The 144,179-nt window shown below is 40.4% G+C and overlaps 2 long non-coding RNA genes and 1 other non-coding gene across 8 annotated transcripts; 1 reads left to right on the top strand and 2 right to left on the bottom strand.

Annotated features, from left to right (window-relative positions):
- The first annotated feature begins 11,495 nt into the window (after positions 1–11,495).
- On the top strand, positions 11,496–113,583 carry LOC143689048 (uncharacterized). Of its 4 annotated transcripts, XR_013178506.1 has the most exons (12): positions 11,496–12,811; positions 17,463–17,762; positions 19,589–20,121; positions 42,162–42,208; positions 42,358–42,415; positions 45,070–45,294; positions 46,481–46,577; positions 57,297–57,407; positions 87,378–87,503; positions 99,264–99,375; positions 106,502–106,671; positions 111,891–113,583. It is a non-coding gene; the product is annotated as an uncharacterized LOC143689048 (long non-coding RNA). The 4 variants fall into 4 exon arrangements; XR_013178504.1 differs by lacking the exons at positions 11,496–12,811; positions 17,463–17,762; positions 19,589–20,121; positions 87,378–87,503 and adding an exon at positions 26,550–26,889; XR_013178505.1 differs by lacking the exons at positions 11,496–12,811; positions 17,463–17,762; positions 19,589–20,121; positions 87,378–87,503; positions 99,264–99,375 and adding an exon at positions 26,553–26,889.
- Positions 33,935–45,043, bottom strand: LOC143689049 (uncharacterized). Of its 3 annotated transcripts, none has more exons than XR_013178508.1 (5): positions 44,970–45,041; positions 43,901–43,980; positions 41,501–41,641; positions 40,847–40,930; positions 33,935–34,101 (listed from the first exon to the last, which is right to left on the bottom strand). It is a non-coding gene; the product is annotated as an uncharacterized LOC143689049 (long non-coding RNA). The 3 variants fall into 3 exon arrangements; XR_013178510.1 differs by having other exon boundaries at positions 43,901–43,977; positions 44,970–45,015; XR_013178509.1 differs by lacking the exon at positions 43,901–43,980 and having other exon boundaries at positions 33,937–34,101; positions 44,970–45,043.
- LOC143689306 (U2 spliceosomal RNA) lies at positions 43,379–43,569 on the bottom strand. The gene has a single exon (XR_013178748.1). It is a non-coding gene; the product is annotated as a U2 spliceosomal RNA (small nuclear RNA).
- Positions 113,584–144,179: the final 30,596 nt, after the last annotated feature.

Consider the following 144,179-nt stretch of genomic DNA (forward strand, 5'->3'; position numbering starts at 1 on the left):
GATGCACAAGTGATATGAATGAGTACATAATTATTAAAATACTTTATGTATAAACCCTAATCATCTCTCTCACCTATTACAAGTTGGAAAATCTAATAATGTCTTCTAGACTCATGCAGAGAACTCAGGAATAATTCTAGAGACTCAAATATATTCCAGTCTTAGTATGTCTTTATTCTAAGGGCCAGATGCTTTCTGGATCTTCCTTTTAGCAGAGACTCTACAGGTACCTTCTTTATGTTGATTCGTTGTATCTTCAGATTGATATGCCCTAGGCTTTTAAACAATCCACTCACATGGCTTTTCCTTCATGCAACCTCAGCCAAAGAGATTTCTTCATTTCTCTAAAGCCCTAGCCTTTCTTTCTGCTCTTGATGAGTAACCCTGACCCTTGAGGACCTCCACAGTCTTAATAAGTAGGACTTTTATTAAATGCTTTTCTTTGGCTGTTTCCAAGTTTTGAAACCTGACATGACTTCCTTTGTACAGACTCTAATCATCAAGCAAAACAAGTTGAAACATGTCCCCCAATGATGGATGTATCACTATTTTGGAGGATTAGACATGAAAGAGATCATGTTAGATGATGTTTTAATCAAAATTTGTCTTCACGTCTTCACTCTTTATTATCAGGTCATCCTGGATGAATTTTCCAGGTTTCAGTTTACTTATCTTTGAAATGAGGCTAGTAACCCCCAAAGCACATGTTGTTGCTATGATAAATAAGATAAAATAATGTGCACACAGGTGTTTTGGCAACGATTGTGAAAGGTATTATGATATAAGTTAGTAATTTTGCAGGAACACACAGTCATGGTTCTGTTTTAAAGTTTATCTAACAGGAGGTCAACTTAGGAACCATCTAGAAAGCATGCATCCTCCTTGAAACTTCAGATGCTTTTTCTTCTAAGGAGATTTCTCTCTCCTTGCAGCTCCTGTAACATTTAATGACTTGTAAATCATTTAGCATCCTCCCAGGAATTAGGTTGCTTTGTTTCCTGGTTCAAGCATGAACAAAAGTTTTTTGAGGGTAGTGATAATTCTCCTTTTACACTCTCCAAAACATAGAGCACAACATTAAACCCTAAACAGGGTTTAAACAAATATATTTATAGAAAGCTTTACTATTAGGTGACTTTTGTAACTTCCTAATTGTAACAAATAAATTACATTCTTACTGTAGAAAAATTAGAAATATTGACTAAAAAGAGACCATAAAACATTCACAATAGCAACACCCAGTTACACCCACTATTAGCACTTGTTTATGTAAATATATGGATATTAATTGTCACCCTCTCTTTACTTCCAGTATTAAAGAATGCTTTTTATGAGAACATGCAATTTTCACATCCTTATTAATTGCTCTGTTGTACCCCCTTTAACCATTTTCCTAAAAGTAGTGTATTCAGATTGTTTTAATATTTTACTGTTATAAACACTGTGGTGAACATCCTCATAACTAAAATTTGCCTATCCTCAAGTAATTCCTTAGGCCGTAGAATTGCTAATTGAAAAGGCTTCCATACTTTTTTTTTGCTACATACTGTCATTTAGACAGTGTTTATAAATCAGTCAAATGTTTGTTAATATGTGATGCAAAAATTGCTGTGTTGTTTTCATTTGCATTTCTTCTGTGCCTGTGGAAAGCAGGATATATTTTAAGGCATGTGTTGGCCACATAGATTTTTCCATAGAATTTTCCTAGTCGGCTGGTGTGTCTTCATTCTGCTTTACCTGTTATTTGCAGCCAGTTTGTTCTGATTAGTTGGTGCTTAATCTGATGCAAATATTTTGAATATCAACCCTCCCCAAAGGGTTTCATTTGACTGAGGTTGAAGCTGAAGTCAGGGGAGGTCCAGGAACTTAGTCACAACCATAGTTGGATGGTCGGACAAGCACATTGATGATGTATCTGGAAATGGGCCCCAGACTACCCAAACTCTGCAGAGCTGAGTTCAGATCCTTCCATCAGCATTTCTGCCCACCCCCAACTTGCTCTTGATTGTTCCGTTAAGTACATCCAGCTGGGGAGCCCATCAGGAAATCAGCTGTGCCCAATACTTCCTCCTCTCTCTGTTTCTCATGGCTGCTTAGTCAGGCCACACTCATACAGCCATCAGATCTTCCTCCCCTCCTGGACCCCTCTCAGTTCAGAAGCTAATCGAAGAGCCCAGAAAGAGGACCTGAGGAAGGGGCTTTCTGATAGGCATCCGTGAATCATGGGCAGCTTGTTCCTGTATGCCAACACAAGTCTTTGCCACCATTTGAGTCATTCCTCTGGGGTGAGTGATTAGTCACCCAGGCAGATGAGGCACCAGTCTTCTCTCTTCTGCTTGGCCCTGGCCATCAAATTAGCCAGTAGCAGTTCTATTTGGGCCCATTGGGAGGCTTTTGCCCTAAATCTATTAGAAATTTAAACCAAAGAGGAAGATGGCAAAGGCCATGATTTCGTGGAGGTTGAGCTAAAGTTTAAGTATTTTAATAGAGATTCTCAAGATAGGTTTGTCATCTTGGCCAGCAAGCATCGAAGCAATGTCTTAATTCAGGTCTATTCTCTCCATAAATATAAATGCTATCCTTTTTGTCATGTTCTCATCATTAAAATCTTATTTCATTTAACTTTGGAGCAAATGAGGACTACTCCCTTCAAGGCAAGGAATAATAGCAGCTCCTTTTAATTAAGCACCTCCTATGCATTAGGTACTCACAGGCATGGTCTCCTTTAAGTCTTATACTAACTTCTAGTGTAGGTGTTGCTCACTGTGATATAGACCTGAAAACTGAGGCTCAGAGAGTTTCACCAATTTTCCCATGTCTTCATAGGTAGAAAACAGTAAAGTTGAGTTAAAAATAAGGTGGCCATATAATTTATCATCCAAACTGGGACACTTTTGAGAATGAAGGTGGGAACTATTAATAATAGCCAGCAGGTATAACTGTGGAATGTCCCAGCAAACCAGAATATGTGGACATCTGAGTTCTGAACCAAGATTTTCGGCTCCAAAGCCCAGCCTTCTCCTACTCATCCTACTGGCTTCCAAGACAATGATAGGAATTTAAATTCAGTTCCTCCTTTTCCTTTTCCTTACCGCCTCCTTTCTCTTCCTATCCTGGAATATTGGAATGAAGCCTAAGCATCTGTATTTTAAAGAAACCCCAGTGGTGATTCTGACATGTTGCAGGTATAGCAACTACTGCAGTCAGTGATACAACCTTAGAGAATAAGAAGTTGATTCAGTTCACCATTGTATCTTAAGAGCTAACACAGGGACATGCAGTAGGTGCTTAATAAATGATTGTTCAATGAGTGACTGAGGAAATCATGCTTCATGAATGAATGAAACAATGTACATGGCAAGCAGGGATGTAGTATCATTGTGCGTTTAGGGAGTATAATTTAGTTTGGTATGTCCCGCATATAAAGAGAAACAAGAGGTCATCAGTGGGTATGTCTGCCACGTTAATCTTTGATTTCATCATTAAGACAGAGGCACTAAAATTTCAGGGCAGGAAGGTGACATGGTTCAATTTCCATATTGTAAAGAACACCCCCATGGTTGTTTTCTTAGTTAAGCCTGAGAGAAACTGGACACCGAAAGTATTTAAAACATGTTTTTAAAAGAGCTACCGAGTACCCTGTGTCATATAACCTTTTACATATTTGAGAAATCTCCAAGCCTGGGCTGGCACCACCCTACACAGCATCAGCTTCTGGATAGCCTCTGTGTACAGTGATCAGTTACCTCAATGGGACACCAAGAGCCTCCCTCTCATGGGACTGTTTCCTCACTTAGCATCAGTAGCTCTACCATGCGGGGGGAAAAGTGAGGGGCAGTTTCTGAGGTCCTGGTAGAGCCATTCCCTGGGCTTTTCTTTTTCCTTTGCTGTCTGTGATTTCTGGGCCTCGGAGTATCTGGATGTAGGCTGTAGCTCTCCAGTGGGCCAGGACATCCCAGGGGGGTTCAGTCCTGGGTGTTCCCTATTTCCCCAAGCAGGGCTGTGGTTACTGTTGCCCCACCAGGGAAGCGGAGTGGCCTTGTTGATTGCAGCCCTCCATCCTGGGGCTTCCTGCAAAGCTCTGCCCTGTCTGGCTGGGAGGCCACGAGATGGTGTGAGATGAAAGACCCTGTTTATACTTAGGGTGATGGGAAAGCACACGTCTCACCCAGGTGATGTAGAGACGAATTCATAAGCCTTTCATGGCTAGATGATGAATGGTGGGTGCCTTGTAACTACCCTTTAATTGGCTTTCCTTGAGGGACAGGCTGCTTCTGAGATGGTCTGAGATGGGGCACAGGCCTAGCTGTTTTGAGGTACCTGAACACACCCTTCTACCACTGTGGCCAAGGTCTGTGTCCTGCCTCCACCTTCACTGCCTCACCCAGTCAGATTCCATCCCTTCTCAGGGCCTCCTGAAACCTCCACCCACCTCAGCCCTCACCTCAGCCCTCCTCCTAAATGTTGACTCATTTGTAGTCTCTACCTTTCTATGTTTGGTCCACAAGCATTCATCTAGGCCTGTTTGTCAGGCCCTTCCCCAAGCATTTTCCACCAATACTTCTGTCTTCAAGCTTTGTCAGCATTCCCTTGCAGACTTCTGCTTGTTTCTCTGGGGTCTGAATGAGCTGATAGCTGGCTTCCCAGCCTACATGTGAGAGGTGGTAATGGAGAAGGTGGTTGGGAGAGGCTTTAGAGTAATCAGTCAACAATGCTTGCTCCATAGCTCCATAGCATTATCACCCCTATTTCACAGATGAGTAAACTGAGTCTCACAGAAGGTAAGTAATGTAGTGAGGATCACCCAGGTAGAAGGTGCCATGATTAAAATCCCAGGAGACTCTGGTCATTTGAATGACCAGTGCTGCTGTGGAGACCATTACAGGGAGAAGTAGAAGATGAGTTTGTTATATAGTAAGAGGTAGAATGGTGCTGGCTTGTCTTGGGGAGAATGCAGTCAAGGCTAAGACCAGGTCTCGGCCCAGGACATACTAGAGTATAACTTGGAGATATAAACCATAGTATCAAATTATTGAGTAACTTCCATACGCCACTTTCTTCGTATACATTGGTTCTAATTCTGGTAAGTTTCATTATCTTCCTTTAAGAATTTAGAAAATTGAGGTCACAGATGTTATGTGATTTGCCCAAAGTCACCCAGTGTTGGTAAACAAAGACGGCAGCTGGACATGAACTGGGTCTTTATGGTTTCAAGTACAGTGAATGACTTGACACTTCTCCTCTTGGCCTTCTTACAGGGAAAATGAGAACAGGCAGCCACTGCATGGTTTCTGTGAATTGCGTGAGGTTCCAATTCCTGTCCTTCCTTGACCCAGATTTGTAAACAGAGGCTTTGGAAGCCAGAGTACACAAGGGCAGATGCAAACAAGCCACCCGAACAGGAGAAAGTCTTATGTGTTCCTGGTGGGTGTGAGTGCACCGAAAGCACTTGTCCCTAAGGACTCCTGCAGTCTCCAGGGCTGAGCTTTCAGGGACCTGGCGGTCTGCAGACAGCCACGTGGTCTCTCTGGGCTGTCTGGTGGCAGCCTGGGTGGTCTCAGGTCAGGGTGGGAGTTATTGAGGGGGTTATTTGGCTGGCCGACAGAACTGCCTTTTGCTACTACTAGACTGTTCTCTGGGTCGTTTTAAAGAGAAAGGGGGTGGGGGAGAAGAAAAAATATTTGTCTAGATTTAGAACCAGAACTTCCCACTCTAATGACTATCATTTAGCTATCATTTACGTATTCAAAGAACACTGGTTGAGTGCCTGCTACCCGATAGGCACTGTCTACTTGCTGGAGGATACAGCAGCAATTAGAAAAGTCCTTGCTGTCAGAGAGCTTAAGTTTATTGGCAGGAGACGAATAACTCACAAAGATGCATTTAAATGCATAGTATGTCAGGTTATACATTCATAAAATAGAAGTGAAGCACGGTAAACAGATGAAGAGCGAAAAGGCTGGGAGGCTTTATTTAGCTAGGATGGCCTTTTCTGATGACGTGACATTTGTGCAGAGACCAGAATGAAACAAGGTAGTTGGCCCAGCGGAGATCTGGGGCCAGAATGGTCCCTGGCCAAGGGAACAGCAGGCTCCTAAGTCTTGAGAAAGGATGGGCCTTAAGAGCCCATTGTCTGGGAAGGGCCTGGAAGCTGCTATGGAAATAGGTGAAGGAGCTGAGGTTCAGGGCAGAGAACAAATAAGAGGACAAAGCAACTTCTTCCCTCATGCAGAGGGTTCAGCTATAGAAGTAAGGTAAGATTGATTCCGGGTGACACCAGAAATTGGACCAAGGATCATTTGTTAGAAGTTGTTGGAAGCTGATTTCACTTCCCTAAAAGGTGTGTGGAATAATGCCTGGAGAATGAGCTCTGAAGAGAAAGAAGACAAATGTTACTTTCTTTAATATTGATTGAGCATCTGCTTTGGGCTCAACGAATATGCATATGTGATTTTAGTTTTTGTTTGAAATGGTATTTAAATAAAGTCCATGCATTGTAATTGATTGATATGTCTCAAGTTTCTTTTTTTTCCTTTATCTTCCATAACTCTGTCAAAAATGTATTCCAGTTTATTGCTTATTGGCCTTAAATAGAGTGTAGTTTCTCTGGTTTGTGATTTTTGTATTCTTTGATTTTGGCCTTGGTTTTGGTAAGAGATACTTATTTTTTTTTATTGTGAAAAATGACATTTATACAAAAAAGCAATAAATTTCAAAGTGTACCACAATTGGTTACAGAACAGATTTCAGAGTTTGGTATGGGTTAGAGTTCCACAATTTCAGATTTTTTTTTCCTTCTAGCTGCTCCAAGACCCTGGAGACTAAAAGAAATATCAATATAATGATTCAGCAGTCATACTTATTTGGTAAATTCTATCTTCTCTATTATAACTCTACCTTCTCCTTTGATCTTTTACCCAATCTTTAGGGGTATTTGGGCCATGCCCATTCTAACTTTTTTATGTTGAAAAAGGGTGTCGATAATATGGGATGGGGGGTGGGACTAGTTGATGTCTTAGAGAGGCTGGTCCCTCTGGGTTTTAGGACTCATCTGGCCTAGGAACACCTCTGGAGGTTGTAGGTTTCTGGAAAGTAATCATAGTGGATGGAATCTTTGTAGAATCTCAAATAGAACCCCAGATGTCCTTTAGGGTTGGCAGGAATGGCCTTAGCTGGGGTTTGGCAAACCATAGTAAATAGCAATATCTCGCTGAAGCTTATGTAAGAGTAGTCTCCCGAATAGCCTCTTCAAATTTCTTTTAATCATAGATTTCCCAGCACCTTTTTCCATCACAATTTATTTGTTGAAGAAACCGAATTGTTTGTTCTGTACAAAACCAACTATCAAAATTGTGTAGTGTACATCTCTGTGGTATATTTCCTGTAAATGGTACTTAGATGGTTGATCAGATTCAGGTTTGATTTTCAAGCAAGAATGCTACATTAGGGGGTGGTGTGAACTTCCATCAGGAGGCAAATGATGTCTGGTGGTCTCTTTTTTTGTGATGTGCAAAACTATTTTCAACCAGAAATTTAGATAAGAGGAAATTATGGCATTCTTAAAATATTTTAATGACCACCGTTTGAACAGACAGGCTTAAGAAATCTAAAGATCCTGATGTGCCTTCTGAATCAAACCAAGATTCATTTATATCCCCCATCATTTTTAGCATTTTAGCATTAAGTATTTTGTGGGGTTTTTGTTTCGCAGATATCATTAAATGTGTAAATGAGACTAAATTTGTAGGCCAGATTAGAATTCCCCCACTTATCTGTCATGCAAGGGAAAGAAATTTTATGGAGCGGCAGCAGGGTAGGAGGGAAATGTCCCAAGACACTCAGAACTAGGTTTGGGTCTTGGTCCTGCTACAAACTAGATTTTGGGTTCTGGCCAAACTGCTTAAAATCGTATGTCCTGATTCCTCATTGGGGAAATGTGTATTAAATTCTTCAATTTGACTTCAGGTGTTTCCCTCCCCTGAACGTTCTTGTGGTCTTTTCCTCTCTGCTTTGACTTACATTCTCTCTTTGGGATGTCCCTGTCACCTGATTGTTACCTCCATCATGCACTTAGTTTACCTTTTGTTATTTATTTACAAAGTATTTACTTACTTTGTTACTTACTTACTTATTTACTTGCCTTCAAACCTGCCTGTGCCTGTGAGTTCTTTGAAATTCAGGGCTGTCTTCACACATGTCTTATGGACACAATGCCTTGTCCATAGTAGGTGCTCAAAAGATTTAAATGATAAATAACTAGTAGGTTTGCTCCTGTGCAGGTTTCTGAATCCAAACTAGAAAATAGAACCACCCGGGAGCTTCTAACAATTACTGATATCTGGGGACTCCACACTAGGGCTATTAAAGCAGAATCCCTGCGGATGGTTTGAGGGGCAGAATTTTCAAAAGCTCTCCCAAAAGCAGCCAGAGTTGACAACCGCTCTAGGGTGCTGTTTCTTTCTTTCTTTCTTTTTTTATTGATAAAACTTAACATACAAACATTCATAACATACAAATATTCCATATGGTATACAGTCAGTGGCTCACAATGTCATCACATAGTTGTGTATTCATCACCATGATCATTTTTTTGAACATTTACATCACTCCAAAAAAAGAGATAAAAAAGAACAAGGAAAAAAACACACATACCATATCCCTTACCCCTCCCTCTCATTGACCACTAGTATTTCCATCTACACAATTTATTTTAACTTTTGCTCCCCCTATTGTTTATTTTTTATCCATATTTTTTACTCATCTGTCCATTCTGTAGCTAAAAGGAGCATCAGACACAAGGTTTTCACAGTCATACAGTGAACATTGTAAAAGCTATATCATTATACAATCTTCTTCAAGGAACAAGGCTGCTGGAACACAACTCTACAGTTTCAGGTACTATCCTCTATCCACTCCAATACACCATAAACTAAAAAGGGGATATCTATATAAGGCATAAGAATAACCTCCAGGATAACCTCTCAACTCTGAAATCTCTCAGCCACTGACATTTTATTTTTCCTCATTTTTCTCTTCCTCCTTTTGGTCAAGTAGATTTTCTCAGTCCCTTAATGCCAGGTCCCGTCTCATCCTGAGATTTCTGTCCCATGTTTGCTAAGAGATTTATACCCCTGGGAGTCATGTCCCACGTAGTGGGGGAGGGCAGTGAGTTCACTTAACTTGTCAGCTAAGAGAGAGAGGCCACATCTGAGCAACAAAAGAGATTCTCTAGGATGTGACTCTTAGGACTTATTTTAAGTAGGCTTTGCCTATCCTTTGTAGGAATATGTTTCATAGGGGCAAACCCCAAGATTGAGTGCTTGGCCTATTGATTTGGTTGTCCCCGCTGCTTGCGAGAATATAAAAAATTCTCCAAATGGAGAAGTTCAATATTTCCCCTTTTCTCCCCATTCCCCCAAGGGGACTTTGCAAATCCTTCTTTATTCGCTGTCCATATCACTCTGGGATATATTGGGGCATCACATTAACCTGGACAAATTAACAAAATCTTATGGCCTATTCAAGATTCCATGTAATTAACGGTGTTCAACCAAATTGATCTAGGGCACTGTTTCTAAAAGCATGGTCCTTGGATTAGCTGCATCCACCTCTTCGTGGGAACTTTTTAGCAATTCTCAAGGTCTACTCTGCATCCAGAAATTCTGGACCTGAGGCCCACAAGTCAGTGTCTTAGGAAGCCTCCCTGGTGATTCTGATTTAGACTGAAGTTGAGAAACCCTGTTCTAGAGCAACAGCCAGCAAATGTTTTCTGTATAGTACCAGATAAATATTTTAGACTTTGAAGGCATTTAGTCCTTGTTGCAACTACTCAGCTCTGCTGCTGTAGTGGAAAGGCAGCCATAGACAATACTTAAATGAGTGGGCATTGCTGGTGCCAGTACAGCTATATTCACAAAAACAGGTGGCTGGCTTGAGCCTTCATTGTTAACTTCTATTCTAGGGAATTGAATTGGTCAGTTATTGTTGTGTAACAAATTACCCTAAAAGTCTGGCTTTAAGCCCCAACTAGTTATTTTTTTTGTTTCCATTTCTTTTTATTTTTTTAAATGTAATTTTTTTTTCATGTATTCACATACCATACACTCCTTTGAAAGTATACAGTCAATGGTTCACAGTATCATCACATGGTTGTGCGTTCATCACCATGATCCATCTTAGAACATTTGCATTCCTCCTGAAAAAGAAATAAAAAGAAAAAAGAAAATCCCAAACATCCCAGACTCATTATCCCCTCCTTATTAATTCCTACTATTGCATTCTACCTCCTTTAAAGACTTAGCATAAAGGTAAGTTAACTGAAACACTGTCAGGAATAGATCTATAGATTATAGATCTATAGATCTATTCCTAGTTATTTTTATTCATACATCTGTGGGTTGTTGATGTAGTCTATACTTGTCTGTCTGAGGGGGTAAAGAGTGGGAAAACACAACCCACTACCAGGCAGAACTATAAAATCACATAGCAAAAAGTGTTGATAAGGGCAAAAAGCAGAGTGAAGAATTGGGACTTTCAAGGTTGTCTGGGCACATGGGGGGTACCTTGTAAATTATTATCATTTCATTATTCTATTCTATTATAATATATTCTATTATTCTATTATTATCATTAATTCTTTATTTTATACAAATCGAGTGGAAAATGGATGCAAAGGCCCCTTCTCTGGGGAGCCTGTTACAGACATCCTCATTGATAGGTGCCACTTGCCATTAGCACCTTGGACAACAGGCGTAGGGAGTTGTCAATGCAAGCAGCATGCCAGTTTGTGACAGAACAGTCTGTTCTCAGTGCTGCGTGGCTGTTTGTTCAGAGGCCACCCTGGAACTGCCTTGTCACTTCATGACTGGTGGCTGCTCAAAAACAGTCGAATCATTCCAGAGAGCCCATATTTGACAGGGATGGAAGACTCAGATTCTAAAGAACACTGCTTGATTAGAGCTCAAATAAATGGACATTCTCAATGAGAATATGTTTTTGGCACCTCTTAGGGAGAAGAGACAAATGAAAATGAATCAAATTGGTCTTAGAGATTTATTTTTAAAAGTAAAATTAGCTTCCAGTATATGTCCTGGGCTCAGCATAGCTTTTATCCAAATCCCTTCACTGGGGCTTCCCTTGTGCTATGTGCTATTTTCATCACAATCACCTGGGAAATCACAATTACCCGTACAAATACACATTTGTGGAGCCTAATTTGGGGGTGAGGGGGTGAGGTGGGACACTGATTTTTAAAGTTCCCTTGTGTTTGTGGATATGAGGCAGATGAAGGTTGCACTGGTCCCTTTCCCTGATTCCCCATGCCCCACTTTGTTTATTCACACACAACTTCACTATTTTACAGAAGCTAGCATCACCCCCTCTCAGCTTCTTAGAACTGGAGAGTTCTACGTTCCAAGCTCTTAAAAAGCAAAGGCCTTGTGTTATTCCTTTCTCTCTATCCCAGGCAAGATGGCCTGGAGCAGCACAATGTTGACTTCTGCATTTTGGGGGTTGGGGGGGAGGACTCATTTTACAAAGGTCTAGAATTGGCAGCTATTTCCCAAGCACAGTCCTAAGTTTACCCCATTTCATGCTGCATTTATGAAGACCAGGGCAGTGGATTTTTTTTACTCATCCCTCATCAGCTTCCTCTGCATTTGTCATTTATCTCACCCCAGCATCCGATCAAAAGCATCATTGTTATTAAGAGATGAGGACCTAAATAATAATAATGGTCACCTATTCTCAATGAGCTCATGTTCTACCAGGCAAAGGACTTCATGAGCTAGTAACTACAGTGCACTTCATGAAGCATAAGGCTTTGAGGAGGTGTCAGGGTAGAGTATCAGTGGAGTGAGGACTGGGAAATCAGTTTCCTGTGGTCATTCAGAGACCCAAACTGATGTCCATGCCATCTACATCTTGCCCCCCACCCCCATCATCACTTTCCCTATCCCATCATCTGAAAAGGAAAAGAATATGGGGAGAGCATCTGCGGGAGGTTTTTAGGATTGGAGCAGGAAGTCCCCTGCTCACTTTTGCTCAGTTCCTATTGGCTCAAGTCCAACCATATGATCTTACCTCGCTGCAAGGAAGTCTGGGAAATGTAGTCAAGCTGTTTGCTCAGGAACAGATTTGATGAACTGCTAGAAGTTTCTGTCAGATTAGGAATTTCTTTTAACTTTATTTATGAAATCTATTTTTTTTCTAAACTATTCATTGCACTGACTCTCACTCAGCATTTGATGGGGAAATGAGGCCATCTTGTGTATTTGAAATTGGTTTTTCTGTACTTGGAGGCAGTAGGAAAGGAGCAAGCAGATGAGAGGATGGTGCCTGGTGAGCCAAAGAAGTAGGCATGTGTGGAGACATCCCTTTCATATCTTCTGCTGCCATCTAGAATAAGAGCTTGCTACAGGGAACAAAAGGCCCCCTTATGATGTGGCTCTGAAGCCACATCAGGACAAAAAAGTAACAACACCAGACTGCAGAGAGATGGAGTCCCCACATAAGTCCCACCCTTTGGTGTGACAAAGGAACAATGGCTAATTTGTTACACTGACTTCAGATCCCTTCCAAAGGTCTTGCCTAACTGACATAGACAGAACTAGGGCTTTGGAGCCAGACAGACCCGGGTTTGAATCCCAACTCCTCAGTGGCTGACCTTTGACTTTGAGTAGTTAAATAACCTCTCTGTGCTTTTGTACCCTCACCTCTAAAATGGAGCTAACGAAATACCTGCTCATCGTAGTGGAACAAGGACTGAATGAGTTTATATTTGTAAACCACTTGGCACAGTGCCTGGTACATGGTAAGTACTCACTTCATGATAACAGTTACTTTTATAAAAGTAAGAATCATAATTTGCATCTCATAGAGTTGTGATGATCAATGAAGGACATCACAGAGCAGATGTTCAGTAAATAGTTGTGATTATCATGGTAGCTTCACTGGTATATACGCTGGCAAGAGTGAGTGATCTTAGATGCCATAGGGGACATTCAAGAGGTAGAACCAGAAATTATGTCCTCATTTCTGATGGCAGGTTGAATGTCATGGGTGGCTCTGCCAGGTTTTGTAGCCGAGGAGCGAGCCCCAGAATTCAATACGAAAAAGAAAGGAGAAATCCAAGTGTCTTGTGATGCTGTCTATCCCACACCTGAGGTCCCCAAGGGTCTAGAATTAGCATCCATTTCCCAAGCATAGTCCTAAGTTTACTTCATCTTCATGTTGCATTTGCAAACACTAGGGCAGTGGATTTCCTTCATTATCCCCTTATAAGCTCCTCCTGCTTTTTTTTTATTCTTCTGGCCCCAGCATCCCATTGCGAACATTGTTGTCATTGGAAATATGGTTCACTGCTTCCTCTCTCCAGCCTTTTTAGAAATGTTGTCTTCCTAGAAAACCTGTACTTATCCTTCCATATATAGTTCAAATGACACAACTTCTGATGCCCTCTAGGGCACTTCTGGAGATATAACCCATTACTGTGTGTTATAGTGGTTTAACGATGATGGTTACCATTTCATATTAGAGCAATTTGCTTATGTCTTATTTCCCCAATTAGGTTCCAACCATTCCATTTTAATGTGGAATTTCTAGCCCCTAGCTCAGTACAATTCATGCATTAGGTGTTCATTTAGTGTTTGTTAAAAGCATTTGTGAGCTGTACCCACTGCACCAGAAACCAGGAGAGGATGAACAGCTTATTTACCATTCCGCTCTAGTTAATACCAAATGCTGCTGCCAGGACCTCCAAAATATAGCCCTAGTCCTGCTTTTCCACCTCCACTGCTCTCACTCTTGCTCCATTTTCCAGCACCTGACACCTCCACTCTTTGTCTGCTCAGAATCCATTCTCCATAGCAGCCAGAATGAGTTTTTTTTTTTTTCTAATGAGAAACCAGACATTTTATGCATAAAACCCTCCACGCTTAACACAGGACATTTGGAATAAAGTCCAAACCTCTTATTATTCCTTACAAAGCTGGGCACCATCTGCCTTTCTGACCTCTCCAGCTACACACTTCAAGCCTTTCACTTCATCCAACATGCCAAGCCCTCTCTTCCCCTTCTCTCTGAGTGGCAGGCTTATTATTCTTATTCCAGTCTAAGGTACTTAGATGTCACCTCCTCGCAGAGGCCTTCCCTGCCCACCCTGTCTGAAGTCAAAGCACACTCTTGCTACCACATCACCCACTTTTATTTTAATGTTTAATACTGTGACTTTACCTTGTTCATTTGATTGTTACTGTCTGTTGTCAATCCACTTGAAGTAAGACCCATTCTTCAAGAGTTTTATTTTAATCACTGCTGTATCATCCGGATACCTAGACCAATTTCTGACATACAGTAGGTGCTCAATATATATTTATTAATTAATGCAAGTACATTTATTTAACTGTTTCTTCATCTTGCATCACTTTACATTGGGATCTCAAGTAGAATTATATAGCTTGGGGACTGAAAAGCTGAGTGTATGCTAAGATTTCAAAGCAAAAAGCAGAATATTGAGTTCTGCAAATACAATAGCAGTTACTTATTGTGATGATTATATTCTGATGTCAACTTGGCCAGGTGATGGTGCCCACTTGTCTGGTCAGGTAAGCACTGGCCTGAGCATTGCTGCAAGAATATTTCATAGCTGATTGATTAACTGGTTATTAAACCATCAGTTATTTGATTGCATGTGTGGCTGGTTACATCTGCGACCAACTACGGGCGAGTTGCTTGCAAACGAGATAGTCCAATCAGTTGAAAGCTTTTAAGGAAGGAGAGAGACTTTTCACTGCTTCTTCATCTAGTAAGCCTCTCCTGTGGACTTTTGTCAAGACCCTTCATTGAAACTGCTGGCTTTACAGCCTGTTTTATGGGTTTTGGACTCTTCCTTTCCCACAGTTGTGTGAGATACCTTTATAAATCTTATATTTATAGATACCTCCTGTTGGTTCAGTTTGTTTAGAGAACCCTGACTAAAACACTTACTGAATTATCAAAGACTCTAAGTACCATAAAGGAGTGCATGGATGAACAAACAATAATCATGTCAGCCAACTCCCTAATCTTGTAGGGGTTGCATCCTGGCAGAAGATGACTCCTTTAATATGCTGCGTATAAATTCTTCCCTGAACACTGTCTTGCCAGGAGAATTTACAGAAGACAAGCTGGTTCAGAGATAAATCCATTGTGGCAGCTTGACTCTGTGGTCAGCTACCAACAGAGGGAAGAGGGAGGCTCACTGATATAAAGGAACTGACTCATACTGATCCACAAGAGCCAATGATGTGAATTTTGCTGCAATTTATGTTGGTAGCCTAAAATGGACATGGTGAGTATATTTACACCATGGAAATTGGTGAATGCTAAAAATTGGGGCTTTAAAATTTTTTTGTCGTTGTTTGGACAGCTGCTTTACCAGCATGCCACTACTACTCTTCATTCGGGTTTTGGCTCTTGGAGGTGGGAAGGAATGAGGGACACAGTGGATGGTTGGACATGACTTGGAATATCTAGGTACAGTGGTGATTGTCAATATTAGCAAAGTGTTTTATGGCCACACATAGGTTCTCATACACTCATTAAGTGCAATTGCAGGAGTTCACTCTGAAGTAAATTCTTGAATAAATGCCATCTGTTTAAGCAACTAGGGAGGTGTTTGTGCAGAACCCAGCGAGGTGACTGTTCTCTAGGACTTAGGAGGAAAGGAAGCATGGAGTTTCTCAAGGAGTGATATTCCTTCTGACTCCAGGATGATTTTCCCATCTTGGACGCAGAATATGCAGGTGGACATTTCTTTCTCATGGTTATTGTGACAGGCTGTAGTAGGAAAAGCTTTGGAGTAGGAGCCAGACACGCTGCAAAGCTGCTGGATGCCATTGGACAAGTCACTTTAATTTTCTGAGCCTCTGTTTTGGTATCTGTAAAGTAGAAAAAAGTGACCTGACCTGGGAACTCATTTTATGAAGATGTTGACTCAGGGAACACACGTGGGACCATTGGGAGTGTCTTTAGAACACTGAGAGGTGAAGGGGTGGAGGGTATGACCAAGATCCCTCAGGTTATAGGCAAAAGAGGCTGAGAAGGGCTGTATGGGAATTGTAAACATGGGCAGATGTTCACCTTTTAAACCTTGGTGAAGCCTATTGGAAATCAGGTGCTTGTCAGATATTAAGAACTAGTTCCTGTTATCTATTGTTGTGAAGCAAACCACCCCAGCCTTAGTAGTATACAATGACAGCTGTATAGTATACTCACAGGTTCTATGGGTCATGAATTTGGATAAGATACAGCAAGGATAGCTTGTCTTTGCTACAGAATGTCTAGGACCTCATTTGGGGTCTTGCTGGGGATTGCTCAAATAACTAAGGGTTTGAATTTATCTCAAATAGGACGGCTTAAAGGTTCAGCTCACCTGAATCTACCCACCAGAGTGCCTACACTTGGTTCTTGAATGTGGCTTGTGCTTCCTTAAAGTCTGGCGGCTTTAGGGCAGTTAGACTTCTTACATAGCTGCTCATGGCTCTAAGAGTAGTGTTCTAGCAAATATGGCATATGCTGCCTGACCTTTTATCACCGAGCCTCAAAAATCATAGTGTCATTTACATTGTACGCTGTTGATCAGAGCCATCAGAAGGCTACCCATATTCAAGAGGAGGGGACACAGACTCCACTTCTGAAAGGGAGAATAGTCTAAGAATTTGCAGCCATAGTTTAAAACTACCAGAGAACTTAGAAAAATATTCTTCAAATAATGTAATAATAGGAATGTAAAAATAAGATGTAGAAAAAGTAATAAATAAAAATAATAATGAGAGCTAACATTATAGTGTTTCCTGCTTTACAGGCATGGTTCTAAGTACTTCACAAATATTTGCTTAATCTTCATCACCTAAGAAGTGGGTACCATAATTGTGCCTATTTTACAGCTACAGAGAGGTGAAGTAGCCTGCCTCAACCTATACTGCTGATGGTCCACTGTAGAAAGAGCAGCAAGTAATGTGCTGAGTGCCTACCATGAGCCAGTCGCTCTTTGTGTGGATTGTCTTACTTGGTTCTCTAAAGAACCTCATAATGTTGATGCATTATTTCTACCATTTTAGAAATATGGTAGAGGAAACTGAAGCACCGAGAGGTTAGGTCACCCATGCAAAGTCACAAAGCTAGGAAGGATTAATCTCAACTCTGCCTTTCCCAGAAGCATGGGTCCCAGAATGTTTGCACATGAAACCCTGAAAGGAGAGAGAATCTGGGGGTGATGCTGCCTGGGGATCTCAGTGGGCTAGGGATTTGCACAGAGGAGTTCAGTGCTTTGGTAGGAACTAGGATATGTTACATTTTTTTGAGATGAGGGGATGATTATATGTCAGTGAGTGTGAGTGTGTGTACATGCACTTGAATGTGAAAAAAAGCTCAATCCAGCAGATTTTTATGATGCTTCTGTGATGTACTCTTCCTTATACTAGGTTTGTAAAGAATTCGGAGAAAGCAACATCCACCAGAAAACTGAACTACAACCACTCAATCCCTTTCCAATGCTCGGTATGTTAACACTTCCAAAGTGCTTTCCCATAAATTCTCCTGTTAAATTGTCTAGAATCCTGAGGTTTGGTAGTTAACATCCCTATTTTACAGACGAGGACACAGAGGCTTGGAGAAATTAAGAGCTGCAATAATTCGGTGGTCAGGCAATACAGAGATCAAAGCTCTGGCAAGAGAGACCCTGGCCATTGAGCCAGTCCAGCCATCTCACAAGGTTCTGAGAGGTGAGATGACTTGCTCAGGTTGGCACAGACAGAGGCAGAGCCTAGAATAGAGCCCAGGTTTCTTGACTTCTGGTCCATGGCTTTTCATTCATCTTACCCATCAGTCATTTCACCCATCCTTTTAGAAACCTTCTTGATCCCTCTGTAGCCCAGTAAAATTAAGCATTTTTGTAACATGGAAGCTTCCCACAAGCTCTTGGTGAATAATCTTATCACACTCCGTTGCCATATGTTTCTTCCCTAGTAGGCGATGAGGACAAGGACTGTCTTTTAGCAGCAGATCCTGATATCTCCCACAGTGCCTATAAAAAGCAGGTATTTAACAAAATGTTGGCGAAATGAATGATTCATTGAATCCAAGAGTGATCAGACTGGGTCACACAGATCTGGGGAAGAATGAGGGACTTGGGTTGGGCTTTGAAGCACAGATCAGAGTCGGAAGGCAGAGAAGAGAGTGAGAGCCTTCCAGAGGCCTCTCTGGAGCAAGGCTTGTCTATAGCAGTTTGTGTCCTAAGGAGACGTTTGAAAGAAGTCTGGGGATGGAAGCAGAGAGCCAAGACATAGCCCCATTGGGTCCCAGATTGTCATGGAATTGCACCGTCCCTCTTGCATCTGGGGCTGCTGCTAATTAATGCTTCCTCTTTGACATGGAAGATGCCATGCTGATTCATGACTCAGTCACTGCCAGCCTGGATTCCTCTTAGTAGGATTATTCTAGAAACCTCCTCCCCCAACCCCCCAGGCATACACTTCAGCTGCCATTAGATGCTTATTAAGGGGAGTGAGTCAGGGTGGTGGCTTAAAACACAATTTCCACCCAGCTCCATCCCCCTTCTCTCCTCTCCCTGCTCTGCTATTTCAAGCACACAGACTCATAAGACAGTGGGGGGAGTGGAAAGAACATGGATCCTGAGCCGCCAGATCTCCAGGCAAATCTCAGTTCTGTGGTTCCCTTGCTATGTGACCTTGAGCAGAACACTTATCTTTTCTGGGTCTGTTCCCACAACATAATGTAGTGTTTGTTTGATGATTGAATAAGGACAAGCAGAAGGGCTTTGCAGTGGATTTGTGGTCCAGTGGGTGCTCAGGAAGTGCCAAGAGGGCTGTTGGTTTGAGGTTCATGTGCCTTGGCTCTCCCCATCTCCGGATGTAGACTACAGGGCCATTTTGATGTGGGCCTCTGGCAGAATCCCAGGAAACTATTGGCTTTTTGCTTCTGGCCTGGCTATTAGGGATTGTCCCTGAGAAATTCTTTTCTGTGGTTCTCCATCAAGGAAGGGACCCAGAGCTCAAAGCTCCTGTAATAGGAAGCTTTCATAGCCTTCTGGTTAGTTGCCATGCCCCAGAGATGGCAGGGCCACATGAGCTGGCTTTTGCTTTATGGGTTTCACTGAGTTGTCAGGACACAGAGTCTCAGGTCTTCCTTCTTGTCAACTCTTTGGAGACATGAACAGGCACCAGAGCAAACAACTGGTGTTGGGGAGATGCCGGCTTTGAGAGGTGCCAGTTGTCATGTGCCTGAACAGTTCTATCCAGGGTTGGTAGGGCTATTTGCGGAGTTGGCTTTTCCTTCCTGACTCCTGGCTGGGGTGAGCTCACATACCTCCCGAAGGATTCATCTGCCCATTGGCCCCCGGTTCCCAAATGGAGCCCCTGCATGTTCTTTGCAGCTCCATTCTAACAGAATCGCTGTGGGTGCAAACTCTAGCATTTTCTTGCCTCTGGACGTCCAGACTGCCTTTAGCCAAGCACTTGCCCAGTGCGGCTCTTTTGTGAGCATCTTCCATCCTCAACACTGACCAAAGTATTATGCCTCTTCCCCTCAGGAATCCTCTTCTTGCTGCAACTTTCCTGCTGTTACCATTTAATGGGTACATATCTGCTATCCTGCTCGGAGAGTAGAGACCTCTTTCTCATTTGAAGTAGCTCAAATGGAGGTTGCTGAGGCACTGAAGTAAGAGTCATAAGACTTGGATCCCCAGTTCTATTACTCACCAGCTTTATAATCTTGGGCAAATCACTTAACCTTTCTGAGCCACAAGTGTTCATATTTGAAAGGGTGGGGCTAATACTAGTTGTCCTTTTTCTTCTCCTTCCCTCCATTTACTGTGAGAAGCAAATGAGATAATGTCTGTGAAAGTGCTCTGTAAACCAGAAGCTGTTATTATCCAAAGACAGCCCATTATTATTAAGAACTGGTTTTCCTTATTCTTACAGCTCTCCCTCCCTCTCCACCCCTGAACTGACTTGAAGCTGAGACTTTATGGAGGCAATCCTTTGGGGCCAGAAATGAGAAAAGTCTGCTTTACTTATTGAAGAGATCTTCTCATACTGCTAGGATTTGAACCAAAGAAGAAAGGTAGAGGACTCTGATGTCAGTCTTTGTTGGTCGGGTATTTACAGTCTTATGGGAGCCACCATGTTAAGCCCCACACAGGACCCAGAAAGAAACCCTTTTCTCCCAGGTGCTAGGATTGTTTGCAGTATGGTTGTGCTTGGCAGGCATAACTTCTAAAGTTTTTCACAATCTGGGACCTCTCTGGGTCCCACTGGCACTCTCTGCAGGGCCACCTTTCCCAGAAGCCTCTCTCTGGGCCTGCCCCTTCAATCCGTTCTTGTACTGGAATGAACTCTGAATGTCAGTCTGCTCAGATTTCTTATTTGCTTAAACCCCCACACCATGGGTCCTCATGTCCTTGAGGTAAAGTCTAATTGTAGTTATTGGGACTCTTGCTGACCTCCCCTGACCTTTCATCTCCTTGCGCTTAACCCTTAAGCAATCCTGCCCTTCCAATGACCTGCTCTCTGCATCACCTTCTCTTCCTGTAGGGCCCAGCTTATGTATCTCTGACAGGAATTTACCAACTCCCCTAGATAAAACCAGGTACCCTACAATGTGCTCCCACAGCACCAGGCTTCTTTCCCTGCTGTCACTTTCCACCCTGGATTCTCATATGTGCTAGGCTGTGTCTTCTCTGGGAAATTGGAAGCTCCATTACGGCAAGCACCAACACTGCCTTGTTCATCATATGTACTCATAGCCTAGCCATGAGCCTGTAAATGGAGTAGGTAAATCAGTATTCAAGGTTATGCCTCCAGATGCTGGAGCATTCAGTTGCTTGATGGCTGGAAACCAATAGGGTTCGTTTTAGAGAGGTATTACTACATTATTGAACAAAGTGTGCAAACCTTAATTTTTGTCTTCTATCTCTTTCTTTCAGTATATGTCAGTTAGCTAATGTTTGCTAAAATTTACCGCATGCTTAATCTGTGCTGGGCACTGTTTTGAGTACTTTACAAGCATTAACTGCTCATCCCTCACTAACACATTCAGAAGTGAGAAGTGAGTGCTATTATTGTCTGTCTGCAATAGATGAGAAAACGGTGATTCAGAGAGTTTGAATAACTTACCCAAGATCACCTAGCAAATGAAAGATCACTTTTAAGCCCAAGTCTGTTTTTCTCTATGCTTTTAATCTATGCTTTAAACCACCCTACCAGACTGCATGGGCCCAGAAAGATCTTAGTTTGAATTCCCAGGATTTACAAGCTGGGTTATTGGAAATAAATTGGTTTAATCTCCTCGTACCCCATTCCTTATGGATGGTATATGAATTAAATCCCTTGGTATTTGTAAAGGGATTCTAGCTGCTCTAAAACACTGGAGGCTAGAAGAGATAAGCATTTGTTTCTTTTTTGTGTGTGAAAAATAACATGTATACAAAAAAGCAATTAATTTCAAAGCACATAAAAACAATTAGTTATAGAACAGATTTCAGAGTTTGGTACGGGTTACAATTTCACTATTTTGCTTCTAGCTGCTCTAAGATACTGGAGACTAAAAGAAATGTCAATGTAATGATTCAGCAATCATACTCGTTTGTTAAACCCCATCTTCTCTGTATAACTCCACCATCATCTTTGATCTTTCTCTCACTCTTTAGAGGTATTTGAGCTATGCCCATTCTAACTTTTTCATGTTAGAAGGGGCTGTCTGGATAATATGGGGTAGGAAGATGGAACCACTTAATGTTCTGGAGAGGCTGGCCCCCCTCCATTTTAGGACTTATTTGATCCAGGGACCCATCTGGAGGTTGTAAGTTTCTGGAAAGTTACCCTAGTTCATGGAACCTTTGTAGAATCTTATATGATGTCTTAGATGTTCTTTAAGTTTGGCTGGAATGGTTTTGGTTGAGGTTTGGCAAGTTATGATAGGTAGCAGTGTCTAACTGAAGCTTGTGTAAGAGTAGCCTCTCGACTCTATTCGAACTCTCTCAGCCACTGATACCTTATTTTTTACACTTCTTTCCCCCCTTTTTGTCAGTCTGGCTTTATTGATCCCACAGTACCAGGGCCAGAGTCATCCCTAGGAGTCATCTCCCATGCTACCAGGAAACTTTCACCCCTGGATGTCATGTCCCATGTAAGGGGCAGGACAATGATTGCACTTGTAAAGTTGGGCTTAGAGAGGGAGAGAGAGGCCATATCTGAGCAACAAAAGAGGTCCTCCAGAAGTAACTGTTAGGCATATAGAGTTTAGATCTTTGAAACTGAGGCAACTGTAAGAACTAGAACCTATTGCTTTCTTCTATAATATCCCTGCAGAGTATATATAATTGAACTTCTTGCATTGTGGAGAATTTGTCATTTCATGAGGCAAGTTAATCAGTCCTGAGCCTATGAGAAAATGTTTTTGCACATTCAGCAGAATACTGCCTACTTACAGTTCTACTTGTTCCAGTTGCTGTGCCATAGGCACTTCCTTAGCCATCTCAGGGCAGCTGCCTCCACACTCGCCTCTTGGAACCTGGGTTTAAAACATCCCACATCCTCCCAATTGCTAGACTAGGACACACCCCAGTGTGTCTGCCCCATCCTTGATAAGTAATAGCTAAGACTTGCTGCAGAGATGTCCATTGCAGCATTAATTACATGTATGAAAAACTTAATGCAACCACTTAAATGTTCAGCAATAGCGGATTGAATGAGTAGATTATAATATATTCTTAATATGTTGTAATATATTATACTAGGCAATCAGCAAGAATGGTTATAGGAATAAACATTTCTTGACCTGGAAAGATGGTCATGGTATATTGGCAAGTGTAAAAAACATATTGTAAAGTAGAATATAATATATGATCTAAATTTTAGCAAAAGTATTCATTTATGTATGGAAGATCATCTGAAAGTATTTCAAAGTAAAAGTGTTTATCTCTGGGTCATGAGATTATGGGGGATTTTCTTCTTTTTCTAGACTTTCTGTTGGGGGAGGAAGTATAGCTTAGTGGTTATGAAAATGGCCTTCAGAATTAGACAGATCTGGTTTTAATCTATTTTCTGCCACATAAGAGCTTTGTCACCTTGATTTGCTAGTTTGAAAAATAAGGAGAATAATAGTGTCTGCTTCAAGTGCTGTTAACAGAATAAGATTAGCTTCATTTTTTGGTGTGCTTATTCTGTCCCAGGTAATTTACTTGCGTACTCTCTATTCATGATTCCCATTCAGATGAGGAAACTGAGGTTCAATCACACATGGAAGGAGATAATTGCTCTCCCCACTTTTGGCACTTTACTTCTTTTTAAATTGGTCCTCCTGTCATCCACATCTCCCTTGCTGACTCATTCTGGACCCACTTTGACTAAAAGCCCCAGACATTTTCATACCTGCTCTATCTTCTCTATCCTCTAGTTGTGCTTTACCTTATCTTAGCTTTTTTTTTCTTTTCTGGACTTGAGTGAACTTATTATTGAACAGGCAGGTGGACAAGAAAATTGAGCATTCAAATGATGCCATTGACTTTGAGGAAGTCCAAGAATAAGGCTTGTAATTGGTGACCATCACATCTACTTCCCACTGCAGGGCCCCTGGGGAAACAAAATGCATGAGCTTTGCATCTTCCTTTTCTAGTCTTCTGGAAAAAATTACTTTTGCTGATGCGGGCATGGGTGAGTGGGGAGGCCAGGACTGGTCCGTTGAGGATTTTCTTGGCCAGGCTTCTGGAAGAAGCTAAAGAATAGGTGTTAGTTGAATGAATGTGGAGCACAGCTGCGAGAGTGTGAGCTTGGATGCCTTGCAGATCTGAGTTCTAATCCCTGCTCTGTCCCTCACCGACTCTGTGGCCCTGGGAACATTACTAAATTCACTGAAACTCATCTCCTCATCCTCAAAATGCAGGGAGAAATACTTATTTTGTGGGGTTGGGAGAAACAAAATGAGATTATGCCAGGAAAGTGTTCAACCCATTGTTGGAACCAGTTTTAGTTAACAGTCTTCTCTTCCCTGTTACTCCTCAGTTCCATCCTGGGGGATCTAGTAAATGTTGAAGGACAAGAGGTCGCTCTCCCAAAAGCTCCGTGACTTGGGTTGGAACATCAGAGAGTACAGAATATCAGCACTATGAGGGCAAAGGGGTAAATGGTCCAGAACCATCCTTCTTATCTCCTCATTGTTATTTTTAACTTTTAATCTTGAAACACTTTCAAACTTACAGGACAGTTACAAAAATAATACAAATCCCAATAGAAAACTCCAACATACCTTATACCCTTTCCTCTCTAGATACCCACATCCACTAATTTTAACATTTTGCCACGTTTGTTGCAGCTCTCTCTTTCTGTTTCTTTTCAGTCCACTTTCTGTAAACTTGAGTGGGGCTGTACACATCATATTCTTTGAGCACTTAATACTGCCATGTACGTTTCCTAATAACAAGAATATTTACATATGTAATCATCTTAAGTGCAGTTATCAAGTTCAAGAAGTTTAACATTGATATAAAGCTTACCATCTATATTCCAATTCTTTCATGTGTCCCAATAATGTCCCGCTTAAGCATTTTCTCCTTCCTTGCTTCCAGGACCATGTATTGCTTTTAATTGCCATTTTCTCTTTTTCTTTCTTTCTTTTGTTTTTGTTTTTTCGTTGTGGGATATACATATGACATAAACTTTCCTATCTGAATCACTCCCAAGCATATTATTTAATGGGATTAATTACATCCATAATATTGGGATACCTTACCATTTTCCATTAGTAAATTTCCCATCTATACAAACAGAAACCATACACCCAGTATTCATTAACTCCACATTCTCCTGACCCCTGTCCCTGTGAACTGTACTCTAATTTCTTGTCTCTCTGTATTTTCTCCAGTAATTTCCTTATAGTTACCATGGGGTTTAACTCTCATATCTTAAATCTATAACAATCCCATTGCTTTAATACCAACTCAACTTCAATGGTACACACAAACTATGTTCCTATATCCCTCCATCCCCCAACCTTGATTGTAGTTCTTGTCACAAATAATATGTTTATATGTCATAAGTCCAAGACTACTGTTTTATTGCATTTTTTTTGGTATGCTGTATGGTACAGGTCACATTTCATTATTTTTCCATATGAGTATCCCCTTACTGCAGCACCATTTATTAATTTTGTATGTTTGTTTGGTTTTTCATTTTGTTTATTTGCTTGTTTGTTTGGAAAGTACATGGGTCGGGAATCAAACCTGGGTCTTCTGCATGGCAGGTGAGAATTCTACCACTGAACCACCCTTGCACCCCCTGTTTTATCATCACATTTTATGCTTTTTGATCCTGTAGAAAGTAAAAAGTGGAGTTACAAACCAAAAATACAGACGTACTGGTATTTATATTTATCCATGTTGTTACCCTCACTAGAGATCTTTATTTTTTCATAAGGCTCCAATCTATTTTCTATTGTCCTTTCTTTTCGACCTGCAGAATTCTCTTTAGCATCTCTTGTAGGCCCAGTCTAGTAGTGATGAATTCCTTCATCTTTTGTTTAATCTTGGAATGTCTTAATCTTGTCCTTGTTTTTTTAAATGCAATTTTATTAAGATGTATTCACACACTATACAATCCATTCAAAGTATATAATCAATGGCTTACAGTAATATATAGTTGTGTGTTAATCACTATGATCAATTTTAGAACAATTTTATTACTTCAGAAAAAGAAAATTCCAAACATCCCATTTTCCTTATCCCTTATTCCCCCGCTCCCCACATTTGCCCTCATTTTTGAAAGGCAGTTTTGCCAGATATAGAGTTCTTGGTTGGCAAATGTTTGCTTTCAGCACTTCAAATATGTCGTCCTACTGCCTTCTTGCCTTCATGGTTACTGCTGAGAAATAAGTACTTAATGTTTTTTTGGCTTCCTTGTATGCAACGTGATGCTTCTGTAATGACTTTTAAAATTCTCTTTATCTTTGGCATTCCCCAGTTTGATTATAATATGCCTGTGGCATGGGTCTATTTCAGTTTATTCTATTTTGGATTACCTTGGATGTCTATATTAATGTCTTCCTTTGAATTTGGGAAGTTACAGCTACTTAAAAAAAATTCTCTCTGCCATTTTCTCTCTTTCTTTTGCTTCTGGAACACTCACAGTGTGTTTACCGGTATGCTTGATGGTATCCCCAGGTTCTTCAACCTCTGTTCACATTTCTTCATTCTTTCTTTTTTCTGTTCCTCAGATTGAATGATTTCAATTATCTTATCTTCAGGTGCTCTGATTCTTCCTTCTGCCAGCTCCAATCTGTTGAATCTCTGTGGAGAATTTTTATTTACTGTAACTGGCCTTCAGCTCTGTTTTGTTCCTTTCATAATTTCCCGTTCTGTATTGATAGTTCTTTGTGTTCATTGTCATTTTCCTGATTTCCTTCAGTCTGTGTTTTCCTTTAGCTCTTTGAGCTTATTTAGGACCATTTTTTAAAAGTCTTTCTTTGGTATGTCCCAGGTCCTCATAGATTGTTTTTGTACTTTTATCTTCTCCTTTGCCTGGGCCATCACTTTGTGTTTCTTTAAGTGTATTGTAATCTTTTGTTGTTAAAATACACACAAATGTTGGACATTTTGGTATTTTAATTTTCCCTGGAATTTAGATTCTGAGGTGTCTGTTCCTTAAGCTTGTATGCAGCTAGTATTATGACAGTGTTTTGGAATCCTCTTGACATTCTAGCTTTTCCTTTTGGCCAAACTTCTACCTGTGGTTCTTAAACTTCTGCTTTGGAGGACATTACCCTTAACCAGAGACTTGACTCCTTTAACTGGAGGCATCCTTCCCCATCCAAGGGCAAATGGGATAGACCTAAGCAGAAGTATGTATCTAGATGACAAATTTCATGAGTCAAAGATACTTGTACATATGACAGATGTTTTAAAATATATGCTGTCTCCAGAGGAGGAAGGCAATTGCTTCTCCTTTCTTTTTTTTTCCAAGAGTGGGTGGAAGCCCTTCAGAGATGGTATTGGACTGTGCATTTTCAAATGGTTAATATTTGAGGGATTGGATTGGCATTCATGCTCCTTTTGGTTCTTCAGTTTTGGAGAGGTTATTAACTGGGGACAGTCCAAGCACTTTGAGGAATGCTGGAGCACAAAACAGAAAAGCCACATGGGTTTTCATTTTGTACCTTCTTCTTTTTTTGTTCCCCTTTAAGGCATTTACCATGGAATGTTATTCTAACTGAAGACCCTGGGCACAATGCCTTACACTTAGTAGGCATGTAATTACTAGTAATTACTGTTGTTTGATTTGCCCTAGTTGACTACATTCTTACTGACTGCAAGACTGCCAGGGTTGCTATGACAAATACCATGGTTGACTTAAACAAAAGGGATCTATTTGTTCACACTTTTGGAGTCTCGAAGTCCAAAATCAAGGTATTGTTTGCAAAGCTATGATTTCTCCAAATTCTGTGGCATTCCAAAGATTGCAATCCTCCATCGTATGGTGATCTCTTTCTCTGGATTCTCCTACTTATGATTTCTACTGGTTTCTGGTTTCTTTTAACTGACTATGTTCAAATTCCCTCTGTTTATAAAGCCATCCTGATTCAATTTGGTCTTATTTAAATGAGATCTTCAATGATTCTGTTCACAAAAGAGTTCACACCTTAACTAATAATAACATCTTCAAAGATCTATTTACATATGGATTCACATCCGCAGGACTGGAGGTTAGGATTTGAGATATCTTTTGTGGGGGACCGTTCACTTGTTCTTTAAAATGTATTGAGTTGGTACTATTTGTCAGGTACTGTGCTATGTGCTTTGTATCAGTATGGCATAAAAAAAGAAATAATCATTCCTCCTAAGGGCTGCAGTGGGGACAGGCTCTCAGCAGAGGAGATTTGAGAAGGATTTCAAAATATGAATTGATATTTCCCAGGCAAATGTCAAGGGAAGGGCATTGCATAGAGAATGAGTAGTGTTAACTAACATAAGAAATAGATGGGCAGGGGTGGGTGGGTTTGTGACAGTGAGAGAATGGCATGGCTGTGATTGATTGACCCGTTTAAGTTGTCCTGTGTTCACTAGAGAAGGATCTCCTTTACCTCAACTCAAAATTGAATTTCATTGAGCTTCTGATTTACTCAACAAAGATTTACCTACCATGTGCTTTACATAGTGTCAGATGCTAGAAATGAATGCTGATCATATTCTTTTAGCAGTTTTTCTAAAGACGAATAAACAATATAGAGTTTAATTTGGTGGTGATTGCATTTTTTTCAACCCATGACAGCACACTACTACTTAAGGGACATCTAATGTGAGAACAGCATTACTCTTTGAGTTTTATGCAATACAAGGAAGAAATTGAATAACTCTTTTACTAACTACTCAAAATACAAATCTGGATATGATGTTAAGAATTACTGATTGCATATGTAGAATGGAATGATTTCTAAATGTTGTGTTAATTTCTTTTTTTCTTTAATTAATAAAAAAATACAAATCTGGATAAATGAGACTCATTGTTATATCTGTGTCATATATTTGGGATCAAACCTTGTCTCAACATAGATAACTTACAAAACCCTTTATGGAAACCATAGCTGTGGTTTGGGATGTGATCACCTGGTCCAGCCCTTTTGTCTAATAAGGTAGAATTGACTCGCCTCAGTTTACATAAGGAATTTTACCTGACTGTGAAGAACTAAGGTCACTGATGTCCCGGCCACTACACAATGATGCCTCTATAAATAAAACATCAGTGCACATAGTTTGTAATCAGAACCATAATGGGATCCTCCATGAAGTCAGGGATACTGTGATCCTATCTCCTGACCCCACCCCTCTCCACCTCTCTCCATCTGCAGAGCTTAAAGGACAGACAATCCAATTCTGAACACCCTGCCTTTTGTCTCACTCGGCTTGGTTGCCTGGTCTCCAGCTTACCTGCCAGTCTTCCAAACCGACACAACCATATGCTAGAATCTTATCTGAACAGTCCTTCCACTTGCTACTTTTCATATCTTTTTGGTATATCAGAACCACAAACCCAGATGGGCAATTAGGGATTCAGGGTAACAGTGGTTTGGGGTTATTTCAACTAGTTGCTGTCCTGTGTGAAAGATTGCATCATCTGTGACAGCTGGCCTGAGTAATCATCACTCTTTTAGCAGGAAATATTTTCATCCTCTGTGTAATAGGGACTTCCAAGGCTATTTTGACTGCTATATCATACAGAGTGGTATATCTGAACATTAATAAAGTTTGTTATTTTTGCTGGAAATGCAAAGACTGCTCAATTCAAAATTGTCTCATTCAGGCATTGATGTACTTATAAAGGTTTATTCCACAAGTAAGCTTTGACTAAGGCTGTTAATTTTCTTTGGGTGAGACTCCTAAAGGCTCAGTAATCAGTATCACAGTTTAACTTGGTGGTGCTCACCATTTTCATCAGCCCATGACAAAGCATACCTGTATTTAAGGGGCATCTGATGTGAGAATGGCATTATTCTTTGTGTTCTGCTATTGTTTGCCTTTTCAGGCTTGTTTCATTCATTCATTTCCCATATATTTATTGGTACTTACTGTGTGCCAGCCACTATGCCCAGTGCTTTTTGCCTCTTTTAGTCTCTGTCTCGGGGGAAAATCAAGAATGGGAAAGGAGAAAAGGGGTAGGTGGGATGGATCTCATCAAAGACTGTTCTGTCTTACTACTAATATTAGCAGTGGTTTATTAACACCATGCTAAGTGAGTCACATACCTTGTCAGATTTAATGTTCATGATGGCCATTGGATGTAAAAAGGGGTTTGAAGAGATTAGGTGACTTGTTTAAAGCCACAGATGGTCAATCAGGAGCTGAAATCGGAGCCTACAACTTCTAGCACGCCTCCTCCTTGTGCACTGCTGGCCCTTGAGAGCAGTAAAAAGGGACTCAATCCTAACAGGATTAAGTACTGACCCCTAGTGTACCTGACCTCTAAGGTCCTTTGCAGCTGTGGAATCTATGACTCTTGGGTCACTTTCATGGTTAAGTTCCTATGTCAGCTTGGCAAGGTCATGATATCCAGTTGTTTGGTCAAAGAAGTACTGGCCTAATTGTTACTGTGAGAATATTTAATGGATTTAAATCTTCAGTAAGTTGATTGCATCTGTGGCTGATTACATCTACAATGCGGAGATTGCCGTCAGGAATGAGAGACATCTCATCCAGTCAGTTGAAGCCTTACAGGGAGAAATGATGAGTTCAGTATTCAGAAAGAAGAATTTTCTTCTCTACTTCAGCCATCCAGCTTCTCCTGGGGAATCTGTTGAAAACCATCGGAGTTCTCAGCTTGCAGTCTGCCCTGCGGAATTTAGACTTTCCTATCCTCACAGTTGTGTGCGTCAATTCCTGTATGAAATCTCATAATATTTGTATTGTGTATATATATTTGTGTATACATATATTTTATATATATATAAAATCCTTTTGGTTCTGTTTCCCTGGCAAATCCTGACTAATACAGTGACCTTGGGGACCCTGGGAGAAGAGTCTGAAGGATAAGTGACCATCTCTCAGCCTGAGGAACACAGCCTTAAAAGTGTGTCTACTTCCTCTGCTCACAATTTCCATCAGAATAACCACCAACATGAAAGACTTTGTAGCTATAATGAAACATCCTAAGTTTTCTATTTCTCCTTCTTTTTAAATCTTTTCTGTTCTCCTTCTTAAACTTTGAAAGGCCTGGATCTCTCCCTCCACTATTTTCTCCCACCAAATAATATCTGTGAATGCTGTGTATACCCAATGTTTTTGTGTATCCAATTCGTAAATGTGGAAAACTGCATCAAGAGTCAGATAAGTACCCTAGTTATGAATAAAGGGACCGTTCATCTGGAAAGCTCTTTGTGAAGTAATTTGACTTATACTGGTGGTAAGCAACTGGTGAAGGATTTATGGACACAGAATTCAGGTAATTTTTGGCCTTTTTGTCCTAAAAAATGGACAAGTAGTGTTGGAACAAGTCAGAGAGTAGTAGCCTTATTCAAATAGAGGCAAAAGCAGAATTTTCTGAGGGTACAAGGAGGAAGCAGCCCTGTCTTAGGGCTGGTGGAAGGCAGTGGGATGATGTCTGCATTGGTCCTTCAAGGGTGGGTCCAGATCTGCCAAGTACCTGGGGTGAAAAGCATTCCTGGTGGGGTACAGCATTTGCAGAGGCAGGTCAATGTGGAAGGCAAGATTTGTGGGGAAATGAAACAGTTTGATGTGACTTTAACATAACAGCCTTTCAGAGCCAGAGGAACTGAAACCCTGGAAAGGCAAATGAAAGCCTAATTGTACATGACCTTGATGCCATACTAAGGAATTTGGACTTTGTTCTATAGGGAACAAAGGAGCCATGGAGTGTTTTTGAGCTGAGGAATGCCCTGGTCTGAGTTTTGTCTTAAGAGTTAGTCTGGAGCAGTAAGGAGGATGTCGAAGAGACTGGAGGTAGGAAGACTAGGCGCCAGGTGTTATCAGAAGGCAATCTGAGAGATGGTTCTAGGGACTGTGACCCATGTACACAGCGAAGACTTCCTTTCCCTACAGCTCGCTGGGGGCGGGGAAAGAGGAGGAGAGAGATTAAGAATAGGCATTTCTGGGCTTATTCTGTAAACCCACACATTTCACATATTAGAAATCACATATTTGACTGAGGGTTCCACTGGGAATCAAATAGTAATCAAATGGTAGGAGGGCATAGTGGTCCAGACCTGGGCTCCTGGCTTAAATTCCTGAGTTACCTTCCTGGCTCCCCAGTGCAATTTTCATGTGACTTTGGGCAACACTCAGCCTGTCTTTCTTCATTTCCTAAATGGGAATGATTAGAAAAGGTATTGTAAATCCCTCATGGGTTGTTGTGAAAATTAGATAGGGCTATGCCATCATGTTCTTACTATTTGTAAAAATGCAATCTATTTTAGGTGTTTTATTTTCTAAAACCAGTTTGTTCCTGATTCTCACACACAGCACCTTCTGCCTGTTTTTTTTTCTCCCCTGTTGATGGCACAATCAGCTGAGATGTCTTCCTTTATTCTGTACTGGGTTTGGAGGCGGGGTAGGGGACATGATGTGATTTGCATATGATTACCCAGAATGCTTTGCCAACCAACATTTCTTTGCAACTGGGAAATGGAGCTCTGGAACAGGCTGCAAGGTCTAACTGAGCCTGGGGTATGCTGAGTAGGACAAGGAATGCCTGGCTGCCTGAGCCCTGGTGGGAGGGGTCCCTGGGCTGGGAGGAGGTCAGGGTATTTGATGTCGGTATGTATCTGCTGTTAGCAGTCTTTGGAAATAGGGGATTGTAGTGCTTTTTTCCCCCTGTCTCAGCCTGCCAAGTGCAAACCCAGAGAAGGGAGAAGTTGATTCACATTCTTGCTTTCTTCTGGGGCAAAAAAAAAAAAAAAATTCCGATAGCCTGTTCCCATGGGCTCATTTTCCATCCCTGTTTGGCTCATCAGAATGCATTGTGAGCCTGTACAAGGATTTTGGGGAAGAAATACTGTTGAAAGCCTTAGCTTTTGTGTCTCCTGCCTTCCATTATATGAACTACACCACCTCCCAGCCTCACCCCAGCTCTGGGCTCTGCCTCTGCTCTCCTATTGGGGTGTTTATAGTGAATACTGCATGCTGGGCCACACAGGGAAACTGCAGGGGGTGTCCAAGTTCACATGTTCTGCATTCCAGGTGGATATTTCTGACATTGAGCAATGGAATGGCTTTGCCAGGTTTAGGTCTGTCCAATTGGAATGCAACCGAAAAGGAAAGTCCCCGAGTTGTTCAAATACTCAACCTCCCCACAACCCCTTCTTGTTATTTTTTTTTCCTTTTTTATTCTCTGATGACAAACTCAGCTCAGCATTCTTGCTGGCCTCATGGCACTTGTTGGTGCTGATAAGTACAACTTCCCAAGAGATAGGAATGCAAATTGTAATATTTTGTTGAGTCATGTGTACTCTGCAGCTCTTTTCCAAACATTGCATCAGACCTAGAATTGGCATCTCCCTGGACTCTGCTGGATGACACTAAGTGTCCAGGAAAAGCTTAGTCCGTTTCTCGAAAAAATGTATTCTCACTCTCTCCGTCTGCCTGGTTGTAATATCCTGTTCTTGAGGAAGTTGAACCCCTGGGGGGAGCAAAGGCAAAACCAGTTTTGCAGATAAGTTTAAAAATATGGCTTTTGGCTTTTCTCACCCACTCCAGTCTCTTAGCAACAAGACAGCTGATGGTATCCACTAGGGAGGAAAACACAGAACATGTGGGGGAGACTGTCTGAATTCTTGCCTACAGTCTGATTTATTTAAACCTCTGCTGCATTCCTGGGTGTGGAGACCCAGGAGTCACGTCATGAGTGCATTCCCCTGCCCTTTTCTTGACCTCCTCAAATGAGCAGCTAGAGGAAAATCTCAGAACGGGGTGGACTTTTTTCCTCTGCAAGGATCTGCCTTATCTTGGGCAGCCATTTCCCTTAGTTTGGGATTAACTGTTTGACAACTTGAGCACATTTATAGAGAGAGGTGGCCTGGGTGGGGTGCTGGAAAGAGCACAGACCTGGGGGGGTGGGGGTGGCTCTGTCTCTCCTTCCAGTGGGACTCAAAAAAGAAATTTCTTATGCTCTTATCCCCACCCCATGTTGGTTTTCTCATCTGCAAAGTAGGGGGACTGGATTAGATGTCTGGATGTTCTCTGAGATGCCTTTCCATGAGGGATGTGTGTGCCTTTTACATAAACTTTATGTTAAGTCGTGTATCCCTCTGATTCTCTTATCACTTGATCTTTACAGTTATTAAGTGGCAGAGCAAGACTTCGGTTCCAGGTCTGGCCAACAGTGAAGCCCGTGTTCTTAATCACTACTTTATGCTGTTTGTATATATCACATAGGTGCCGCACATAGCAAGTGTCCTATGTTGTACTGATGATCTTTATATCTACATCTGTTTATTTATGGGAGTTGAATTGGAGGTGGTAGGGGATTTAGGCTTCAAAGGTCAGAGAGATCGGGGTTCACACTCTTGCTCAGCCTCTTAACTGTTGTGGGGACTCAGAATCTTCACCTGTGAAATGGGAATAACAAAACGTCTGTAATCAGCCTGCTATGAGGATTAGGATGAGTGATGTACATGAAATAATTGGCACAGTACTTGCTACACAGTAAATGCTCATTAAAAGAGAGGGGGAGAAAGAGGGGGAGAGAAGGAGAGGTAATAGGAAAGGAAGGTTGAGAGCCCAAGTAACCAACCTATAATTGGCAGAACTGGGATCTGAACTTAGGCAATTGACTTTAGAGAAAACTTTCCTCACCAGTCTGATCTACTAATCTTATTAATGTCCATGAGGCCAAGTTATCTCCATTTTTTATGACTTATCTAGAATTTAGTTTCCCCTGTTTTTGGCTGTGTACATTACCATCCCTCAGCCTTGAGAATAAACAGTGAAAATTGAAGGTATGGAACCTATAGAAGTATAGACTTTTAGAGTTTAAAAGTTAAAGAATTCTTCAAGAGGTCATTTAGTCCAATGGTTTCTAACTATGGGTCATGATCTTTTTAGTAGGTGGTAAAATCAATTTAGTAGTTCATGACGAATTTTCAAACAATTGAATGAATAGAATAGAGACTATCAGAGTGCATTGTCCTTTATAAGTGTTAAGTATTGTTGAGAAAGAATTGTTTCAGTTACTCCTTTGTGTGTCTGTTCTGGGCCACTAATGTAAAAATTATTTTTTATAGTGTGTCATGTTCATCAAAGTTTGAAAAACATCTGTTTTACACAGTGGTCTTCTAGTTTTGTTCCATGGCATCCAAGGGGGATAAGTTGAGTAAGAAAGGCTTCAGGAATGTCTCCTCTTCCCACTAAAGTAATCCCATATTTACCTGTTCTTCATGTTGGCTTTTCATGTAACATTTCATCTTTAAGAAAAAGAACTCTACTTGAAAAATAAAAATTGAAGAGCCACTGATGTACACCATTGAAACTGTGCGCAGCCTACACACTTGACTTTTAGGAATCCTGAGACCAATTTCTAAGCTTCCTGGAGAAAGAGATGATATGGAACGAGACCTTAGATGTCCCAGCCAAGGCCAGCCTAGATCAATCTACTAATAGTCAGTCCTCTAGCTGATTATAGCAAGTACGGCTGAGATCAACTGAGCCCATTCCAGACCAGAAGAATTGCCTTGCTGACCTCTAGGATTATGAGTTAACTTTTGGGTCAATTTGTTATCCATTACAACTTAATAGAAGCAACTACTGCCCTTCACTAGCAAAGCCACACTGGAAGACTGTATAGTTATTAGATTCTATTGTCAGAAACATTAACCAGAAATATTAACAAACTAGAAATGTATTCAGCTCAGGGTGAAGAGAAGGGATTTCATTCTTGTTGGCAAAGGAATGAAAGCAGTTTAACCTGGCAAGTAAAGAGGGCTTGAGCTCCATCTTCTGAGATTTGATGGGCTGTTCATTAGTAGGAGAAATGAGATGAATCCTCTGTGACTTTTGTGGTTGATTGAATAATTGGCCACAATTTATACTACAACTTACATACATTCTTGCCAGGGCCTTATGGTGGGCAGAATATACTCCCCTGTTACTTGGTCTTAGGCTGTGATTTGCTTTGATCAGTAAAAGTTACAGAGTGCTAATTCTGGGACTGTAAGAGACATCTTGTGTTTTCACTCGCTCTGTTATACTTTTGCCCCATTGAGCCTGTCCCAGAGAAGGATAAGACACATGGGAACAGAGCCACCCCTGCCAGCCTGCAGCATGCAGCAGAGCCTTCTAGCCAGTTCCATGCACTCATGATTGAAAAATGAATGGTTATTTTATAAGCCACTAAGGTTTTGAGATAGTAATTAGCCAGCAATAGTTGACTAATATACTTTAGAGAAAAAATTAGGATCAAGGATTAGTTGCATCATGGAAGAACCTTTCCATTGCTTTTAAGGAGGAATATTTCTGCCAAAGAACTGTCCAATAGTGGGACACCCAGTGCAAGTGGGAATTCCGTCGATGGGGATATCCAACCATCAGGAAGTTGTATATGGTCTGCCTAGTTGGAGTGAGGACCAATCTTTCATTTCAGAGTACTAGCATGTTAAGCATTTGGAGGATAGTTAACACATTATTTCAGTTGTGTTTCAGCACAAAGAGAGGATGAGCCCAGAGGGTTATATGTGTGTGTGCGAGGAAGGTGTTGGCTAGGAGGAAAGGAGCTGTGGAGAGTTTAGAATTCCTCCTTAAGGTTTGACCTTTGATTCATACCTGTGCTCATTTGTTATGCCAATTGGAAGCCCTAGCTCTTATCTCCAGGTCCTGCTCATTCCTAAAGCTTGAGCTCAAGTTCACATTTTTCTGTGAGAAATGTCCCTGGCCTTTCTCGCCTATGGAGACCACTCCCATCTCTGAACTCTTTACACTGGCTGCAATTCGCTTGCTGTCTTAACAGTTTCCTTAACTTAGGCTCAGCTAAATATTTTCCCTATGCTCAGGTAGTGTTTCTGCAAGTTAAAGAACTTGCCACTCAACGCTGTGATCTTGCCTCTTTCCTTAAACCTGTGAACTGGTAGAAGGCAAGAAGCATACCTTAGTCACCCCCGCATCCCTTCTGTCTGCCATGGCATCTGGCACACTATAGAGCCTCCTTAAAGTGTTTCTTGAATGAAAGAATGTGCACTTCTTTTGTCTCTCTGACACAACTGTTAATTTCTAAAAAGTGGTTGGTACTTGGATTCCCGCAGTGCCCCAAGGCCTGTGCATTTATTTATTCAACAAGTATTTGATGAATGGGCCTTACCCTGGCTTACAAAGCCCTATGTGATCTGGTTTCTGCCCCCTTGACATCATCTTGGACCACTCTCTCCTCGCCCCAAATCTGCTCTAGGCATATAACGGCCTTTTCTCCGTTCTTTGAATACTCAAAACTCATTCCTACTTCCAGGGCCTTTGCAGTCTCTCTACCTGTGGTCTCTTACACTTGATCTTCTTACAGCTCTCTCTTTCTTGTCATTCTGAGCTCAGCTGAAAGGTTACCTCCTTCAGGAACCCTATCCTGAGTGTCTAATCCAAGACCACACCCTGCTCTATCCTTTACATCTTCCAGTTCTAGGTCTTTCCATGGCTTACCAATTTCTGATGATTTCTTTCCCTCCCTCCTTCCTTCCTTTTTTTCTTCCTTCCCTCCTAGCTTTTGTTTTGGCTTGCTTATTTATTGATATCTTGATTAATTAATCAATAAATATTGATTGACTATTTCTCTCTGCTAAAATGTAACCCTCATGATCACAGATACCTTTTCGATCTTGTTCACTGCTGTATCTCCAATGTCTGATAAATGAATGAATGAATTGATTGATTTTTCTGCTTTACCATGTATACACTGATCATTCACCCAGCTATGTGTTGGAAATATAGTGAGAAAAAAAGAGACAAGGTCCTTACCTTCAAGTATTTTGCAGTTTTTGCTGAGTGAATGATCAGTGTATACATGGTAGAGCAGAAAAATCAAAATCAAGTAAACAAGCGACAATGACAAAACAAAACAGACAGAAATGTGTGTAATCCACCCAAAATACTTAAGACTCAGCTTCCTCTGTGAATGAGGATGATAATACCTAGTTGGCTGATTTGCTGTGAGAATAAAGTGAGCTTATTAGTGGTTAGCACCCACCATCATGTCTCACATTCAGCATCTCCTCTCTGATGTGAATTGTATTAAGAAGCTCACACTGGTCTCCCTGTCTGAACCACTCTAGAGAACTAAACTCCAATTCCAAATTAGGCTCCTAGGTTTAAATCCAGTTATGAAATATTTCTGTTCTAGGGCCTACCAAAGTGATAATGGTGGGGTGGACCTGATTCATTTGTGCAGTGTGTGCTTTGATGCATTTGAAGCCTTCGCATGACCTGGTCGTTTTAGTTGCTGTTCTGAGCTGTGTGATAATTGGCCACAAGTCACTGAAAAGTCATGAAGAATCAAAAAATACTGGAGACTGGGCTGGTCTTCTACAGAAAAGTAGTTGATACGTGCTGATGTTGCCCGAAATATCACTGTCTGAGTGTGAGTCAATTAGAGTAAACCATATTGGATTAACCAAACCACTTTAGCAGTCATTTGCAAATTAGTAAGAGTTTGTTAAATAGTGCTGCTCTGGACCCTTAAATAGACCTCGTTCAGCCTAACGTCTAAAGCAACCATGGTATTGAGTAACCTGAGCTCTGATCAGGGCTATGGCCAGGTTAAGGGGGTCCCTGCCCTGTAGGCAATTCCTTCTGGGGTTGGGTGGCTAAGAGCACCAGGAGAAGGGGCACGTTTGTCCAGCGGAAGGGGCAAGGGCAAGGGCAATTGCACAACAGAGTTCACAAAGTTAACTCCTATCGGTTCCTAATCTGTTTTGTCCTCCTACCTCCACAAAATTTGCCCTTTTAATATTTATTTGCCCACCTTTGCTGTGTGTGGCCGATTTTGTCTCAGAAGTCAGCTTGATCCCTTTGAAGGTGTTTACTAATTAGATCAGGCTGGGAAGTTAGGTAACTTCGTGTATATTTATCCTGGACTCAAGACCCCCAAACAGCCCTAGGGAGGTCAGCTGCAACTTCCCTGCTTGCTTGCTTTTTGTGAGGAAGTCCTAATGATTGCCCAATTAAGCTGAATGACACTGTGTCTTTTTCTGCCATTAGCTCAAACACAGTGCTTGAATATTAGAGTAGCTGGAGCCACAAGGCTAACTGCTCTTAGCCAGCACAATTATGGATCAGTCATGCACTGGGTTCAATTTGACACAGTCCATATACAGTCCTTACTCACTTACATGGCATCCGGCCCATAGGTATTAACTCTAATCTGCTTTTTGCTTGAAAGGAAAATTGCTGTTTCAGTAATTCAGGTTCAATAGGCCCACAGATCTGATGCTTTAGAGAAATCACTGCACTCAAATGCTTTAAAATAATATTTGCTTCAAGAGAATGTATGTGTGCATGGGTATCTGTGTGTGAAGATATGTGTGTGGGAGATGTGCATGTTTGCCTGTGTGTATAGATAGAGTTGAAACTGCTTTTAGAAGATGTGCAGCATAAAGTGAGGGAGGACTTAATTGTGCTGAAGCTTAAGGCAGCCTCAATCCATGACTCAGGCTGATCCAATTTCCTTCAATATCCAATTTCCATTGCCACAAGTGTGATAGATAGGGAGAGAGAAAGCGCTGACCATGATGTGTGGAATGGCCATCTGGGGTCTCAAGGGTTTGCCTTAGATATTCTCACCTCGGACATCTTAGGCTTGTCCAAAGAGTAAGGCCAAGCCACTGGGAGAGCTGAAAAGTATGTTAGCATGCCAACCCTGCCCCCGAGCTCTGGGTATCCACTTGGCTTTGCCTGGCTGGCATACCCTCTGCCACTAACAGAGGCAAGACTGCCCTCTTCTCTGCTTCTGTGACCCTTGTTCTCATGTCTGCCACAGTAAATGCTCCACAGTCCTCTTGAGGTTGGTAGCACCTCAGCCTTGTGACTGCAGTACCTGGCTCTGTGTCTGACTCGGAAGGGTGTCGTCTTGATGATCAAGAGGACACATCTTACAGGTGGAGCTCCATTTCTTACTAGTGCCATAGAAGTGAGCCTGTCAATAAATTGGAGAGTGGGCCAGCCAAAGTTGGCATTGGAGGAGAGTCCTGGGTCCGGCAGCATGGCCTAGGACAGAGCCACTCAGGAGCAGCAACATCTACTCTATCCCCTGCAGTTAGAGGAGGATCTCAATCTTTTAATCCCTATACCACCCTCACACTGCCCCCAACGTTATTCTGCCTCCAAGTTTAATACATTGGCCACTTCTTCTTGATTCTCTGCCATTTAGGGGTGGGCCTCTGGGTCAAACTACCTGGATTCAAATCCCATCCTTACCACATACAACCTGTGTGACCTTGGGCACGCAACCCCATTTCTCTGTGATACCTCATCAGTTTCCTTAACTGTGAAGCAGAGGTGATAACAGGGCTTAAGTTCTTAGGGTCTTTGCTAAGATTAAATGAAAATATAATCAGGGGCCTTTCTGGCTTAGCATATGTGCTCATAAATGTCAGCTATTATTTCCTATAACCTGGAGATCCCTGTCTACCCGCATCTCACCCACCTGCAGGGAGGAGCGTTTGTAATGGATGCGAAGCACCTGGCCCTTTAAATGGTGGTTATTACTGTCATTATTATTGGCTCTCAGGAACAGGTTGGGATTTTGAAAAGATTTTTACAACTCCCGAAGAAATTGCACAAAGAAAATGACCTAGAATTCAATGAAAACTCCTTGACATACTCTTATTGTAGCTGGCTCACTCTTAGGGCTTACAAGTCTCATATATATTTTAGGGAGGAATCTTAAGGGAGAAAAGGCTCTGCAGGAAATTAATCTAATGCTTAATTTCTAAGAGACAGAGCTTTCTGCAGAGAGACGGACCCCAGGAAGGACCTTCTACTTCAGGGAAAACTTCCTCCCTTATGCTTAGGGGTTTAGCTTTACCTAACTTCAGAAGTGCTTTTTTTTTTTTTAGGGTAATACCATCACCAGAGAAGAAAAGGCAGGCTATTCCTATACCATTACTGCACAGATTTTCATGATATACATCTATAAGTATATTACTATTTAAATGTATTATATATTTTTTAACAGAATTGCAATACTACACCAACTATTATTTTTAAGTAATTTTCCCCTCTCTTAGAATAAACTTCTTGCCTGGTCCATGAATCGATTTTTACACCGTTTTAAATGACTACTGAATATAACATAATACAAGTAGACCATAATGTACTCACCCAAACTCTATTTGTAGATGGATAGGTTGTTTCCAGTTTTCCCAACACTATGATGTTACTCTTATTCTTTTATTTTTTTCACACCTAATTATTAGCATAGAATAAATCATTAGTAGTGACATTTCTGGTTTAAAAGACATGCACTATTTAGGGCTTTTGCAAAGTACTGCCTAATTGTTCTTCAACAAAGTTTACCAGCTTCCTCCTCTAATAATCTATATCCTATGACAATGCTTCCCAATATATGTATGTGTGTGTATGTATATATATATGTGTGTGTGTGTGTGTGTGTGTGTGTATATATATTTAACTTCATGGTTCACATAAGAGAGGTAAACTCTAGTTGGGTGAACTGGAGTAAATAGAAGAAACTCCTGAAGATGGACTCTCCTGGGGGCTTCGGTGGCTGGAAGGACTGAGGGGAGCCATTGTGCCACCCCTGCTGTCAGGTCGCTCTGGTCCACAACAGTTTTTGCTCACTTCATTAACACTGGATTTTGGTTTCCAAAAGAAGCCCTTTTGCTTACGGAGAAAGGCTGAGCAGTTGCATTGCAGAAGGATTGAGGAAAATGCAGATGTGGCACAGATGAAGGGATGGCAACCTTGTGAACTTTTGGTAGGGCGTAACCAGCTATTGCAGTGTAAAATGCTCACATATTTCCCAGGCAATAATCTCCAAGAAGTGTCCCATTTTGGTGGAGGCTGCTTCTGGATCATCCCCAGCTTGTCAGCATAACTCGGAGGGCCCAAGTGAATCACAATGAAGAAACATTGCTCCATGGAGCGTCCTCAGACCTGATGGATGTAAGAAAGAAATGCAGCTAACCTCTCTGTTCAACCTTTATTAGGGACTGATGGCAACAGCTGGTCTTTATGAAGGCGACTGTGGCCCAGAGTCTTTGTTCTCCACTGGGACTCATAAAGCTTTTATTAAATCTCTGCCAATCCACTGACAAATCCTGCACCATGGAGAAAGATGCTGCAGGCACAGGGAACTCCCCATCCATGCCCTCTCCCAGGTTACTGGTCCTTGAGGGGTGGGAGCTCAGCGTTTTTGGCTCTTGCCAAGGCTATGGGACTTGTTCTCAACCGTGAGGTCTTGTTTCATGGGAATGACTGTAGCTTTATGTAATTCTGGGCTTATTGGCTTGGGTGAGCGTTCCCTAGCCTCTACTGGAATTTAATGACTGAGTGATGTAGGAGAAGAAATGGAGAAAATGGGTGTTTATTGACCTAACACAGCCTTGTTAAAAAAAATTCCGAATATATATATATGCAGCTTGTGCATTTTTAAAAACAATTTACTTCCTTGCAGGAGAGAAAATGAATCAGCATTCAAAGCAGATCCACCTAAATAAGCAGGTAAGTGTCCATGCCTGTAGCAGAGAGAAAAGCTTAATGTGTATGTGCAACCAAGGTTCTTAGCCATGACACAGCCCCACCAGACATTTAGGGAGGTAAGACTTGCATCATTTTCTTTATCCCTCTTTCTCTTTTCTTTTGCCATATAGATTAAGAGAAGAAATGAAGTATTTACAATCAGTTTACCAGGAGTCAAGTCACTGTGAGGTATTTGGTTTCTTAAAGTCTCAGTTTTCCCATCTGGAAACTAGGCATAGTTTTTCTGTATTTATTCATTTACCACAGATTAACTGAGCATCATTTACATGGTTAGGAAAAGGTGAGACATTACCTCCAAAGTTGTATTTTTTTTTTTTAAATATCTTTTCTTTCTTTTTCTGTTTTTTTCAATTCTGCTTCTCCTTTTTTTCCCTTGCCTACCTCTTTGGACTGCCAGAGACATGTCTAAGCATTCCATTGGTGAGATTGTGTGTTACTGAATTCTGGGGTCATTGGAAGGTTCCCTCCTCCATTTTTAGCATAAATTATCATTCAGGAAATAATGATGGATTTAAAAATATTCTTTTTTCCTCCTTTATGCTTCTTTGTCATGTGCTCCATACTTTCTGTAACTTTTCTATTTTTACTTACACCATCCTGTATCATCCAAATTACTATTGCAGTAGTCTTCTGATTGTCATATTCTACCATTCAAATAGTCTTCTTTCTCTTTTCATGCCAGCATGTCCTGCTTGCCTCATGCATTCATTCATTCAGACATTCACTTAGTAGACACATGGATAACCACTAGGCTCCAACAACCAGAGTAGGTACTAGACATGTCCTTAACTAATCTTAAGATTTCCATCAAATGCAATAGAAACCTCAGGTTCCTTTACCTAGGTTTCAAATCCATGTATATGCATGGCTCTACCTGTCTTTTTTTTTTTTTAAAGAAAAATTTGTTTTATAACCATTAGTTCATCAATACAAACAAGCCCTCCCAGGCTTTCCCTAAATCAACGCTATTGAGAGTCTGGTAGGCTCTGTGTTGTGCCAGTCAGAGCCAAATCCAGGAACACACAGGGCATTTTTTCCTTTTAGAAATCAAGGTCAAAATTTAAGAAAGACTCTACCTGCTTTTTTTTTTTTTTTTTTTTTAACTTTTTATACACTTTTTATTCCCCCGAGAGAGGGTACACCATTCCTGGAAGTACTGAAATACCAGGTCGATGCGTGGAGTGGACGGAGCAAGCTCCTATTCCATCTCCTAATTCCAAAAATCCATTTAATATATTGTCCTTGGATAGAGGACGTATCAGATATTAAACTGATAAAAACAGATACTACACTTGATCTTAGCCAAAAGGCTGAGAAGCGATCAACCTGCTTTTTAATTCTCTCTCTCAACCTATGTGATTTTATAAACTCTCAGCTCTAGCTGGATTGATCTTCTGTCTCTGTGCCTTGGCTTTTATCATCTCCCCCTCCAAGTATGCCCTCCCATTTCCAATTCACTTGTTTAAAACTAATATTCAGTGGAGAGCTCAGGGTTAGTTCTTTTATGAACCTCTCCTGACTATCCCTCCCTGGAACCCTTTAATTTATATCTGAACCAATATAATTCAAATTGCTAGCTCCCTTTTCAAGTATATAGGAAAACAGTAAGATTTCAAGATGCTTGAATGACAGGAAAGAAAGATTTGGGCTTACATGTTCTTGCATCCTCCATAGCACCTAACACAGTGTCTTGTTCAATGAATGTTTCTCTACTGGTTGTTTGAGCTATCCTACTAAAAGTAGAAAGTGGGAATGATACACTTTTAGGATTATCCCACTATTTTATTAATTCCCTTTCAATGTTTGGGGTAACTTCAGATGTCAACTTTGTTCAAACCCTTATCGACAGTGTCCTCTCCAATTTGACCCTATTGGGGTCTTCTTCCCTCTTCCATTGAAGTTCCTTATGCTGTAGAAATACAGGTTTCTAGCCATGGAGATTACAGAGCTGGGTAGTAGAAAGAGCTGCAGCTTTGCCTAATTAAGTAGATCTGGGTTCTACTTCTAACTGTATGTTGTGGCCCTGGAACAGTCTTGCCTCTTTGAGCCACAGGACCCTCATCTGTGAAATAGAATTAATAGACTATCCCTTGCATGGTTTTGTGAACATTAAATGTAATTACAAAGGTATATAGCACCTACTGCCTTGCTTAATCTATACTAGGTTCTTCTTAAACTGTAGATATTAATATTGACCAAGGATGCTGGAGTGTTCCATAGCTTCCAGGACTCTTTGGAAGAACAATTGGACTTACAAGGATGCCCACCAACCTCATGTATGTGGGATTGTGATTGACTTTTCTCTTGGGAGCTGTCCAGCATCCAGCTGCTTATCCTGTTGGTACAAAATCTCTTTTTTTGTATAGTGGTCTTGTTGGAAAGCAGTAGCCTCCTAAACCAAAGATGTCAGAGGGTTTAGATCCACCCTCTCCTCATCCCTAGGTAATCAGAGCTCAGCAAATGTCAAGGACTTAGCCCTTTGAATGCTTCTATCCCCCTGCTTCCGGGATTTTGGATTTGACTATGATTCTTGCCTTTGAGATTTTGAGTCCTCTGTTTATGTACCAAGGAATTCAAAGGTAAGAATCATAGTTTTGTCTTCTCTGACTCCAGTTATTATAAGCCTCTGGTAGACTTTTAATAAATCCCTTCCCCTATTTTTCTTTTACTTGATATACTGTGGATTCGGAAATTACATTCTGTGACAAATAATCCCTAGTACCTCAGCCTGCTCTTTGATCCCATTCCCATGACAGATTGTAAGGCTGGTGGCCTTCTGCGGCCACTGTCTTTGTGACGTCATTTCCATTGTTTGGTTGTAGGGAATCCTGGTGCTGGGAAGAATGTTGAGCTGCTCTCTAGCTGGACCATTGGCTTTCAAATCACTTCCCCTCTTGTCTTTCAACTTGAGTTGTTACAAAGTTCCAGTCATTCAAGCCTTAGAAGGGTGGCACCGCAAATGAAACTGACACTTTTTCTTTCAACACCTGAACTAGCTATCAGGAGACATGGATTCTCACTCAACCTGTATGGTTGACAGTCTTTGTGTAAGCCACTTCATCTCTGTCTTTTAGTCTTCTCATCTATATACTAGGCTAAGTAGCAGCAGAGGGACATTTTAAGGAGAAAATGAATGTCATGCTGTGGTCTTTGCAAAGGAAAACTAATGGGGTGATAATCAGATAGTGCCATGAATATTTTTCACAATTGCAATGTTAATAGAATCAATGGCAAGAATATTAGGAAAGACGGAGTAACTTCTTTGAGCTTGATTATTTACCACTGAGGAGTGTGGATGGAATGTCAGTGGGGGGCTGGAGACTAGGGTAAAGCTACTGTTTTTATTAATCAGGCAGTGACCTCTTCTGGGGAAAGAAAGGGGAGAACAGGGTCTCAGCATTGGGGGACTCTTAGAACACCTGCACCAAGGAAACCAGTGATGGTGTGGATGGTCCCCAGGGGGAGAAGCTTTCAGGGTAGATTCTTGCCCTGAGAAGCCAGGTGGAAAACAAAAATGAATGAACTGAAACTAAAAATTGTTTGCTGCTTAGCAGAACTCCATGGGAGAAAACTCAGAGAGAGCAGTCATGAAGCCCTGTGGACCTCTTCCTATGTTGTGGCCATATGATAAATGTTTTTTCTTCTAACTGGAAGGAAAAAGGACTGCTTAAGGTGAACAAAGTGAGATCCAGAGGATGATGACATCTAGAAGAGCAAGTGACTTTTGCTCACCGGTCCTTATTTCAGAGCAGGAAAGAGGCAAGCTGCTACTAAGTCTTGCCAGATGGCTTGGAATTAGTGAGAGTCAGAAAAGTTGTTTCTTCTCCACCAAAACCCACCATATTCATCTTTAACTATAGCCACTGGGAAGGAGGAAGAAGGGAAACCTCATGAGGCCTTTCTTGGTGACTCCAGACACCATTACATTTCTCTTTTCTGCATACCTAAAGGACTTAACCTATGTGAGGTGATGGGACACTTTAATCAAACGTATGTGTATTGGACAGTGCTGCAGAACACATTCCTGAGGATAAAAGCCATAGCTTCCACTTAGACAATTCATGGATGGCCAGAAATGCATGATAGAAATTGTAGTGTCTGACCCTTTGTTAGATGGGATCAGAAAAACTAGACTGAGAGAGAGAAGGGACTTGCCCAAGGCTTTCTCAGAAATAGAGGGGCAAGGCTGAGATTAGAACTGGGTCTTCTGACCACCTTTCTCTTTCTCTTTAGCAGTTATACTTCTACTACATCACTCTGCCAGCCTCCTATTGACCTCTGAAGGGGAAATGAACTGTAAAAGATGCTGTAAAAGGCTACAAGGGTAGAGGTGAGCTTATTAATCCAAGGAAATCTTCCCTAAGGAAGTGGCAATTTTATTCATCTTATTGCTCAAGCCCAAAATCTCAGTCTTCCATGCTCCTCTCCTTTCTTCATACCCTACATCCTGTCCACCAGGGATCTGATTGGCTCTGCATTTGAAATATATCCACAATCCACTTTCTTCTCACCATCCCCATGCCATCTTCCTCACTCAGAGACCACAGTATCTTGCCTGTCTTCCTGCTTCCACTCTTGCCTCCCTGTAATCTATTTTTCATAAACAGCTAGAGTCAGTGGTTAACGTGGTTTGGATCACAGCACTCCTCTATTAAGAATTCTCCAGGGCTTCTCATCTTCATTGAACAAAGCCAAAGTCCTCTCCACTCTTCTACTTCACCTACACATTTCTTAGCTCTCCCTGAGCCACTTCTCCTTGCCCCCCAGCACCACTCATCCTGTTCCAGTCTCTTGGGCCTCCTTGTATTTTCTCGAATGTACATTCACCCCAGGGCCTTTGTACTTACTATTGCTTCTGCCAGGAACACTCAGTTTCCAGATAGCTGCATGACTTAGTCCCCCTGCTCAGAAGTCACCAATCAGAGAGGCCTGCCTGGATTGCTTGTATAAAAAAGGCAGCTATCCATCCTAAGCACTCCCTCTCCCCCACCTTGTTTTATTATTTTTTGGCATGTGTCAACATCTTCTATGTTATTTTTTCTAATTTATTCTCTAAATAAATGTGAGCTCTGAAACTTTGATGTTTTGTTTCTTGCCATATATTCAAGGCCTGAAACACTCCTTGATGTACATTGGTATGCTGATATTTGATGAATGAATGACTAAATCTATGGATAAATGAGTGTCATGACAATGAGGTGATACAGAAAGGATTGTTAGGAATCCCTAAACAATGAGAAGAGGGAGGAGAATCCCAGACAAGGGAAAGCATGGGCAAGACTCCCTGGCAGGAGGGAACATAGGAATACAAGGTATGGAAAGATGACAGGTGCTCAGAGCGAGGGCAGAGCTGTGTTGGGAAGGTGAGTAAGGCCTAGTCAGGCTGGGTCTCGTGGGAGCTCTTCATCCAAAATACCACTGGAAGCCAGTGATGTGCTTTACTACAGATGCAGTGGCATGACCAGATTTGTGTTTCTCAAAAATCTGGCTGAAGTGTGAAGTAAACACTAGAAGCGGTCAAATGAATATGGGAAGCCCTGATTGGCTTCTGCAGTATTCTAGGCAAGAGGTAATGGAAGTTTACATGAGGGTGGTGGTGAAGGTTGGGAAAAGTCGACAGATAGATTGACTATTTAGAATAAATATGCAATAGAGTGTGTGTGTTAATTTATAATTGTTGCTATAACAAATTATCACAAACTTAGGGTCTTAAAAACAGATTTATTAGTTTGCAGTTCTGGAGGTCAGAAGTCTAAAAGAGGTCAGCAGGGCTGTGTTCTTTTTGAAAACTCTAGGGAAGAATCTCTTCCCTGGCCTTTTCCAGCTTCTGGAGGTTGCCTGCATTCCTTGGCTTGCAGCCACTTCATCCATCACCAGAGTCAGGAGTGCAACATATTTGACCTCTGAATTTGTTCCCACATCTCCCTCTCTGATGATAACCTTTTGCCTCCCTTTTATAAGGTCCCTTGTGTTCCTATTGGATCGCCTGGGTAATCCAGGTTACTCTCCCCATCCCATGATCCTTAATTTAATCACACCTGCAGAGTCTCTTTTGCCATGTTTAGAAACATATTCACAGATTTCAGGGATTAGGATGTAAACATCCTTGGGCAGCCATCTCTCTGTTTCCTACAGAAGGGCTCTAATTTTTACAACAGATCTATGAATTGAGGATGATTTCCCTGAGATTTACAGAGGAAGAAAGTGAAAAGGCAAGAATACTCATTCTGCTTTCTATTTGGGATTGTACTGAGGATCATTGGATTGGCATTTCCAACACCATGTTCCCAGAACAGTAGTTTCAAACAAAATCAGTAGAGGTTAATAAAATAATGTCCACTGGTCAAATATGTTGAGAAAATGCTGTCAAAATAAAAAAAAAAGTTAAGTACCATAAAGCAGGACTTCTCAGAGCCATTAGAATGCTAATCAACTTTGTGATTCTCCAAGATGGAGGTATAATGTTATATATTACAGATATGTTTGACCACAGAAATTTTTCTTTTAGTGCATCTTATTTAGCATCTGTTCCATTGACTATGCTATGAAAACCCCTGAATCAGAAAATGTTCTGTGCTATGAAAATATATTATGTAAAGTATTATTATTATTCCATTTGATGACATGATGGGAAATGAAGTCAGACTCCCACTGGCACAAGTTTCATTGAATTGGGAATCAAGTTACTGAGTTCTAGCCATAGTTAAGCTACTTCTGATTTGTGTGGCCTTGGACAAGTTATTTCATTGCTCTGAACTTGGTTTCCTCAGCTCTGGCTATTGGGAGAATCAAATGAGGCAATGGACATTAAAGAAGGGACATCTCCTTCCTCTCACTAAGCCAAACCAAAACAAAACCCAACTCTTGTGCTACTGTGGATGATTAGAAAAACATTAATATTTCCGGTTGCACCATCTCTGCACTTAATCTTAACCAATGAGCAGCAAATTAACATTTGGTTTATTTATTTGAGCAATTGGGAGTTAAACCAAGGAAGTTGCTAACTATTGGCTAGAAATCAAAGAAAACAGAAACTTAGTTGGCACTAAGACTGTGAACAGTGCCAACATGTGACTGTATGGAAGCCAGCAAGAAAAGTTAGTTACCTGGGTCGTGTAGCAAAAAGAATGAAGAAGACTAGGGAGGTAAGAGTATCTGAAAATATAAAACCATAGGGCAAAGGCTGTATAACTGCATTGATGCTGATACAGAATTTATCAGCTTAGCTAATGTTGGTGACAGTGCCCCAAACTGAATCGTTCAATGACCTTGGGTATAATACTTCAGTGAGGGTTGGTAGGGTAGTGTGAAAACTCTAAACTGGCAAAGTTCTGTGGGTCTTTGCACAGGACTTGTGAGGGGCACCTGCTTCATACCAGATCAGCGAGAATTGGCTGTCCTGATATAGCAACAATTTCCCTTCCATAATCAAACTTTTCTGGATTCTCTTTTTCTTTAGGGCTTTGGGCTATAATAACTTCAAGATCTTGGGCTCAGGAATCTGGTTCCCTAATCTAATTCACACTCAACAAATACATCTTGAATGCTTACCTTGGGACAAGCCTCTGATGATGATGATGATGATGATGATAATGCTAATAATGAGGAAAATATAGTTTCCATATGGTAGTTTATAAAGCACACTTATGTCTGACCACCTCACTCCATGGCTTGAGGTTGGGATCACTAGTACCTCTGAACTGAAACCGGAACCCAAGGTCTAGCAGTTATCAAAGGTAACATGACCAAGAAGACACAGAGCTTGAGTGGGGAACTAGATTTTTATCCTTCCATTCTATTATCTTTCTTCTGTATGACCTTTCTGGGCACCCAATCCTGGAAAACCTCTTGCTGCCCTCTCTCATATATGAAATGAGTCCTGTTGGATGAGAAGTTTTGTGTTTCGGGGCTTTTGAGGAGCAAGAGATACAGACGTTCAGAAAGGTTGATCTCTCATTGCACCTCTAAGAATACACTTTTCAGATAATTTACTTGGAGAAGCAATGGACCATCTGGATTCCCTTCTCAAATCTGACACTAGCTGTGTGACCCTGGGCCAATCAGCTAATAATTCTGAGGCTTAATATTGCATCTTTAAAGTGAGGCTAGTAATATTACCCACCAAATAGGGTAGTTGTGAGGATTGCATGAATATATATAAAGCACTTGGAATTGTACCCGTATATATTAGCCATATTAGCAGGCATGCTTTACATTTCTTGTTCCCCTGTGCCCTGCTATTCTCACTCTCCTAGAACTTATCATTTTGATTGGTAATTATCTTTCCCACTAACCTAGGAGGTTTTCAAGGGAGAGTGCATGTTTTACTCATTACTATATTGGTAGTATCTGGGACATACAAAGTCCTAAGAACATGTGTTGATTCATTGAGTGAATAAATAAATACATGAATGCACTGTATAGTGTCACCAACTTAAAAGAATTAGACAAATATTTTCCATCACTTATTTCCTGATCTGTGAAAAGAGGCATAATCTCTTTAGACACAGCAAAAGAACAAAGAGGTAGATGTCTCTTTAAGTCTTGTTCTTCCTGCACTCATACCTTGACCAATATGTCTTAAGCTACTGGTGGAGACAGAGCTAGTGCTCATTGGCCAAAGCCTCTTCAGTCAATGTTCATGTCAGCTAGGAAGTTCCCTGACTAGGTATCTGATTCATGAGGGCAAGGACTTTGCTTTGTTCTCAGCTGTATCTCCAACACCTGTGACTGCCTCTCTGTAAGCACTGGGTTGACATTTGTCAAATAAATTCTTAAATGGTTAGTGGTGGTGTTTCATTTTTGTTATGAGCTCATTTACAAGGAAGTTTAAACCCAGAGCAATTTCTCCATCTACCACTGAACTTTAAGTCTGAGTCTCCAGTGTTCCCAGGCAAGAACTCAATAGAATTAAAAGGTTTCTGTTTGCACAAAGCTATTTACCAGGATTACTGAGCAAACAAGAGAAATGGAACAAAATGATAAAAACAGTCCATGGGTTTTTCTTGTATGATTTTTTGAGGTCTTTAAAAGCGTATCCAGTGACTGGTGAAATTGACTTCTTGAAGTAAAATGGGCAGTTATCACAGGCTCCGTGGCTCAAACTGACTGTGACTCTACCTCGCCTTTAAACTCTTTTGGAATGGCCATAGTAGGGGACATAAGACAATGGCATTTCCTGGAAACAGGCTCAGGCTAAGGACTGTTGCTTGAGTGGAGTGACATGGCCCTTCTCAGAAGTGAGGGTTCATTTATGTAACAGAATCCAGGTGGCAGCACAATTGGGAGTCAGGCAGCTCTGCTGGGCTTAGGTTATCAGTGGCAGCACCTGATTGTCCAGCGTGGAAAGGACACAAGTATTTAGGTAGCTGCTGTGTTTCTCACAACATGAAGAACCACAACTAGAAAATAATCTGGCTGTGCGTTTAGTTTGAGGTGAACATTATTGTCTCTATTGATCAGATGAGGAAACCAACTTTTGAGAGATTACATTGAACTTGTCTAGGCTATTGGCCATGAACTGGCAGAGCCTGGCTCCAGACTCTGGTCTTCTGGCTCCATGTCCTGAACTGTTTCCCCACGGTGAGAGTCTCAGGAGCCTTGCCTTTCCCCAGCTACAGCTCAGCGAATGGAAATCTTTGGCTCCATGTCATTATTTAATTACCAGTTTGCTCTGCAGCCTGCCTTTTCTTTTCCTCTGATGGGGTTTGCAAGGCAGTCCTCTGAGGCCCTTTAGCTCTCAGGCTCTGGGCAGCTCCAGGGATAAAGATGCATTGTACAGTGCCAGTAGATGTTCTTTCTTGTGGGCAGCAGTGGCTGTGGGCTGGTAAAGGGCAAAGGGTAGAACTCATTGAGCACTCACTAAGCATAAGGCACAGAGCTGAGGACCCAGTGCAGGAGCTCCCTCAGTCCTTGCAGTAACCTAATGAAGTAGGCACCGTTGCCATCTCCATTTTAGAGGCAAGGAAGAAACTGATTTCCCAAGGTTGCGCAGCTGGAAAGTAGTAGTGCTGGGAATGGCCCAGCCTGAATGCATACTCCCTGTGCTGCAGATGCTTGTGAAATGCTACTGGATGACACCAGTGGTTCTCAAAGAGGTCCTAGGACAAGCAGCTTCAGTACCACCTGGCAACTTGTTAGAGTTGCAGATTCTCAACCCCACCCTAGAACTACTGAATCAGAAACTCTGCAGGTGGGAGTGCAGCAACCTGGGTTTTAACAAGGCTTTCGGGGGATTTGGATGCACACTCAGGAACTATGCTGTCCTGCTGTGCTGCTGTCAAGTAAGAAAGGACTGACACCATGGTGGGGACCAGGCGAGCTGCAAGTCTTGGGAAGAAGTTTCCAGGGGGTGAGGTGGTTTGGGGCTTGCAGACCACACCCTATGGAATGATGTTGAGAGCAGAAGCACAATCTCTTCAGAGAGAGAATATAATGGGGGGAGAAGGTAGGGAGGGGAGCCTATCACAGCCACGGTTCAAGGAACAGGGTTTGTAGGATAGGCATCACTTAACTGAGCCTTAACCCTCACTACAGCTCAGTGAGGTGACTTGCAAAATGTCATGTAGATAGTGACAGATTATGGACTCAAACCCAGGCCGCTACCTCTTTACTAAGGGTATTACAGCTATGTCTCCCCCTCAGGGAGGATGAAGCTGAAAGGTTTCATGGGAGTCCCAAGGACCCCTCCCCAGGAATTGCCACCGCCTTCTCCTGACAAGAAGCCCTGAAAATCAGGGGGAGAATAAAAATGACAGCAGGTCCGTGATTCCAGGAAGGAAGGGGAGAAGAAGGGGGCTTGGGGGAAGAGAGGCACAAAAGACAGTGCTGACTTCAGGGCCATTCCAGAAAACCACAGCTATGTCTCCTCATCACAAGCATCACTGTCACTATCAGTAGGGCTCTCTGTGTTCTGGTGTGTTCTAAGAAGTGCAGTGCAGCACAGGAGACCTGGAGTGTGATTCCTTGCTTTGCCAGTGACCAGCTGAGTGACCCTAAGCTGGTTGTTTAACCTCCCTGAGTTTGGTCCCCCATCTACAAAATAAGGATGATCACATTTTCCTACCTCACAGAATTTGGGAGCAGTTTAAAAAGAGATAACCTGTGTATAACCCTTAGCAAATTTCCTGGCTCATAGTGAACATTCAGTAAACCTGCCTTGTGCTGTTGTCATCCTCTTGTCCAAGAGCTGGCTCTCAGGAGAGCAAGTGGCCATGGTATTACAGGGAAGCCATGATGAGAGAGGAGGGTGTCTCACCTGCTTCTGATTGGTTGGTTATCAGATTTATGGCAAAGTAAAATTTGCAGAATCCTCTCATGTCCTTTATTTAAAGGACACTGATACTTCTTGATCAGTTGCAACATGCCAAGTACTGTTTGCACTTTTAAAATGTTTCCTTTATTCAAGTATTGCGATGATACTTGTAGGGTGGGTATAATTATTTCTACTTTATAAATGAGGAAGCTGAGGTTAGGTTACTTTCAAGGAAAACATAATATTTAAAAGAAAAGGGAGTTTGGAATCAGGATCTGAATTTTGTCTCCAATTTCTGAACTTTTGTCCTCTCTAAATTGATGTCTTAAATGGATATTTCCTCCAGAAAAATAAATATCTTTAAAAGGAGGTCCCTTGGTGAGGCAAACAGAGAAGGGTTTTGGGGGGTGAAGGGCCCAGTTTCCTTGAAATGAAAGCTGTCTTTCTGTACGCCCTGGTAGATGAGTCTGACTCTGCCCCCTTACCTCAGTTTGCCCCTTTTCTTTGGCTTTGCAAAATGTGCATCAGCTCTATTCAGGGTTAGACGAAGGGGAGACCAATCAGAAAGCTGCTAGAGTCTTGACTCTTAACGTGTGCTGAACCACCACAGGAGATCTGATGACACAGAGAACAGTTTATTTATTTATCATTACTCCTCGCAGGGTGAATGCTGTCAGTTTGGAAGGAATGGTTGATACACCACTGAAGCTGGGAGTGTTAAAATATGCCAGCCACTATTCTCAGTGTTATACTCCAATAATCTAATAATAAACTGCTATATAATTAGTTACCACCCCCATTTTACAGATGAGGACACTGAAGCAGAGAGAGATTGAGTAACTTGTCCAAGAACACATAGCTGGCAAGCAGGACTCAAATCCAGGCATTCTGGTGACAGAATGTTCATTCTTAACTGCTTTGTGGTGCTGCCTCTCCAAAAGGAACAAAAGACAAAACTTACTCTGGGTGTTGTGGTCTTGTCAGCACTCCCCCATCAACAGAAAATGAAAATGTCCGTTTAAAGATGCTTAAAAGCAAACAAGGAACAGAAATTACTGAAGTGGTACGTGTAGATGGAGGGGCATGTGCCAAAGACAGAAAGGGACTGTCCCCCTTACCAGTAGCAAGAAGAGATATGAGTGATCATGTTCATATAAGCTCTGGATGGTTCCTAGAATCAGCTAGAAGAGTTAATTCTGTGATACTTTCATCTTCACACTCCCTACCCCATTTTACATACTGTGTCTCTGAGTCACTGCCCAGATACCTGTCCCTGTAAAAACAGAGCTCCTTTAAGAACCCAGAGAACAGCCTCAATGCTTTATATTTCTTAATTCCATGTATGAAATAATAACTTAGGGAGTGTATCTATCAGTTCTGCTACATAACAAAGAACTCCCAAATCTCACTTGTAATGACTAACATTTATTTCTCATTCATGTCACATGATGCCTGTTGGTCAGCTGTGGCTTTGCTTGAGGCTATGGGGTGACTTCTGGTCAGCTCCACAGATTTTCTCAGCCTGTGGCCACATCTGAAGGAGTAGCCCCTATGTGCAGTTCTCCTGCTGTTCTCCTGGTAGAGGGCATGAGTGCAAGAGGCCACTTCAGTTATGCAATCCCTTTAAACTTTTCCCTGGATGTGGCTACAGTCTACTGGCCTAAGCAAATCACTTGACTTCGCCTGACAGCATGGTAGGGAAGTTTGCTGGACCTATGAGGGCATGGCAAAGGTGGGATGCATAAACCTTTTGCAGAGGACTGTGAATTATAATGCAAATTGCCACAGGGAGTTTGTTAACAATGATAATTTCAGGGTCCTTCTCCAACTCTTTTAATTCACCAGGTCAGAGTAAGTAGTAACAGCAGTGGTTGCAATAATAACAACATAAAAATAATGGCTAACATTATTGTTTGCTCTTAAGAGCCAGAAACAGTATTTAAAGCTGTAAATGCCTAATGTTGCTTAATACTTATCATAAACCTATGAGGTAGGAACTATTATCATCTCCATTTCATAGGTGAAGAAACAGAAGCTCAGAGAGGTTCAGAAACTTGTCCCAGGTCATACAGCTGATATTGATGGAGCAGGGATATAGACTTATGTAATATTGCATCTAAGCCTCAAGTCTTTTTCAGTTCCTCAAATAGGCCAATCTCTTTCATGCCTCAGGACTTTTGCACTTGCTGTTCCCTAGGCCCAACTTACATTTTCTCCCATTCATTCACTTCATTCTCCAGGTTTCAGGTTTCACCCAATGGTCAGCTTACTGGAAGTGGTCCATGGCTGCAGGGTCAATGGTTCATCCAGGACCACATGGAATGGGATGATTGGGGTGATGTTAGTTGAATAAGGGGGAAGGGATGCTGGAGATTTAAAAATTGCGTCTGATTTGGGTAAATATGAGTGGGCTACTTTACCTTACCTCTCTGAGCATCACCTTCCCTATTTGTAGAAGCTGCCCCTTTTGTGATGATGAAAAATGATAATTTCAAAAGTAACTTGCCCATTGCCTGGCTAAAAATAGGCCTAGATAAATGGACTCCATGAGTCTTGATCTTTCTTTATTATTTCAATTATTATTACATGTATGACAGTCCACATGTCCTAACCAATGTCAAGCCTGTCTATAACGATCATTTGCCTATTGGACTCTGATGCATGTCAGCTTTGAATGTCATTAGGACCAATACCCGACACTTCTTTCTGTTCTTCCAAAGTCCTTAGTGTTTCACCAATCGCTACCCTCATGTTTGTATTATGGCTACCTCTAGTCCAAGCATCATGGCATTGTAGAACATCATCTTAGGCAAGAAGGATGGGGGGAAGTGGCCATGTGCTTTTCTTCGTATTGGAGAAGGAAATCTTTCCAAGTAGATCCCTTGAAAGCTTTCTTTTAATGTGTCATTGGCCAGAAGTGTGTCACATGTCCAGCCCTAAAATAATCACTGTTAAACGGAGAGAGGTTACCATGACTGGCTTAGAAGAATCATGATTTATCCACTGGGGTTGAAACAAAGACAGAGGAGCCATGGCCACCGGGAAGGAGAGTCTTCTTTCTTGTCCCTCTTTTCATCTCATGGATAGAACCCATGTCTGTTTTGTTCACCAGTTCCTTATACAGTGACTGGTACAACATGGGCACTCCATATATATTTGCTGGGGAATGAATAAAGTGACTAGTGAATAGAATATATTCCCCCTTGCCTTTTTTCCATTTATTCTTCTGGATCTGATGTAGGCAGTCACGGAGTTTTTCTTCCTGTTTGAAGATGACTCCTACTGAGTTTGGTTACATAGTAAGAAGTGCATATGACTCTATAACTCTGTCCTTTTTCTAGACTTTGAGGTGAGTTTGGAGAAGTAGAGATCCTGGGTGAGGCTGATGGTACACTCAAGGACCCCATGGACAGGAATGACCAAACCATTCCATGCAAAATTGGAAATCAAGATAAATTTGTTCCCTTAAATCCTCTCTCTGAGCAGTTTCCTCTGGCTTCTCAAGCTCCCTTATTAAGAATGTCAACAAAATAAAAAAGAATCTGCAGAAATTATTTAAGAGAAATGGTTTGAAATGTACCCAAGTACCTTGGAAGCATCTGTTATCCAGCACTTATTTAGATAATTATAACCTTTTCCTACTTAGCTCATAGAATTGGAAGACTAAGCACCTTTTTCAGGTATAGCTTTGTTTATCTAGTTTGAATGCAGCACTGGAAGATATATTTTAAAATAGGTGATTATTCTAGATTTTTCATGACTTCAGCCTTGTTTATCCCCTTTGTTTGTTGGCAGAATGTTTGTCTAATCTTGACTGGGCCTGATCATGATCACTTAAGAGCTGTGACACGGAAATTTGCTTAATTTCTCAATTTTCTTATCTGCAAAAATGGAACACCATTCAAGGTTGGTTCTGGCATAGTGTCTGATATATAGTAAGGATTCAATAGATGCTCATTGTAACTGCTTTTGTCAATATGCCATATTTTTCAGTTTGCAAATGAACTGAGAACTTTGTCATCTTTGAAAAGTAGATAATTCCATTTGGGAAACCCCAATGCCAGTCCATTTAAGAGCAGTTAGTCAATAGTCATGAGGTGCCTTCTGTTTTCTTGGCATCATACTCAGAAATTAATATGTGAATTACATATTATATATAATATAATACCAGGTTATTTTCAGAATCTGATGGGACCTCATGTTACTGAAAACACCTCGGATTATAGCAGTCAATTAAGGGGGGTTAAAAAAACACAGAATTAATATGTATCTACCCATCTATCTTTTATCATCATTATTTTGCAGAAATAGGTTCTTTGGGGTATATTGACTAATTATGTCACTCACAATGGTCACTCCACTCCAGGTTCCTTGAATTGGTTCTGACCTGAGGTTGGGTGTGAGGCATAGACTTATGAAGCGTAGCATCCTGGAAAGACAAGGAAACCTGAAGCAGGATGATGTCAGGCTTCACCAGGCTTGTGCACTAACACACCAGACACTTGGGTCAAGCTGCCTCACTGTTCTGGGGATGACCTTTTTAATCTCTAAAGTGAGCATTAAAAACCTACCCATGGGGCGGGCCACGGTGGCTCAGCAAACAAGAATGCTCGCCTGCCATGCCAGAGGACCTGGGTTTGATTCCTGGTGCCTGCCCATGTAAAAAAAAAACCTACCCATGGGCAGTGCAGTGGTGGCTCAGTGGCAGAATTCTTGCCTGCCATGCCGGAGACCTGCATTTGATTCCCAGAGCCTGCCCATGCCCAAAACAAAACAAAACAAAAACCCACCCATAATTTATGTGTCATATGAGACTTAGAGTTCTGCAGCTCTGAAAGTCAGCGCTGCCCCATACAACAACTGTTAAGGTCACTGAAGAAGAGATCAGACTTCAATTAGCAATATGAATGAAGCTGATCTGATTAGGACTAAGGTTAATCAGAATACAGGGTAAAGGATGATATGAACTGTATTTTAAAACTTTAACTTCTGTGTGAGACTAAAAGGAGATGTTTATTTTGTTCAAAATTTAAATTTTCTATAGCACACTATCTAATTTAACCTATCTGGTCAGTTTATTTAAATAACTTAATTCAGCTGTATTTGACATGGAACATATAATAAGGAATAAAATCTCATTATTCTGCACAAAAAACCCCACCCATATCACTTAACTGGTTATCACAGAGAGAAAAAATGATCTTGTAATGGAAATTATAATCATGCTTACTCACAGTGTCTGAGAGGAGACTTCTTTTGGAAGCTGGAAGTTCCCTGGGTCAAAGAGTATGAGAATGAGTATTAGAATGAATACCGTCAACTCTGAATAAAGTTCATGCTAAAACATTAAAAGGAAACATTGAAAACCTATTTCTGACTTTATCACCTGGAAGTCTGAACAGAGTAATGTGGAAGTTTGGGTCTTCTAGAAGCACACACTGAGACAGCATTAGATTTACAAGAAATTTATTGGAGGAAACACCTGTGAAGGAAAAGAGGGATGTAATAGAAGGGAGAGAGAACCTTCAGATATGGATGTAGCTCTCATAGCTGTGAAAGGAGAGAAGGAAGGAAGGAGGATTAGGTAGAAAGGTTCAGACTGCAGTGCGGTTCTGAGTTCTAGTTTTGGCTGGGCTGGTACAGAGTCTTTGAGTCCAATGGGCCTGGACTAGGATCTTGCCTTGCTTAATCATTTGGCTGGGAGCAGCCCTTGGGAAGTGTGGCCTTGGGGTGAATGCAGCCGTGGATCTAGCAGCTGGGCTTTCCCATGGCAGGAGATCTGAGTGGCATATTCTCATGGCCACCTCACCAAATTATCAGAGGTTTTTCTGTTTGAAACACAGATATTATGAGTTTGCAAAACAGACCAGAACATTTGTGATAGTATAGCCTTTTGCCCCCAAATCAACGTTCCTTCCCTCCTTTGACTTTCACTTCCCCCTCTGTTTCATCTAGACAAATCATGTTGAAAACCCCACCCAGGTTTGTAGAGTTCCTCATTTGATGATTTAAAAAAAAAAATCTGCATGTGACTAAACAACACGAACTTCCTTTGTTTTACCCTCATAATGTGTCAGGATTTATTTTCTTGAATTCACTCATTTACTCCCTCTTGATCAACACCATTCCTTTGGTTGGGAAAGGTCTTTGAGATCAGTTTGCCCTTGTGACTTCAAGTCTGACCCTAATGAATTCCATTATTCGAAGGATTTGGGTCAGAAGCATACAATCCCAAAAGCTAGATGATTGAGGAGAAAAAAAGTCTACAGAAATAATTTTTGGAGGATGAGAAGGTGTTATCAGAATGTCTATAGGGTTTGCTGAATGTACAACATCCTTGAAACTTATCATTATCACTGGGCACTACTTCACAGTTCACCAAGGGGCTACCCCATGATTTAACATCCTAGAGTCCTAGGAAATGGCTGCTTATATGATACTTGAACAGTGACTAGGCTCTTTCAAGAGGAAACAGGTTTATTTTCCCATTGAAAAATAAATTGTTGGGGAAGGTTGAGGAATGTGGCAGAGACTAGCCAAATGTCCACTAAATCCATTTCATCTTCCTTCTGAGTGTACGACCAGGTGAAATTTCCCAGCCTCTGTTATAGTTAAGTGTGGTCATGTGACTGAGTTGTAGCCAATAGCAAGTGGGCAGAAGTGAATGCCACTTCCAAATGTGACCCCTCCCTGCTGTGACAGTCTCTCTCTTGTTTTCTCTCAGCCTTTGCCTGTTCATTGGATGCACAGGGTTCAGTAAACACCAAGGTTCTAAAAGAAGAGAGAGCCATGGAATGAAGGAACCAGGGTTCCTAAATATCTGTGAGGAGCAAAATACTCTGCTGACCCACACTGGCTAGGAAGTGAGTGAGAAACATTTATTGAGTTAAGGCACTGAGTTTTTTAATAGGTCACAGCAGTTGTCCTACTCTACAAACATTGACAGAGAATGTGGGAATGCTTTGGAACAAGGAACATGGCCATAGGAAAGGAGACTTGGGTGGAAGGTCAGTGTGATTCAATTCGACAAACACTTCTTGAGTGATTTTTTTGAAGCAAGCACTGTGCTGGGTCTTGAGAATATAGGAATGGGTGAGACATGCTTGCTGCCCTCACGGACCCAGAACTAGCAAGAACTGAGAGGTATAGAGACATATACTTAAAATACAGCTTGGGGCGGGCCACGGTGGCTCAGCAGGCAGAGTTCTTACCTGCCATGCTGGAGACCCAGGTTCGATTTCCAGTGCCTGCCCATGCAAAATAAAAAAGATACATCTTGATGAAGGGATGAAGGCAACTGTAAGATGTACAACATCTACACAGGACCAAGAAATGGGATGAGGACACAAGCATCTGTGAGTGTTCCCAGGAGAGAGAGAGAGAGAGAGAGAGAGGGAGAGAGAGCAAAAGAGTAGTGATAGGATTGACATCTGTTCCCAATCCCTTATCGGCAATTGTGAAATCCAAAAAGCTCTGAACATCAAAATTTTAAACTCATTTGGTGCTAAATCTTACCTGGCTTAACTTATTAAATTTATTTGGAAGGAAATCCTTGCATGCAGTGACATGAATTTATTTACAGTCTTTATTTATCCCACTTAATGTGGATTTTCACATGCTTGCTGGCAGAAATATTAATGTGTTTGCTTATTGGGTGCTCTCTAGATCCTGCTGCCATATTTAATAACATATACATTTGCATATACACTACAGTACCTTTCTTAAATTAAAAAATGATGAGTAATGAAACACATCTTGATACAAGTGTGTGGAACTTCCTAATCAGTTACCTTTACAGGATGCTTGTAATTCACCAAGTCCATTGGATGGACTGCTGCTTGTGTCACGGCAGCCTGGTGTCATAGGTAACAGTTGCTCTGCTGTTCAACTTCACCTTACACTACTACTCCCATCTCCCACTCTGCTCGGCCATACTGGCTTCCTTTTTCTTTCAGGAATAAACCTTTGCATTAGCTGCTCCTTTGGCCTGGAAAGCTCTTCCTCTGCTCATCACCTGGTTGTCTCATTCTCATGTCTCAGCTTAATGAGCAATCCTCAAAGATCCCTTCCCTGAGTCCACTGTTGGTGGCCTCTCTTGGTGACTCAACCACATCACTCAACTTATTATCATCATAGCACTAAAATCTGTAATAAAAATATATTTCTGCTAGCATGCTTCTTGCATGTCTCCAATAAGTTAAGGTTAATGTAATGTCCAAGACGACAGGAACCCTGGCTGCTCTTTGCTGCTGGGTTCTTGATTTCTGGACCTGTGCCTGGCACATGGGATGCATTTACATAGTTGTGGAGTAAATGGATGAACATATCAATGAACAGACTATACAGCTTATCACCGTCCAAGTCTGTGAGCTCCTTTGTGGCAGGTCTTTGTCTTAGAGTGATGGCATGTAGTGGAAAGACCATTGATTTTATTCGATGATTAGATACAAACTAGCTGTGTGACCTTGGACACATTGCACCATCTCTCTGAGCCTACACTTCCCCTTTTGTCTGATGAGGACTATAACAGCATCTATTTTACCAAGATGTTGCAAATATTAACAGATGGGAATTTTTCAGCACAGTATCTTGCACACTGTAGGTGCTTAATAAATGTTGGTTTAATGAATGAAAGAGCTTGGGGAAGAAGGCCTCTAAGCATTGGCTCCTTTCCCTGAAATCTTGCAATGCCCCTATTCCTATCTAGTCACAACAGATCCAGGTGTGAGCAGGTAGAGGAATAAAGGGTTGGAACCATAGCAGTAAATGAGCTATTATGAGCACTTACTGTATGCAGTTACTAGGTTCAGCATTGTAGGACAAGTGGAGATGTCTGAGCCATGGCCTGTGTCCTCAAAGAGGTGGCATTTCAATGTGGCTTTAGGCAGTGGAAGATATTGATGGGTGGAGACTTGGGGTGGGAGACAGAGGGGGCAGGGGAACAGTGTGAGCAAAGGCATGATCATAGCCTGAGGTTAGCAGGTTTGAGAAGTATGAAAGGGTCTAGATGTGGGATAAAAGGGTGGAGGATATACCTAGAAAGTTGCTTAGGATCAAACCTGTAAAGATCCTGAATACCATGCTAAGGGGATTGGACTTGATTCTATAGACACTGGCAAAGTGTCTGTAGCCCCCTTAGTGGGCTGGGGGAAATATCTTTGTCATTAAAGGAGTGTTAGTCTTGATTTTAATTTTCAGTGATGGGAGTCTTGGATAATTGACTTTTGGGAGCTGGTTCTTACTGGTGGGGAGAGGCATAGAAAGTGAAGGGTTCATCCCCTGTCACAGATGAGCTCACTTTATAGAGGGGAGAATAGTCAGACTCCCCCAAAAGTTGTCACATTCTTTCGGACAAGTAACATTTTCTGAGTGCCTCTCATGAGTCAGCACTGCTCGGGGCAGGGGGCAAAGGATAAAGACACATGGCCTCCTCTCAAAGGCTTGACATTCTGCTGGGTACAGTACGCAGGTAAATAAGTAATTGCTGTGACACATGGCTAACAGCCAAGGAAAATAGAACGGAGTAAGTGATATGGAAATTTGGTAGCAGAAACAGATTTATAGAGACTAGTGAAGAAAGACTGCCCAGAGCGGATGGGACTTCAATTGGGTTTTGAATGATGGCTTTGAGAGATACAACACAGAATGTTAGGAAGACAGGATCAAACAGAGAACAAGAATGCCTGGTGTTGTAGATCCTAGCTCCACTTACTAGCTGTGTGACAGCTAACCAGAGCAAATTAATCTCTGTGCCCTAGTCTGCTCTACTGTGAAAAGGGAAAACCTGTGAGAGGTCACTTGCAGGGTTATTCAGAGTATAGATAAAGCAACCTTCTAAAGGGCCATATAGTAAATATGTTAGGCTTTGCCAACAATGTGGTCTCCGTTGCAACTGCACAACTCTGTCACTGTAGTACCAAGTAGCTGTAGGTAGTATGTAAATGAGTGGGCGTGACTTTGTTCCAAAAAAACCTATATTTACAGGCATGGAAATTTGATTTCATATGATTTCCAGACATCATGAAATGTTACTCTGCGTTTTTTCCCTCAATCATTTAAAAGGATTAAAATCATTCTTATCTCTCAGACCATATAAAAAACAGCTCTCCGACCATTGTTTGCTGGCCCTGAGATAGGGCCTAGAGTAATGTTCCCCCAAAATTAGCTGTTATTATTGTGAACTCCACTCCCTAGGTGGGAAAATGGAGTTGAGAGAATTCACACCAGACCCAGGAAAAAAATTCTTGCCATGGAAGGAGATCTTTATCAAGTGTTCTGGAGTCAAGAGAGAAGAGTTGGAACTATTCAAGGCATAAACTCATGGTCCCTTCCTTACATCAGATTTTCTTGGGTCTCTTTACATATTATTTTTAGAGCTCTCGAAATGGCAGCCACAGGAAAGCAGAATATCCAAAACAGAAGAAAAAGAGAAGTGAGATGAAAGGAAATACCTTGTCTAGTGCATACTAGTGATTTACCGTGGGTTCTGTCATTAATCCCAGGTCAAAATTAAGTCAAAATCTACTCAAAGACATATGAGCATGAACAATTAAACAAACAAAAAAGCTTCAGATTTTTTTACTTTAAGATACACTTGTAATTTAATGATCTGTGATTCTTCCCCTCCTTTAGCTAAGCAAGCTGCCGACCTCTCTCCCACCTCAGGGGAAGAATGAATGTTTCAAATAAAAGTAGGTGTAAATCACCATGTGAATAAAATGAATAAATACGATGTGACTAGAAACTTACTTAATTTGAAGCTGCATTTTCCCCTTAGCCTGAGGGAACAAATAACTTAGATTTGTGTGTTGCCTTGGTTTTTTGGAGGTTTCTGTGTAAAATTAGCTCATTTGTTCCTCACATATTTTTCTTTTAATTATAAAAGGATGGTTGGATACTATACATATATGCCATGTCTCCTTCTCCCACCTCAGGGTAAACCAAAAGAAATCATGTAGTCAGTGAATCACTGTGAATTTTCCTTGCTCCCTTCCAGTTGTTTGTCCATGCAGCATCCAGGATCATCTTTCAAAAACATATTTGACTCTTCTGCTTAACCTCTGCTGCCTCTTCCCATTGGCCATGGGATCAAGTCCCAGCCCTGTTGACCTCGCACATGAGTGCCTCTACCTTCTGAAGCCTTTTTTCCCCCCAAAATGAAACCTGCATTCAAGTCACTTTCTACAGTTTCCAGAAATGTGAATACTTGCTCACATTTTTAGGCCTTTGCCCATATTGTTCCCTTGGAAATGCATGTTTTCTATCCAAGGACCAGCCTGCCTTTGGTGCTAACCAGAGAAAACAACAGATACAACATTGGGAAGCTGGGTGGTAACCAGGCCTTCCAAGTCTCCCTCCCTTCTATGAAACAACAAACTCATCCATAAGTTTGAAGAATGAGAAATCCAGGAATGGAAATACCGGTTTATGCTTCAACCTGAAATGGACTGAGCATCCTCTGTATGCTGGATGCTGAGAGTTCAGTGATGCATCCTTCAGTGAACTTGCAGCTGGCAGCAAAGATAAGACCAGTCCATGAATGTGCAGAACATCAGGCATGAAGTAATTAAAAGAACATGTACAAATAAAGGTCTTCATATAAAGCCCAGAGAAGGGAAAAACTATATTAAGCTGGAGCAATCAGAAAAGACATCTTCAAACATTTGCTGTATGACCTGGATCTTGAAAATGTGAAAGGTTTCTGTGTGGTTTGGGAAGTGAGGATAGGAAAGGATTGTTGCCAGAGTTCAGGCTGTACGAAGACATGGAGATGGAAGAAAGCTGGGCTTTCAGGGAGAACAGAGGCTCAGCTAGACAAGATCAAAGAGGAACTGAAGCTCTAGGGCTCTGTCCTACCACAGAAGCTTCAAACAACCCACAAAAACTGGCAGTAACATCTTTCAAAAAACTCCAAAAACCAGTAACAGGGCAAGAGCTGAGTTAAGAAAAGGCTACGTAATTGCAGTACGATCTCCTGCGCCCTGGCATGTACCCCCCCACTGCCACCCCTTACCAGCTAGGCATAGGGCCAGCCTGCACTCCCAGTACAGAGCTCTAGTTCCAGTTCCGGAGGGAGCAGATCAACCTTTGTGCATAGACTGGGAGCTTGTATGTCTGGCTCATTCTGTTTGATAGTGGCCTGAAGGACTTGCCATCCCAGAACTTATATTGCATGTGGAAAGCAGCTTATGGAGCGCTCCTACAGGTTGTGCTGCATGGGCCAAGGGATTGCTGGCTGTAGGACATAACAGTGCAGTGACTGCAACTGTGATGAAACTGTTTGCTAAGGAATCAAGGACATTCAGAACCCTTTAAGTGGGGGAATTCCCAGGGCTACATGCTCATGCTGAAGATAAGACACATGTGCAGAAAGGATCAGGGAGGCCCCTGTGCTTTGGCCTGGAGCTGTTCTTCAAACCCTTTGCATGGATAAGCCCTGGAGGAAAGCACCACAAAGGTGCTGCAAGGACTGGGAAAGGGGTTTTCCTCTTTTCCTTTTTTATTTTTGTTAGCTCTTGGCAACCAAGAAAAGCTCTGCATATTAGGTAGACTCAAGCTTCAGGACAAATGCTTGAGTCTTAATTCCAACACATTAAAATATCAAAATGTCCAGTTTTCAACAAAAGGTCACAAAACATACAAAAAGAAACAGGAAATGATGGCCTGGGCAGAGGAGAATGTTAAAGCATTAGAAAACATCAGTGAAGAGTACCAGATCTGGGATATGCCAGACAAAGACTTTCAAAGAATAGTTTTCTCTCTATATATATTTATATACTCAAAGAACTAAAGCAAAACATTGACAAATACTGAAAGGAAATCAGGAAAATGATAGATGATCAAAAAGAGAATATCAATAGCAAGATGGAAATTATGAAAGGAACCAAACAGAGCTAAGAACCACAATTATAGGAATGAAGAATTCCCTGGAGGGGTTCAACATCAAATTGGAGCTGGCAGAAGGGAGAATCAGAGAACTTGAAGATAAAACAATTGAAATTATTCAACCTGAGGAGAGAAAGAAGAAAGAATGAAGAAAAGTGCAAAGAGCCTGAGAAATTTGTGGGGCACCATCAAATGTACCAAATATACACATGTGGGAGTCTGAGAAGGAGAAGAATGAGAGAAAGGGGCAGAGAGAATATTCAATGAAATAATGGCTGAAAACTTCCCAAATTAAATGAGTATACACATCAAATACACTCAACAAACTCCAAAAAGGGTACATCCAAATAGACCCATGCCGTGGCATTGTAATCAAATTGTTGAGTACCAAAGATAAAGAGAGAATTCTGAAAACCACAAGAGAGAAGCAACTCGTCATGTACAAGGGAGCCTCAATAAGATTAAGTGATGATTTCCTATCAGCAACCATAGAGGCAAGAGGGCAGTGGGATGATAGTCTTAAAGTGCTGAAAGCAAGCAATTTTTTTTTTATATCTAACTAAACTGTCTTTCAGAAAACTGAGGAAAAGGGAGGGCAATGGTGGCTTAGTGGCAGAATTCTTGCCTGCTGTGCTGGAGACCTGGGTTCTAGTCCCAGAACCTGCCCATGCAAAATAAATAAATAAATAAGTAAAGTATTCCTCAGATAAAAGCTGAGGGAGTTTGTTTACTTTTTGCTCCTTAAAGGATCTAATAGGCAAATGCATAAAATGTAATGATAAATCAGTGGTTTTGGATTCATAATATATGAACATGTAATTTGTAATAAGAACTACATAAAGGTGGAAGTACAGAGGGTTATAGAAATATAGTTTGTATAACTATTGAAGTTAAGTTGGTATCAAAGCAAATGAGAGTTTTTAGATTTAAGATGTTAAACTTAAGCACCATGGTAACTACAAAGAAAATACTGAAGAATATGCAAACTGATAGACTTAGAAATTAGAGTACAGGTTTCTAGAGGCAGAGTAGGGGAAATGGGGGATTAATGCATAGTGAATACAGGGTTTCTGTTTGGGGACATGACAAAATTTAGTAATGGAAAATGGTGAAATTTCTGTAATATTATGAATGTGATTAATCTCATTAAATGGTGTTCTCAGGAGTGGATGACATAAGGAAGTTTATGTTATATATATGTTGTCATAATTAAAAAGAAAGAAAAGAGTACCTAAAGAGTTAATGACAATTAAAAGCAATACATGATCCTGGATGGAATCTACCAAGGGAGGAAAAAAGGCTTAAAGGGGGCATTGATGGATTAACGAAAAAAGTGGAATATAAATTGCAAACTTTATATCCAAGTTAAGTTTCTTGAACTTGATAACTGTGCTTAAGGTGGTATACAAGTGAATAACCTTGTTCTTAAGAAATGTGCTTGGAAGCCTCAAGTGTTCAAGGAGCACTACACTAAAGCATTCTGAAAATGAATATACATGTAGCTAGATAGGGAGGCAGGCAGAGATAGATGATAGATGGATAGATAGAAAGATAGAACGATAGAGATAGCTGATGTGGCAAAGTGTTAAAATTGGTGAATCTGGTTGCCATTTAACCCCACCCCACCCCCGACAGAATTTTCCCTGTTATTACAACTTTGCATTATTGTGGTACCTTTGTTACAATTGATTCAATATTATTCTGATTGTTATTTTAACTATAGTTTATTAGTTTACATTAGAGCTTACTGTGTTATACAGTCCTATATATTTTTTTAATGCTATATGGTGGCGTCAAATTTCGTTCTTTTTCCATGTGAGTGTTTTGTTATTACAGCACCGTTTGTTGAATTTTTGTTGGTTTGTTTGTTTTTTTGGGGAAGTGCATGGGCAGGGACTTGAACCCAGGTCTCCTTGCATTGCAAGTGAGAATTCTACCACTGAACTACTCTTGCACCACCGCCCCCAGTCCTATGTGTTTTATTTTTTTTAAATTTATAATAACACATATACAACCTAAAATTTCCCACTTTTAAACACAATCAAATATATAATTCAGTGATGTTAAGTGCATTCGCAATGTTGTGTTACCATCACCACCATACGTTACTAAAATTTTTCCATCATCCCAAACAGAAACTCTGTACTATTTAAGCATTAACTCAACTTTCCCTATTCCCATTGTGACCCCTGGTAAACTGTGTTCTTGTTTCTGACTCTATGAATTTGCTTATTGTAATTATTTCATATCAGTGAAATCATATAATGTTTCTCCATTTGTGTCTGGCTGATTTCACTAAAACATATGTCTTCAGGGTTCATCCATCTTGTCATATGTAGGAGAATGTCATTCCTTTTTAAGGCCAAATAATATTCCATTGTATGTTTATACCATATTTTGTATATCTATTCATCTGTTGATAGACACTTGGGTTGCTTTCATCTTTGGACAATGGTTAATAATGCTGTTGTGAACATAGATGTACAATTATCTGTGCAAGCCCCTGGTTTCAGTTCTTTTAGGTATATACCTAGAAATGGGATGCCATGTCATATGGTAATTCTATGCTTAACTTTCCAAGGAACTGCCAACCTGTCTTTCACAGAGGCTGCCCCATTTTGCATTATGACCAATAGGGAATGAATGTTCCTGTTTCTCCACATCCTCTCCAAAACTTGCTGTTTTCTGTGTTTTTAAATACTATCCATTTAAAATGCTATTTAAAATGGGTGGGAAATGGTATGCATTGTGGTTTTGGTTTTCATTTTCCTAATGGCTAATGATTTTGGGCATCTTTTCAGATGATTTTGGCTATTTGTATATCTTCTTTGGAGAAATGTCTATTCCAGTCATTTCCTCATTTTCATATTGAATTGTCTTTTTGTTCGTAGTTTTAGAATTTCTTTCTATAGTCATGAATTAAACCCTTATTAGATATCTTGATTTAAAATATTTTCTCCTATTCTGTAGTTTGTCAGTTTACTTTCAGGATGAAGTCTGTTGATTCTCACAAGTTTTTAATTTTGATAAAGTCCCATTTATCTATTTTTCCTTTTTTTAACTCGTGCTTTTGGTGTATGTCTCAGAAGCTGTTTCCTAACACAAGGTCCTGAGGATGCTTCCCTATGCTTTTTTTCTAGCAGTTTTAGAATTTTGGTTCTTATGTTGGGGTCTTTGATTCACTTTTAGTTCATTTTTGCATGTGGTATGAGGTACGGTTCCACCCACATTCTTTTGCAGTTTTCCCAGCACCATTTGGTGAAGAGACTATTCTTTTCCCATTGAGTAAGCTTGGCATCCTTGTCACAAGTCAATTGGCCATTGATGTAAGGGCTTATTTCTGAACTCTCCATTTGATTCCATTGGTCCTAACTGTGTGTTCTTCTGCCGAAGAACTTCAGCTTTTGTTTATCTGGGAATATCTTAATCTTCCTTTGTTTTTTTTAATGTGCTCTTCCTGGATATAAAATTCTTGCCTGGCAGTTGTTTTCTTTCATTACATTAAATATTTCATCCCAATCCTTCTTGTCTTCAAGGTTTCTAAAGAGAAATTGATAATTAATCTTATTGGAACTTCCTTGTAAATAGTATTGCTTTTCTCTTGCAGCTTTCAGAACTCTCTCCTTGTCCTTGGCATTCAACAGTTTGATTGCTATCTTTCTAGATGTGTGGGTCTCTTTGGATTTATCCTGCTTGGGGTTTGTTGGAATCTTGAATGTAGATATTTATGTCTTTTCTTAAATTTTAAAAGTTTTCTGCCATTTTTTCCTTTGTATTTTCCATCTTCCCCTTTCTATCATTCTTCTCCTTCTGGGACTTTAAAAATACACGTGTTGGTATGCTTGATGGCATCTTACACATTTCTTTGGTTCTTTTTCCTTTTAAAAATTATTTTTAATTTCTGTTCTTCAGCCTGACTCATTTCAATTTTCTATTCTTCAAATTCACCAGTTCTTTCTTCTGCCAAACAAGTATTTTGTTGAAACCCTCTAGAGAATTTTTCATTTCAGGTATTGTGGTCTTCAAATCCAATATTTCTGTATGGTTCCTTTTTAAAATTTCTAACTCTTTATTGAGATTTTCATAGTTTATCTGTTATTTTCCTCATTCTATTTCTTTCTGTCTCCCTTTTTTTCCTGTATCTTTTCTTGTAGCTTTTGTTTTCTTTTTCTTTTTCAATTTTTTTGTCTGGAATATCTACAGTATAGTTTCTTAGTTGATAGTTTCTGGATTTTTATCTTCTTTCTTTGGATGGGCCATCATTTCCTGTTTCTTTGTCTTATAATCTTTGTTGCCTTTTACACACTATACATTTTAATATTTTAAATTATTAACTCTGGGATTATTCCTTGATTTGTCTATTCCTTAAGTTTGTATCCAGTTAGTGATATGACAGAGATTTCCATTCACACCAGGAGCTAACAAAAACAAACCAACCAAAGCAAAATACACCTTTCACAATCTTTGTCAATTGGCTCTGCATTGGTTGGCACTCCCCTTCAGAGTTTAGCTGTCTTTTATCAAGAAGATCACATGAGGCAAAGTGATTTGCATAGTCCTCTCTCTCTTTTCTGAAGTTTCTGTCTTGTTCTGGGCTTGTGCTTGCTTGTGGCATTAGGAATTCCCCTGTTTACAGGAATTCTAATGCCTCTTCTATTCCCTATGAAATGGACCTTCCATCCCCCAGGTGCTATAGCCTATATTTTAAAGTAATTAATCCTTTGCCCCAGGCCACTTTGCCTTAATTGTTTCTCATATTGCTTTAGCTGTCAGCCAGCTGCTTCTGCCCACAGGGCAAGTTCTGTGGGAGTGAAGCGGATGTGTTTCCTAGTTTAGTCTTTCAGACTACCTCTGATAATTGGCATCAACACAGAGGCAACTCAGTATGAACATAGAACTTACTGTGCTCCATCTGCAACAGAGTCATGGACCCACAAGGAGAGCTTAGGTTTCTTCTACACTACACCAAGAAGGAAGTGGAGTTGGTGTCAGTGCATATACCACCACCATCTCCTAGCATTTTACAAGAGGCATTCTCTTGATCGGCACTCACCCAGTCACTGTGACCTTTTATTTCTTTTCTGGAATTTTGAGGAAGATGGCTTTATCAGTGTTTGCGAGTGGGTCAAAGATTCTATAAGAAAATGGCACCCTCGATTGTCTTATGTTTCCATCTTGGACACCTGTACTTGCCAATATCCGTATTTGACTTTTCAAAGGAAAAATTAAAGATACATGGCAGAAACAAAACTCTAAATGATAATTCATAAAGAATTCCCTTTATTTAGATGTTTTCTAAGTAGGACAGTACTTAGTCTGCCAGAGATGGCTCCTAGTTTGGTTGGATTCTGATTAGACACTGACTCCTTCCACTTATAACTGCTATTCTCAAATTTAATTTGATTGCTCTTTTGTTCTATACATTTCAATGAACATTTTTCTGGACCCTAACTGGGCATCAAGAGCTATGCTAGATGCTAGAGTAGGAGTGATGAGTGGAGGCACAAAGATGAAATTAAAATAGTCCTTCTTCTTGAGGACCTAATTGCATAGACACATGTGTACAAACATTTTCAATGCAATGTATTAAGTGGTCAGAGGGCAGTAAGCACAGGGTGCCATGGGAGCCCAGAGGAGAAGAAATAAAGAAGGCAATGAAAGGATACTATGAGCAATTATATGCTAATAAACTAGACAATGTAGATGAAACGAACAACTTCCCAGAAAGGCATGAACAACCAGCATTGACTCAAGAAGAAGTTGACGACCTCAACAAACCAGTCACAAGTAAAGAACTCAGCCTGGGCTAAAGATTTTGGGTAGAGCTAGGAAAGGTAGCCTAGAGTAGCTGACATGTAAATGCAATTGGGATCTTCTCTCCCATTGGTCTAGTTTTAAAGCCAGAGCATCTCAAAGCTAGTTATTCCTGAGGCCATGGCTCCTATCAAGCTTAATGGTCATCACAGGCTTCATTATCTGGTCTCCCTGTAAACTTCAAAGGACAGAAAGTATACTTTGCTCACCATGTGCCCGTACTATGTAACACAGTGCCTGGCTTATGGTAGGTGCCTTATAAATATAGGTTGTGGTTTAAAGAAAAAATACTAGCACATAACTTTTCACCTTCTCCTTCCAACTACTAAGGGGAATTCTGTTGTAATAAGCAATGACTGTCCTTTGTATGCCTAACTCTGAGCCAGGTCTAGAAGGAAACACAACTAAAGGAAATCATGGTGGAATATCTGGACCAAAAGGGACCTTGAGCATCAGTTGATTCCAGGTCTTGTTACTACAGAAAGGAAATTGATATTCAGAGTTCAGTGGTAACTATTTGGCCAGGTAATTAGTAATGGAGAAAGTCTATAAACCAGGGATACTGATTTCTTGTTCTTAGTCCTTCCCTATGAACCACGGATTTTCTTTTAGTTACAGACATGGATGGGGAAGAACGAAGGATTCTGAAAAGGACTTTTTTCCTCCTTTCTCTAGCATACAGAATACTTGTGAATTTTAAAGGAGCTTCAACTTGTAAAAAGGCTTTAACAGAATTTTTGTATGATAGGATTATGTTCTACAAGATCCAAAAAACTTAAAGGAGGTTTTCTCTGGTGGTGAGTAATTGCTCCTGGCAGGAGCCAGACCCACTTTCAACGTAAAGAAGGACCCCCTTTTCCCTCTTTCATTTGATGTCTCAGTGAGGTCCTAAAGGGAAAAGCTAGGAACAAATGCTTGTTCGAGCTATAATATTCCCTTGAAAAGGATCCTGAAATCCTTTAGGGATTGCAGTGTTCCTTTAAAATTGAATTTGACACTGTAGAACTTCATCCTAATTAACTTCCATGCCAAAGGATATTGTGACTACTGATTGGAAAGTTTAAAGAATATTAAAAAATAAATTTCCATGTTCAGAGCAAAGAAAAAAAAATACAGGTTCATATCCTGTGACCTGGGAATTATTCTTAAGGAATATTTCCTATAGTGGTGATAGGAAGGAAATTGTGAAAGTAAAGGATTAAGTGAAAAGTATTAGGTACATATTAATGGAAAACATTAAGTGACCAAAAAATGCTCCAGGGAAAAGCAAAATAGCAAAGCTTTTGAAATTGTATTACCAATAATAAGAACTCATGATTGCTTCATGTTTTAAATGCTTACCATCTGCTGGACCCTGTTGTCAGCCCTTACAGGAATTAACACATTTAATCTTCCAACAACCCCATGAGAAAGATACAATTAGTATACCCATTTTCAAAAAAGGAAAGTGAGGTACAGAGAACAATTTAATGTGTTTAAGGTCATATTTCTGGGAAGTGGTGAAATACACATATAGGCTTCCTGGCTCCAGAGCCATGCTTTAAAACAAACAAACAAACAAGCAAACTGAAAATTTTAAATACCAAAGTAACTTTTAACCCATAGGCATACCATCTTGATGCCCGAATTACACTTACATGAATTAATAAAAACACACACAAATGTTTATGAACAAGGATGTTCATCAAAGCATTACCTCAAATAATGGAAGTTGGATTCAATCCAAATGCTGAATAATTAGGGCTTTATTAAGGGTCCAGTTTTTAAAAAATGCAAGAAGGAAAGCAAAGCAGCAAATAGAAATCACTCATAATCCCTATATTCAGAAATGACTACAAAGAAATGTCTATATATATCTTTCCAGCTTTTTTATATCTTTTGTTTCTGATACAAACTGGGTTTAAACAGAATATATTGTTTTATGACCTGACTTTTCTATTTTGATAACATTATAAATACTTTTCAAAACATTAATTTAATAGCTTCATGGTATTCCATTATTTATACATTTGATTTATTTCACAATCTCTTTCTTGTTAAGTCCTGGCTCTTTTCACCATTATTCTAACTTCCTCAATCTATGGTAACCTGTCACCACTGAAGTAATGTAGGCTTACCAACTTAGAGTTTAACACCATTCATGACCTGCCTGTAATTTATTCGAACTTAATTTCCCTGTTTTGCTTCACTAACAAACAAAACCACTTTTCTTCTCCAAACTTCCCATTTTACCACCTTTAATCATGCTGCCTCCATCACAATGATCTAACTTACCCTCGGATCTCTTTAATTTTCTTTTGTAATCATCTTGATAAAATTCAGTCTATGCTTTACCTTTTCCTTGAAAAAAGGTTTTGATCTCCATGTAAATGAATCTGTCCTTTATATACTCCTAGTACTTTAATTGGACGTTTCTCATAGTACCCATGAAGTCTCTCTTATTGTAGGCATTTATTTACCTATACAGTAGAGCCCCAGAATCCTCAGGCGACACATTCTAAGACCTACCATGGATGACTGAAACGGGATATAAGTGAGCACTGTCACCCTATCACATGCTGGAACAGCTACTGAGCAGCTACTTTTGCAGTTTGAGGTACAACAGAAAACCTAGCATGAATTTTGTCTTTAGGCTTCATGACATCAAGAATCAAAGATTCGTTACTGCCATTTGACCTGGCAGTTGCTGCCTACAATTTTCTTTCTTTTTCAATCATATTGAGAATTTTTTAGTTGTTCACTAATGGGAAGCACTTCATGGCGTCTCTTAGGCATAGAAGCACTATGTACTACTACTCTTGCGCTTTGGGGCATTATTACAGCAAATAAAGGCTTTCCTAAGCAAAGGCACTGTAATAACGCTGCAAGGAATGTGATCAGTGAGAATGCTAGGGGCAGGCTAGAGGCAAGTTCTGCCTGGGAGCATGGGTATAGAGACCAAGGGAGATGTGTCATGTACTGGGCTGGCAGACTTCACTATGGTACAGCCTGTACCTGCTTGGCAGGTGGTTTGAAACTTAAAAAGCCCTTAATTTTTTATTTTCTGGAATTTTCTAAGACTTTCATTTTTTCCCCCCATTTTTAACCGCAGGTAACTAAATGAGCAGATACCAAATCAGTGGTTCAACTGTACTCTACTAGACTGAAAGCTCCTTGCAAGCTGAATTCATGCTTGAAACAGTTTCCTACCCCCACATAGTTGAATCGTGTCTTGCACTTAGTATATGCTCAATACATTATTATGCAATAAATGAAAGAATACATTATTATTTTCAGCAGTGCAAGGTTATAAATAATTCAAATATCTAATGACGAGGGCAGGATAAACTGAGACACATCAAATTCTAAAGAATTTTGAGCAATAATTAAAAGGAAAACTATAGCAAAAGGGAAAATGTCTGTAAAGTAACGTTTGATGAAAGAAAGCTGAATGTGGAATTAAACATTTTAATTTTGTTTATCTGAGGGGGTAGACATCAAAAGGGAGCTTTGGAGTGGTGGTAAGGGACAGATTTTTGTTTGGATGGACAGAGTAGGTGAACTGTTTTCTTTCCTGTGTTATGGTAGGAAAATATTATTATATATATATATATATATAGATAACATAGTATTAAAAATTATAAATATTGTTAAAGATTTCCTGCAATATTTTAATAAATGAATGAATCACGTCTATTCAACATATTTACAACTTCGAAAATGATTTTACTGGATAATGAATATAAAGCCTTTTTTTTCAAGGTAACATGTTTTGAATTTTTCCTGTATTACAGGAATTACATGAAGCATTTTATGTGTTTTATATTGAATAATTCTCACAACATTCCAAAGAATTAAGTACTATTGTAATTCCCATCCTAGAACATCGAGGTATGGAAAGCTTAAATAGCTTGCCCAAGGTCACACAGCAAGGAAATATCAGAGCTGTAACTTCAGTGCAATTCTGTTGGGCTCTGAATCTCATGTAGCCCCCACCATGAAGTAGCAGCAGATATATGAAGATATATGAGGAAAATATCACCTCATTAATTAAAAAAAAATTTCAGACCCTACCTTCAAGAGGCTCATGGATTTGTTTTAGGATCAGTGCCTGCATTTAACAGGTGAAGTAATATTGGAAGGAAACGTCTGATAGTTCTGCCTTGGAATCCTCTTTCTTTAGTTGTCCAGTGAATTGCTCCTCATCTGTGATATTCAAGTGCCTCCTCCTCCTTGGAAAATCTTTCTCCATCTTCCCCTGGCTCTTGTGTGTATCCGCACTTTGGTTCTTACAGTTTCTTGTTCAAACCTTCACTATAGCATTTAGCATTATGCTGCTGTGTTAATAGGCCAATGGAATGTGATCTTATCTCATGGTAGGGGATGCTTAACCAATCTCTGTATCTCAGTAACCCACTGAAATGATAGCTGGCATATATGCATTTTATGTATATTGCCTCTTCACCACAAGAATTCTGTAGCAATCCCCAAGCCCCAAAATGTGGCATTACGATTTATACTGCTAAAAGAATGTCAGTGTAATGCCTGTGGTTAGCCCAATTGTTTCTGCTGGACGGCTTACTTTCTTTAAAACAGGCAAATAAAACCCAGACATAAATATTTTGGCTTGTCACAATTCTAAAGTGTCACAGCTGCCTTGGGCCAAATTTGGTCTAACGACAGTAGAGATACAATGCTTCCTAAGGTCTTCTTTGCCTGGTTCTCTTCTTCTGTCTCCTAGAATGACTCAAAAGCAAAATACAATGTTCTGTTTATTATCTTCTCCAGCTAGTGTGGGTAAGTCTTGTTGTTTCTACAGAAGAATGACGCCTAGGGTATTTTTCATACTATTCAGGGACTATAGTCCATTACCAAGGTCTCTGTCCTTTTCTCTCCCTCTCCTTTTCTCTGTGCCTCCAAGCCTCTCTGGGAAGACCTGGTCCTTTATTTCTTCTTCTCTGTAGTAGTTGCCTCCATTCTTCACCTTAAAGACTGCCTTCAGCTGCTTGTTCATGGCCCATTGTCACCTTCAGCCCTTGAATTTCCATGCACCAACCTTAATTTCCAGAGTTTTCCAGTGTATGAACACTTCCATCTATATGTCTTAATTGTAGATTTTCAGGAAAAAAATTCTGCCTGAAAAAGCTGGGTCCAGCCTGGTGAAGGTCACATGCCATAGGGCAAAAACTGGTCTCAAACAGGATACTGGGAGTGGCTGCTAAGGTGATGGACAAGATATCTATAACAATTCATAATTTGTCCTTCCTGTTCCTCTAGACCAAACTAACATACTAAATACTTGTCATTTCTATTTCCCTTTCTTCTCCTTTCCCACTTTGACCATCAGGTTCTTGCGTGGATTACTATGATAGTCTCTAATTTAGTCTCCCTGCTTCTGATCTCTTCACCCAGACTAATATATGCTCCACATTGCTGCCTTTGGAAAACAAAAATGAACAACCCATTTCCCATCAATAATTTATACCCATCAATAGCCTCTTCCTACTTATGGAATAAAGTTTAGATTCCTTAGGATGCTGTATGCATTCTTTTAAAAAAAAGCCCTTTCCCTGTCCCCCATCTCCTTGTTTACTGTTCCTCCACCGGCTCTCTGATCCAACTGCTTTGAATTATTTGCTGCTCACAAGCCGGCACTTCCCAGCTCCCTTCTGTTCTTGGAGCTTCTGCAGCAATTTGTGTCATGGTATTTAGGGCTCTGGTCTTGACATTGAGTGTTTTTATTTTCCCACTGTGAGCAAGTTTTTCATAAACAGTGCTCCCCAAACCCACAAGGCTCTACAAAAATAATCATGGAAGTTAAATTGGAAAAAATATGTTTAGTCTTCCTAGGAATTCACAGGCTCAGCAAAATGTCAAGTTTTCTAATTTTGCTGGAGTGAAATCAATTTAGTGTAGTAATACCACCTTATGCTAAGCAGAAGTTTTAATTAGCATCTTCAATTAACAAAAGTGGGAAACATGTAAAATTTATTTTTAATAAAAAGTATTTTTTTAGTGGGTATACGATCTTTTTAAAACCTGGTGGGAGAAAAATTTGGGTAACAGCCCCCCTGAACTCCACTGCCTTAAAAAATCTGGGACTCAGCCTCAATTGCTATAAAATGAAGGTTGGTCTTCCAGCTCAGACATTTATATTCTAGGAAAAGACTAAAATTACCTCAGTTTTTAAATGGATCCTCTGTTGAACCACAAGGATCCTATCTGTCTACTCCCAGTTCCTAAATCAGGAATTAGTCTAGATTAGGGGCTAAATCAATGCTTCTTGACTCAATAAATGACCAAGCTCTGAACACTTTCTGAAAAGAAAGAGGGAATTATGTCCGAGGAGGTAGGAACTAATGCTGCATCAGACCATATCAACTTTTACAAAAGAGAATTGAGAGATTCCATGGAGCCAACCATACAGTTGGTAGGTTGAGTAACTGTTTTGTTAGAAGCTTTGGAGACAAGGAACCAAGCAATCCTTTAGGAATGGTTCTAGAACAGTCACTGAGGACAAATAGATAATGATTCTTAGAAAGATGTAAAAGAAACATGGGTAATCATTGCCCCCTGAATATAACCTTACTGTCCACAAGTATCTTTCTTCGGTTCATGAATAAATAAATAAAAAGAACATGACCCATGGTCAGTCAAAAGATAAAATCTTGAATAGTATGATGATGAAGATGATATGATTAACATGCTTATCAATGTTTTATTAGCACCTGCTGAGCTCACCTTGTGCAATGGAGTAGGACAGAGTAGAAGGACAAAAGATAATATATTAAGAGAAATTAGGTGTTATCAATAAAGAACTTTAGTAGGAATAAATCAACATTAATTCCTTCTCTTTTCTTCCTTTAGAGTCAAAAAGATCTATACTTGAATACAAGGACTATTTCTAACCATCTGGCAATGAATCAGTTATTTAACCTCTCTAAGCCTCAGTTATATCATCTGTAAAATGGGAAAAGTAATTTTACTTCACAATGTTATTGTGAGGATTAAGTGAAATATTATATGCAGACAGAAAATATGTTGTATATAAAATATAATCAGCAAATATGAGATTTCAGATGTTATTCTTACTGTTCGATAGTTAGGTAAAATATATACAAACAACCATGAATAATAAACAATAGAGCCTGCTGTTTATTGCAATTTTCCCATATTAGGGAATTGATGAACATCCTTATTCATTAAGCTAATTTTCCCTGTTCTAATCAGCTCTTGCTCTCTTCTCCTCTTGTAGGGCCTTTGTTTTATTGACCTTCTGTGTCTTACAGCATTCTGGTCCCATGTAGAAATGCACTAAGATATTCGGGAAGTTTTTTTTTTTTCCTTTGCTCTCTTTTATCAAGACTCTTAATACTAATTTCAGAGAAACCTCATTTTAGTTGCTGCACATTCTCTTTAGGTTTTAAGTTTTTATATTAAAGATGTCCATGTCCAACATTCTCCACAAAATTCTTACAACTTTAAGGAGGCCTCCTTGTGTTTGTGTGGTCTGAGAGGTTTCTCTTTCTCCCTTAGTTATAGGGAAACTTTGCTTCCTGGACTTTGGTTAGGAAAGTATGGCCTTGGCATGGAAAGACAGGTGAACACTGTTCTCTTCCCTGTGTAACATGATTAAAGTTCCTCCCTGTTCCTGTGTCTTTTACATAGTAATTAGCATCTGACCATTTCACATACCCTGTCATGTTGTCCACACAGGCTTGAAATGACTAGATAAAATTGTATGGACAACGTTGGGTTGTGGTGGTGCCTCTTAGGAAGGTCTGTGACCCTAATGTATTTACAGATTCAATTCAATCCAGTATTTATTCTATATCTCTTATGAGATAGACAGGATCCTTCCATGTGATAAGATTTGGGCCATATTGGTTGCATACAAACAAAAATCTCTGTCTGCATGGAGCTTGAATTTTAAATAGGATGGGTGGGGGAAATATAAACAGACAAAATTATTATTAGAAAGTTCTAAGTGCTGTGGAAAGAAAAAAAGGTGCAGAGCAGTGTGAGAAGAGTGAGATGGGAAGAGGAAGAACGGTGGCGCTACTAGGGGGTCAGGGAAGGGTCCATAAAAAAGGGTCACATTGAGTAAAGACATGCCCCTACCAGTGAGATCAGCCAGGGTAACAAAGACTCTAAGTGGAAGTGTGGCTTGTGTCTACTAAGAGTGACAAGGCAAGCCACCTGGCCAGAGCTGAGTGAGTGAGATGAGGCAAGAGAAATAATGGGGTCTGGCTCACATGGAACCTTGTACACCATTGTAGAGGCTGGTAGTGGTGGAATTGATGAGGACCAGAGGGCGTCTGGATATTTTTTTAATATAGAACCAACAGTATTTCCTGACAAATTGAAGGTGGGGTATGAGAGGAAAAGACAGTACAGGTGACTCCTAGGTTTTGACCTGAAGAATTGGAAAGATGGGGTTGCCAGCCACCGAGATGGGGGTTATACAGATTTGAGAGGGAGGATCAGGTGTTCAGTTTAAGATTTGTTGACGTTGAGTTGTTGGTTAGGTATCCAAGTGGATATATCAAGTAAAGAGTTGAATACACTAGTCTGAAATTTGGGAAATGAGTCTGGGCTGGATATAAATTTGGGAGTTGGTGGCACTTAGAGAGATGGTATTTAAAAAGATGCAGGGTAGCTGAAAGTTGTGTCTTTGGCTTTTCCCAAGGTTGATCTTGCCTTGTTTTAGTCTAGGTTTAAATGGAGTTTCTCCCTTCCTTTCTTCTTTCTTCCATCTTTCTGCCCTACACCAGTGACTTCTTGCTTTAGCATAGGTCTATCTATGTACATGTTAGCTTCCCTGCACTTTCCAAATTTATTCCTTTGTCTATATTCAGCTTTCCCAGTGTAATAATTGTCACATCTTGCTGGCAGTGTTGGGTTGCAGTCCATACAGACAAAAGAGAACACTGAAGCTGAGCAATGTAGGAAGTGAACTTATGATCCTGGCTTTGGGAGACTGGTGTGCTGCCACTGGGCTACCAGAGACATGAATTTTTGCACAACCCTCTACAGAGCCAAGTGTTAATCACTATTCTACTTTGAAAAGAGTCCTCATCATAAGTGCTGGAGAATTTGCTTTGCAGATTCTGGGGGCTCAAGTGCTTGCTCTTTGCTGGAGAGAGGTCAGGAGATCAGAAAGAATTACCTCTTGCCTTTGAGGAATGCGTGCCTTAATCAGGGAAGTCTGTTCTTACTCAAGAGCAATCATACCACTTATGCATTCAGAAGAAAAGAATGGGACAATGGCGGGGTAGCTGAGAAATAAATTATACCTATTTAGCCGTCCTGTCCCATACTAATAGTCACATTGTCTAATAAAGTCTTCATTAATTACCCCAAATTATTATTGATGGGTTCATGATACTACAGAGAATGACCTTTATTATTTTTTATAAATAATGTAAATTTTATTATTGTAAAATAATGCCTTTTCTTTTTAAAAAGAGACAAAATAAAAATATACACAAAAGAAACAATTCACTGCCAGAGATAATGTGAGTTATCTGTGAGTGTCCTTCTGATTATTTTTTCCTATAAATACACATGTGCATTTTTTAAAACAAAAATGAGATCTTACTGTACTTCTCTGTAAGCTTTTCTCATTTACAGTAGAGCTGAAGAATGTTCCATGTCACTAAGCATTCACTTACACCATCATTTGGGCACCTGCCTATTACCAACAGCATGCATGTATCATGATGGTAAAGGTTGTGGCTTGTTTCATTTTCTTTCTCTTCAGCACCAGGACAATGATGACTAACGAGAGGTGCTTCACAGCCACAGAGCTCAGAGCTGCAAGCTCCTTTAGACATGATCTAGTTAACCTTCCCTTTTGTAGGTGGGAAAGCTGAGGCTAGGAGAGTAAGCAGATTTTCACGTCACATGGTCAGAAAGCTGCAGAACCAGAATGCAAAGTGCCTGGGCTCCACAACTGATGTTCTTTTACTGCAACATCTGGAATCTGAGTCAACTCAACATCTGTGAAGTACTGGTGCAGAAAAGAAAGGGAGTCAACTTGACAGGAGAAGTGTGGCATGGAAATGACAGCCCGTGTCTCTTGTGGTTCTTTTTGAACTTTCAGTTTTACTGAAAACTCTGAGACCCCAGAGCATCATAGAGGAATGAAGTTTGGGTGTGAAGCATGGGGAGGGAACAGATTTGAGAAAGCAACTCATGAGCTCAGGTTTGCAAAACCCACAGTAGTACAACAGCTCAACTCTGGCATACACCCCAAGGGTGTAGAAAGCACCCAGGAGAATTTTGGCTACTGAGTCTCAATTTTTGTTTCATGTCATATCTGAGGGGCTCCTGTTTGTAGGCCTCATGAGACCACATCACATTTCAGCTTAGCTAATTGTCAGGGATAATTTTACATTTTGACTTTGACAACTCAGAATGTTCTTGTTGTCCTTGAATTATTCTCCATCCCTTTTGCTCTGGGGGGAGAAGCCCCAGGCCATACTTAGCAGTGAGTGCAGAGCAAAGAGTATTGAGAAACCCAGACTGTGTGGAAGTAAGATCCATCCTCTCAAGTCCTCTCCAATCTTCACTTGTGTGATCTACTGAAATGCAAGCCTGGGCATGCCCTCAGGATAAAATCCCCTGGCCTCAGGGTGGCACACAGGCCCTCTGGCTCTGGCTCCTGCCTACCTTTTTTGCCTCTTCTCAACTATTTTGCCATCAGCACCACTGAACTTCCCATGCCTGAACAGAGCCATCCTAGTTTTCCATGCAGTTCCTGCCTCCTAGAATGGTCTTTTTCCTCTTTTATCCACAGCTAATCCCATCTAGCTGGATTTGGTGCCTCTCCCATCTCAATGACCCAAGACAGGATAATTCTGTGATGAGTTCTGAAATAATCTTGGCAATTTTCAGTCAAGTGATTGAACTTTACCTCAAATCTCACACTCTCATCTGAGATCAATGTCACTTTTCCTCATAGCACATCCCCCATCACTGGGCACCTGCTGAACATGCAGCATGAATGAAGCAGGGGCCTCATTTTACTAGACTTGAAATCGAGAAAAGACCTCATTGCTTATTTCTCCCAGCTGCAAATGATCTGGATGGCATAGATGGTTTTCTCTAGTACTGCACTTAGGATATTTATTTAAATATTGGCAGTGATAAAATGGTGAGCAAGAAATTGCACATTCATCAAAAGTAGGCAGCCTGATAGAAGTGCATAAACATGGTGCTCATCTCAAAATTAAATTACCATATGTACATGGTTTGACTTGTCATTTATGTACTTGTATATTTATATACCCATCATCCTTAATCACCTACAAGAATGAATGAGTGCATTTAAGAACAAATGTTTGCAACATAAGCTAATGGTTAATTGAAAATTTTTTCTTGAAGGAGAAAGCTGAAAGACATTAACTGAGAAGACAAAAGCTTTTAAAGAGAAGAGTGAATCTTGATATCATACAGTGTGATTTTAGCTCAACCTGAAGGAAATTCCTGAAAAGATGACTCACAATTATTCTTTTTAGAGTATTCCATGCCCAGCACAGAAAGACAGCGCAGCTTATCAGAAAGAGCATTTTTTGGTTCAACTCTCTGCATAGCTTTTTTCTGCCTGTCATGATCATAAGAAATTCATGTAACTTCGTGGAGTCTCCCGTACTTAATCTGGGAATAATGCTACAACCTTGTTACTGGATTTGACAAATAAATACATGAACATACTTTAAGGTGCTGATTCTCAATTGCACTAGTATGCTATTTTCTACCCAATATCTGTAGCTTAAAAAAAATCAGGGTCATTGAGCCCAGAAATGCCACTTTCACCACCACCACTGTTACTATAACTCTTACTGCTGATTATAATAAAAATTCTAATAATAGTCGCTATTTATCCTGCATTGTCTCAGGGTTTTACATCAATTAATCATTTGTTCATCATAAAAAAGCTATCTGAAGTATCTGCTACTATTTCCCCATTTTATAGATAAGGAATTGGAGACCCAGAGAGGTTAAATAATTTGCCTAAGATCATACAGCCAGTAATTGAAAAATCTAGGATCTGAACCCAAGCTTGGAGTGCTGCATTTAAGCATTTAACAATCACACTCTACTCCCTCTCTAATTATAATAGTAAAATTAATCTACATTTGGATAGTGCCCTGTTTTTTCCATGGAGAAAATATCATTTTATCTCTGCACAGTCCTATGAAATAGGGATTATTATTGTTATTGTACAGATATGACACTTGGGTCAAAAAGATTAAGGGATTTTTCACCAAGTCACTCGGCTCCAGAATGGTAAAATCAGATGGTTGTTCCACTATTGTGGGAACTAAAAACATCCCCCATCATGTTTGTGGCTCTTGTTTTTTGTGGTATTTCCCCTACTGGAAATGCCTTCTATGAGGACCCTAAGTGAGTCTCAGGGTGTTTTTGTTAAAGAGCTCTCTCTTCTCTCTCATTCTCCATGCCTCCCTGACCTGTGAGACTGATTTTTTTCTACACACACATATGATTCTGCAGAGCTTAGAAATTGGAATTTGAGGAAGTTATCCTAGGAGGGCAACTCCAGGTGAACTCAACCTATGACACTGAAGGTACCTCCTTCCCGGGTGCCCAGCTCACCATTGACACTTCCCTGAGAGTCAACCCATTCACCTTACTTAGAGCATTCACCCTGCCATTGCTCTCTGAAAGTGTTAAATGCTTCCTATTTTCTGTTGTCTGCAGTTTTTAACCCTCCATAACCCAGCCTCAATTTATCTGCCTAAACCTGAACTCTAGTCACAGCTCCCTCCAGCCTGTAGTCCCCTCAGTTTTGTGATCTTTCTCTGTGCCTATCGGGCCTGGTGTTTAGGATGTTACTTTGACCGCACCTCCCCTCTCCTAACCCTTGGCTTGGCCAGTCATTTCAGCTTAGACATGACCTTCCCTACAAGGGCTTCCTTGGCTTTCTAATTTTGGGTAAAGTGCCACTCCTCTGATTCTTCTGTTCTCCCATCTCATTTCATCCCTCTGCTCATCTTAGAGTTTATTGTATTGCTTTGAAATTGCCTGTCTAATTGCTTGTCTCTTACACAGGACTATGCACTCCTTTGAAGGCAGTAGTTTCTGATATCCGTTGTAATGCCTGCAAGTAGTAGGTGCTCAATAAATAACTGGATTAAATGCTTACTTCTATTTTTGAAATATTAAGAAATATTTTGAGTCTCTTTATTGATGTCTCTGCCCTCTGGGCTATGACTTCCTTGAAGACAGATATTCTGTTTTATTCAACACTGTATCTCCAGTGCTGACAGGGAGGAGCACTCAGTCCATGAGGAACTTACTAAGTTTCAAATCCTCTAATCCTGTCCTCGAGCCTACCCACAGCCTGCCCTGCCTCCTCTGAGGTCCATCTATTTCCACAATTGCTTCATCTTTCATTTTCTCTCTATTAGTAGATAGACACAATTTAGCATTTGCTTAGAGTTTTAGCTCTCACTTTTCCTGTGCTTTATGTGCTTATCACCCTCTTCCCCTAATGAAAATATAAGCATGAGAATAAAGGGGAATTATATAGCAGTTATATAGTTAGTACAACTTCCCCTATCTTCTTTTCCATATACCAAGAAATACATAATCATCGATGATAATTTAATGAGCTCTTAATAACAGCTCTAAGAAGTAGGGACTAGGGAAACTGAGGCTTAGTAATGCTGAATAAGGCCTAACATCTGACTCATCTGACGAGTGACAGAAGCAGAATGTAAGTATGGCACCTGTGTTTCCAAACACTTCTACCTGTGCACCGTGGGCAGTAAGAGAAGCAATAAGAAGTTAAAAACCACCTGTAATTCCAATTCATTATCTAGACCCAACTACTGTTAACCTGGTGGTTGGTGGCCTTCCAAGATGGCTCCCAGTGACCCCACCTCTTGCTGTGTAATTACCTCCCCTTGAAGGTGGAATAGCTTTAGGGACCAGCTTCTAACAAAGTATGGTAGAAGTGATTGGATATAATTTCTGAGATTAGGTTATAAAAATCTGGCTTCCATTTTGGGTACTTCTCCCTTTCTGTCCCTCTTTGTCTCTGTCCTTCTCACTCTCTCTTAGATCTCACCCTGGGGGAAGCAAGCCCTGTGTTTTGGGCATCCTCTGGAGAGGTCCACATGGCAAGGACCTCTGGAAAGGACCAACAGCCAGCAAGCACCTGTGGCCTGCCTACAGCCACGTGAGTGAACTGGAGTGGGGCTCTCCCCAGCTGAGTCTTGGGATGACAAGCCCCAGCCCACACGCTCATTCTACCCTTGTGAGAGACAGGGAAGCTGGATACTGCGCTAGAGTGGGTGGGATTCCCAGCCACAGAATCAGTAAGCTAATAAATGTTTTTGTTATAAGTGGCTGATTTCAGAGACAATTTGATATATGACAATAGGTAAATAATACAAATGCTATATGCTTCATATAGATATGAATATTCTTCTGGTTTTACTCTTTATCAGATGAAAATTGAATTTACTGAGCTGAGCTAACCGATAAATCATGCTTGTATCTAACAGTTTTTGTTTGTTTGTTTTAACTTTGTTGTTGTTGTGAAATTTAACCTCATACAGAAAGTGCACAATACATAAATCTACAGCTGAAAGAATTCCAGTGAAACACCCATGGTTCTTATTTTAGTATATATATATTTTATATAAAATAAACCTGCAAAGTATATGTACAATCAGTAACTATTTCATCTTTAAGAGGGTGAAAGGAAAGCTCAATAACATCCACCATTTTGGGATGGTTGGTGAATTAGAGCATCAAAATGAAATATTGCCATATACTTTTTTTTTTAACCAACTAAAGAGGAAATTGTTAGTCAAAATGAGTCATGAGGAGCAAGTCTAGAAATCGCGCCACAGTGGGAACCGCATAATGTGTAGAACGGAGTGGGTCCTCGGGAAGAAATTGATGAATGGATGAATGGACTTGGGATATTAAAAAACAAAGCATTGGCTTGAGCTCTTTCTCTCTTGCTTGGAAATGTGTGGTGTGCTGCTTACTTTATATATCTGAATATGCAATTACTATTGAGTAATCATTCTGGTTTTAGGACACCATTAAATTGTGATTTAATTTATCACTGTATCAAACTTAAGTAAGCATATATTTTTAAAAGTAACTTAATTCTTTTATTAAATGACAAGTGCTCATTATAAAATAATTTTTTAGCTTTTAAAAATACAAAGAAGAAAGCAATGAATCAACTCCAAGTTCCAGCAGTAAGAAATAACACTTGGTGGACGTCATTCCTGATATCCGTGCATAGAAAGGATGGAAGAATGAAAGGCTGTTTAGGTATATAAGTAGCTAGCTAACCAACTAGAGATGGTATTGGGAGTGTTTATTAAAATGAGGGCATTAATTTAATTTTGCTTGAATGCATCCAGAGAAAAATAAACTGAAATGAAACTCAAGGAACTGCTGAAATTAAGATCACGTTTTTTTTCACTGCCAATGTTATTTCGTTATGTATCTATATAAAGTTAAGTAAAAACTTGAATTCAAATAGTTGAAGCTACTATTATTTTACTAACATTCACCTTTCTATTTTTTAAGTGGTACTAGTTAGCCTTCTGTTATAAAAGATGGGATGTTTTATACTCTCATACTTTCTCCTATCTCTCATTCTTTTAGCTCTTGATTTTTTTTGGTTGCTTTTATAATTTCAAACTAAAAATGATTTATAAGATATCCTGTTCAGCAGTCAAAACTTTTGTTATTGTTTATATGTATTTAAATTAATTTAGCGCTCTCTAGTTGTTTTGATCATAACTTCTCCAATCTAGAGCTTTATTAATATCATTTATTTTTTATAAATTTATCTTGCCATTATTTAGATTTAGTCTTCAAATGGATTCTTTGTTTCTTGAATTCCTTCATGTTTAGGGATATATCTTTAGTTATAATATTCTTGAATTATACTTACCTTATTTTGTTACTTTGTGGCACAACTCTGATTTCTTCTTTAAAAAAATGGTGATATGAAGAAATCTGAGGCCAACTTGATTCCATCCTTGCCTTAATTTTTGCCTGGATGAAATTTTTCTCTAGATTTGAAGTTGATTAGAATATGTTCAATATCTCAATATAAATTGTTTTTTTTTCCTGGTATATTAATTTCCTTGTGATTTAGTATTTTTCTAATAAGATCAAAATGTTATGAAATTACATCTCTGAATACACTTTTTGGGGGATCCTCTCCTTGAGAAATTTGTGTGGTCCTTATGTGGGGCCAACTTGGAAGTCTAAATTTATCATCGTCTGTAATCTATTTTTTCAGCTGACTTTTGCCTTTCTGTTCACTGAGATGTCCTAAGTCTTTTCTTTATGTCATTAAAAAAAATTTTAGTTGTGCCAGGTCTGTTCTTTGTTAGTTTACATTTATTTGTTTGATCTGTAAGGATGTTGCTTTGGCTCTCAGTTGTTTCCTTAACTTAATAATCTCCCTTTTCATCCAAAGTACATTGCTTCATCATCTTGTTTTAAGTCTTGTATAAATGACTTCATACTGTTTTTTTTATTTTTATTTTTCATATTATGTTTCCATTCTTCTTCATGTTCTAGAATGTTTGCACAGTTGAAGTTTTTTATTTTTTCTTCTTTCTTCTTATACCTAGTATGGAGAGACCTGCCTAGACCTTCACTTTGCTCTGATCCAATGTGAAAAAAATGCATTGTGATTCCATCTTTGCCTTGGTTTTCACCAGGTGGTCTTGTCTTGTCACCTTTAATTTAATTTATTGGGATGGAGTTTCTTTCTGGACAGTTTTCTGGGTTTTGAAGTTGCAGGGCATCACGTAAGTGAGAGCTCAGCTTTAGCTGTTGGTTGACTTGATCCTGTTTCTTTTCCATTCTCATTAAGTGTGCTGTGTCAGGGCCCAACCTTTGACCATTGAGATACGTCTCCCACTCATTCACCACCTTAGCATGGTGGTTCCTCATGGCCCTTGCTATTTTTGCTCAAGTTCTCTGTGCCTTACTAGTAATGTATTTTCAGTGCAACTACCAGAACAATCTTTTAAAATATTTGTCACATTATGTCACTCCCCTGCTCAAAGTCCTCCAAAGGATCCCATCTCACTCAGAGGAAAAGCATCCTTCAATGCTTCCAGGCCCCCGTCTGTCATGGCCCTGGGTACCATTCCACTGTCAAATGCTTTGACCCACTCAACTCCTGCCATACAGGCTTCCTTGTGAGTTTCAAATATGCCAGGTCTACATCTTCCTCAGGGCTTTCATGGTAGTGGTTCCCTCAGCCAAGAGCACTTGCCCTCAGATATCTATGTGGCTTCCTCCCACACCACCTCAGGACTTGGCTTAAATGTCAGCATTTGAATGAGGCTTTCCCAACTAGGCTATTTTATACAGTAACTGATCCAGCATCCTCTCTCCCCCTTCTCTGTTATTTTTCTTCATAACATTTGACATCTGAAATACTTTGTTTTATTGCCTAGAATGGGGCTTGGCAATAGTAGGTCCTCAATAATTATTTGTTGAGAGAATGGATGGCAGAGCTATGGGGAAATTTTATTGGGTAAATTATTGGGGAGAGGAGAACATGTTTGTCCCTCTCTATAAAAGAAGAGAGAATAGGAGGAAATGCTTCCAGCCTATTCAAGGAAGAGTGATTCATCAGAACCTGGCCTGTGCAAAAGACATTTTTTTTTTCCACATCCTGCCCCCATGCAATAAGCAGACCAGTTCTATATCTAGCGGATTGGTTACCTCCATCTCTTAGTCTGTCTCTGGGTGGCAGAGGCAGTTTGGGCATCCTTGTCTTTGCAGAGGGCTGAAGAGCGGACTCAGGGACTGCCTTCTGGAACTGACCATTCCAGAACATGGAACTGGCTTCACCCCAGACCCAAAGCTGAGCCAGGTTGATCAGGCTGAGTAATCCTGTTCCCTTTTAGAAGAAGGTGTCTTAATGGTGCACCTGCCCACCTAGTACTAAGGATCTGACTTGATTTCCTGTTATTCCTCCCATGTATTACTACCTGGATAAGGCTTCCTTGAGTGGAGATGACTATGTGGTAGGATGAAATTCCCAGCAATAATACAGCTGCTTGTGCTTGCCACATAATAGGCAATATTAATAGCTAACAAATATTAAGCATTTACCTCCTTAAGCACTTTACAATATTAACTTATTTAATCCCAACTCTATGAAGTAGGTGCTCTTACTAGCCCATTTTGTGGATAAGAAAATAAAACCCAGAGAGGTTAAATCACTTGCTCAAGGTCATAGTCGATACTAAGTGGTGGATATAGATTTGAACTTGGGCATTCCAGGGCCTTCAAACATAACTGTCATGATGTTCTGTATATGACTAAACCTTCATCATGTCAGTTTCTTTTCAAATTTATTTTGCACTTGGTTTGTGTTTTTATTTTTCTAGAACTTGGAATGAAATTCTGCTCCTAAATTGGATGGAGGGTTGGGAGTTGGGTCAGAGGACAATATTTGGAGGTGAGGGGAGATGTCTGAAATTTATAGTTGAAGGTCAGAGGGGGTATGTGGTACTCTTAATTCCAAGACCAGAGGGGGTATGTGGTACTCTTAATTCCAAGACCCCATATATAGGGCTCAGTTCAGCCACACTGCCCAGGACAAACTTCTTGGGCTTCTGCATGGGAAAGGCAGAGACTTCTTTCAGTACACCGCAGGACTACCTGTGAGTAATGGGTCCTCAGCAGAGCTGGGGAGATCCAGCTGCTCGGACAGCCTGCAAAATCAAGATATTGAGTGAAAACTAAACTTGCAGTTGAAAAATTCTGTGAAAATGATTTACTTCTTAAAAAAAAGGTGGTTGCTTCTTTTTCTCTTGCTCTGTGAGTAAGTTTTCAACCAGACTTTGTAGGGGAGAGAGACAGGCCACCATGGGCTTTAGTTACTTCTTTGGAAATTTTCTTTTTGACCTTTTGAGAAAACAGCTGTTCAGAAAATAGAAAAGTTAAAATTAAGCTGTCTAAAGACTTCTGGTTCAAAATGGCAGCTGGCCAGTCACTCCCATCACTCCCACAGCACTTCTTAAAAGCTGAGACTGACAATACAACCTTATGACAGACTTTGGAATGATTAACAATGTTTATAGGGTAGATGGAGCTGGCTTGATGAAAACCAGTCTCAGTGCCAGCATACGGCACACTTCTGCTTTTCTTCATGAAATTGTCCCCCTGAAAAGGTAGAAAGGGGCTGTGTCCCTACTCACCTTCTCTGCCAGACTCAGTTCCAGGTTCTACATCAACTGGAAGATGCAGAATCTTCCTCTTTCCACACCTCAGATATTTCTCTGCTAAGCATTAATTCTCCTTTTTCAAGTTCCCTCTCTATCATTTCCCTCAGTCTAGGCAGATACTGGGAATCCAAGAAGATAGTGGGGCAAAAAGTAGGGAGAGAATGAAGAGGCCTCTGGAAGGCAAATTCCCCAACAAAGTTCTGAGAATAGCTGCTGAGGCATAAAGACTTGTGCAGCTCCCCATGTTGCTGGGCTCAGGGATAAGGAGGAAGAGGGAACCTTCCTCCATGCAGGGTATATTAGCTGAGAGCCTGTGTTAAGTAAGAGCTGGACTGGCATCTGTGAGCATGAATTATGGTTGAGAAAAGAGAAACAGACCACCATAGGAGTACATGGAGCAAATTACTCTTTCTGACTCTTAACAGATACTGACAAACCGACCTTGTCCTGTCAAAGGAAGAGTAAAATGAACAACAGCATTGTTCTAGTTTGCTAGTTGCCAGAATGCAACACACCAGAGATGGACTGGCTTTTAATAAAAGGGTTTTATTTTGTTTGTTCTTCAGAGGAAAGGCAGCTAACTTTCATCTGAGGTTCTTTCTTACGTGGGAAGGCTCAGGGTAATCTCTGCTGGCCTTCTCTCCAGGCCTCTGTGTTCCAACAACTTTTCCCGGGGTGATTCCTTTCTACACCTCCAAAGGCCTGGGCTGAGCTGTGAGTGCTGTGATGAAGTATGCCAAGCTGCTTGGGCTGTGCTACATTGAGCTCTCTCATTTAAGCACCAGCCAGTTAAGTCAAACGTCATTCATTGCAGCAGGCGCTCCTCTTAGCCAACTGCAGATGTAATCAGTAACAGATGAGGTTCATGTACCATTGGCTCGTGTCCGCAGCAACAAAATGAAGTGCCTTCACCTGGCCAAGTTGACAACTGAATCTAACTACCACAAGCATCATCAACAGCAACAACAAGGGGCCGATGAAAAATGTTGAGGGGAGAAAAGAAAAAAGGAATAATATCTGTAAGGCAGAGCAAGCCTGAAATGATGTACTTCAGGATTTAGATGATCATTTCAGAAAATTGCATGGCACCCTCACAAACTGCATGAAGACGTGGCCTCTCTGAAGCAGAAGCAGAACAGTTGAAGGTGAGATCTAGGCAGAGAAAAGGCAAAAGAATTAAATGGATGGATGATAATGGAACAGGGCAAGAAGTCTGTACTCACAGGCAGGAATTTGATCTCCACTGGAGGCAGTGAAGGGCACTGCTGGTACTGCATAAAAGTGTTTCACTGGTGAGGGGGACAGATTTGAGAAAATCTCTCAGAATTTAGAAAAAAGAGACAAAAAGTTGAAGGGATGAGACCAACAGTAATGGAAATTCCAGGATCATTGACCGAAAGTGTAGAGTCGTGACACAATTAAGCTCCCTGAGCTAAAGAGAAATACAGCTCATGGTAGACAGAAAGAGCTGACCCCAATTCAGGAAAACCCAAGAATAAGAGCTTCACATCTCTATACCCTGGAGAAAGTTTCAGATGACTAAAATAAACACAGAGTTCTATAAACATCCAGATAGAAAGCAATGGACTGTTTCTAAGGATAAAAATTAGCCTAGCTCTAGTTGTCTTCTCAGAAGATTTAAATGCCAGGAGACAATTTAACAACATCTACAGAGTTTGAAGAAGAAAAGAAGATGGCCCAGAAATCTTACACATATATTTCAGTATTTCCTCATGAAGGGAGAACAATATCACTGAATATGCAAAAGACAGAAAATATATTATCTACAAATCTTCCTTGGAAAAACTTCTTTAAGACATATTACAGACAACTGAGTAAAGAAACCCTGAACTTAGCGGTGGGGGATCACCATGTAGAAGGATTGTCAGTGAGCAGTGATAGCGATTAAAGAGAAGAGAAGTCTAAATGTGACCATTACGGTTATAACACTGATAGAAAACAAGAAATCCATTCAGGCAACAGACTGAATATAATGAATAAAAATAGCAATGTCATGACAATGGTCTGAATCTCAAACTTTTAATAAATATTAACAAAGACTGAAGAGTAGATGAAAATGTGTTTATAGTGGTTAGTTTTCTTTAGGCATATCTGTATTTTTGATTTTTAAAAAATGAATGTGTTTTCTTGGCTAATAAAGAAACAATGAAAGATGAAGAAAAGTAAGCAATAGTAAGATACACCCTAAGATGAACTTGACCTGAAATTTTGAAAAGCTAAAAGCTTTCTCATCTCTTCTTATCATGTCCGAGGGGAATAGCATAGAGAGAGATGGGGCTGAGACTAGAATTCCACTGTTCTAGAGTTCTGGCTAGCCCTTCTTTTCCTAGGGTAAAGGGAGGAGGTGGGAAGATATGAGGGATGGGCTCAAAGGTCTCCATGGTTTTGCAAAGCTGTGAAAATGTGCGTGATATTGTCCATGTGATCCAGGAACCCCTGTGGAATCCAGGAGTCACTTATCATGGGCAAGGGAGGAGGGGTCATTTTCTCTGGACACAGCAGTAAGTATGTGACCTCAGAAATACTGCTCTCTCTGGTTTTGGCCTTTGCTTCCTTATCTGGAAAGTGGGGGTAATAGGCTTGTCTTAAAGACCACTGAAAGAATTCAATGTCATTAGGTGCCCAAACCACCTACATGGCAAGAACAATAGTAGGCACTTAATCAACGCTGTAAACTCACAGCACTGCGAGGCCTCTTTCTGTCTAAACTTTGAGGGATAGAGGAAGGATCCACTGCCAAGGGGCTGGTTATCTGCAGAGTTCCTAGTAGGTCTCTGAAAAGAAGAGGGAGGATGGGTGCAAAGGAGGATAATTCCAAGGTGAGTATGCTGGAATTTCACTCCCGTGAGTTGCCCTAACAACCATCACAGTGGATAGATTTTCCTGCCTTTGCACAATCCCTTGGCACAGCAATTCCAAACTGAAATACCTTGGCAGAAAAATCCCTCCCTACTTAACTATAACTAATCAGTCTTTCTCCAAAAATGGAAAGATGGATAACTCTCTCAGTTATCCATCTTGAACACAGAGTGGAGAGACAATCAGGCTATTTATAGTGCTCTTTTCATTTGGTTGCATAAGATGAGCACTTCTTGGGAAGGCTCTACTTCCTTAACTCAGGCTCTTGTAGTCTAGAAAGGGAAACTCCTTTGATGAATCATTGACCAAGGCCAGGGCTTGGCCAACCTCAATCTTTCAAAACCTGATCACTGTGATGACAGTGTTGGATCCTCCAGTATGCTGGTTTGCTTTAGATCACCTTGGCATTGTCTTTTCCTTCTTCTACAATTCTCCCTCACATGGGGGAAGCTGGGGACCACATTCTCAGACCTTTGCCACCAACATTTTGGGTTCAGTTCTGCCAGTGAGAGGCATTTGTGCAGTATTTCAAAGGCAAAGAAGGAGAAGTCATTTTCAGCAGCAGCAGACTGGGAGTAGGTGTCAGAAGATGAGGGATATTGCCAATGGCTTCCTTCCACCACCCTCCTGAGAATTACCACTTCAGCATTGCTTCCTGGATTCTAGCCCTCCCAGATTTCCTCAACATCATGACTCTAACACTTCCCCCAGCTGCTTAAGCTTTTAACTCCTTGTACTAAATCCTTTTTTGCTTAAAATACAAAGACTTTCTGTCTTTCTGTCCAGACTTTGAAATTCCCAGATGGAATTAAAGCACCCTGTTTTTGGCAAGCTTTTAGTACCTTGTTCCTGCTGTACCTCAAATCATTAGCTTAGAGGTTGAGACTGTAGAGACAATTGTGGAGTGAAGCAGATCTCCTTATGTCTTGGTTTCTTTAGCTGTGAGATTCTGTGTAGAACGTTTTCCTTCCTAAATCCCCATTTGCTCCCTATGTGTCAATGAAAGAATGCTGCTGAGAAAACCCAAAAGCTCTTTTTAAAAAAAGCCTCGTGAGCAAGTCAAGAGCCCCTGCAGCTGACTCTGGCATACATCAGGAAGTTCTCAGCAGTTCTTGTAGAATGAATTCAGCATACAACGGATGATGAAGAGGGATCGAAACTAACAAAACCAATAGTAGTAAAGTCACAGACTCTGATGAGTCATTTCAGCATTACAGGGTTAACCACTCAGATATATTGTGACTCTTAGATTAGAGTTATTGGCCTATTTTTTTTTTCTTTGTTTAGGATCTAACAAATTTAACAGCCTGTTGAAGACCAATTAAGTTTTCCCACTGCCTGCCACTTGAAAACCACATTCTGGTTTTGTACAACTTGATATCAATTACTAGTAAAAGGTGATCTCTGAGCTGCTAGAGCTGTAGAAGACAAAGTCCTCCTTTCAGTTGTCCTTGCAATTGTACACCACTTCACTTTGAAGATCTGGAGAGGAAAATGACATGGGTTAATCCTCTTCTGATAAAACACTACATATACCCTCAACCAGGGGTCAGGAAAGTTTTCCTGTAAAGGGGCAGTTAGATAGTATTTTTGACCTCGAAGTCCATATGGCCATTGTCCCAACTACTCCACTTTACTAGTGTAGAGACATATAAGGGAATGAGCATGGTTGTGCTCCAATCAAACTTTATTTACAAATCACTCCAGATTTGGCCTGAGGGGTGTTTGCCATCTTCTGCCCTGAACTAGTTCATCTTGCCTAAACTACACTTCCTTTTTCTAGTCTAAAAAAATCTGCCCTCATTTATCTTTTTCTTTGACCTTAGAGTTAGTCTTGAAAAAAGGCAAAGCTTGCATGAAAGTTGAAAAACACTTTTTATTGGATAAGCCGTGTACGGATGGAGGGGATAGTCAACATTTATTGAACATCTACTGTGTTGCAGGCATCATGCTAAGAGTGTAACATGCATTATGATATACACATGAAGGAGGTATTGTGATCATTATAGAAGAGGACACTGAGGCACAAAAGTTAAATAATCGCATAAGGTCACATGGGTGGAAGTGGTGGTTCCAGGAATTGAACAGGGCTCTGTCTGGCTATAGAGGTACTTCGAACAGATCTTACAATGACTGATTTAAATCAGCCAGTCAACCTCCATGCCTCCTGCCTAATGACTCAAAAAATAGGGCTTGACTAACAGAAACAACACATTCTTGAAAACAGAAACCTACTTCGGAGACAGGCCTGGGGAGAAGATTGTGTTCACATCGCAGTCTGTCTCTGTGAGGTCCTCACGGTGGTGGTTGGGTTATTTATGAAGTGACTGTTGCAGATAAAGGATTAACAATAAGACAAACAGTGATGAGGAAAAGAAGTGAAAATGTGGCAAAGCATGAACTTGCATCTGACATTACTGCATTGCACAGCCTCTCGCATAGCCTCCACATGAGCACTTTGGGGGATAAAGAAAAGGAAAATGCTTCCTTCAGAGCCTGACATGGATACAGTGTTCAGTCAATCGGAATGAAGACTGAAAGAATTAAAAAATACATGCATTCATGGATAGATGGGTAGATGGACAGGAAAAGCAGACTTGGTCAGGATATCCAAGATTGTAATCCTGTGTCAGCCACTGAACCTGCTATGCCACCCTAAGCAAATCACTTCAACTTCATGGGCTTCAGTTTCTTCTGTGGAGTCGGGTTTAGAGCTGAATATCTTCAAAGGTTCTTTTAAGCTCTAAAGTTTCAATTCTTTATCTTATTTGGATAGTGGGTCAGAGATGGGACTTATTCCCACCCCCAGGTCTCCTGCATCCTTCTTGCCCCCCACTTTCAGGATTAGCTCTCAAACAAAACCCTTGTGGCAGAAGGTCAACCATGCAGTGCATATTTCCACTCAGAATGACAATTCTACTTCTCTATTTCCATACTTGCGCTCTTCAATGTGGATGAAGAGCCCCTGCTTTTGTTTTTTCAGACTCCTTGCAAGTCCCTGTTACACAAAGGCCAATACGTCTAAGCATGAGAGTCTGCCTTGTGGGGTGCACAGAGCCTGCCTGGTTGATGTCCTTGCTTCTGTGGAAGCCGTGGTTGAGGCTGTCATTCTGTGCAGTAGACTATTCCTCTCCCCTTGCTACAGCTGTCACTCTCTATTGCTGTTTTTCTCTTGGTTTTGTTTCTTTGATTGATTTTTCTCTTGTTTTGAAGTGAATTTTTTTAAAAATTCTTATATATGCAATACACATTCCTTGTGAAAAAAATGAGAAAATTTAGATAGGCAAATAGATACATTCATCTATAAAACTATGACCCAGAACAAATCACTATCAACTCACTGTTATATATGTCTTTTTGAAACTACTTCCATGCATCCTGTATCTGTATTTTTGTCTTTCTCCTTTTATTTTCATGGGATTATGCAAGTTGGAAACCTGCATTTTTCTCTTTAATACTATATCATGAACATATTTTAAGTCAACATCTATTCATTTATCATATTTCTGAGTGTATGCATAGTTGTCTGTTCCATCACTTGCTCACTTTGTGACCATGAGCAAGTTACTTAACCTATCTCTGCCTCGGTTTCTGCATTTTTAAACTGGATTAATAAATGTTATTTATCTTAAGAGAATGTTATGAAAGTTAAATTTGATGATACATGAAAAGAACTTAAAAACAGTTTCTGTCATGACATTAGGTCTCAATAAATGCTAGCTACTGTTACCATTGCTTTTATTATTTGCCCATCACATTGCTGGATCTATCTCCAGAAATCCTTATGGACCTTGAGGTTGTTCCTGATTTTTCACAATATGAAAAGACATGAAAATTGGCTGCATGGTCACAGTCATTTGTTTCTTTTAAAGCTACCCCAGTTCCCATTTTTCAGTGATTAGTTGATGTAAGGAGAGAGCCCCACGCCCACTGAGACCCAGCGTCTGCCCTTGGCTTCCTCAGAACAGATTTTGGTCACGTAGTGCAGGGTCCACTCTGTATTACTCCACTCTGGCCTTGGTTTCTAAATAAGCCCTCCCATAATTCATGACCAGCATATCTTACCTGTGGATTTGTGTGCCTGCCTCTTTTCTGGGGGCCTGGCACAGTGATGCATGGCCTGGAGAAAGTTTAGTCAAATATTTATACAGAGGAATGGGGCATTTCCTACCCTGGTGCTCTGATTACCATCAGAGTCTTATCTTTCCCCATAAAAGGAAGTGTGGACACATATTAAGTTGTCAACACTAGAAAAATACAAGGTCTCGCAACAAGGGCCTGAGTGACTTCCCATGCCCTGCTATTTAATCTGAGGGTAAGAAGGAGAGTGGAATAGGGGATATGAAGGCATGTACAAGGCTGGTTAAGTCCACAAGGCTAGGGGAAATTGCCATTTGCTGTATCCATCCTCTCAGTAAACCCAGGATTTCTAGAGGGATGGGAAGGCACTCTGCACTATTTTCTTTGCCACTCATACTTTACAGGCCTGTCGAGGGAAAAGGACTGAGATTAGCCAGAAAAGGCTCCCAGCCCAAGCCTCTCTGTGATAGAAACACATACTAAAGGTGCTCCGTTCTCTGAAATGCAGCCCATTGCTGGATGGGCAGGGCATGAGCTGAGCAGCTAGGGAGAATGGGGTTGAAATTCTGCCCCTAACACTAAACTTCAAAACTTTGAACAGGTCACAAAGCCTCTATGAGCTTCAGTCTTCTTGTCTGCAGCTAGAGACAGTCTGACCTAGCATACAGGCTTCTTGTAAAGATTAAGTGAGATAATATATAAAATTCCAGGGTTATGGCTTATTACATGAGATAAAGAGTGGGCATGCCAAGCTGAGAAATTCCCAGCTAAATGCAGAGAAACTGGATGTGTTTGGGAAAGTGGACATTCTGTAAAACATGGGTAAATTCCTTATTATTATTATTATTATTGAAAACAGGTCTTCTAGGAGTCCAACGAGTGCAAATTGAAAAGTACATCACCACACACACATCCACCAAGAAAGAGCTCGTCCCAGTGCAGATTGGAAGACACTGTCACTTTCTCCCCAGGTGATTTCATCATAATCCAAATAAACTCAGAATACTTCATTCACCCAGCTATTTATTGCACAAACATTTATTGAGAGATTTCTGTGTGCCAGGAGTCCTGCTAGGTGCCGAGGAGCCCAAGAGATACAGCCTCTGCCTTTTGGACAGTTGGCTTCTGGCAGAGAAGAAAGATCCCCGAATTAGAGCATTTCATGTCATAAACTGGCAATTACAATCTGAGCACTTGGCACCATGACAGAGATACACCCAGGGTCAGCAGATGATGGGCTTTTAGAATTGGAAGAAAACTTAAAAGCTGACCAATCTAAACCCCTTGCCATGCCCAGAGCCTGTTGCCATGTTTTTCAGCTCTGGCCTCATCAGCTCCAGTTTTGTGGAACTCACTACCCAGTTCAGCTCCCAGAGCCAGGAGGCCTTTGGAAAGCTCTGACAGTTAAAAGTTTTTCCTTTTGTTGAGCCAATCTGTCTCCTGGTAACTGCCACACAGTTAATCCCTTCCTTCTTCCACATGACGACCCTTCCAGTATTGGAAGCCAGCTCTCAGGTGACAGGCAGGCAGGGATCAGTTTAGCCTCACATTACTCATTGGAGTATTACTCGTGTTACTTCTGGAGTGCTCTGGGACTCATCCTGACTTTAAGAAGGGTCACTGCCATCCAGAACATGGTGAGACTGAGTCATGGTGGATTTATCTGGATTTTAACTATCAGCCTTACTAACTTCGTTAGAATTTATAAAGCACTTTAACATTCCTTATTCTACTATCTCCTCACATCAAGACAGTAGTATCACCCAGGATGATTTAATTATTTCCATTTGTTCAGTGGTAACTCTGGACTTGAAGAGTTCATTTGCCTAAGTATACATAGCTAACGTCTGGTAGATCAGGGACTTAAACCCAGGTCTTGAGACCCTGAGTGCAAAGTTAATTCCACCATGGTGTTCTGGCCCTCCTATACTACTTTTCCAGCTTCAGTTGGTCTTTCCCTTAATCTACTTCGTAGTCTGCCAGAGATTTATCTTTTTAAAATATTGATTACATTGTGTTACTCCCTATATTAAAAGTCCTCAGTAATTCCTCCTGAATTACAGGCTAAACCCCCAAGCCCTTAGTTGTCCACCTCCAACAAGTTTCATGGATAGTGGGATGGATGAATGAAACACAAGTGATTGCACTGCAGTGTAGTTCAGTGGTAGATATATGCACAGGGTGTTTTAAGTGCACACGTGAGCAGGGTGAGGATGACAGAGAACTTCCAGATGCCAAGGATGCCTGAGATGGAAATTAAAAGATAAGTAGAGAGGCAATATGGACAAGAAGAACTGGAGAAGGGAAGCATCTTGCTGGCTCTGAAGGCAGGAGACCCCAAATATTTTGTGTTATCAGAGCACCAGGTACAAGATGGGACCTAGTGAAGAATGAGGCTATAGAGGATACTGTGCGAGGTCCTCTAAGCTGTCAATTCAGAGGTCAGTTTGGACTTTCTCTGGCTGGCAGTGATGAGCCAAATAGGATTTGAAGCCAGCCAGTGGCATTTGCATTTTTGACTTTGCTTTGAGAGCCAGTGGTTTGACAGACCTGGACAGGATGGACTGGAGTTGGAGGTGGGCAAGGAGATAGGGGTAGGATAGGAGATAGTCTAGAAGCTGTTGCCATGATGCAAGTAAAAGAAGATAAAAGGCTGGACTAGGGCAGCAGTGTAATTGTATGTTGAGGACAGCATTTTATGTAGTTTTGGGAGTGAAAACCAGAAAAACTGATGACTGAGTGGCTGTGGGAAATAATAGTGGTGGGGGTGGTGGGGGTGGTTCAGGTCATTTTATGTTCTTCACAACTTCTAGACTAGGAGGAAGACACTGCTTTACTTACTGTTATTGCTGCACTACACCCAGGATGAGGCGTGACAGAAAGGAAATGCGCAATTCCAATTTGTAGAAAAATTAAATTACTTAAGCTGATTTAATAACAAAGCACCTGTGTGTTGAGGCCAAACTTTCTGGCTAGTCACTTAAGCCTCTTGCCTCTTCTTTCTGGATACTCTATTGGTCTGCATTTCCCAAATACCTCTGTAGCTGAATGTGATGAGGGGACTAAGCAAGAGGCATGCTACGTCCACCTTCAGAACAGTCCCATTCACACTCTCTCACCCCAAAGCAGTAGAACATGGTGGCTGTGGAAATCATGCACTGGAGATCGTGAAACTCTGAGCAGGAGGGAGTGACTGTGTGCCTGTGTGAAATCAGCCCTCTAACCAGGAATTTTAGACTTTACATGAGCAAGCTATGTCCTTCCATCAAGTGTGAGCCCTCATGAATAGGACTTGTTTGTTACAACAGTTAGCCTAAAACCTGACTAATACATCTTTCCTGATTCTTGTCTCACTGGGATAGGAGAGATGAAGGAGCTTAGTGCATGCTTGTTAGTGCATTCACTATACTCCCTAGGTTTGTGATCTTGCCACATTCTATATAAAAAGTACCCTGAGCTTTTTAACTCCTGTTATGCAGAATTAAAAAAACTGTGAAGCTTACTGGCTCACTTAAGGTTATATACCATGTGTATTAGTCAGGGTTCTCTAGAGAAACAAAATCAATGGGCGTTATCTATATATATGGAATATATAAAGGTGTCTCATGCAACTGTGGAAATGGAAGAGTCCAAAATCCATACGGCAGGCTGTGAAGCTGGCAGTTCTGATGAAGGGTCTCAAAAACCTCCACAGGAGAGGCTCACTGGCTAAAGAAAACAGGGAAAAAGTCTCTCTTCTTCCTTAAAAGTCTTCAACTGATTGGATTTTTTGTTTGCAGGGCATACGCCATTAGATGATAATAGATGTGATCAGCCATAACTGCAATCAACTGATTGATGATTTAATAAACCAGCCTTTCAATTTTTCAACCAGCCATGAAATATTCTTGCAGCAATGGTCAGGCAAGTGCTTCCCTGACCAGACAACTGGGTGTCATCACTTGACCAAGTTGACACTAGAACCTAACCATCACACCATGTTTCCTCAGATACAAGTACATAAAGTTGACCAACACTTCCAATTTTTTTTGTAAAATCTTTCCTCTCTACTTTTCTTCCCCAACTTAGAAAATAAGATGATGATCATGAAGAAAGAGAAAGTGAAAGAGGAGGAGGAGAAAAGAGTTAATCAATTGAACTTTTCACTTACTCAGGGCTAATACTTCTGTAAATATCAGACAGATTAACTGTCATGTGTAGGTGTGCTGAGCACACATATTCACAGTGACTAAAGTCAACATAAGTTTGTGCTTTTAAAACAGTGTTGTCTTCCTGTTGTCTCGGTTCTCATGCCCCTTCTACTTTTGGGTCTCTATGCTTTAGCCTAACTGGCCTTCTTTCAGTTCTGCTTTCTACTTAAATATCACTTCCTCGTGGGGGCCTGCCTTGATCCCCAGACCCCTGATACTTCTTCTCATCTGATTTTAGACTTCTCCTTTGTGGCAGCCATCAACATTGTGATTATATAACCTCCCTTTTTGTAGCCGAGTGTTTCTACCTGTCATTTCCCCATGGACTGTCAGCTCCATGAGGGCAGGGATGGAGTTGGTTTGGTTGATTCTCACATCCTCAGAACCATCTAGTGCTGTTTTATGAAATTTGGCAAATTTATCCATTCTTGAAACCACCATGGCGCATAGTATTCACTCAACACACAGTGGGTAAACATGAAAAGAACATTTCCCCTTAGTAAAATAACAAAAATTCAAACTTGAAGTCTGCTCTTTCGGGCTTCCTGAGAAACAGAATACATATGTGAAATTCTCAGATGAACCAGGCAACAAGTCAGTTGGTCCTGGCTTAACTCTAACTGAGTAAGGTGCTGTCGCATTTCACAAGCAAAGAACCAGAACACTCTGGGTGGGGGGGGGGGGTGTTGAGGGGCTAGTGCAGCTAGTATGGGTTTCCCATGGGCTGTGAGCCAGTGGGGGGGTGCTTCCCACTTGGAGCCATCCCTGCACACTCTTGGGCATTTTCTGGTGGATGTTGACTTGATGGTCAGAAGAACCTTGGTGACTTTGGGGTGGAGTGACAATCCTAAGAAGATGAGAGGAACACTAGAGTAGGAATCCTGGCCCTGTCATGTTCAGAACTACCCAATGTTGGTCAACTCTGCATTCTTACTTGTCAGATGCAGAGAATGTCACCTTTCCAGAGCCTACATGTCTTGTTGTTTTCAAGGCTTGAATGTGCTAATGTGGTTGAAAGTGCCTTCCAGAGAGATGGCACTTTGCAGGTGGTCCAGAAATGTTAGCCACCATCCAATGCTTACCTGGTCCTGAAGCCTATTTCAGATGCATAGGACACATTTCACTTGAACTAATAAGCCAGCAGTTCGTTAATAAGGGAAAGGAATTTTTTATCTTTTGCAGGTGGATAAAAGGCTGATTTAGTTGTTGGACCAATGACATAGACCTGAAGATGATGACCTGACTCCCTAATTGTGGAAGAATGTCTTCTTTACAAAGTGTTAGACGTTGAACAAAGAGTAGTAGAGGTCACAGACAGAATGAAGTCACCCTGTAAAGGAAGTTGTGGGTGATGATTGTCTTTGGCAGATGAGACCTTGTTAAGGAGTTTGTTTCCCTAGATATTCACATTTTGTTGAACACCAATTATGTGTCAAATACACCATGCTAGGTACACTTTTTACATGCTGTTTTGTCTATTCCTTAACCTACTTCTGTGATGAAGCTTTCATAATCCCTATTTTAATGATAAGGAAATTCAAATTCAAAGGGATTAAGGAATTTTCATTAGTCACTCAGCTAGTAAGGAGTAGAACTGGTATTTGAACCCAAGTCTGTCTGAAGCCAAAGGCCATGTGCTTTAAAATATAGTATAAACTATCCCCAGAGAATGAAGTCAGCTGGAATCTAATCTAGTGCTGTTATTATTGATAATAAATGTGATTATCATTAGCACTATTTCCAGACAACTTTAAATCCAGCCGGAGTTTCCATTGGAATGTAGTGCTTTCTATTTCCTTTCTCAGAAGCTCACTCTTTCTCATGTTTTCTTTCTCTCTTTGATGGGGCATGAAACCCCCTATGTAAGGAGCATGTTTAATGGAGTGGAGAAAGCATAGGACTGGGGATGGTTTCTAACCCCAGGCTTCCACCTCCCATGACTTTGGGGAGTTCATTCAAGATCTCTGTACTTTATTCCTCTCATGTGTGAAATGGGGACAGTTATGTTGCTTATTACATGGATTTTGTGCAGTCTATGGAGATCATTGTAAAACATTATGCAAAAGACTTCACAGCATTATTGTAAGGCAAAGTCTCCATGGTACTCTCACTTTCTCAATGCCTACACATTCTTCTTGGCATCCCATACCTCATGAGAATTTATAGTTCTTGGAAATAATGGCAGGAGTTCTCTTCCTGTGACATATGTGTATCCTGAAGTGACACAGATTTTGCATCCAGAAATGTTTTCTAATTGGTGGAGATATGATTCTATTTTGAAGTTGGGAACTCAAGGCACCACTAAACTGAGATTCATTTACTTCAATTGACAAAAGTGAATTCTTCATTTGTATTTGACAGTTTCACTGCCCACACCAAAGCTGTGACTGCAGCCAATGGCCTTTTCTGGTGAGTCTTGTCTCTGTCAGAATCAAAGCCAAAAACTGCAAGGTCTAATGGTTTCACTGAGGCAGTCATTTCTGTGACCACGGAAGCCTGCTTTGAAGGTTTCTGTCACTGTCAGAGACCCTTGATGGAATTAGAACCCTGTAGTTCATTTTTGTTCTTGTTTATTAGTAGATAAGCTCTGGACTCAACTTTCTTTGCTTATCTGAGAAGACAGAGCTTGGCATAAGTGAGTCATGTGGTATGGTCAACTGCATTTCCATGATGTTATTAGAATAGTGGGTAGATGAGCTTTACTAAACATAGTGGGAGTTCACCAAAGTCTACAGTTCCTGAAATAATTTAGTATTCTTCCCCAGAAGCACCTGTGGAAAGAAAACGGGACCAGGGACCAAGAGACCTGAGTTACCATATCATGATGCTGCTAATCCCTGAAGTAAAGTTGGGCATGGCCAGAAACCTTTTGGTCTGGATTAACAGTTTGGATAGTGTGCCACAGAGCTCATAGCAGGGAACAGGGAATAGCAGGGGAAGGGAAGGGAAAGCTTCTTTAAGGAGATAGTGACACATGAGAGTTGGGCTTTAAATTATGAACTTGATTTCACCAAGAAGGCAGAAATTTAAACATTATTTTACTTAAAATAAACATTATGCATTCATTGCAAAGGCACTATGAATTTGCCAGTGGTGGTGTTCTAGTTTGCTAGCTGCCAGAATGCAATATACCAGAAACAGAATGGCTTTTAAAAAGGGAGATTTAATGAGTTGCTAGTTTACAGTTCTAAGGCCGAGAAAATGTCTCAATTAAAACACGTCTATAGAAATGTCCAATCTAAGGCATCCATCCAGGGAAAGATACCTTGGTTCAAGAAGGCTGATGAAGTTCAGGATTTCTCTCTCAAGTGAAAGGGCACGTGGCAAACACAGTCAGAGTTTCTCACTCATCTGGAAAGGCACATGGTGAACACAGCATCATCTGCTAGCTTTTTCTCCTGGCTTCCTGTTTCATGAAGCTCCCCAGGAGGCATTTTCCTTCTTCATCTCCAAAGGTCACTGGCTTGTGGACTCTCTGCTTCATGGTGCTGCATCATTCTCTGCTCGCTTCAAATCTCCTTCATTCTCCAAAATGTTTTATCTTTTATAGGCGTCCAGAAACTTCTCAAGACCCACCCAAATGTGTGGAGACGTGTCGTCACCTAATCCAGCTTAACAACCACTCTTGATTAAATCACACCTCCAGGGAGATGATCTGATTACAGTTTCAAACATACAATATCGAATAGGGATTATTCTGCCATTTTACAAAATGGGATTTTCATTAAAACACGGCTTTTGTAGGGTCTATGGACCCTACAAAACCAGCATGGGGCAGATTAAAATTCTAGAATACTATAAATTTCAAAATGTGATGGTATACTCTCATCATCACTAGCTTTCTGTGGAGAAATTCATTTTCTGCTGCTCTTGAAATTGTTATCCCCTCTCCTTTTCTTATCCACAGCCGCATCCACCCTGATGCTCTGGGTTGCTCAGAAATTCTAGGAAATCTACTACTGCCTTGCTGAGTGGAACAATCTGGAATGCACTGCCATTGGTAACAGTAGGAAGAGGCACCCAAGTCTGCAGACAGCTCCAGGACCAAATCGTAGCTCCACTACTTTCAGCTCAAAGGTACTTATGAGTTACTTCATCTCAGTAGGCTGTAGGTCAGATTTCTTGGGAAAAAAATCTAATACGCTAAGGTTTGAAGAGATGAGGCTAATTGGGGAGCGAGCTTAACAATACCTGTGTGGAGAAGGGATGCCATACTGGGCCAAGGGAGAAGAACTGTGATGCAATTTCAGTGGAAGCCTCAGGCATCCTCTGGAGCTCTGAAGCCTGGATGGTCCTTCAGCATTGTCTATATGAGGATAAGTCATGGGTAGAGTCATGGTTGGGCAGTGATGGCTGGGGACTGCCTTCTGAGAGGGGACATAACATGGGATGAGGCAGCTCTACTTGGCTACTCCGGTGGCAGGCAGAATGAGTGTGTCGGACCCTTCTCCTGGCCACACTATCCAAAACTGCAATCCTTTATTCTCATATCCCCTCTACCCTGTTTAATTTTATCCATTGCACTTACCATAAACTCACTTAGTGTCTTCACTTGTCTATTGTCTTTCTGGAATGCCCTATCCCCCCACTCCAAGCTCCTTGAGGATGGGGGCTAAGTTTGTTCATGGCTGTGTCCCCAGTTTATAGAACAGGGCTTGGCACAAGAGTAAGCCCTCAATAAATATTTGTTAATAGTGGAATAAATGATGAATAAATAAATGCAGCACATACTGAGTGCCTATTATATGGAAAGCATTGAAGTTCTAAGCACTTGCAGCAAATAATATAATCTTCACAACAATTTTGTAAGGAGGGCCTATTATTATTTCCATTAATAGATGGAAAATAGAAGGCACAAAAGTTTAATCAGCTTGCCAAAGTAATGCAACTAGGAAGCACTGTGGTCAGTATCAGAACCAGGTGAATAGACTCGCATTCCAAACTCATACTCCAAACAGCTACCCCCTAATCCCTTTAGCAAGACCTCAATCAATCCATTCCCTTACTCCTTTTCTCTGTTTTTCTAGCCCCTAGAATACATGTATAATCATTTATTGGATATGCTGAATATTTTAGTTGAATCTTTGCTGTTTAATAGGCTTAGTCTAGGAGATGAGAGCTCAACTAACTGCCAACTTCTGCCCCATTCCCATTTTCTCTGTGGATCTGATCAGCTCACATAAACTGATTTTTTACACAGCCAGTCACAGAGGCAGAGGCTTTTGCAGTTTATGGTGTTCTTTTGGAAGCATCGTCTTATTTGATCATCCTGACAGCCCAGGGAGATGGGTATACAAGGATGACCATCTGCATGAAATAGATGAGGAAACAGGCTCAAAGGGGTTGTATGAAGCTGCCTGGAAGAAAAAGGTCTAGTTTCTAAGTGATACATTTGCTCTATTTTACTCCTTCTTTCCCCACCCTTTTTATGGGCAGAAGATTAGAAATTTAGCTTGGAGAAGTTATAGTGAAAGTCACTTGGGACATTTGCTTTCTCCAAGTTGACAAATGAGGCAGCTGATACACAAGAAGAGTATATGATTTCCCCAGATCATATAGCAATTAGTCACTGGGCTACCAGAGCTCCTCCTGACCATGGTTTGAGAACCATCATTGGGATCAAAGCAATGGTAGCTGTGGCTATTTTAAAATATGACCAAGGCTTCTTTGATTAAGAGGTAAAGTCTAAGTCTGCCCCTCTCCTTGGAACTTTATGACTGTCTCAACAAATAGAATATGGAGAAAATGACCCTGTATTATTTCTTCTAAGGCTAGATTAGAAGTGGTCATGCAGCTTTTGCATGGCTCTCTCTTGGAGCATGTGCTTTTGGAGCCTGGAGATGTCAGGTACAAAGCCTGGCTACCCCGATTCCTTCACACTAGAGAGATCACGTAGAGTGACCCTATAGACATTGAGAGAGATGAGTGGACCCAGTTGATGCCGTGCAGAGCAGAGATGAGCCTTCCCTGCTGAACCCTATCCAAACTGCATACTTTATGAACTAAGTAGATAATTGTTATTGTTTTACACATGATGTTTGGATGGATTGCTGTGTAGCAACAGATAATCAGATTAGTAATGCCATATGTGGCAGACTGTAATGTAAGTCATAGTCCACAATATTTAACAGGAAAGAATGCAGGATCTTGCATTTAAATTCCAATCATCAGGTATATAATGCTTTGAATACAGGAGTTACTTTGCATATATTTGTTCAATGAACTGATGAATGAATGAGTGATTTTGGGGAGTTGTCTCTCAGTAGAATACACTTGGAGTTTGTAATCAGCCACATTCCTAATTGGAGCCAATCATGGGTTGAACTTGGTTAGAACCAGTAGAGTGTAAGTTAAAGGAATGAATGTTTTCCTCTAATACAGTGAAGTTGTATGTTTGCTTTGGGCATGGCATTTTAAAAGGAATTGGCAAACTGATGGGTGGCCTGGATAAGGGAGATTATTGAAAACCTATATCAGGCCAAGTTATAAGAGGATGTTCAGGATGCGGTGGCAGATTGAAAACCAAATCAGGCAAAATTATAAGATCTTTAGCTTAGAGAACAGAAGGTGAGATAAAGAAGTTGTTTCAGATTCCTGAAGGAACTGACAGGCTTGTTTTCTGTTATTTCAGGGGCTGGATTAGGACAAACAGCAGATGCTATAAAGCAGGTGTTGGCCAGCTATTTGTGTAAAGGGACAGATAATAAATATTGTACGCTTTGGAGGCCGTAGATTCTCTATTGCAACTACCCAACTCTACCTTTGAAACAAATAACAGCTTTAGTCACTATGCAAATGAAAGAGGTTGCTGTGTTACAATAAAACTTTATTCACAAAAATAGACTCTGGGCTAGATTTAAGCCATGGTCCATAGTTTGAATATCCCTGCTATAAAGAGATGGTCTTTTCTTCTATATACACCAAAATTGCCTAAGAAATAGAGCCAAAAAGCTTCAGAATTAATTGCCTGGGAAGAGAGTGTTGTTTCCTTTGTGGGGTTTAAGTTAGACTGGCTGGACAGACTGGGAAAATATATCCTCAGAACAAATATCTGGCAAATGACTTTATCTAGAATATACAAAATATTCTTACAACTCAATAATAACGAGATACCATAACCCTGCAATACACAAAACATTTGAACAAACATTTAACAAAAGAAAACAGAGGAGGGGCCACAGTGGCTCAGCAGGCAGAGTTCTCGCCTGCCATGCTGGAGACCCGGGTTTGATTTCTGGTGCCTGCCCATGCCAAAAACTAACTGAATAAATAAATAAAATACAGACATGGCAAAATAAGCATCTGACATGTTTAGTTATCAGAGAAATACAAATTGAAATCACAAGACACATCAAAATACTTATTAAAATGGCTGAAATTAAAGAAGTGTAACAGTATCAAGTATTGGTGAGGAGGTAAGCAGCTGAAACTCTAATACATTGCTGGTGAGACTGTAAAATGGCATAAGCACTTTGGAGAACTGTTTTGTCAGTTTCTTATGAAGTTAAACATTCACTTATCATATGACGCAGCCATTCTACTCCTAGATATTTACCCAAAAGAAATGAAAACTTTGTCCTCAAAAAGACTTGCACACAAGTGATCATAGTAGCTTTGTTCATAACAACCCAAACTGGTACTGTTAACAGGCGAATGGATAAATGCATTGCGATATGCCTATAATGGAACATTACTCAACAATAAAAAAGAATTATTGACACATAAGACAACATGAAAGTATCTCCAAATATGTTGAGGAAAGAAGTCAAGCTAAAATACATATTTTATGATTCTGTCTATATGAAACTCTGGAACAAGGAAAAAGAAAACAAGTCTATAATGACAGAAAGATGATTAGTGATTGCCTGGGGCTGATGGTTTGATTAATTGACTTTCAAAGGTAGAGGAAGAGCTTTCTAGTATGACAGAAATATTTTATGTTATGATTGTGATGGTGGTTTCAAGAATGGATAAATTTGCCAATTTCATCAAACAGTGCAATGTTCTTAACATGGGTAAAAACATTATCATCTTAACCCATGTTAAGATACATTTTATTGTCTGCACATTTTCCACAAATCAAGGTGAGTTTTAAAAAATAGATGGGATAGTTATCTTTTTGGGATGTGGTAGTAGTAGTAGTAATAATAATAATAATAAATAATAAATAATAAATAATAATAATAATGGCTAATATTATTGAATACTTACATTGTACAGATGCTGTACCAGGTACTTTGTGTGCCTGTTTTCATTTAATTCAACAACTATCTTTTGAAGGAGTGCTGTTATCCCTTTATCATAGATGTAAAACCCAGGCCTTTTAGAGATTTAATAACTTGCCCAAGGTCATGCACTTGTTGTTTGCTGAAGTGGGTTTTAAAATAGGACTTTTCAGATCCTCAAGCCAAAACTTTTATTTATTCCAACCTCATTAGTTAGAAAATTGAAAAGTTCCTCCTAATTTGAGATTCTAGGAATATTTGAAAACCTCAGTAGTCTGATGTTGGACCAACAGATAAGAATCATTTGCTCTATTGCCTAATTTAAACATGTTTCTGAGTCACTTGGGGAGTAGAACCATTGCTAGCCAGTTGAAATGACCATTTAAATTGCTTGGAAAGATAATCTGAAACATCATCTGGAACATGTGAATGTCAGCTTTGAGACTGAAAAATAAAATGTCATGTTTACTGTTAGTACTCATCTTGCTTTGATCTCATAGAGCATTTCTGAGATGACCTAGTGTGATGTTGATATACTAGGATCCATTGCATCCAAAAATAATTCAGCTATTTGAATGATTTCTGGATGACTTTTTCATGGCCCAAAGTGTTTATTAGATTAGAATGTTAAGTTTACAAGTGCTCAAAAAGACTATCTGGCTGATGCATCAGCCCTATCTGGGTAAGAATTTTAGATCACAAGGCAACAATCCTCTACTCTTTTCTCTTTTATCTGCCTATAACTAGCTAGGCCCTTTGGGCAGATTGCTCTCTAGGTTTTAGTTTCTTTGTGTGTTAAATGAAATAAAGGGCATCTAATTATTCTTTAAGCTTTAATTAAGAGTTTGAATTACAAACCTGACAACAAACTTCCCATTTCCACAGCTTCACTGGCAAATGAATAAGTGAACCTCTATTAGTTACTGTAGTGACAAATAGCCCCTACTATTGGTGACTTCTAACTCCGTGTTTCATTTCTTGCTTGTGGGTCTACTGATCCGGTTTGGTCTGTGGATGGGATTTTGTCTGCACTTCAAGCTCTGGTTTACTCTATGTGTCTTTCATTACTAGGCTGAAGAAGCAGCAGTCAATTGGACATTCACTTCTCATGGTAGACGCAGAAGTCCTAGAGATGGAATGGAAACGCAGAGCTCAAAACCAACCCCTGTGATCTATCCACAGCCTCAGTGATCAAGGTGATCACCTGGCCAAGACCAAAGTCACTGGAGGCAGGAAGGTATGCACTGCCTGAGATGGAGAAGTGGGGAGAATGACTATTTCCTGAACAAAAATGCCATCTCTCAGACAGCCAACCCTCAAAGACTTTAAGAAAATTCTAAATAGTTGAATCTAGGGATCAGAGATCCTTCTTTCTCATTTATTCAGGAGCTGACTCACCAACCTTCAGTTTCCTCCATCTCTTGGTCCCTCCTGGGACTGCAGATTCTTGAGAGATTACCCAATGCCTCTATTAGACTAAGAGGTCAAACTGAAGGTCTGCCAAGGGTTTATGATATTGATTTTCAACATTTCTGATCTTTCATGGCATGTAAGAATCTGAACATTATTCTGAATGACAATGAACTTCAGTATTAGTAATCTCTTGTGATCTTAATACAGTCAGGAAAACATTTTCAAGGGAGAATGTATTATCTGATGAATGGGGTAGGTTCTATGACACATCTTGCTCTCACACCAGCTGCAACATTCTCTCTGACCACATCAGTTTGGGAACATCAAACAGTCAGAATGAGGAGGCCTGCACTGAATGAACTACCCCTCCTTACTTCAGCTTTCTGCTATGTAGGAGGAATCAACTGGCTAGAGATAATTGAACTCTGCCTTGAATGAGCCAGATATTTTTGTCTTAAACTACTTGAGTCAGATTTCCATAGAATTGGTTTGCCAGTGATTGTCTGAACATGTTAAAGACAGTGGATAATTTCAGATGCACATGGATGGCCAGTTCTCTGGAATTTGAGAAAGTGAAAGGCAATTTGAAAGGTAGCCAGGAAATAGTGTTGTGCTATTGAGCATATTTTAAAGGCCCCTTCCCTCACCCCACAAAAAGTTCCCTACCTCACGGAGTCAGTAACCAGACAAGTAATTCCTATTGTTCTTTGATATTGATTCACACCCACAGAGTCATTTATGGCAATTACTTTTATCTGTAAAAGTTTGAATTCCCTTTTCCACTGCCCACCTCCTCCTCACCTCAGGGATTTATTAACGAAACAGCTGTCCTAGAATTGTCACAATCCTATGTAAGTACAAACGAGATGGACTCCTGAGGAGAGTCTCTTAAAAACCTCAGAAAATTCCCAGCTTGCACTTCAGTGAACATGCAGTTGTGTCCCAAACACCTGCCTCATTCACAGGAGAGACCAGTGACTGTGTGACCCTAAGAAAAGCCATAGATTTAGATATGAGAATGATTGTCCTGAAGGGTCATTTCAACTCTAACATGACATGAGTCTGTGATGCCAATGTCCCACGATGAACCTATTTGATGTGAAAGTCTCATGGACTCTGAGGAAAAAACATATATCCTTAACTTTGAGGATTTAATTCTCCTTTCTATTTCTGACAATGAGAGAGGTAGGTGGAGAGGGTGGTGGCAGTGGCACCAGAGCTATTTATTTATATAGCTCTTCATTTTGAATATAAGCAGAATTCACTGGCTCAAATTGTATCAGTACTCAACAATATACCTTGTAAAATATGTCAAATAATAATTAAATAAAAACATTTTCTCCAAATTCAATTTAATAATTTACAAGTGTCAGTCACCTGCAAAAAGCAGTGTTAGGTGCTAATGGGAAATCAAGGCTGAAGATTTTTGCCCTCGAGAAGCTTTCCTTCTCATGGGAGAAGTAGATAACTACTGTAAAAGAAAACCATTTGAAACAGATTCTAGTAGAACAATAACAATAGCTGACATGTCTTGAGTGCTTATTGTGGACCAAGCACTGCTCTAGGCATTTCATGTGATCTCCTTTGATTCTAATAATGCCTCTATGAGCTAGCTGCTATTATTATCTTGGTTTTGCAGATGAGGTAACTGGAGCACAGTTGGTGTGTGGCTGGAATATGAACCCAAGAGCCTGGTTCTAGAGTACATATTATTTATCACTATGCAACAGTGTCCCCACTTGTAATGTGCATATGAGGCAGGAGAGGGATGTTCCAACAGGTGACTGGGAGAGAGCAAGCCTGAAGGATGAAGGTACTTTATAGGGAGAAATGCTTTAGTAGAGAAAGGGAGACAAAAGACCATTCCTTCCACCATGTAGACACATGGGAAGGGAAACCTGTGCACAGAAATGGACTACAGTGTGCTGACATTCCATGGAGGGTTAACTAAAGCTAGGGCTGAACCCCAGATAGCTAGCCTTTTCTTCAAGGCTTTCCCATTTGTCCATGGGTTCCTCAAAGGTTAATAATCAGGCAAGATTTTTGACCCATTTAGGTACCTTCGTACTATTTGTCTTTCAAGTTTTTTTTAGTCATTTTTAAAAAATATTTCCATAGAAAAATTATTCTTATTGGTTTAAAAGGAAAACTGGTGTCAGTTGTTATTATTGAAAATATACTTCTAAACATTTAAAACATTTAAAAATAAAATAAAACATTTATCAATGCAGCACTCAAAGCATCTCGCCATGTGTGGCTACACTCAGGAAACTGCCCAGGACTTCCTCCTTACCTCACCAGTCAGGGGTCGATTTAGACTACTTGCTGCAGGTCCTTTGACTCATTTTGCTCCATCTCTAGATAACTTACTCAAGTTAGCGCCTCCCTAAAAAATGCAAATTATATACACATTAACCAAGCCTTGACTATTATATATATATATAAAAAAGAACATGAAGGGTGGTCCATGGTGGCTCAGCATGCAGAGTTCTCACCTGCCATGCCGGAGAGCCGGGTTCGATTCCCAGTGCCTCCCGATGGAAACAAATAAATAAAAATAAAAATTAAAAAGAACATGAAATACCTGCCTTTATTTTCTCCTCTTGCTAAACATAAATGTCATAAGAAGAGGTCTTGGTGAAAGGAGAGGATCAACTCATCTACTAGTCTCGGTTGTTTCTTGACCACCCGCAGGAACATGGGCCACTGTTGGGATGGGCTAGTACGGCAGGTTCTTGTGCCTGGGGAATCACATCTGAAGCTAATTTGGGGGTTAGAAACCTGAAGGACTGGGTCATGGCAATGCTGCCTACGTAGCCTTGTCTGGGTAACTGGTGTGCACCAAGCACACTGCCAAAGACCACCTATGTTGCTGTGTTTGGTCCTTATGGTAACTCTGCAGGTAGAGAGCCTTTTATTATCCCCATTTCATGAAAGAGGAAACTGAGGTTCAAAGCAGTTAAGTCATTTGCCTGGGCTCATAAATTTAGATGGAAAGAGAGAGGAGATAAAATGGTAAGAATGTGGAGACAAGGGCTAGCATTGTTTTCTTTTGTTTTGGGGTGGGAGATAGCCACTGAAGCTCAGGTTACTCTTGTGTCTTCTGAGTGGGGGAAGTGTTCAGTTATTACTGATTTATGTGTGCCTAACAGAGTTGACAGAGTGGCGGGGCAGGGGGGAAGGAAACCTGGTTTCTAATTTTACCTTCTGTGGTACTTTACTGAAAAGCCCCTAAAGGTGGCCGGAAGTTGGAAGCCCTCAAAACCAGAAGCCCTGGAGCAGCATGCAAAGGGCCTGGGCAGGGCTGGGAGGGTACAAGGAGATGATACTCTGCATGACTTTCAGCCTGGCTCTGTGACTCTCAGTAGCTGTTAAAGTTTCATCTATCCTACACCTAATTTACATACTGCGATACCTATATGGAGGTGTTTTATTTGCCTCTTCAGGGCGAATCACTACTTCAGAAAGGGACAAAACCAGAAGCCTTTACCTTAAGCATTTCTTCTCCTCTCCTGCCCTCCCACCTTCTCTCTCACATTCTGCCATAGTCTTTGCCTCCATCTCCTGCATCTTCACTTTTATAAATGAGGACCTTACTTGAAGTGATAGGATCCATTCCTTCCAACGAATGGTTGCCAATGGATATTTGTTGTGTTGAGGTTTATTCCAGCAGATATTTACAGTCAGGATGAGGATGAGCATGGCCTGCTCCTTTTCCTTTCCTGATGGAAGTAGGAGGAGTGCTCCAAGGTTGGTCTGCTCAGATAGATCAAAGGCTTGAATTGCATTCTGTTTTGCTATTCTTCTAGGACTTTCTAAGACCAATTACCTGAATTTCCCCATTTTAGGTCTTGCGTTTGGAATTTACACACAGTCCCTTAATGCTTTTCAAGACAGGCTTATTACCTGTGTTACTTTGAGGATAAGAGAGTAAATGTTTCAACTTTCCTTTATTCTTGGTGATTCATTCATTGATTCATTTGCTTTTGGCTCTTAAAGCTATGGTAGGCAAATATCTAAGAAGTATTAAACAACAACCATAAAACAAACATAAAAGACCATTATGGATATAGCTAAAGGAAGATCCATTGCTCTATAAAATACCTTAATTCCATGTTTATTTAAAAAGCATTTATTTTAGTTGTGTGACATTTTGGGCACTTAGACTAGCTGCCCAGGATCAGAGATGGAGAAGACCTGGTCTCTACCATGAATCTGTTCAGAGTTTGCTAAGTATACAACTCAGAGGTCACAGCTACAGAAGAGGTACAAATTCAGGAAAGACAGAACTTTGTGAAATTTGTGAACTCAGTGAGAAACAATGCAAAATGATACTTATATAAACATTTTTTCTGGAAGGAGAACCCATAACTTTCATTGGCTTTTTCAAGGGCTCATGTGATGGCTGGGTTCTAGTGTCAACTTGGCCAGGTGTTGGTGCCCAGTTGTCTAAATGCCTAACCATTACTATAAGAATATTTCAAGGCTGGGTGATTAGCCAGAGTCTAGTTTATTAAGTCATCCATCTGTTCATTGCAGCTGTGGTTGATTACATCTACTATCATGTTGCTGCATGCCTCCCACAAGTGAGATAATCCAATCAGTTGGGTTTGATTCAATTGGTTAAAGATTTTTAAGGAAGAGGACAGAATTTTCAGTTTTTCTTCAGCCAATGAGCTCCTCCTGTAGAGTTCATCAAAACCCTTCATCAGAGCTGCCAGCTTCACAGCTTGCCCTATGGATTTGGGGCTCTTGCATTCACATAGTTGTATGAGACAATTTCATAAATCTCATATTTACAGATATCTCCCATTGGTTCTGTTTCTCTAGAGAACCCTGACAAATATAGCTTAGTTCCAGGAGTGGTTCTTGAGAAACAGAATCTTAAAAATGGGTTTTTACAAGTGTTTTTCTACTCTGATTAGACTCAAAGGCATTAATGACTCTTTGCAATAGTCAAGATGGCACCAACAAGTCCATGGAATGAGTTGGGCAAGAGAGATATGCAAAATATCACCATTAGATTCTAGTAAATGTATGCTTATATGAGGCAAGGCTCTGGGTGAGAGTGCTTTTGACGCCTTCAGAGTTTTGTGGAAATAAAAGGTATAATGATGTTGGTTGGGTGTTTTAGATATGCTAAATACAGTTATGAGGGAAAGGGATGAGCTGAAGGCTTCACCTTTGCAGCTTATGAGCTGTATGAAAAAATTAAAAGTTTCCATCTGTGCCCTGAAAGAAAATCTTATTTGTTTTTTTTATTTCAGAGGCTTGAGATTTCTGAAAAACAGACACAGAATCTCATTGTGGGAGTAGCAGATTTACAGTGTAAACTAAAATCTCAAACTTACAGGGTGTCTGCTGTTAAAGTAAGGGCTTTGATTGAAGAAGAATAGGATCCTGAAACTTGGGATGGGATATATGGCTTGATAATGGTGGCAATGGTGACATAGAACCCCTGGATTTTGCTGAGTCTTTGCTAGATAAACCTGTAATGGTCTGTCCTGAGGAAACAGCTGCCATACCAGTCTGCCCTCCAACCTGCCTTGAGGAAACAGTTTCCCAGGCTCTAGTCCACCCACAGGAATCTGCCATCCAACTGAAGAGATTAACCTCCACCTAAAGAGATTAACACTTCAGTGCCTGCTAAACCTGTAACCACGTCCACTGGGGATACAGCCTTTACTCCTCTGTTTGGAGCAACTGATTCTGCTTCATCAGACGAAACTCTAATGTAATACCCTGAGGTAATTGGCTTAGACATTTCTAATTCTTTTCATGACCCACACCGACTACTCGTCTTTTCTTCCAGATCTATAACTAGACTAAAATCCCAACAGGCCCTGAATAGTGAAGTACAGTGTGACCCAAGAGGTGGTACGTTATACTCCAAAAGAACTGCATGAGTTTTCTAATTTATATAGACAGAAATAAGGGGAATAGGTGTGGGAATGGATATTAGGGTGTTGGATAATGGTGGAAGGAATATAAATTTGGATCAAGCTGAGCTTATTGATATGGGCATACTAAGCAGAGATTCTGCAGTCAATATAGTAGCTCAAGGGTTAAAAGGGTGTTAATGGCTTGTTTAGGTTGTTGGCTAAAACATAGATCAAAAGGTGGCTGACATTACTTGAGGTCAAAATGCCAGAACTGCTCTTATATAATGTAGGTGAGGGGATCCAGAGGCTTAGAGAGATTGGAATACTGGAGTGGATTTATACAGAAGACCTGCTCACACACCCAGGAATGTACAGAGGACCACCTTTCACCAGTACTTGAGGAATAAGTTTATGAGACTAGCTCTATTGTTCCTCTGTAGTCACTCTTCTCTGTAGGTCAGATATTACTGTGGGGACTGTTGTCACTGGGCTGGAATCCTTAAACACAATGAAGCTGATCGAATCCCGAGTTGGCAGAAGCCATGTGACAGCAGTTGCCATAGACAAGATGGGTGTGGCCACCGTAATGAATAGCAGAGTCAAAGCAGCAGTCAAAATAATCTGACTCACAGAGACTTTTAGCATTGGCTAGTAGATCATGAAACCTCAGAGTAAAATAGATGGGCAGTCTACTAAATTCTTGTTTGCACTATAAAAGCAGAAGAATTCTAGGTCAGCGAACAAGTCTAACTTGAATTACAAAAACAGACAGTCTCGCTCCTCAATCAATTCTCAGACTTGAGACAGTTTATAGACCTTGAATGAGAGGAAGGCCAGGTACCCTTGGGGAAGGATCTGTTGCACTGCCCAAAATTTACTCTGTTAAACTTCCTCTTAGCCTTCTCCAAGGAGACCTTCAAATTTTTACCAGGGTGGTTGTGCATGGGGAAAAAGGGAATGGTCACATATTTCAGGGATTGTTAGACACTGGCTCAGAAATGACACTAATTCCAGGAGACCCAAAATGTCACTCTGGCCCACCAGCCAGAGTAGTGGCTTATGGAGGTCAGGTGATCGGTGGAGATTTAGCTCAGATCCATCTCACAGTGGGTCCCGTGAGTCTCCGGACCCATTCTGTAGTCATTTCCCCAGTTCCAGAATGCATAATGGCAATCACCATATTTAGCAACTGGCAGAATCCCCACATTGGTTCTCTGACTCATGGAGTTAGGGCTCTTATGGTTGGAAAGGCCAAGTGGAAGCCACTGAGACTGTCCCTACCCTGAAAATAGCAAATCCGAAGCAATAAAGGATTCCTGGAGGGATTGCAGAGATTAGTGCCATTCTAAAGGACTTGAAGGATGCAGGGGTCATGATTCCCACCACAAGCCCGTTCAACTCTCCTATTTGACCTATGTAGAAAACAGTCTGGTCTTGGAGGATGGCAGTGGATTATCGTGAACTTAACCAGGTAGTGATTCCAATTGCAGCTGCTATTCCAGATATGGTATCATTACTTGAGCAAATCAGCACATCCCCTGGTACCTGGTATGCAGCTATTGATCTGGCAAGTGCTTTTTTCTCAACGCCTTTTAGCAGGGACCACCTGAAACAGTTTGCATACCAGCAGTATAACATTCACTGTCCTACCTGTGGGGTACATTAACTCTCCAGCCCTATGTTACAATCCTGTCCTCAGGGACCTTGATTGTTTCTCCCTTCCACAGGACATCACACTGGTCCATTATATTGATGATGTCATGCTGATTGGACCTAGTGAGCAAGAAGTAGCAACTACTCTAGACTTATTGGTAAGGCATTTGCATTTCTGGGGATGGATAAAAAACCCAGCCAAAATACAGGGGCCTTTGACCTCAGTGAAATTTCTAGGTGTCCAATGGTGTGGGGCATGTTGAAATATTCCTTCTAAGATGAGGGATAAGTTGCTGCATCTGGCCCCTCCTCTGACCAAAAAGAGGCAAAACGCCTAGTTGGCCTCTTTGGATTTTGGAGATAGCATATTCCTCCTTTGGGTGTGCTACTCTGACCCATTTACTAAGTGATCAGAAAAACTGTAAGTTTTGAGTGGGGACCAGAACACGAGGAAGAGCTGAGACAGGCCCAGGCTGCTATGTAAGCTGTTCTGCCACTTGGCCATATGATCCATCAGATCCAATGGTGCAGGGAGTGTCAGTATCCTATAGAGATGCTGCCTGAAGCCTTTGGCAGGCCCCTACAGGAGACTCACATTGCAGGCTGTTCTAGTTTGCTAGTTGCCAGAATGCAATATACCAGAAACAGAGCAGCTTTTAAAAAGGGGAGTTAAATAAGTTGCAAGTTTATAGTTCTAAGGCTGAGAAAATGTCCCAATTAAAACAAGTCTATAGAAATGTCCAATCTAAAGCATTCAGGGAAAGATACCTTGGTTCAAAAAGGCTGATGAAGTTCAGGATCTCTCTCTCAAGTGAGAAGGCACATGGTGAACAGGGACAGGGTTTCTCTCTCATCTGGAAAGGCATGTGGTGAACATGGCATCATCTGCTAGCTTTGTCACCTGGCTTCCTATCATGAAGTTCCCTGGGAGGCGTTTTCCTCCTTCATTTCCAAAGGTCGCTGGCTGGTGGACTCTCTGCTTCTTGTGGCTATGTTGTTCTGCTCTCTCAGAATCTCCCTCATTCTCCGAAATATTTCCTCTTTTATAGGATTCCAGTAAACTAATCAAGACCCACCCAAATGGGTGGAGACACGTCTCCACCTAATTCAGCTTAACAACCACTCTTGATTGAATCACAAACAGTAGTGAATAGACATTAGAAAAAACGGCGGCATTTACAAAGTGGGATTAGGATTATAACATGGCTTTTCTAGGATACATACATTCTTTCAAACCAGCACACAGGCCCTTAGGATTTTGGAGTAAAGACTTACCATCCTCTCAGATAACTATTCTCCTTTTGAAAGACAGCTTTTGGCCTGCTACTGGGCCTTAGTAGAAACTGAATGCTTAAGCATGCACCACCAAGTTACTATGAGACCTGAGTTGCCTATCATGAGCTGAGTGTGTTCTGACCCACCAACCCATAAAGTTGGGCATGCACAGCCGCACTCCATCATAAAATGGAAATAGTATATAAGAGACATGAGCAGGTCTTGAAGGCACAAGAAAGTTACATGAGGAAGTGGCCCAAATGTCCATGCTCTGCATTCCTGCCACATTACCTTCTCTTTCCCAGACCAGAGATGTGGTCTCTTGGGGAGTTCTTTATGGTCAGTTGACTGAGGAAAAGAAAACTTGGGCCTGGTTCTGTATGATATGCACATACCATGTAGAAGTGGAGAACTGAAGCACTACAGCACCTTTCTGGGAAGGACAGTGGTGAGAGGTAATCCTCCCTGTGGGTGGAACTTCGAGGAGTGCACCTGGTTGTTCATTTTGCTTGGAAGGAGAACTGGCCAGAGGTGCATTTGTATACTGACTCATGGGCTGTTGCTAATGGTTTGGCTGGATGGTCAGGGACTTGGAAGGAATATGATTAGAAAAATGGATGACATAGAGGCCTGGGAAAGAGGTATGTGGATAGACCTTTTTGAGTAGGCACAAAAACGTGAAGATATTTGTGTCCCATGTGAATGCTCACAAGAGGGTGACTTCAGCAGAGGGAGGGTTTAATAATCAAATGGATAAGGTGACTTGCTCAGTGTATGCCAGCCATTCTCTTTCCCCAGCCACTCCTGCCATTGCCCAATGGGCTCATGAGCAAAGTGGTCATGGTAGTAGGGATGGAGGTTATGCATGGGCTCAACAACATAGTCTTCCATTCACCAAGGCTGACCTGTCTACAGTCACTGCTGAGTGCCCAATCTGCTAGCAGCAGAGACCCATAGTCAGTCCCCAGTATGGCACCATTCTCTGAGGTGATCAGTCTCAGCCTGCTACCTGGTGGCAGGCTGATAGCATCGGACCACTTCCATTATGAAAGGAACAGCGATTTGTTGTAACTGGAATAGACACATACTCTGGATATGGGTTTGCATTCTCTGCACACAATGATTCTGCAAAAACTACCATACATGGACTTAATGCGATGCCTTATCCACCATTATGGTATTCTAAACGATATTGCTTCTGATCAAGAAACCCACTTCACAGCAAATGAATTGCAGGAATGGGCACATGCTCATGGAATTCTCTGGTTTTACCATGTTCTCCATCATCCTGAGGCAGCTGGGTTGATAGAATAGTGGAATGGTCTTTTGAAGACTCAATTAAGTGCCAACTAGGTGACAATACTTTGCAGGATATGTATGCTCTGAATGAGCATCCATTTTATGGTGCTATTTCTCTCATAGCTAGGATTCATGGGTCTAGGAAACATTTCCCCTAATGATACACTAGAAAAATTTTGCTTCCTATTCCTGAAACCTTACACTCTGCAAGTCTACAGGTCTTTGTTCCTGAAGGAGGAGTGCCCCTGCCAGGAGACACAGCAATGATTCCACTGGACTGGAAGTTAAGACTGTCACCTGGCGACTTTGGGCTTCTCATGTCACTAAATCCACAGGCATGGAAGGGGATTACTGTTCTGTCTTAGGTGATTGATCCTTACTAACAAGGGGAAATAGGACCGCAGCTACCCAATGGAGGTAAAGAGAAGTTTTCCTGGAATATAGGAGATCCCCTAGGGGATCTCTTAGTACTAGCATGCCCTGTGACGAAAGTCAATCAATGGAAACTGCAACAACCCAATCCAGACAGGGCTACCAAAGGCCCAGAAATTTCAGGTTTGGTTCACCCCATCAGCAAAAAACAGTGGCCAGCTCAAGTACATGCTGAGCGTAAAGGGAATTGGAATGGGTAGTGGAAGAAGGTATTGATAAAAATGAACTATGGCCATGTGACAAGTTATAGAATTGAGGATTGTGATGGTATGATTATTTTCTCCTTGTTTTGAGCATATTTGTATTCTTATATAGCAAATATCTTTTTTTCTTATCATATGACATAAGCTGTATTGTTCATGTCATAGTATTTCAGTTATAAGATATCAAGTTTAAGAGTGGCTTATTAAATCATCAGTCAGTTGATTGCAGCTGTGGCTGATTATATCTACAATTATGTTGCAGTGTGTCTCCTGCATATGAGATAATCCAGTCAATTTGATGTGATCTGATAGGTTAAAAATTTTTAAAGGAGAAGAGAGAATTTTCACTTCTTTTTCAACTAGCAACCCCCTTCTGTGGAGTTCATCAAGATCCTTCATTGGAGTTGCCAGCTTCACAGCCTGCTGTACAGATTTTGGACTCTTGCATTCCATTGGTTGTGTGAGTCACCCTTATAAATCTCATATTTACAGATATCTCCTATTGGTTCTGTTTCTCTAGAGAGCCCTGCTAATACAGCTCATGAACAAGAATGTAGAATCATGGTCTCTGTATTGCAGCAAGAATTTTAAATAACCTGTTTCTGGTGGTCTGCTGGTAGGACTCTCCCTCCCTCTTAATCTGCTCAGCTCTGGTGTGTCATCTGCTTTTTGGACCTTGCCATTTTGCCTTTACACCCCTCTTCTAATATTAAACGTCTTAAAATCCTTGTCAATGTCTTAGTTAATCTAGATTCTTTGTATAGGGTCTTGTACCCATTACTTTTTAACCTTTTCCATAGGGTCTAGCTTGGTGCCTTGTACCAAATAGGAGGTCTGTAAAAGCTGGGTTGATTAATTAGGTGTCACTATTTTCACTCATTTCTCTATTTGGGCCCTTGCATGTCCCACATTCTGTTGCATATATTATGACAGAAATATTATGACATCTCTCAGGGCAGGGTGAGAATAAAGTATATGCCTTAACTGGGTGTGTGCATGCATACACACACACACACACACATACACACACTCACACATGCTTACTCTAGAAGCTCTTTAAAACTCGCATCCTTAATGTTGGTTCCTCAATTATCATGTGGAGAGAGGTGCTTTGAAACCATGTTAATAATAGCTCTTAGCATGTATGTGGCACATTCCATTTTCAAAGGATTTATAAACATTGAAAGATGAAAGCTTGTACCACTCATCTTGGAAAAAAGGAATGCTAATTGCCACCATGGCCATTTATTGGAGAGGGTCACAGAATCTGAGAACTGAAAGGGATGTCAGAGTCTACGGGTCCAACCTCTAGCTACTAGGAGAACCCCATTTCTGTTGAAGCCCGTTGGGGAGGGGGCTTCCCAATAATCTTTCTTCGATTCAGACAAACTCGCCCCTCTGAAACTTTCAGTCATCTATTTGTCTACCCAGCTTTCCTCTTTCTTTCTTTCCTTTTTTTGTTTCTGCTGAGCCCTATTGCAGATTCATGAACAAAATGATTATTTTTAAAACAGTAAGTTTTGAGCGGAGGGGTTGTTACCTACAATAGGTAACTAGAACACCTGGCCAGACTGGAATATGAACCACCTTACTTACAGTGTCATTTCAGGCAGTATGGCACCCTGCCACCCCCACACTTTTCCCAGTGCTGGGTCTCTTTTCCTTGCTCCACTTCTCTGATCCAAAGTCACACAATATTTGGGTGGTGTTATTCTTGCAATCGCTACTCTGTCTAAGACAAGTATATCCCACTCCCTAAAGCACTAATGTAGATGACCTTGAACTATCTTTTTCTCTCATGTATCATAGTTAAAATGAAACTAGTATTGTTTAATGCTTGCTACTTCTCAGGCACTGTGTCAGTTGCTTCCCATTCACATAATCTTCACCAGAACCTTCTGAGGTAGGTGGTATTTGTTATCTCCATTTACACATCTGGAAGCTAACACACAGGGAGATTAAACAGCTTCTCTAATGCCACACAGCCAAGAGGCAGTTGAACTAGGAAATTGAACACAGGTCTGTCTGTATCTATTAATACAATTAATATTATATGACACACAATAGGTGTTCAATAATTATAGTTCATTTCTTTCCACTTTTTTGTTCTAAGCACTCCTTCCATCATGAACCTTCTATTTTTAAAGAGTTTGTCTACCAAATAACCTATATTATAAAATAGTGATTAATTTATTTTCCAGTTTCTTATTAACTAAAGAAATCGGTATTTTAAGAATGGTAAAATATGAATTGGTTAGTATTTCACTGCCATTTGTAAAGTGCCATGTTTTTTTATATATAGTCTTTCATTGATTCCTCAAGAACCCGTGGAGGTTTATATTTTTATCCCCATTTTATAAATGAGGAAACAGAACCTGGAAGGACTAAATTCCCCAAGGTCACTCAGCCAGTAAGAAGCAGAGCTTGAATTTATACTCTGATTCCAACAGCTCTGTTCTCTTGAGCTGGTTGCATCTTGCTTCTGATTGTCAGGAAATGACTGATGATTCCCAACTTGCTATTGCAGTTGCAGCAAAAAAGCAAAATAATTAAAAAAAACAAAGACTGTTTGCAACTGTATCATATATGGCTACTTTATTTTCAACGATCCCATTTCTATCCTCCTAGATAAGCAGTTAGTTTTCACTAAGATCATCTATAGGAAAGATACTAGCTGCCTCATTGCCAAATGTTGCATTGAGATTTAATACAATTTTTGTGTGATTATTGTGGGTGGGTAAGAATAGTAGTAATAGTATAATAATATAATAATAACAGCATTTACTGCTATTTATGGAGCACTATCATGTGCCCAGCTTTGTCCTAAATACTGTATACATTTTCCCATTCAAATCCTCCACTGAAAAATATGTAATGTCTGTTTTATAGGAAGCTGAGTTTTTGAGATGCTGTGTAGGTTATACAAGGTAAGGGCAGTGCCAGCCTTGGCAATTGGGTACACACCTATCTTTCCCCAATGCTTGGGCACATAATCAGTGCAGAATATACAAAGCATCACCCGATTTGACATAAGCATACAGGACTTCTGGCATCTTAACAAGAGAACTTTATACCCTGAGACAATCAAGGACCATCTTAACCACTTGCCTTGATGCCATTTTTAAAGGACCGTTCCCTTGGTTCATTGGTGGAAGGAACCGAATAGGCATAGGGGAAGGGAATTGGTACTTTCCAGACCCCAAATTCTAGCAGTGGACATTCCAATGCTTCTTTCTGAATTTCAAGTTCTTAAAAGCAGTTATTTTAGTTGGTTGTTGATGCTTATCTGTCCCCTTTGACTGGACATTTCTTGACAAAGCTCCTTGAAGATATTCTAGATTCTGGGTACTATCTATGGCACATAATGGGGCCTTAGTATCTCTTGAGTTGATGTGGAATTATAGGGGACTAGGTTGGAGAGACCAGTATTTACATGGAATACAGATAGGGACAGCAGGCACATGCCCTAGATCTCCTGAACAGAAAGAAAAGGCATTGGGGTAGGAGGAGAGGAATCATGAATGATGTAGGGATGGAATAAAGATGACCTGTGGCTCATCCCTGCTCTGCCAGAGATTAACTGTGTGGTTTTGAGTGAATCCATTTACCTCTGTGGACCTACCTTTTCACAGGGAATAATGATACCTGCTTATCTTTTAAAGAGGAATACCAAAAGACAGAGCACAAATGAAACCTATGAAAAATAATAAAAATATAAATACAATAGTGGTGACATCAGCCACAGCATAAGGAAAGCTTCTCATGTGGATTACCTGTCTTGCATTTTTCATACGTTGTGAGTTATTATCTCTAGTTTACACATGAGGAAACTTTGAGATATTATCATTATTAATTACATAATTACTCAGCAAAAAAATCCTAACGTTTGCTCAGTTTTCTGGGATATGACAGATGAAAGAGTTGGGGAACCAGGTGCCAAAAACAAACCTTCCAATTAAGACTAGTTTAGATTGTACTGGATACATTGTGCAAAACTGGATCCACAGGTGTGGAATTGCTCTTCCAGTTGAACATTTTGCACTATCTATGGTCCAGGGAAGTGCCTGGGCCTTTCTGGAATGGAGCCACTGGTAATGTCTGGATTGCATTAAAGCAGCCCATTCCCATGCCAACTGCCATGGGGTTTGGGCAACTCCATTACCTCATCCTCTTTGCTGTCTTGAAGAAACAAACATAATGACACTTTCCCAAGGCTGGGGCTGGGTAAGTTTTAATTTGTCAGTGTTTGTAAAGGGCTTTGAAGATGGCAAATGTTGTTTAAGTGCTAAGTATTATTATTTATTGTGGTTTCAAACACTATTTCTCCTCCCCATTGTCCGGCTACAAAACAATAAGGGACGTGGGCAAAGAGCCTCTGATGTCTCCAAACATCTATAAATTAGGTAACTCTTCCTGATCTCTGTGATGGTATCTGCAAACCTAGCATTAGTTTTGCAGCATTTCTGTGTGGGCTGGCTATTGCCTAATTTACACTGAAACATGCCAGCAGCAGGCCCTAGCACAGGTTTGGCACACACAGGTGATGCAAGCATTCTTTGGCGACCTGGGTTGCTGACCTCATGCTTTGCTGTGTTCCCTTTGAGATGCAAATGAGGTTCTGGAGGAGCCCCTTGTCCTTTCATCATTTACACTTAATGGAAGCGAATTAACCCTCATTGAGCCCTTCTGTGTGCCAGACACTTTTATGAACATGATCTCATTTATTCTCACAACAATCCCTGTGAAAAAAGTCTGTAAGGTCCCATTTTATAGATTAGCCAGCTGAGGCTTATGGAAGTTAAGTAGTTTGCCCCTGAGCATATAACCAGTAAGATGCCGAACTAGAGTTGAAATTCAGGAGTGTCTTACTCCAAAGACCCCATTCTTCTGTTATATTAAATTGTAGGCAATATGCCCTAAACCTCCCTGCTCCAATAGCCTCTTCAGTGCCCCCGATCCCCTACTAAAATGTTGTCAGTGCTTTTCCATTGCCCTTAAAAGAAAAAAAAGACCACAACTCTAATGTGCCCCTATATGATCTGGCTCGGGCTCTCTCCCCAGCTTCATTTGACACCTCATTTATTTATTTCAGTACAGGCATACCTTGTTTCATTGAACTTTGCTTTATTGCTCTTTGCAGGTATTGCTTTTTTATAAATCAAAGGCTTGTGGCAACCCTGGCCAGATCAAGTCTCCTGGCACCATTTTTCAACAGTGTGTGCTCTTCATGTTCTGTGTCACGTTTTGGTAATTCTCACAGTTTTCAAACATTTTTATTATTATTATATCTGTTATGGTGATCTGTGATCTTTGATGTTACCGTTGTGATTATTTTGGGGAGCCACGAACTGCCTCTATATAAGGCTTAATAAATGTTGGGTACGTTCTGACTGCTCCATCCTCTGTTCCCCCATCTCTCTTCCTCTCCTATGACTTTCCTATTCCCTGAGACACAACAATATTGAAATTAGGCCAGTTAATAACCGTACAATAGCCACTAAGTGTTCAAGTGAGGAAAAAAATCATCACTTTAAATAAGTCTAGAAATGATTAAGCATAGTGAAGAAGGCATGTTGAAAGTTGAGATAAGCCAAAATCTAGGCTTCTTGTGCCTGTTAGCTAAGTTGTGTATGCAAAGGAAAAGTTCTTGAAGGAATGTAAAGTGCTACTCCAGTGAAGACACGAATGACAAGAAAGTGAAGCAGCCTTATTGCAGGTGGGGAGAAAGTTTTAGTGCTCTGGATAGAAGATCAAACCAGCCACAGCAATCCCTTAAACCAAAGATTAATCCCGAGCAAGGCCCTAATTCTCTTCAATTTTGTGTAGGCTGAGAGAGCAAGGTAGCTGCAGACAAAAAGTTTGAAGCTAGCAGAGGTTGGCTCATGAGGTTTAAGGAAAGAAGTCATCTCTATAGTGTAAAAGTATAAGGTGAAACCATAGGTGCTGATGCAGAAGCTGCAGCAATTTATCCAGAAGATCTAGCTAAGATAGTTGATGAAGATGGCTACACTAAACAACAGATTTTTCAATGTAGACAAAACAGGCTTTTATCGAAAAAAGATGCTCTCTAGGACTTTGATAGCTAGAGAGAAGCCAATGCCTGGCTTTAAAGCTTCAAAGAACAGGCTGACTCATTTGTTAGGGGCTAATACAACTGGTTACTTGAAGGTACAACCAATGCTCATTGACCATTCTAAAATCCTAGAGCCCTTAAAATTTATGCTAAATCTACTCTGTGCTCTATAAATGGAATAAGAAAGTCTAGATGACAGCACATCTGTTTACAACATGGTTTACTGGACTTTTTAAGCCCACTGTTTGAGAACTACTGCTCAGAGAAAGTATTCTTTTCAAAAAAGACAACACACTATTTGGTCAGCCCCAAATAGCTCTGATAGGGATGTGCAACCAGGTGAATGTTGTCTTCATGCCTTTTAACTTGACATCCATTCTGAAGCTCATGGATCAAGGAGAAATTTTGACTTTCAAGTCTTATTCATAAGGTTATAGCTTTCATAGATTGTAATTCTTCTGCTGGATCTGGGCAAAGCTGATTGAAAATCTTCTGGAAAATATTCATCATTGTAGATGTCATTAAGAATATTCGTGATTCATGGGAGGAGGGCAAAACATCAGCAAGACTTTAGACTAAAATATGTCTCTTGCAATACCCTACAATAGCACCCCAGATAGTTGAGGTTAATTGCTCAAGGAGTATCTCCCCTGGCATGTATCCAGCAGTGAATATATAGCATTTGGTAGGTCCTCAAGAAATATTGTGGCACTGACATTTTGGGGCCCTGTCTCAAAACCAACCCTGTGTCTGAGTTTTCGAGAGTCAGGAGATATGAGCTGGGCTGGAATCGCAGGCAAGCAGGATCCTTGAGTTGTTCCACAATTTCAGGGCAAGGACTTCTCCATTAAAACCCTGAGCGCAAAGGGGACGTTACATTTCCAGCATGACAGAATCTAAGTACTGCTTCTTTTTAAATATAGTTGCAGAGAATGTGATTAAATACAAGAGAGGGAAAAAAAAGTGTTCTTTTAGAATGATGCAGAAAGCCTGACCAAAGATAGGCTCAGTGCCACTGCCACTGAAAGAGAAACCAAACCACATTCTAGCCGCAAAAGCAATACAGAGATTGCTGGCAAAAAGGAAACTTGGCTCAGCATGTGATGTGCGGCTTAAATGTTTTTGCCAGTGGTGCATTCAAATTAAAGAGGAGGAGAAAAGGCAGACTCCGATCCTGCTGCCACCCCATATTTCCTCAGCCTGAGAAATTCATTCTTGAACCAGAATACAGGAAAGCTGCAGAACTGAAGAAAATTTTAATTCTTGCTTGCATCCCTTTTCTAAATCCATCATCAATATCAAAGTCCTTGCTACTTATGATGTGGTTGTGTGCATGGAGTACTTGCTGGGGCGCATGGCAGTCTGTGCCTCCTAGAGCTTGTGCTATTCCTGAGAAGAGGCTGAGTGTCAACGGAAATATTGCAGACACCTGGCTCATGTCAGACTTCATGTAATCTAAATGATTTTTAGTGTTTGGTAGTTGCAGGTGAGGTAAGAGAAGGTAGAGACCTACAGGCAATTTTGTTTTCAAGTTTGTATATACTTATATATTTTTTCTCATAGAAAATTTTAATTTTTTCTATATGAAGTTTTGAAAGCAGGAGAAAAATAGGGGGAACATCACCAGATATTTTAGTTTCACACTTGTTAGCCATCTAGTGCATCTCCTCTCAGAAAACTCATCTATCTAAAATTTTCTCATTTTTGTTACCAGACTGTACCCACAATTTTCTATCCTAATTTTTCACTTACTGTTTTTAAGAGTGCTCCCAGTTTATTACAAAGTAATATGATTTCCAAAGCAATACCCAAATTCATTTTCAATTCATTCCCAAATGATAATTCATTAAAAATGCCCTCACCTTAGAAATAAAAATATTCTGTCCATCCAGAAAGCATGTGCTGAAATATTCACTGACACCTAAGGCTTAGCTTACAATTTTGTGACAATAGAGCTTTAAGAAATCAGAAATTAGGAGTTTACTAATTCAAATTTTATAATACTCTGTGTGTTACTGGAGCTCAAGTTGTCTTGATGTATATGCATACACATAATTTCAAACACTTTCATTACATTCTGTATGCCCAGCTGTTTTAACCAACTGCTATTATTGATATTTGCTGTCATAATAGATCTACAACAAACACCTTATATATGACTTTTTTTTCCCTGAAATTAAGATTAATTCTTTTGAAATGAGACCAGAAATCCAACCACTGGCTCCAAGAATATGAACACTTCTACAGCCCGTGATAAAATTTCCAACTGAATTGCTTTCTCAAATGGTAACACTTCTATTAGCAGTGTTTGAGTGTATCTATTTAATTTACCTTTAACAACATCAGGTGTTACTTTAAAAATATGTTATAGAGAAGTTTGAACCTCAGTGTTTGCATTTCTTGGGCAATGATGCAGGTCAAAGGGGACATTTTTGTGTGTATTTGCTTGGATTGAGGCAGATGTGGCGTGCTCTAAGACCATCTTCCATTTGTCTCCTATTCTTACCCTACAACATCAATAACATCAGTTTAGTGTTGATTAGTTATTTTTCTGCTGGGCACATTTTTCATGCCTATGGTTATTACCTCCATTTTAAAAACCAATAAAAAGAATGTCCCTCCCACTCTCAAAATGAATTCAAATTCCCATGAGAGCTATATCTCTTCTTCCAGAAGTTAATTTGTTGATATACAGTTTTCTATATATCGTATCTATCATTGATATCTGTTTTTCTTTATCTGTCTGTCTGTTTGTCTATCTAATCTATCTACCTACCTACCTATCTCTTATCTCTATCATCAGGCATTTATTTATTCTGAGGTGGAATATATGGAAAATAGGGATTAGCTAAGATATTTAATATCACAATATAACTATTAATAGCCTTGTCTTATTAGCTGGTTAGGATAAAACCCAAATTAGCTGGACTAAATGAAGAATGTGACTTTTAGTCCATTGTATTTTCAGATTAATTCATGGATATTTTAATAATTCTTTCAGCATCAATCCTTGTGGTTGGCATTCATTCCCTGCCCCTTTGTACTCCTAATTAGGAGTACTGCAATGTCAATTACTTTTCTTAGGCAGAAAACCTTAAAAGCTCTTTCTTATATACAGGTATTCTTGTACAGGACTGAAGATACAATTATAAGAGCATGGCCTCATATAACTTCCAGCCTTCAGGGCATACTTTGGAAACTGCTTTTTGGTTGTTATTGTGTTAACATTGACTTATTGCTCTATTGTGGCAGACTGTAGCAACTCAACATATCTGTTTCTGCTTCTTCCTGGGCACACAGCCTTCGCTTCCAGCTTTCTTTACAATTAGTTGTGGTTTGAATGCTAACCAATATAATGGGAACAGAAATGATATGTCCAACCTTCCAGCTGGACATATAAAGCTGTCTCATGGTCTCCATGTTCTTTCCAGCTTGGTGTAGACAGAGACAAGCTTTGAAGCTTGGAAGTTCCATGTTGAAGATGGCAGAGCCACAAGATGGAGGAGCCTGGATCCTGGATTCATGAGAAGGGCTACTTGCTGATCAATGCCACCTATTTTGAATTTTATACTTACAAAAATTTCTAATGGGTTTAGGCCATTATACATTTTTGAGATTTGTGGACTCTAGCAGCTAATGATAACCTCAGTGACTTGTTATCACTTGCTAATAAAAGTAAGGTTAATATCCAAATTCCAATGACCTGAATTTACAGTGAATTGGTACTTCCAGGTACCAAATTTTCTTACAGTCAATTTCTACCTAGTGTTTTCCCAGATCTTAGAGTCAGTGCCAATTCAGGGGAAAAGATGAATATTCAGCAAATTGGTACCAAGGGATTCAGAGGCTCTTGTGGTCCCTCCCAAACCTTTCCTAGCCAGAGAGCTAATGCCAATAGTGAACGAAAAGAGCAGAGTATCACAAGTTTTGGCCATTAACTCTGCTAATGTCAACTCTAACGGATATTAACTCTGTTAATGTCACATTAAGCTCTTAATAGTTGTTTGAGCCATTATGTACAAGAAAGGTCTGAAGGCAGGCTTTGGTGTAAGGGAGAAAGAAGAACAGACAGAAGATACTTGGTACCTGAGGTGGGGCAGAAAGTTCTATTGTGCAGGCAGGGGAAGAAAGAGAAAAAGGTAGTACAGGGATACCCCCCACTTAGAGGACCCCACTGTGATAATTAGAGAGGGTGGGGCGCTATCTCTTGTGATGTTCTATGAGGTCAGTTCTAGACTTATCCAACCCTTGATTGGGCTGAAGGATCTGAGAATATGTAACTACAGCCCACATTTAATTGTTGGAAGAGTAGCCACAGAAATGAGAGGGCTGGTTGTAATTGGGGAATGGAGGTACTCGGTTGAGTGGGTGTGGCCCAAAGCTCTGTCATTGAGCTTTTACACATCATGTTAAGGCAGTTCTTGAACATTTGTAGGTCCCTACAAATGCATGTGTTTTAACAGTGAAGTATGCTACATGTTTGGAGAGCCTTTGCTGCATATCTCTTTGGGACAAGTCTCTATTAGAAATTCATCTTTCTAAGATAGTTTCCTTAGATAGTGACCTAAATGGTACATATCAAAAAGGACATATCCCACAGACTGTGCAACAGGACTAGATACAAAAACTCAAAAATGGACAGCACAATAATACCTAATTGTAAAGTAATCATGTTAAAACACTGAATGAAGCTGCATCCGAGCTATAGGTTTTTGTTTTGTTTTGTTTTGTTTTGTTCTTACTATTATTACTTTTATTTTTTTTCTCTATATTAACATTCTATATCTTTTTTGGTTGTGTTGCTAGTTCTTCTAAACCGATGCAAATGTACTAAGAAACGATGATCATGCATCTATGTGATGATGTTAAGAATTACTGATTGCATATGTAGAATGGTATGATTTCTAAATGTTGGGTTAATTTCTTTTTTTACGTTAATTAATAAAAAAAAAAAAAAAAAAAAGGACATATCCCAAACAGGGGTATAGAGTAAGCTCTTGAGTTTGAAAAACTTGGGTTCAAGACCTTGAGCAAGTGACTTAAATTCTCAGAATCTCACTTTGCTTATGTTCAAAAATAGAGATGAAAACATAGGGTTGTTTCAAAGATTGAATCAGATAAGGTTTGTAAAATGCCTGGAATATATAGTAAGTCCTTAATAAATGATTGCAATTGTTGTAATTGAAATAAAATATCTACAGGGTATAGGAACTTACATGGAATAAACATGAAAAAATGCATGTGTTTTAACAGTGAAGTATGCTACATGTTTAGAGAGCCTTTGCTGCATGTCTCTTTGGGACAAGTCCCTATTAGAAATTCATCTTTCAAAGATAGTTCCCTTTAACAGGAAAAATGCAAATTGGGCCTGTATTTAAAGATCTATAACAAGGTTGGTCTGCAGGCTCATTCAGGAGAGTAATTGAACTAAAGATGGTTAGTTTACATCTTTTCTTTCTCTCCTTTAAGTATTTTAAATCTCCTGGGCTCTGTCATCTACACGTTTTTCCCAAGGCTTTCATCTGTTTGCTTTCATTCTTCTGGTCTTTGCAGTACTTTGAAATCGGCTTGGCATGCACACAAAACATGGGATTTTGGTTCTGATAAGAGTGAACAATGTCTAGATAGGCAGTGATGCCCTTGAAAGTTGTTACATTTCATGGATGGTTAGTTTTTATCATGAATTTTCTTATAATGTCTGGGAATGGTTGCACAACTTGAAAAAGTCACTTAGCCCCTCTCTGCCTTAGTTTCTTTAGGCAGGCAAAATGGACACTGGCTTCTAGAAAACATCTGAGAAGTATGTTGAGATCCTAGTTGAGTTAAAAATAAAAGGATCTTCAGAATGATGGAACTGCTGTTCAGAAGAGACTTGCAATACAGGAGACATAAATCTTCATGTTGATGGCAGGCTAGGTCTTCCAAGTACATTAGCGGTCTACATTTAAATTACCTGGTTAGCATTTGGAGGCAAAATTAGGGGTTGGAATTAAGAATAGAGCCAGTTGATACTCCTCTGTCTTCAAGTGTAGGGATTCTGTTGGGATGGGCAGAGGGTGAGGATCCAGAGTTAGGAAAGCTTCATACACCTAGCCATGTGATCTCAACAGAACAATGAAAAGCATCCCCAAATATACAATGGGAATTCTTCTCCCACATATGGTTGATAAATCCCTCCCGGTATGTTTGGTTGAGGTGCTTTTTGTATCTTCTTTGTGGAATGATTCTTTCGTAGCTCTATAAAACATTCATGCCTTTCATAAATATTTTTGTGTGGAGGTTGTGTATATATTTAACTGGGATTCATGAATATGCCCTTCAGTTCTTTTTTCTCCAGTGTTCTGTTTCTACACAATCTTTCCCAAGCTTATGGGCCATTCATTCAATCATTAAACATTTGGTGAGCATCTACAACTTGCCAGGTATGTGCTAAGGAAGGTATTTGTTAATCTAATTTTATGAGTTATTTTCCTTATTACAAAAACAACACAGGGATCATTGTAGTCTTTTCTGAAAATACAAAAAAAAAAAAAAGTAAAAGGGAGAGAGAGAGGAAAAAAAAATTATAGTTCCACTTCCTAGAGTTTACCACTGCTTATAGTTATATTTTTTTTCTGGAAAATTAGTTTGCCAGGGCTGCTGTAACAGATAACATAGACTAGTTGCCTTAAGCAACCTGAATTTATTATCTCACGGTTTTGGAGCTTAGAAATCCAAAATCAAGGTGTCTGCAGGTTCATGCTTTTTCTGAAGTCTGTAGCCTTCTGATGGTGACTTAACAGCAATGAGTAACTCAGTCTCTGGCCATCTCTCCTCCCGACTGTCTACTTCTCCTGCGTCCAAATTTCCTCTGCTTGTAAGGACTCCAGTTATATTGGATTGTGGCTTACCCTCATTCAGTTTGACCTCACCTGATCTTCAAAGATGCTATTTACAAATGAGTTAGTTTATATCAAAGGACCAGAAGAGCATGTCTTTGTTGGGGACACGAGCCAATGCAGAACAGTATGTAAATACTTCAAAGAAGGAAGAGAAGAGAGAATATGAAATTATATTGTACATCTTTTTTTATAACCTGATTTTCACGTTGACAATCTTTTGCCAATATCTATTCTTGGTGTTAAACATCTATCAATATCATCATTTTAATGACTGCATAATATAAGTTAATATGATGCACAAGGTAGCAATAAGCATCTTTTTGCGACAAAGCTATATCTGTATATACATCCATGATCATGTCCTTGGGAAAAAATTCCCAGAAATGAAATTGCTGGGCCAAAGAATCTAAAAGTATTTAAACTCTTTTTCATTATGTTTTCAAACACTCTCTTCAAAATTCTGAGTTTACTAATCTTAGCAGTCCAGTTTGGCACTTATTTAAAATGTTTTGTGAGTTGGAAGCATCAATATCTAAAATGCAAATCAAGGAAGAGGTGTTCACATTTTGGGGATAGTCGGGGAAAGGCAAATCCTAGGAGGCATCTAGCCTGGAAAATTACTTATGTCTATGGTCCTAGTTCTCCAAATCTTACCTTTGAAGGTCAGAAACTCAGAAGATGAGAGAGAACTGTCTATATGTTACCAAGACAATGTGATATAGTTGGACAGATCTTAAGATTTGGAATCAGATTACTCACTTTAAAACTTGGCTAGGTCACTTTCCATCTGTGTGTTCTTAAATAAGTTTCTGAAACTTTCAGATTCTTACTTTGTTTCCATCCAAACTGGTTATAAATGGGTTTTCTCACCAGATATAGTTATTAGTATTTGTCAGAAATATCCAGTTAGGCCTCCAGTTAGGATGATGGACAAGTGTTAATTGTGAAAGTTATACACATTGAGAATACTTTAGATTAGATAAAAATATGACTTTGGGAAGAGGCTTTCAATTAGGAAATATTCCAGATTTTTTATACTTACAACTCAGACTCTGCCTCTTTCTCCATCCTCATTTAAAAAATAAATAAATAAATAACTTATTTGTAAACGCTTTCAAGACACAAACTTAAACATAAATAGCTGTGACCTCTCACTCTTTTTAGGAGGGATTTCTAAGTATTGGCAATGGATTCACTTGATAGATAGCTCTTGATGAAAAGAGCATAGTCATTTCCAGGAAGATTCATGGGGAAAAGTCTTAGTTCTTAGTGACTGAGTCATAGATCCCAGGAAAGGAGTGTTAAAGAAGCAAGCTTAGTACAGTTTACAGTAATATGAAACAAATGGCAGCTGAGTTATTCTTCTTTCAGGCTTCCTCTTTTATCTGTATTTTAACTTGATCACAGCCAACCCTTGCAAAGCAATCAGAGTGGTTTTAAATTTGTTTGTTTATATATTTCCTGCTAGACTGTGAATTCAAGGGCAGAGACTAAAACTTCTTAGTTTGGTTTTCTCTGTAGCTAACATGAAATCTGGAGCAAAACAGAGACTCAGTCAATCTAGTTGAATCAATAAAATAATATTTGAATATTTTTTATAGTTACAACACTGTATTTGTTCTTCATTACCCAAATAATTATTAGTAGTTATTATTAGTTGTTGGCAACATAAAAGTGAGCAAAATTACCAGGCTTCTTTTTCTCAGGAAATTTCCATCACAGATAGGCATTCAGATGCTAATCAAACATAATCAATCATTTTTTGAGATAGTTACTATCTATAAAGTCATATGAACCCTGATTTCATGAATACTGAACCATTGCTTCTTGGGAAAATACAGTTAGGTGCCTGTGAGCTTCTGGTCATACATTTTTGTCACCCTTGGTTTATAGACATTTCTGTTTTGAAACACTTTATTTAATATATTTTGTTGACTCATTAGCACTGAATTCACAGCTAGTGGCACAATAACTCATTCCTGGATGTGTGAAGTTTTTGAGCATGTTTCCTTTGCGGGGCACATCACAGCCTTCATGTGCACAGGAACACTAGACAGCATTTCAGCATTACACAGCATTACCACTTTAAGCAGCAAATCACAACAAAAAGCAGGAAACTGCAAAAAACAAAGTGGCACTAAATATAATACAAAAAGCATACTTGTTTATAGTATGGGAGCTGAAGCAAGCAGGAGGAGCATCACGACATTTGACCATAGCTGGTAATGTATGCTGTCAGTTGGGTGATGCAAATTTTTCACTGCTCTGCGTATGTCTGCAAATGGTCCTAAAAGCACTGCAAGTATTATCTTGGGGTTATAAATCAACTTTAATGAGTAAGGGATTTGCAAATATGTAATCTGTGACTCTTGAGGGTCAACTGTAATTACACGGGAGAATGTAAATTGTGGTAAATGCCATGAAGGAAAATTAGGGAATACCATTATAAGAGGTAAAGTGGCAAATCAGAGAAGGTTCTCTTAGGAAAGGATAAATCAGCTGGGATCTGCAAGTAGGAAATAAGGAGGCAAAGCATGGTCCAAAGTGCATTCCAGGTAGCGGGAAAAGTAAGCTCAAAGGCCTTGAGGTGAGAGAGGACAAGGTTCTGTAGGAACCTGAAGCCTGGCCACTGTGGATGGAGCACCAGGAGAAAACTGGCATAGTGGAAAGCCACCAGAGGATTGTAGACAGGACAATGATATAACCAGGCTCCATTTAGAAAATCTATCTGATGAAGAAATTACTTGACCCTCTGTTTCTTTACCTAAGTCCTCATGTGTAGTGTTTTCCTTTCACTTATGTCCCTTTTCTCATTTTTTTCCCTGGATTTTTCTGTATAGGTCATGGATTGTACCATCTAGAATAAAACTCACTGACTAGGTACCTAGATGGCTGAAGAATCCTTTGGGGAGGTAAGGGAGGGGACTCAAGGTTTCTACCTGGTTTGCTGCCTTGAGCATCCTCTCACTAGAACTTCTTTGGCCTAGAAGATCTGACCCCTGATTTTTGACATTCAAGGAGTTGATTTAACTCATGGCAAAGCCCTTTAGGTCACAGGCTTTCTGAATTCAGATCCCGATCCTCTCTATACTACACACCTACTCCTCAACCTTCTGAATCTCCCCATCTCAATCCAGTCATTCCCCAAATCTAAAATGTTATCCCAGAAATATGCTTGGAGCCATGTGCCATTTTCCATTTCTACTGCCTGCGCTGTTCACGTTCTCTGGACCACCATGGCACTTCACCTCACTATTACCTAAGTGCCCCTCACTTTGGAGAACCTTGCACTTTTTTTTTTTTCTCTCACATTATCAGTAGCCTTCTGTCTTATTATTTACTGAATATTAGTCTTAAAATGAAATTTCCTTTTTTTCACTTATGTAATTCAATTAAAAAGACAACACATGCTCACATATACATATAAAGACTATTAAAATATAAAACAGCCAGCCATATGCTGCCCAAAGTCATCTCATGTCCCACCAGTTATGTGTGCTGCAATTTGGGAACAAAATTAGTCGTCACCCAGCATCTCTGTTCTTAGCTGTCAGTCACCCAGCATTTCAGTTCTTAGCCATCGCCCAGCATCTCAGTTCTGTCACCCTACTTTCCAAAGTTTGTTCATGTTACTGCCAGAGGGGCCCTTCTAAAACACTGACCTGACCTGAGATTTTCCATTGAATCTGATGATAGTGACTCCCACGAACAAAACCGGTGATCCATTTAAGGCCCTGTTCTGTGCCAGGCTACTCATGCACTATGTCCAATCCTCCCCTTCACCCTGTAGGGCTGGGCTTATTCTCCCATTTTACATTGAGGAAACTGCCTCAGAGAAGTAAATTAATTAGCCCGAGATCACAGAGCAGTGTGTGACAGAACTTGAGTTAGAGCCTCAGTAGATTCTTGACTTTAGCCAGTGGTGTTGTGCTGGAGTCAGCTCACAGGGGCTAGGAAGAATGGATTGAAAAATTCGGGGGAATTTTGGAAACTATTTGTCAAACACAGGCATTACTAAAAATTAAACAATAAAAACTTACAATTAAATAAATTATATCAAAATTGGAGGTATTGAATACTCAAAATTCATCATCTCCTAATTGTTTTGCTATCATCTATGACCTCGAGATTATTTGTGTCCATTTTAACTGCAAGAAGAAATGCTTATGATTGTGTGCTACTGTGTCCAATGATGCAGCCTTGGTAGCTTGACATTCCATGGTGGGAGTATTTATACCACAAAACTTGGCAAAAACTACTGATCAGGACTTTCCCCACCCCCACTTCCAGAGAGCTGGTTGTTAAACATGCAGCAGCATGACACTGATTTCTCTATCTTTTGGTACTGGCTATTTGTGGAAGCCATGATCTTACCCATTGTCAGATGTAAATTCAATGCTGGGTGTGTTTTCCAGAAAATACTAAGAGTCCACTTCGGTGAAGTTTAAGCTCAAATTAGGTACTAAACCCAAAGGAGATGGAGGCACAAAAGTTCTCCCGAAAGATCATTATTTTGAGTGATTTACTGGAAACACCATGGCCAAGATAGACTTCTTTTATAAGTGAGAAGAAAAAATACTGAGCAGAGTCAAAAGTGAAATTAATCTGTGTCAATGTGCATCAGCCCCAGTGGAAAACACACTGCCCTTTTGCTGACAAATAAATGTATCAGATGCAAAATAAATATTTCAGGGACATCTCAAATGTTTTCCTAAATAAGGCAGGAGATAGCCTGCTCATACAGAATCTTCTCATGCAACCATAATTTAGCCTTCATTGTTCTTATTATGTACAGTTTTGAACATTATTGTGTCAGGTCTCATAGAAATTAGTTAGCCTAAATTACATCATTTAAAAAGGGTCATATGGTGGTGATTATTGTTCTCATTTTAATAATGAGTAAAAAAAGCTCCTAAAGCTTGTGGGACATACCCAAAGTCAAACAGCTAGAAAATAACAACTCTAGGAGTCAAGTTAAAGCTGCCTGACTTGAAACCTTGAGTTATAAGACTACCAGTCATTGCTGTTTCTACCATATGAAAACTACACACTCCATGAATGAATCAACCAACTTATCTTACAGATGAATCTTAATAAATGCTAATTGACTAGGAAATCACAGTTCCTTCTAATTTTCCCACCAAATTTGATTCTCCACACTGAATGAGATAATAAATTACATGTAATGAACTTGCTGTCCCAGCCATATTTCCAGGATTTTAAGACCAGCTGAGCTCTCTTGGATATAGCACTGAAACTGATTGAGAAATGATTGGTGGGAGTACCTTCTCAACACAACATTTTCCCCTCAGGATATCATCAAGGCATCAAGTTAAGGACCCCTCTTTCCCAGACTTTGTTGCCCATGGCAAAATGAGTGGATTGTCCCAGATGTCCTGAGATAGAAGTAGCACCAAGTTGGAGCCAAGAGGGTTTGGCCCAGCAGTACCCCTTAGGAACTGCATGACTCTGATATATATCTGGATCTGTGAACTTAACTTGAAAATGAGGGGAATGGTTCAAACATAGTAGAGAGGAGTATTTCAGTGCCTTTATTTTCCTTCACTCTCAGTAAAATAACCAGAAGCAAAAGAGAATGAGAAAAATATTACCTTTATTGAAACTAGAAATTGCCAGAGACTGTCCTTATAACTGCCAAATATAGTGATGCCTTGGCTGAGGAGAGGAAGCAAGCTCACACCTTGATTTTGAACAGAATGACAAATGCCCAAAAGGCAATTGTCAATATCATGATAGGCCTATCCAGTCAGCCTTTGAATAGAGCCACAGATGTAGGGTCATGAAGAGGCCAAGGGAGAGATGAGACACATCCGTATGGAGACCCAGTGCAGTTCTGATGTTCTGCAGAACATCAGGAAACAGAAGTCATACCAACACGCTGTTTCTATTGTCTGTGATCTTCCTGGCCAAGTGAGACTAGTGATGCACTTTGCTTTCTCAATATAAATCATAAATGCTTGCACATATGAAGGCATACAAGGTAAGAATGTGAGGGACATTGGAAAGGAACTATAAGAACACATGAAAGTTTGTGCTGGGTTTGGAACTCTGGCTTTAACTTGTCAAGTGATGCCATAAGGTTTATCTAAGTTCCTTTCTAGGGCAGAGTCATCGGACATGTAAAAAGTGGGGCATGTGAGATGGTCACTCCTTAGCTCTTACCTCCAGGACTCCCATTCTCTTCTTAGGGTCTCTGAGGAGCTGATCTCCTACTCAATCTCTGGCGATATCTGTGGAATTTGTGGTGGATGAACATGGATAGTTAATCCATGTAGTAATGAACAGGAAGAGGACTGGTGATACCATCCCCCCACCCCACTCTCCTACATGATACAACTGTCCTGAAGACTCCCAGGCCCTTGTATAGGAAGCAACCCAGGCCTCCCCCAGGGCTGAGAATCATTAAGGCTTCTGGAGTGATTCTGGGCCCAGGGATGTCTGGAATGCTGTCATTAGCTACTTTGAGTCTTGCTGGAAAACCTGTGGGAGGCAAGACCTCTAAGGTGGCCAACGTGTCTTTGAGTGTGGCTCATTGTGATGGTTTCCAGAGAACAAAATGTGAGGACCTTGGGGGTCTGCTTCTCATTTTTTTTTTCTCCATGGGCTGGTGGGAAGATGTTCTGCATCAAATTCAGCTCTGGACATCTCAGTCTGTATTCTGAACTCACAACTACTCTACCGATGATGGCTTAAGGGATCATCCTTTCCAGGTATCAAAACTTTACAGTAACAATAGTTAAGTTTCCGTTAGTTACTAGTTGCTAGGCACTCTGTTAAGGGCTTTACAATCATTATCACTTTTAACCCTATGAGAAAAATGTGTATTTTTTTCCTTTAGGACAAATGAGACACAGATAGCTTAAATAACTTGCACAAAGTCACACAGCTAGTGAGTGGCAGAGCTCAAAAATGAATCCATGTCTATCTAATTCTTCAACCTGAACCCATACCTACTTTACTCTGAATAACTCTCATGGTTTGAAGCATTAGGTAGTTGGAGAAAGATTTGGGGTCCTCCGGACTTTTCCAATACCATTGGAGCCAAGGGACCTGGGCCATCTATGTCCTCATGATAAATATGTAATTTGTGAGAATTCTTTTTCTTCCCTCCCTTCCTCCCTCCCTTCCTTCTAGCTTGTTTCTCTGTCTGTAAATTGAGATAATAGGATCCACCCTAGGGTTATTATGAGAATGAAATAAAAAGATAAATGTGAAGAGGAAACTTCAGGGGCCCACATGCTGGATGGGGAGACAGAAACCTACACAGTGTTTCTTAAGAAATGGAGCCTGTTATGGCAACACAAATAGACACATGTTTCTAAGAACTCATTAGTTTCCCTTCAACCACTGTATTAATGGAAGAGGTGTTTCTGATCATGTTAGAGTGTCCTTGGTGATGAGTCCATTCACAGCCTGAACATTGGAACAGGAACTTGGCCACTGGTAGGTGGCCATGGCTGAGTTGCCAGGAAGAAGTCTCTGTGGTATCCCCGTGGATGGGCTTTTATACAAAGTGATCAAAACCTGAGCAGAAAGAGCTTGATGGGTTGACATATCAGTGGAGACTCAAAAAACAGGGAAGATGGGCCAGGAAAAATGACTGAAGAAAGAGAAAAGAGAGAGGGAGAAAGAGAAGAAGATACAGAGGGACTGAGAGAAAAGAAAGAATAAGAGAAGAGAGAAAAATTGAAAGAATATTAAAAAAGTAAAAGGAAGAGAAAATAAGATAACTTAAAAATGAAGAGAGAGGAAAACATGGATAGAAGGGAAAAAGATGAGAAAGGGGGGGATTGAGAAAGAGGAGACAATGAAAAAACACCTTTGTAAAGAACCTAGTGTGTTAAAGCACTGTGCTAACTGCTAGGCAGAGGAAGTACTTTATCCATTAGGATCTTTCCTAAATCCCCTCAGTACCCCGTGCTAACCTGTGGGTATAGAATCTTAATTTGCTATGAATTCCTTGAACTTCATCCTAACCCTAACTATGGATGTATAGGTGATTCATTTAGTATTTATTGCATGCTGTTTAGGGAGCAGGTACAATTTTAAATGTTTTTAATAATTAGTGAAGAGACTCCTGAGATGCTTTCATCTGAGTGTGGATGTGTGTTGGAGAAGGAGGATCATCGTCGTCGTTGTCTTTTATATTCATCTCTCCCTAGAGATTTTACAAAAAGATTTTTACATCAGTTGTCACATTGTATGTTCTCAATAATCCTGGTAAAGCA

Source organism: Tamandua tetradactyla, chromosome 6 (genome assembly GCF_023851605.1).
Source record: "Tamandua tetradactyla isolate mTamTet1 chromosome 6, mTamTet1.pri, whole genome shotgun sequence".
Lineage (NCBI taxonomy): Eukaryota > Metazoa > Chordata > Mammalia > Pilosa > Myrmecophagidae > Tamandua > Tamandua tetradactyla.